Source organism: Meriones unguiculatus, chromosome 4 (assembly GCF_030254825.1).
Source record: "Meriones unguiculatus strain TT.TT164.6M chromosome 4, Bangor_MerUng_6.1, whole genome shotgun sequence".
Taxonomy (NCBI): Eukaryota; Metazoa; Chordata; class Mammalia; order Rodentia; family Muridae; genus Meriones; species Meriones unguiculatus.
Genome location: NC_083352.1, coordinates 98,021,059 through 98,124,055, shown reverse-complemented (window position 1 = coordinate 98,124,055; position 102,997 = coordinate 98,021,059). Strand labels below are relative to the sequence as shown.

General features: G+C 52.6%; 1 protein-coding gene across 2 annotated transcripts; it reads right to left on the bottom strand.

The window, feature by feature from the left end:
• Nucleotides 1-474: 474 nt before the first annotated feature.
• On the bottom strand, nucleotides 475-91,856 carry Grk3 (G protein-coupled receptor kinase 3). 2 transcript variants are annotated; one of them, XM_021646322.2, is made up of 21 exons: nucleotides 91,610-91,855; nucleotides 64,807-64,883; nucleotides 51,999-52,072; nucleotides 47,714-47,815; nucleotides 45,560-45,634; nucleotides 43,353-43,414; nucleotides 40,213-40,264; nucleotides 38,192-38,283; nucleotides 36,884-36,983; nucleotides 31,068-31,146; nucleotides 29,396-29,526; nucleotides 26,674-26,768; nucleotides 23,055-23,162; nucleotides 16,017-16,083; nucleotides 15,429-15,529; nucleotides 12,376-12,442; nucleotides 11,708-11,803; nucleotides 8,626-8,788; nucleotides 7,489-7,625; nucleotides 5,608-5,721; nucleotides 475-4,993 (listed from the first exon to the last, which is right to left on the bottom strand). In XM_021646322.2, the coding sequence occupies exons 1-21, from the start codon at nucleotides 91,720-91,722 to the stop codon at nucleotides 4,832-4,834; spliced, it is 2,067 nt and encodes a 688-aa protein (XP_021501997.1). In that variant the 5' UTR covers nucleotides 91,723-91,855; the 3' UTR covers nucleotides 475-4,831. The 2 variants fall into 2 exon arrangements, with proteins under 2 accessions (XP_021501997.1, XP_060238586.1); XM_060382603.1 differs by lacking the exons at nucleotides 15,429-15,529; nucleotides 16,017-16,083 and having other exon boundaries at nucleotides 91,610-91,856.
• Nucleotides 91,857-102,997: the final 11,141 nt, after the last annotated feature.

Genomic DNA, 102,997 nt, shown 5'->3' with positions numbered 1-102,997 from the left:
TCCAAGCTGCTCTGAATGGAAAGGGGTAAGAGAGCACATTCGAATCAGCGTCTCCCCAAAGTAGTTTAAAAACACACCTTTCCACATAAAGAGAGGAAAAAGAGGGTTGCGCTAGCGTGATTACTAAACACAGAGGCCAGTGAGACTGAAGGGGGATGGCAGAGAGCGAGAAGACCGAGGCTCACTGGGCATCCCCAGCTCCCAGAAGGGCATGCTGGCTAGAGAAGGGACCTATTTGACCTGCTTCCTGGACCCCTGACAAGGCTGGCTGTAAGACAGCGTCATCATCTTGAGGGCGTAACTCCGGACATCATTCTCCAAGATGTCTGGCAGTCAGCCTGGGGCCCGGCACACTAGGTGCCTTTTGAAGAGGTAGGAGGTCTCAACTTCCAGTAACCCGCCTGCGATTCGTCACAAAGCCCACGTGCGTGCCTCCGTTCGGGACAGTCCAAGCCAGGGAAATGAGATGTCAGCTTCACGCTGCTGCTCTGAGGAGCTTAGTTTTATTGTTCTCAACAACACAAAAGGCTGCCGTCTCCCTTTAAATAACAAACTATACAGATCACAGAGAGCAGAAATACAGATGGTTTCCATGGGAACACACATACGGATTCAATAAATAATATAAAATGCTTTTGTGCTAAAATAGAACTCTTGTCTCATAGTTACAGGTCCGTCCGGCTCTGTTATACAGAAAAGCCCAGATCTGCTATTACTTAAAACATAGAAAAATATAATTTAATAACAGAACTAAAAAAAAAAAAAAGCCAGTGTTGAATTTATAACCCACGTACAATGCAATGCATACAACCACAGGGCAGAAAAACCAAGGAAACAGAAAATAAATCACAGTTGATGATTGGAATGATTGTTCCATCCCGCCCTGCCGTCAAAGTCATTTTACATCTAGGGAAAAGTGAAAAGGGAAGCATAGGTGTTTGTTTCCAGAAAGGACTCTGAGACTATTAGAGAGAGGCTGAAGACCTAGCTTTATGCTATGGATTTGAATTGACTGTAAGAGAGTCTTTGTTCTTAATGAAAGGTGAACACTTTGAACCCACTTTCTGTGCCTGTTTTTAAAGGCCATTTAAAATGTGTGGGTTCTGCACATCTCGGGAACACGGCGCCTCCCGATCGCTTACTTGTAGGAGCGGTTGTACCTGTCTTGTGTCATAAAACAACCACTCTTAGTCTGTTGGTTATTTCTAAAGCCGGGCTTCACCAGGTAGCCCAGGCTGTCCTAGAACTTGCCATCTTCCCGTCTCAGTGTCCTGAACACTAGGGCTGCCGGTCTGAGACACGGTGCTGTGTTCTCTCTTATTCTTGACAATCAACAAAGACAACCCGAATGCCCACCAAGACCGTTTACAGCTCAGCCTTCCTCACCCCATAGCAACAAACAGAGGAAAACGAGGCCTGAACAAAGCAAGCCTCTTCACACAAGTGTGAGCAATTAAGACTTCCAAGTAAACCGCACTCCGGAAAGGAAAAGGGTTTTTTCTTTTTTTCTTTTTACATTTAGATTATGAAAGCTCCAGTGGAAATGGAGCTAAGCGTGCAGCGAGGCCTGCGGTATCTATCATTCTGTGACGTACACCCCGTGGTCCACATTCAGTGACAGTGACTAGGACACTGCCTCTCGCTGCCTGGGCTGCAAAGCCACGGTGTCAGGCGACAGACTCGGGGTTCGGGGTTGTACCACTGATGAGGCACCTTTCTGAGAATGTCCAGTGGAGAACACCAGGCACCTTCATGACGGGAGCAAGTCGGCCTCAGGGACAAAGCAAGAAAGCCTTGCAAAAATCACTTAGGAATTCTGAGGGAATCTCCCACCAGCTTCCATCATTTCTTCCTTGGTGCTTCATCACGCCAGAGGTATGGCTTCCAAGGGTACGGGGGCCCAAGCAAGCCTTCCCCCTCCGACCTCACCCTACCATAGACTCACTGTGATATCCCACTTGCCCGTCAGACAACCAAAATGGCCCATTTCCTGTCCTGAGGGGCTCACTATCCACTGGTGAACAATTGTGGCTTGCCGGGCCTCAGACCAGCTGCTTCTAACAATAGCTGGCTAACAGTCTGCTGCCCACCCTTCACTCCCACTGGGGGGTAAACCCAGAACCTGAGACCTATGAGCCACTGCCAACGGCCCTCGGTGTTCTGAACGCAGGGGCTTGCTATGTAGCCCAGGCTAGCCTAAAACTCATCGGCCTCCTGCCTCTGCCAATACATGCTGGGCTTGTAAGCCTTCCTCGTGTCTCCCCAGAGGGTCACAACCCACGCTTCACTGCTGGCTTTAACACGCACAGTTTGTAATGTCAGCCAATGGGCCCATCAATGTGTAACTCCTTTACCAAGAGTGACACAGGTTCTTCTCTCTGTCAACCACCACAGTGAGACGATTGTCATAGGCTTAGATTAAAAAAAAAAAAAAAAAAAAAGAAAGAAAGAAAGCACACATCACACTTAACTATGACCCAGAGGCAAAAGCACAGAGTCCCAAGAACAAGAGGGCATTATAGGTTAAAAAAAATAATAAGAATAAAGTGGGGTTTGCTAAAGGTTTTAATTCAGCGTGTCTCACGCAGCTGCTTTTAAGGTAATCTAACATTCTTGGGCTCTGCGTATTGATTCTTGCTTTATAGAACCAAGGCTTCTTAGGGCACAACTGGATAAAGGCGGCATCACCTGGATCGCTCCAGCCCAGAAACCTGAATAAAGTGTACACAGCGGCTTGTCCCGTTAACAGGACGATGAAAACTCTCAAACAGCCACGCGCAGCAGCCAGCCCAGCCGGCTTCTCCTTCTGCCCTCGCCGGACGCTGGGATGGAAAGACTGCCTCCGAGAAGGTGTCCACAGACCCATCACCAGCTCATTCCAATCTCTAGGACTCCAGCAAGGGCCGTCCGCCCTCCCTCCCGCCTGTGCCCTTGGGAGGGAAACGGGGTTGAGGGGACAAGATGGTTTACTTGGAATAAGCCTGAGGCAGGAGAACTCACAGGAGACCCTATACATACACACACAGACACACAGACACACATCTCTATTCCAAAAGAGAAAGAGCCTTAAAATTGACTTATTGTTATTGAAACAACTTACTGTTATTGAATATTGTTTATCGAAATAACTTACTGTTATTGAAACAACAACCCATGATACCTGCGAGAGTCTGGCTCGTTTTTATGTGGGTTCAGGACCCCATGATCCTGTGTCGTCTTTAAAAAAAGCCTTTGGTAGAGCTACCGCCCCAGTAGGAGATTTTCAAGGCTAGCCCAACACCTGCTGGGGTCAAGCCACCGACACTGTGTGCCTCGAAGAAGAGGCCAGAGACACAGCCCCCGCCCTGCCCGCCCCGCCCCCAGCTCTGATGATACTTGTACGAACTGTTCACTCCAGCCAAGCCTACACAGCATGTGCGTGTCTGGGGTAGAATCTGGATGCTATTCTTTTTAAGCAAGCAGGTACCTATGCCAGGTGTGGCCGCATTCCCACACCAGAGGCTGTGAACAGTGTCGCTAGCCTGTGAGCTCAGACACCGAATGGGTGGCGAGTCGGGCACCGAGACACTGATGGACCCTCCTGGTGCATTATCTTCCTTGCTCTCAAAAGATAACCGCAATTTAAAAAAAAAAAAAAAAACAGTAAATAAATAAACAGCTTGTTTTCCCAGCACAGAAACGTTAAGAATACACACCGGGGACTGTAAGGAAGATCCAGGACAGAATACAAAAAATTCTGATGTTAGGTTTCTTTATGTGTTCAAGCTGTTCATTTGAGACTCAATAACATAAGCCCCTGGGGATCGGCCAGGTCCACAGAGACCTTTGAGGACCTGTGTTTCAGTGTGGTGACAAGGGGACGCGGCATTCATTCAGGGCAGCGTCAGAGAAAACCTTTAAGGGAAGGGTGCTGGGCTAACTGCCGCCCTGTCAGGGTGATCCAGTGTGCCGTGCGTTAATGAGAGCATGATGAGGGGGAAGCCAGGGCGCACGGGAGACCGCCGGAACACCGGCACCCATCAGTCTGAGTTCGTTAGAAATTATACGGAAAGGCTAGGCAGCAACTCTTCTCTACCTTGGGCACATCCTCGGATACGCATCCCAGGGGGAGATGAAGGACCCTCTGTCACAGACCTGCCCACCACAGAGACCACGAGTCCACACGTGGATGGCACATAGGAGTTGCCCGCATCCTGTCTGACGTGAAGTCTTGGGGCATCTCCCCGGTTGTGCTGACCAGAAGTGGCCATGATGGATGCCATGGAGATTCCTCAAGGGGACAATCTAACCTTTCCCCTCTGACTGGCATTCCTGGAGCCATCAGAGGCAGGCAGTGCACATGGGTCTCGGCGCCACCTCGTCACCTCTGGGACAGCAAGGAGTCAGCCCTGACCTACAGAGACCCCTAGGCTGCCGTGCCTCCTCCAGGATCTGGGGCCATAGCCCCCACACCTCAGGAGGGCACTCAGACACAGCAAGGCCTGGGACGGGCCGCTGCAGTCCGAGAGACCGTGGTCCCGCCCCAGAGATGCCGGATGCCGGACATAAAAGCTTGAGCGGTAAGGGTCGTTTCACGTTCTGGGGTCCGTGGATACCAAAGTGAGTGGGTACGCAGAAAAAAATGCCTTCTGCTTCTTCGCTAATTGGGAGTGTGGCTAGGCCGGCCCTGAGGATGGCCCGGCTGCTGCTGCAGGGCCATCTTTGTGTCATGGGCCTCCTTAGCCGGGGCTCAGAACCGCCGTGTCTTGGCCCCACAAGGCTCCCCGTCGCTCCGCTCCACTCCTGGGCTGAAGAGCTGGGGCCCGTCCTTCAGGCCCTGCTGCTCTGTGGTTCAGAGGCCGCTGCTGGTTTTGTGACACAGCGGTGGCTTGGAGAACTCCAGGATGGTGGCACGCTGCTGGTGGAGGAACTTGGGGGCCCGGCGCAGCAGCCGTTGGGCCTCGGTGAAGGTGTGGGTCAGCTCCTTCAGCCACTGTGCGAACTCAGGGTCACTCTGTACAGACACAGGGCGGGAATGGGGACCCGTCTACCCATCTGCCAATGGTATCTATCAATGGCTATGGTCCCAGGGGGCGTGAACCCAGACACATGCTGTCAGCCCTGAAGCTTAAGGAGGGTGTCAGCACTGGAGAGGCCGAGCCAGGAGAGACCTGAGTTCCTGGCCACCCTGGACTACATAGTAAGACCCCCTTTCCAACCACAGGCTAAAAGGTACCCTTGTTCTACTGGTTTCTCTGCCTCCACCCTACAAAAACCTGCCTGTGCACAGGCCGAAGTATACCAGGGAGAAATGATCAGAGATGAAAGTTGAGCTCCAGCACAACTAGAGAAAAACACAGTGTCCCCTGGAAAAGTCCCTCTGGAATCTCGGAGATAAGCTGGAAGGTCAGACTCCAGCCACCAGCCACCCCTGGGCAGCCCCCAGACCCAACTGCCATGTCACTGCACTCTCTCTCCTGCTAACACTGTGATGTGACTCCATTTACCTAAACCTCATGCTCCTAAATCCGTGGGAGAGGCAAGGGGAGGCTTAGGAACCTGGCAGCAGCCCTGAGATGGTCCCATCCTGTACGCTTTTATCCCAGGGGATGTCAGTAAAAAACTCACCTCGCACTGCAAGACAAATTGCTTCCCTCCCTTTATTCTGAATAAAATGCATTTTCTGTCTTTAATCTGGGTCTCCTCCACAGACAAGATCTGTTCCATGGTCAGTAAATTTTGCTAAACACAAATAGAAAAGATAACAATTACTTTGGTATTCAGAGAGCTCTTAGGAGAAAAAAAAAATCAAAGAGTACATTTTCAAACACAAATGGCGTCTTTCCCCTTTCTTGTCTGATATTCTAGAAATAAGGAGAATGGCTACAAATCTCTCTCTCTCTCAATCTCTCTCAATCTCTCTCTCTCTTTCTTTCTCTCTCTCTCTCTCTCTCTCTCTCTCTCTCTCTCACACACACACACACACACACAAGCCCAAAGTAAAATGCCTGGAAGAAAATGCCAGGAAAGCAACACTTCCGTAAAGGCCCGTGGCCTGGTGTTCCGTGTTACAGTGCTGGTCTGGGCAGCTGTGAATGGGCAGGGCCACCTCCCAGGGGCATCTGCTGCTGTTCAGCCATCATCAGGAGAACAGGGAGCAGCAATGGATGACAGGTGGGTGACAGCTGAGGTGTGGAGATAGCCTAAGACGCTGGAGCCATCTTGGTCTATGTCAAAAAGACCCAAATATAGGCGGCATTCTCAAGGGGCCTCCAAGTGGAGCCAGCGTGACGGCTCAGCAGGAGGCCACAGCACCTGAGTTCCTCCCTGTTAATTTGGGGGGGGTTGTCTGTTTGTTTATATCCTAGATAAAGTTCACAGGGATCTGGCGTGAAGAGCTTCAGGAAAAACTCCCATACACTCTGTTCCTCTGTTCATTCTTACAGAGGTAGCTCGGGGAACTGCCTAGCTTCACACAAAACACTAAATGAGGAGGAGGGAAGGAGAGAGAGAGAGAGAGAGACAGAGGGAAACAGAGGAGACTCTACTGGAACCACGACAACTTGCTTTGGCCTCCACAGTGAGGCTAACAGAGGACTTCCTGCCCAGGCTCCTGGAAGACCTGCCAGCAAAGAGTTGCATCTTGGGGCAACCACAGAACTTCTGATTTAGTGCATCAAATCTTGGAGATTTTAATTTCAAAGGACCTTCCTGCGCAGTGGGCGAGGTGACCACAGACGACTGCCAGCGTTTGGAATTGCCTCGGACATCACCAACATTTGTCAACAAACAAACAAACAAACAAACAAACCCATGACTCAGATAGGATGAAAGAGGTGAGGCTTCTGCTTAGCTCCTCTGACCCTGGGGGCGGGGCTGCTGAGCCTCACTGCTGCCTCTCCACACACAGAACATGTCCTGTCCCTGGGGACCATGCTGACACGCACTGTGGCCTGCCCTGGCTCGCTGCAGACAGCACCCTCTCCATCCAGGTTGGCCCCCTCCTGGGCCTCTCACACGGTAAGTGTTTAATGGAAGTAGCCTGCCTTGTCCCTTTGCTAACAGTAGCTGCCCTGGAATACCTCCCCCCCCTCCCCCGGTAAATCTGGTGTCGAACCCTGGGAGCCACTAACCACTGAGTTTGTTTCCATCACCTGGCCTTGGGAAAGCCTGACATAATCATGGGAGCTCTTACACATTCTGTGCCTCTCCATCCACAGGTGAGAAACTGAGGCCCAGAGAGGTACTTCGGGGTGTCCTGAGTCCAGCGGGCAATGAGCTGGGATGTCTGCTTTGCTCATCTCCCATCCTAGCTGTTAGCCGTTGCCCTCCCCAGCCCCCACTGGGCCCTGACGCTGCTGGACTAGGGACTCAGTCTTCCAGACGACTCCTTCGTCTTACTCTCGGAAGGGGCTTAAACGTTAGTTAGGCCACAGCAGCCCTGGTTTCTGTGACCCTGGAGACAGAGGGTGTGAGGCAGTGTGAGTGAGCCGCCCGGGGCTGACTCACCCGAGACTCGCCCTCTCCTCTCCACTCCAGTCTGTTGGGGAACAGGTAAAAGTAGCGTCTCTGCCACTGCGTGAGGAAGGGGTTCCCCAGCTTCAGCATGAACCCGTGCATGATGCAGTCCTTTCCCAGGGCGTAATCTGCGGGGGGTGGGGGGATGGGGACACAGCGTCACTCAGGTCCTGAGCCAGCCCACAGACAACACACTCTGGGGCTGCAGAGGGGCCCCAGGATCTCGGGATTTGAACCTGCAACTCTGACGTGGCAAAATGTTTGCTCCCAAACCTTTTTATTTATTTATTTATTTATTTAACTATATGTATGAGAATGACTGCTAAATAAGACTGCTTAATTGTGAATTCTCTCCAAAGGTCCACTGCCAATTCGGGAAGCTGTCCCTTAATCCACTCTCATCCTAAGAATGGTTCTGCAGCCAGGGCTCTCCCTCCAAGGTTAAAGTGGCATCCACAGGGCACTCATCCTCGGCTCACTGCCCACGGGGACACTGAGGGCAGCAACTGCAATGGGCGCTGACTGAGTCTCTAGGCAAGTGCATTCTTGAAGGAGAACGGGTGACCCGCTTCATGACCATCATTAAAGCCTTGGCGACTGTGTTAAAATCACTCAGTCATCCATCAATCTGCCCCGGGAGCCACGGGGGCTAGGCATGGGGCTACGTTTTGTGGGTTCATCCAGGAACAATGATTTTTAAAAAAAGATAAAACCTGCCTAGCCTTGGGAGCTTATAATCTAGAGAGGTCACCGCCCCGAAAAGGGTGAAACCCACGTGTCCCCTGAGACAGGGAGAAAGGAGAGGACTGGGGAGGGAGGCAGGGGTGGGACCCAGAGAGCTGGCCGTCTGGTATGGGCTTGCAATTCTGGGCGGAGTGAACGCGCATTTGTCCCGGGCCCGGGTGCTGTGCCATGCATGTCTGTCATGGAGACTTGTGGAATCTCACCGGGCATGTCCTTCACTCTGTGACACTCCATCCCCAAAGTGCCAGGGGAGGTGATGCCCCAGGTCTGAGATAGCTCCGCCTCCCTCAGGAGCACCTCCATCACCTGGTCACCTGGTGACTCAGCCCTTCCAACCCACAGGAAACCCATGCGTGGAAGAGCTTGAGGCACTTGGCCGCTCACCTTCCTCCTGACCCAGCTGCTTGTTTTTAGCTCTCCTCCGGGCCTCGATCTTATCCGTGTCGGCGTTGACGGCGGCGTAGATGGTGTCCACCACTTCCTGCTGCCAGCGCTCAGAGATCACCAGCGGGAAGTTCTTGTAGAGATCCTGGTCACAGTCCAGCAGCTGGGGGTGAGAGGGAAGACGGGGCATGTGCTCAAGCGCCTGCCCGGACTCAGGGCAGCCGGCACCATGGCCGTGGGACCCCTCACGGTCACGGGGAGAGACACACTCACGGGTCTTTACCATCCCGAGACACAGCCACGCTGGTCTGGGCCTGGCCTTCAGTGGCGTCGGGGTATTTTTTTGCCAATGAAAATGAGCATACGTTGACTTTTTTAAATTATTAAAAAACATTTTTTTTTGCTTGTGTATGTGTGGCTATATGTGTGTATGTGGTGCACGTGTTCCTGTGTGTGTGAATGTGTATGGGAGTACATGGATGTGTATGTACATGTCTGAGTATATGTGCATGTATGTGTGTGTGTATGTAGGTCAGAGGTTAGCACTAGTGTCTTCCCCTATGACTTATTTACTTATTTATGTGTGGGGGAGAGAGTGTCTCACTGAGCATGCAGCTTAGAGACTGACTAAACCAGCTGGCTGGCAAGACCCAGGCCTCCTCTCGTCTCTCCTCCCCTCACTTCCCACACTGGGTACGAGTGTGCCCCACCGTGCCTAATCTGCACGTGGGCCAGAGCTGTGAACTCGGTCGCCCGTGCACAGCAAGCCGTTTCCTGAATGCTCTGTCGGTCTTCCCAGCCCCGCCCCCTAGCGCTGTAGTAAGAACGGATGCGGGTCTGCGCAGTGTTTGGAATCTGGTCAGGGTAGACAGCCAGGCCGGCTGACCCCCCTCAGATGATCTGAAAAGGCGGGAAAGCTCCCCGCAGGCTGCAGCTACCTGGGACCTCACCCACCACCGTCAACTGGTGTTTAAGTGTGAGTGGCATGGAGTGTGGGCCCCCATCTCTGAGAGCCGCAGTGTTGGGGCACACATTCCTCAACAGCGTTTCTGTTACTGGGATGCCCCTGTCCCACCCTCTAAGGCAGGCTGCGCTGGGAATCCAGGAGACACAGTGGCTCTGACCCAGGTTAAGCCCAGGCGGTGGGAGCTGCCTCTGCCAGAGCAGCCTGAAACTCGGTGTCCTCTGGGAGACAGAGAGCTGACAGCTACAGCAGCAGGCGGCCTGCTTCGAAAGGAAAGGAGACGCTCGGCATTGGCCCCAGGAGGGACTTCCACCTACCCCGGTCTGGGGCATCCTGTCCAGCCTGACAGGCCAAGGCGCCCTGGTGACTGGCAGCTGATGTTGACTGCTGGAGCCTTCTCTACTTCCAACTTCTTCCTGTGACCGAACTAAGCCCGGAGCTAAAGTCCTCTGCTGTTGTGAATGTGCTGAGAGGCATGCATACGCATGTGTGTGTATACATATGCACGCATGTGCCTGTGTATGTGTTTGTGTGTGCATGCGCGTGCAGGTTTATGTGAACACACATGTGTACATGCATCTGTACATGTTTGTGTGTGTATACGTGCACATATGTGTATGTATGACTGTGTACGTGTTCTCTGGGCAGCCCCAGGATGGCAGACCTCAGGAAGTCCCTGGCCAGAGTGGACACACGTACTCTGCATTCCCCAGACAACCACCTCTGTCTATAGACACGTGGTCTCAACCTCTGAATTTCTCAAAGTCCACCTGTGCTTTGCCCGGGCTGCCAATAATGAACTAGAGCAGCAGGGCCGGGCACACCTGTGAGCCCCGCCCCTGGCACACTGAAGCAAGGAGGACTTCTCATTCAAGGCCAGCCGGGACTACATGCCAAGTTTGATGCCAGCCTGAGATACACAGCAGAAACTCACCTCAAAAACAACCCCCCCCCAAAAAAAAAAAAAAAAACCGAAGAAGAAATAAATTAGGAGAACAGGAGAATTTATGTTGGTACGAGATCATGATTTTAAAAAAAGCAAAAATCCCAAACCAAAACTGAACCACCACATCTCTGCAGCCGTTTTTAATCATAAAGCTCGGGGTTGTTTCTAGCTCCTTCCCTGGCCAGGGCTCTGGCTCCCAGCTCCACTCAGCCCTCGGAGACTCCACGTTGGGAGTCACACCCATGATACCCCATGGCCTCCAGGGGTCAGCCTCCTCTCCAGGGGCCTCTGCCTCTGCCAGTCGCCCCTGCTCACAGCTGCTTCCCCTCCCAGCCTGTGCCTCCACTCTGCCCCAGGACTCTTGCTCCCGGTGACAGCTCCCGCCAGGCCCCAGCCACGGCACCTGCTGCTCTCTCTCCAGGCAGCAGGCATGAGTCTGACAGGACACCCATGGCCTGCCGCCGGAGGGAAAGCTCAGGGGTGAGAAAGCGAGCGACTTCATTTGCGGGATAAACTCAGGCAGTGGAGAATAAGCCAGGCCCTGGAAAACGGCAGAGTCAGGGGCAGACGACAGGCTGGCAGCCGGGCGGTGTGACCCGATGACTTAGCGTTCTGAAGATGGTAATTTTCTCTCAGGACTCACTGGGAGAAGTCATGAGAAGTCACTGTGACTGTGTCTTCTCTCCGTCTGGAGAAACAGAGCTGTGCACCGAAGTCTGAAAAACTCGGGGATGCTAGGACCACGATCAATTCGTCCTTGATTGACAAGCGCAAAGAGATCCGTGCTGTCTGCGCATTCCCTCCTGACAGGGAGGCCCTAGACTCTGAGCGTGAAAACCACAGATTCTTCTGCTTGGGGTGGGAAGTGTCTGGATCGGCTGTAACTGTCTCAGATCACACGTCACAAACAAACAAACAAACGTGAACGCTCTGCCGCTCATCCACATGAACAGAGCAGGAAAAAGAAGGCTGAAGAGGCTTCCACAGTGGTTGGCCTATTACCCCGGTACTCGAGAGGCTGAGGAGGCAGCTTGGGTTCCAGGCACATCGGGCTACAGAGTGAGTTCAGGGGCTGGTCATGTACCTGGCCATGGCATGGTTGTCGGACACGTGCAAGGGGCCCAGTCAGTCCCTAGCCAACACACACACAGTGACTCTCATGGAGCATGTACCTTAATGCCTTTGGTGTCCTCCTCATCAAAGGAGCCGATGTCAAAGGCATCCGCTGCGTTGACCTCTCCCCGAGGCGGGATTAGGGGCGGCGAGTACTGGAAGAGCCAAGAGGTGGGTGGGGCACAGTTACCTGCTGTGTATTGCCCCAGCCCAAGGCAACAGACTATAAAAAGAACACGGCCCCGGCCTTCAGAGAGCAAAGCCCACCCAGAGCCCCAAGCCGCAAACCCTCTTCAGTGCTGGCTGCCCAGGGGATGGGTGCATGGCAGGTAGGCAGGCAGCCCCTCGGCCCTGTCGAAGCCACTGCCACGCTGCAGCTGGGCTTCACATGCAAGCATATTTGAAAAATTCAACCGGGGTGTTTTTGCTCTCTGGGCGACAGGGTGCAAGCCCTGAGGACAGGGGTCAGTCTGTGCCCTTTGGACAGTAATGGCCAGGAGGAGCCCCGGTGTGCTCCTCCTGAATCTATTCCATCCGTAGATGGCTGAACCACACATGCAAAACTCAGGCATTTCTGGCCTGTCTGAAGACAAGAGAAAGAGGAGCCTCCCCAGCAGGAGTCTCCTCCACCGTGACAAGCCCAGGCCTGTAGGCGACCTGGGGTGGGGAGGCTGGAGGGACAGAGTCAGGAAGGCAGACACAGTGCCCAGAGGGTCCTGAGGGATACCTTCCGCAAGTACACGTGCTGCCAGTCAATGCCCCTGAAGAAGGAGTGCTCCTTCACCTCCTGTGCCCTGGGGAAGGAGAGAGGGAGAGACAGACAGAGTCCTGCAGAGGTCAGCTGGGAAATGTGACAGCTGCTATGCCAAACTGTCTCCCAATAAGAACCACAGGGGGCTTCCCATCCCTCTAAGAACCCAAGAGCAGGCTGCCAAACAGCCTGGGGGCAGAGTGCTTGCCGAGGAAGCAGGAGACCCTGAGGTGGATTCCTGGCTCCTGTGCTAAGGTCAGACTGGCATGGTAGCAAGGGCAGACACAGGGGATGCCCTGAGCAGCTAGCCAGACAAGCCCGGTCAGGACCCTCTGCATTCTAGGGAGGGACCTGCCTCAGTGTACAGGTACAGATTTATCAAGAATGACACCCATCAGTCTTGGGTACGCGCACACACACACACACACACACACACACGTGCACACACACACACACACACACACACGTGCACACACACACACACACACACGCAGACTCCGTGCACATGTACATGTACATATAAACACTTGCATGCTCACATACACACACTCTCAAGCATACTCACACATACAGACACACACACGTACTTGCATGTCCGCGTACATGTACACACAGAGAAACAGACTACATGTATACATACATGTACACACACATCTCATGCACACATATACACACCCCCATGCATACTCATATACACGCTCATACATATACATACACACATACATGTGCACATAAACAAACGTTCACACACATGCACACACGTGAGCAAGAAAGCAAGAGGTCACTCTCAGAGAGCAGGGACGATGCTGCCGTGACCACAGGCACCAGTGCCAGGCCTGGGAAGATGTCCCGTTCGCCCAGATGTATACTGAAGCCTCAGACAGCCTGGCAGCTCCCACAGATACACACATGTACACCCACGCCGTGTACAAGCACGCGACAACACAGTCCGAAGAAGAGCGACGACGCTGCAGGGCCATACGTTAAAGTATCTCTGCAGATGCCCGTCAGCCGTGACGGACAGAAGGATGGGATAAGGGCAGGACTGTGAAGCCTCCAGTGCTGACTTAGAGCGAAACTCCAACAGCACAACTTATGCCACCCCCACCCCCCATCAGATGAGTAAACAAAGGCCTTGAAGGTCAGGATCAAGGCTGAGTGCACACAGCAGAGTCACATGCTGAGTCCAGGCCCATCTCCCTGCCCCAGCAATGGTTCCTGTGGGCTGGTCCTCACCTGGGCCCTGCCCATCTCTATTAACTCCCAGGAGCCTGCCCCAAGCCCCCAGCTCCAGAGCGGGCAGCCTGAGCACTCACTTGGCATGATCTTCCCCCTCCTCCATCCTCAGTGACCCCAACAGCTCTGCCCTCCTGAGACACAGCAGCATGGCCCCTGCCCCTCTTAGCCCTCCCTCCGTGGCCCGGTATGTGCGATGCTCAAAGCCAGGCACACATCTCCTCACGGGCTCAGCGTACCACACGAGCCACTTGACAACTGCTTGGGGAGGACTTGGAGTTGGTGAGAACCCCACGAGAAGCCGGCACCCACGTCCCAGCAACCGTGTCCCAGGGACCCTGTCCTGTTCCTGCCCGGGCCTGCTGCTGTCTACCCACAGCAGGCTGAGCGCATGGCAGGGGAACTAGAGGGGGGCTGGAGTCCAGCCTGGCTTCTTCTCCTTCACGCTGCCACAGGAACCGAGGGGGTTGGGGGGAACACAGAAACGCGTGTGCCTTGGGGACCCAAGAGGGGCTGTCCATAGGTAGATGGGAGTGGTCTGCAGTGCAGGCAGGGGGCACATCGGCCGCCCTGGGGTGTAGGATGGGCTGACTCCTGTGTGTGTGTGCCTGTGTTCGTGTATGTGTGTATATGTACATGTATGGGTGTGGGTGTGGATGTGTGTTTGGGCTGGGACCCTTCATGGAGACTCGAGAATCTTGAGCACACATACACATAACACACATATACACACACACGAGTGCACACACAGACACACACGTGCACACGCCCACACAGGCACATTCACCCACACACCAAACCTGTCCTCACCTCTGACTCCCCAAATCCCCACAACTGGCTGTGTATTCTAACAGGAGGAAAGGCCCTGGAAGGTTTGACATTTGAAAACTCAAACTTGCCAAAGAGCTTTTTTTTAAAACAAAACAAAACAAAACAAAATCAATAGAAGAGTTGGGGATCTAACTGATGGGAGTAAAACAAGGAATCGGAGGCAAGAGCCGGCTTGAACACAAGATCGGGAGCTCGGAGGAGCAGCCTGCTAGACAGAAGTGCTAAGAGAAAAGGGGCAGAGAGCAGGACCAGGAGAGAGTGCACACCAGCCTCAGAGCTGCCCCAGGCCGAACATCAGGTTGGTTTCAGGGCCAGTGCTCACCCCGCAGCCTCTCTCTAAGGGGCTACTTGGGAACATATTGCAGCTAAAAGATTGGGGCTCAGGAAAGTAGATGGCCCTAGGGTCAGGGAGACAGCAGACTCAGGAATCCCAAGTGCCACAGAGGCCAGGGAAAGGGAGAAAGGCCACACCCAGTTCCCACAGAACTTGGGAAGAACAATGAAAACCAGCACAAATCTCTCTCTTTCTCTCTCCCTCCCTCCCTCTCCCCTACCTTCCCCTCCTTTCCCTCTCCCCACTTCCCTATTCTCCCACCTTCCCCTCCCCCCCAGCACCTGTTTGAACGCAGATTTCCCAGCTGGCCACACTGCTTGGGGAGGCTGGAATCTTTAGTAAGTGGGGCTTGGCTCCAAGAAAGGATTCGATTTGAAGAAAATCCTCCAGTTCTCCCATCTCTGCTTCCTGCTTCTCTGAGATGCAAGCCCCACCCTCGCCCCCACCCGAAGACTGACCCACAGCACTCTGACTTCCAGCCATGGACAGGCTGACCCCTCTGAAACCATGGGAAGAAGCAAACATGTCCTCCCTCGGGGCATTTCCACCTGGTACTGTAAGGGCAATGGGATGGGCAACCAACCAGCGTGCCACATGACCCGTTTGGAGACTCTGAGAGTCGGCCTACCCGCCTCCACAGCATCCCAGCCGCTGGCTCACGTCCCGCTGGAGCAGCCCCTCCAGGAGGGACCTCAGCTCAGGGGAGAAGGCATCGGGAAGCTGCACGTTCTAGGGAGAGAAGAGACGGGTGTCAGAGGCCCATCCTAAGACGGTGGCCTCATGCCCAACGGGAGTCAAGACTGCTCCTTGGGTAAGGGAAGATCCAAACTATATTCACTAAGATTCACAGTAAGTCTAAAATGGCTACTGATTGGTTTTAATGGTTACGGATTGGTGTGAGGAGCCAGTGGCCGTGACCTCTCCTTCTGCAGGGGGTCATCTCTTCCATTTGTCTCACGGCCGTGTCTGCTCTCCCGCTTTCTACATCCTTCTTATTCTGTTCACTTGCAAATCTGGTCTTTTTCCCCAGCTGTATATCCACTCACATTTTCTTTTTCTTTCAAAATGTCCCCCTGGAATGGATGTCCCCTAGGCCTGTGTGGCAAGCACTTTCCCCCCAGGGCCATCCCTCCAGCCCTGTGGCACCTTATGCTATTCTATGGCACATTTCGCCAGCAACAGAACACGACGCAGAAACCATCCACTGGTGTCTTACCACCGTTAGGGTCATGCGGTCTATCTCATGCTTGTCTTTGGTTTTGTGCTGTCTGAAAGGGCTGTGGCTGTGGAGGTAAAAGGAAGCGCTGTTAAAACATGCCATTGGGTGACTTAGTTACAGGCACTGACTGACAGTCAGGTAGAATATAACACTCGGACATTCGGAGATCATAAACACTTGCCACTGCTGGAAACAAAGCCCCGCCACAGGACCCCACAGACTGGGTCCTGAAGGAGCCAGGCACTCGTGAGCAGCCTCGCTGTAGTGACATTGTGGCAGAAAGGCAGGCGTCCCTGGTTAAAATCACCAGCGAAGCACAGGCATCAGGCGGCCACGCAACGCCAAGGCGTGAGGGCTGCGGTGGCTGTAACGCAACTTCTGCAGGCTGGCTCCCGAAATAGCCTGGGGTTGCACCAGAGAGTCCCCAGGCGAATGCGGGGTGCCCAGCATGACACACGCAGCCCGGGTCACAAAGGGCTGTACCAGCAAGCCCAGACTTGTTGTGCCCAGGATGAGCCAGGGAAGCTGGGGTCGGCTGTGACTGTCCACACAAACCTACGACATTGCATCGGGGCAGTGGCTCAGGCTGCACGACTCAGAGTGAGCGGAGCCAAGGCCACGGCAGTAGACAGTAGGTGCCAAATATGGCAGTCACTTGTAAGGTAAGAGCCTAGCCACATTGGTCAGCAAGGAGGACTCCTCTTCACTGTGTTTTTATTTATTTGTTTAATGATTCTTTTTCTCATTTTTAAGCTATTATTCTCACGTAGCGTTACACCAGACCATTCTCAGGCATGTATGTAATGTTGCCATGCTCCCTGCTTCTCACTCCCTCTCCCTGTTCCCCTTCTCCCTTCTCTCTCCCCTACCCCCTCATCTCTCTCCCCCTGCACTCCCCTCTGCCCCCTAGTTTCGATGCTCTCATGTTATTCACACATATATGATTTTGCCTCTCTAAAGTCCGAGACCACAAACGATAGCACACACGTGACATTTGTCTTTCTGGAACTGACTCCGTTTGCTTTATGATTATCTCCAGAGCAGCCATTTTACTACAATCAGCTTAGCTTCACTTTCCTCCACAGCTGAAAACGACCCCACACTGGCTTCAGCCACGCCTCCTCTGAGGGACACCTGGGTTGCCCCCCACCCTAGCTGTTGTGAGCAGTGCTGCTGTGAGTGTGGCTTGGCAAGTCTGTGATGTTTTCATGAGAAGTTTTACATAAACATCTGGGAGTATTGTATGGTAGTATGACATCACACACACGCATATATACACACACATATATGCACACATACACAAACCACACACAGACATACACAAATACACAAACACACACAGACATACACAGACACATACACACATACACACACCCACACACTAGGGGTGGGGGGTTGTTCATGGAGCCCAGCCTATCCTCAAACCCACTTCAATCCTCCTGTCTTAACTTCCATCACGCTGGGATTTCAAGTGTCAGCCACACTTTCTGTGCCTTGGAAATTCAACAGAAGCCAGCTTTCAGGGGAAATTTCTATCATTAAACGGGATTTTAAATTTGCATATTAGAACTCATGTCCCATGGATGTATTTGTTTCCTTGCAGAGAGACAAGGGCCTACGCCCTGACCCTGCTGGGTTATAAGGCATGGAATATAGAAGCTGAGGCAGGATACTCTGGAAAACATCCCAGGGCCAAAACTTCACACAGTGCAGCAGGGCGTGGACACCTCTAAAGGAATGAGTCCCAGTCCCTCCTGGCCCAGGCTGCCCCTTCTTGCTCTAGGGAAGCCTCTGAGCTTGGGGCTCGCTGTTTCTCCCTCCCCCAAAGGCACAAACAACAACAACAAAATCCCAGTAAGACAAATTGGCACTAGCCAAGGATGTGCTATGATCTTTAAAAAGATTTGTTGGAAATATCCTTTTCACCTTGTTTCCAAGGAGAAAAATGTGCAATTACTGTGCTCAAAAAGGCAGCAGGAGTCAGGCATGGTGGTACACAACTGCAAGGGGGATGGAAGAGGCAGAAGGGTCCAGGGTTCAAGGCCATCCTTAGCAAGAATTCCAGACAAGCATAGGCAATGTGTGACATTGTCAAATAAATTAAAATGATAAAATAGAATCAGAGCACGGAAGACAGCCTTCTCTTGTTTCTGCGCTCTGAATCCCCATACTGCCCCCAGACAGTTCTCTTTCATGTAAATCCACAGTAATAGTAGGATTATTACTATTATTACTATTACTCCTAGGAGAGGAGTGTCAAGCCATTGCCAGCCTCTCTGTTGGCTACTCTGCTGCCTCCACCGCAGGGCATTTCTCAAGGGTTAACGTGAGGACCTTGAACTTAAATGTGTGCTCATGGCTATGAGCGCAAAGCCAGCGGATTCTTGCCCTTGACCTGATATGGTGTGAGGGTCATCCCCCCAAATCCTGCTGAAATGTGCCCGTCATGATGTGAGAAGACAGGGCGTTTACAAGGTGAGGTCAGGAGGGCTCTAACCCTGGGAAGAAATTAAGGTTCTTTCTTGTCCATGGGGCCTGTTAGAAAGGTGAGTCTGGCTTCCACGTCTCTCCTCGCTACCCTCTCTGGCTCTCTCACACAGCCCCCTGGCCAACTACTGTAATGATGCTGCAGAAAGTCCCTTAAGTCGCTGACTGAACTCCTGGCTTCCAGGACCACGAGCCCAAATAAATTCTGTCCATTCTAAAGCATGAGGTGTGCATGATTCTCTTCCAGCTGCACAGAACAGTTGGGGAGAGTCAGAGAGAGCCCCCATCCATCCCTAGGTCCACAGGCTCCATTTACAAGCTCAGTGAGTCCATATCTGACCCAGCAAAGCATCATGGGAAGCCAATTTCCAGCAACTCGTCCCTGCAATATCTCATGGGGAACATTTGATGGTTCCAGTCTAGCTCCACATATACTCGCTGCCAGTGGAGTCCCCATTACACTCTTTGTGTGAACCAGGTCTGGGATTTGGCTTTTCTAGTTGAGAAAATGTTAAAGGAAAAAAAAAAAAAAAAAAAAAAAAAAAAAAACTCGGACAGTAACATGTCCACATGCCAGGACAAGTGGCACGCACAGACCACGTGACGGCAGCTGCTCCCTGAGGCATGCTGGGTAAATAGGTACCCAGGACCAGGTTGTTGCCAGCACACAGCGCGGTGCCCCAGAGGGAGGTGGCTTCTGACTGCTGGCAGATGTGGGGGACAGAGAGCACACACCTGAGCACAAACACAGCACTGAGCCTACACCCGCTAGGAAACGGAGGAAACCCCCACACTCCCACGCCACAGGCTTCAAACCCGAGGGGTTGACACGGAGCCCGGGCCAATATGGCATAAGGTGAAACACCCTCACAGCTTAACCTTAGAACGCAAGAGCCATCGTATGTCACACCAGATATGTCACACCCTTTGGGGTTTGAGACAATAGCTATGAGATATCAAACAAAACAAAACAAAACCGTTTCCCCCTGTGGAGCAAAGCCAGTATCCCCAAGGGTACTTAACCTCACCCCCCGGCCTCTGCCCATGCTCTGTCCTGACAGAAGACACATTTGGGGGAGGGAGGTTGCCCAGAGCGGGAGTTCTTGGTTCCCACAGTTCTCCTGTGGACGGGAGTCCCCTATGCACTGGGGTACCCGAGTAATGCTCATCCTAAGCTACGACAACCAAAACTGTCCCCCAGGGAGTGCTGCATGTCCCCAGAGACTGAAGCCAAGTGCTGCCGGTTGTCTGGCTGCGGCCACCCTAGGATGGCATGGGGAGGGGACAGGCTGCCCCCTCCACCCCAGGCACGTAGCTGGCCCAAGCTCTGTCCACTCAGTGTGGCGTTCCGACTCCTCAAAGCCAATGAAGAGCAGCGTTGGGGACCTCCACAGCAGGCGTGACACGTGTGCAAACAGCACAGGCGTAAGAACCGTGGGTAGTGCCCTTCACCCCTGAGCCATCTCTCCATCTTCAGAGCCTCCTTCTGAAGACCCACCACGGGGCCTCGCTCCTGAAAGGTCCCTGTGAGTGTTGCTTCAGCCTGAAGCACCACTGGCTACGCCCTTCCAAGAGTGAAAGCCCGTGTGTGTGTGTGTGTGTGTGTGTGTGTGTGTGTGTGTGTGTGCGTGTGTGTTGGGGAGGGGAGATGGATGACCCTGCACTCTCTATGTGGGCTGTATGACACTGCTGTGTTCCTGGCATCCTCTCCCACTGCAGCTGAGGCACGCAGAGCCACCCTGTGGACCTCTCACTTGTGTCCCTGTTCTGCTGACATTCTATGCTGCCTCCAGAATCATCATCCTAAAGATCACATGGTCCTGTCATCCCTTTGTTTATAAGCCCCCAGGCCCCGACATCAGGAAACACAGCTCTGTAGCACACACGGAAGAGCACCCGGGTCTCCATGGCTTCCTCAACACTCCCTGATGGAGACGTGGTGACCACTGACTGGGCCCCAAGGGGGAACTGTATCTGTCCCTCCAACACCTCCATCCCCAGGGCCCCGTCTCCTGCACAAGGTCACCTCACCTGGCCAAGCCAGAACGGGTTTCTCATTTCTGAGCTCCTTAGCTCCCGGGACTGTGGGGAGCCTCCCCTTCCCCTGTCTTCCTTCCCCCCTCCTCCCACGCCATCCTCCCTGGCACCAGGCACCGGCTCTCGTGAGCTTTAAGTACTCAATAAATGTTTATCAAGCTTAAATCTCCGGAGTTGGAACTCATTTCCTGGTCTTTGCTTGTAGTGCCATGCTGCCGCTGCCTGGAAGGGCTTCTGAGCAAGTACCAGAGTGGTCTGAGACCTGAATCTTGCTTGGCGGGGAGGCTGCATCAAAGGCCATCTGCCAGACATGGCTAAAACTCCTTCTCCAGGCTCAGGAACCATTCAGTGGCCAGGAACTGGCCATGGAGAAGATGTAACACTCCTTTGGGCATAGAAGCTTGCATGGCTGTACATATAACAGAGTCTTACACGATGGATGAACTGCCTTCAGTCTCATCCCCTTTTACACTCATTCTCCCCTACCTCTTTGTATGTGTGTGTGTGTGCGCTCGAACAGGCATGCATGTGTGCATTGAAGGGTGTAGAGGTCAGAGGACGACTTTCAGGAGTCGGCTCTCTCTTTCCCCCACGTGGCCCCAGGGATTACACTCAGGTCTTCAGGCTTGGTGACAGGTGTCTTCACCTGCTGAGCCATCTCACCAGGCTGATCTCTTCCCTGTCTGAACCAGGCCTTCCGAGAGCTGCTCCTCTCAAGCGGTGCAGTCATCTGAGCTATGCCCACTCTCTGGCTCCTAGCTCTGTCTCCACTACTGTCCCTAGGGCCATCCTGAGAGGCCTTCCATCAGTGACAAAAAACCTCCCAGCTCAGGAGATGAAGGACTCTGCCAAGGACTTTGTTTTCCCGTTTATATGGACTCAGAGACTGAGCTGCAGCTGGGTAAAACTAATCTTGTCCAGGCTGCACCAACCGCAGTTGCTGAGGGCAGAAGTGGTGATTGGACAAGCCCCTCCTGAGTCTCCAGACACGAAGCCATGTGATCACAGACCCCCTCCAGACTACAAGCACGGACTGTTTACCAGCAGCTTAGGGATGGCAACAAAGCGGCAACAAAGGCCGCCTTGAACAAATGCCAGCTTTGTCGGGCCTGTGCTGCTTCCCTGGGGTACTTTATTGGCAGCTCTTGTATCCAGACAGCTTGGCTGTCGTGTGAGTCAACTTGGGATCTGGAAGCTCAGATCTCCAGAGGGACCTGGGGGGGGGGGTCTCCTTGGGGTCTCCCTGACCCTACGGTTACTGCAGTGGGCAGGATGGAAGGGGTTCTTCCTAGGAAATGGCCTCCTCTGGCTGCCTCTGCATAAATTCTAATCAGGTCAGCTAGTCTGCGAACACGAACACAGGGCGCCTGGCTCCACCAACATGGTACCGCTAATACAATTACCGAGTAACAGACCTGGCTTTCTCAGCCGTAATACGATTTTAGATCCTCGGGGAATACGCCGGGCTCAGTGGAATTGAATTACGGAAGCACCCAGGATGTAGTGAGTTGTATTTGGAGCCAAGTTCAGGGAACTGTAGAGTTCAACGGCCCCTCAGACAGAATATATGACAGCGACAGTGCACTCAACGAATTTCCCCAGGGTTGTGGCGAGCCCTCAGCAGCCTATGGGGCCAGGCTACTGGGAAACTGTTAAGAGAGAAATCTGGATAGAAAGTGAGTCTCCGTCTTAGATTTTTTTTTTTTTTTTTTTTTTTTTTTTTTTGTGAGAATGAAGAGCGTGCCTGGATTCCACTAGAATCAAGCTCCCAGTTAAAACCAGCAGAAGCATCTAGAAAGTCCCAGAAGCTGTCCCAGTGTGAGACCACTTCTTGAGGTGCACTCTCCTGACGCCCACCCAGTGGACATCTGTGTGGCCTAGAACTCAGTCTAGCCGAAAGGTCAGCTTCAGAGACACAGCTACGGCAGGCTCACGGAGAAGCGCCAGATTCTCAAGCAGGGTTACTTTGGCTCTTTCATCCACAAAATGTCCCAGATGCATGAGGCTCAGGAATCATGAGAAGACACACACAGGCTGTGTGTGTGTGTGTTGGTGTGTGTGTGTGTGTGTGTGTGTGAAGACCCACCACATTTTCCAATCACCCGAATTTTGATACTGTTGCCTCGTCCCAGAACACGGCCTACCACAGAAACGCTTCAAGGCCGCCTTCCTTTGTCACATTTGGTCTTATTTTTACCTTAGACCTAGTATAAAACATATGGGTCCAATGGCGTGGAACCAAAAATTGAGGCCACAGGCTTTGAGCTCTGAGCCCTCGGGGCAGAAGCTGGCCTGAGCATAAGGGGAGGAGCCACTGTGACCATCGCCTGCAGCAGCGTGGCTTAAAGGCCGAGCTGTGGCTTAACGTGACATGGCGGTACTCTTCCTAACCCCATGCTGAGGATAGACCCCCGGGGCGCCAGGCATGTGAGGCACCACAGAGCTAACCTCCACCCGGGCAGCTCCAATGGATCCGAGTTCCCTCAGGACAGGGCATCTGAGTCTACTCACCCCCGCAGAAGCTTGAAGAGCATGCAGCCCAGGGAGAACCAGTCAGCGCTGCTGTCATAGGATGTGCCCTTCTGCAACACCTCGGGAGCCATGTACCCGTGGGTGCCCCTGGGGAGAGAAGAGAGCGGGTCACAGGAGAGCACTCTCCCACGTTGAGAGGGCACAGACCTGGCCTCAGCACACACCCCCTGCACCGAGACCCCTGCGGAGAACCATCATGAATTCACATCACCGAGTTCACACAGGGAGGGGAGAAGGGTGTCAGGAAAATTTGGCTGAGGTATCTGTCACCCCACTGTCACCTAAACCTGGCTGGCTAGGCGGGTGTCTGTGAAGACCCAAGGGTACACATACTACAACCCAGATGAGCCTGAGGGACCGAGGGCAGCCTCTATGTCACCACCAAAAAGAGCCTTGGGGGGAAATCCCTCATCAGTAGCTGTTCTGTCTCTCACTGGCTTCTGTCAGTGAGAGGATGAAGGGGATGCAGGCGTGGCCAGGGCTTAGCATCACGAGGCCCCGGAGGTGAACGGAACCCATGCACGATCCCTCAGCACCTTTCATCCCTACCCTTAGGGCTAAGTGCTGCTGACTTGCTTGCACACACCAAGGATTGACTCAGAAACCCCTGGCCAGGAAAGATCATGAGTGACCACTGGAGCCCACGGGGGAGGCTTGGAGGAGCCACGTAACACATCGTATGGGTGCTGGCAGACAGCAGCCAGCTCAGCTCTCCACCAGGCACCAGCATAGGATGAAGAGAGCTCTGCCGAGAACATCGGGGACCTCTGCCAGGGCTTCCACAACACTTTGTGGGAAAGCTGAGCTTCGGCCTTGACTGGAAGCCATTTGAGGTGACTTTTTATCCAGGACTGAACCACAATCTGGGAGTGGAGGGATGTCCTCTAGGAGAAATCAAACAAGCTGACATGGGTGGGCTCTGCAAGGTGTTCTCTGGGGTCAGCCAGAGCTGCTGCCACTGGGGCTCCCTCACTGGCCTTCATGGCAGCCAGATGCCCACGGCTGGGTAGATGGGCCACTGGGAATCCAGGAGTACCGCTAAGCAAGGACAGCACAGGTAAGCTCATCCTGCCTCCGAGAAGTAAGAAAGGACTCAAACCAGTGGCTGGCGATGCTCTCAGTTCTGGAAGTTTCCCTCTCATCTTCCAGGGCTCCTCACCAGCTAAATTCATGCTGACCACAGCCCGTGAGCCCGCAGCCCAGTGGACTGAATCTGGGACCATACTGGAAACCTCGGACCACCTTGAAGATGCAGTGGCCGAGAGATGGTGTTCAGGATTCATGGCTGTGGCTTCAAAGGAAAGAAGAGCCAGCTTTGGGGTGGGGTAGGGGGTTCTGGACACATATCTTAACCCAGACTCATCGCTGAAGACGATGACGTCAAAGCCTGGGGGAGGGGAGCTTCCTCTGCCTAGAACACAGCACCTTTGAGGGACAGAGGGACAATAATTCTAGCCCTACTCTGCGCCTTCAACTTGACTTTATATTGCTGTACCTTAGTCTACACACTGTCAAGAGTGGATAGCAACGCCCATAACTGGTGGGGGTTTGTGCAGATACTACACTGAAAGCAGCTGTCTAGGCACACCTGAAGCAGCGGAGATCTGGCCCATGGCACAGCCAGTCCTGCCAGATTCCCCAGCACCCCAGTGGCCCCTATCTGCCTGGGGTTCTGCCAGCTGCCAGGTCCATCAGGTACATATGGCTTCTCTCTCTCTTTCTCTCTCACAGGGGATGTGAAATAAACACTCATACCTGAAATTGTCATGGAAGGACAACCTTGCCATCCTCTTCTTGATGCATGAGAGATAATGGGGCTGACAGAGCTGGGAGGAGAAACTCAAACCCAGGTCTGTGGCTCCAAAGCCTTCATTCAGCCCTAGCCACACACACACACACACACACACACACACACACACACACACACACACAAAGCCATACTCTCTGTGCCTTTATCTGCATGAAGTTGTGGCCCAGGTGCCAGCATTTAAACCAGGAGCCTGGTCCCTCAGTCCAGTCTCTCTGTGAATGCCATTTGAGACGGTCCATGTCAGCAGTCAACATGGCGGATCTGGAACACCTGGCAGACAAGCCTCTAGGCACAGCTGGGAGCCGTTTCTGGACCCGGGCATGCCTATGACTGCATTGGTTGAGACACAGCTCAAATACAGTTTCTCGCATAGCAGGCAGAACAGCCCACCCTTTGGAGCTGGTTGGACAGTCGGGACCAGGGCGGCCAGGTGAGTGGGATAAACAACCAACCCCACTAAGTTGTGGCCCTGGGCAGATGAATTCTTACGAGCTCCCCTACTCAAACTTAGTTACAGCCCAGTAAACTGCAGACATTAGCACACCAAAGAGTGCTGCCATTAAAAATTCAAAAGCATCTCTCAAAAAGCGGCCAGTGAACCGCCTGGGGGAAAAGCAGGTAGCCGCACTCTGTCCCAGCTTCCCCGCAAAGAGCGGCCTGCCTATGTGCCGTTTCCTATCAGCGCGTCAGCGTCAGCGTGTGACCAGGCTTTCAAAGGCAGTTTTGATTTAAGACGCGGCCTCATAAAGCACGCTGACTCCAGCCTCGGTTCTAGTTACCCGATGGAAGGGTCTGCAGTTTATTTTCCACACGGACAAATGGAAGGAGACTCCAGGGACTTCCCTCCAGGGCCGTTCAGCGCGGAGAACGCGTGCTCAGAGGGGCAGTAGAGTGAAACTGTAAAGACGCGGTGCTAAAACCGAGATATTCTAATACTTATTTTAGTGTCTGTGGGGGCGTGTGTGTAGGGGTCACGGCTTTGAAGCCACGGAACGACTGACTGGAGCCAGCGCTCTCCTTCTGTCACTGAACTCAGGCGGTCAGGCTGGGTGGCAGCAGCCTTATCCCCTTAACCTGGAAGGAGACTAAATGGCAAAGCCAGAGTTGAGGGGTGTGGCTCACTGCTCCTTCAGAGCTGCGACAAGACTTTTACTTAGAGATGGCCTCAGGCCAGGTCACCTGAGCTTAACATTGCCACCACTAAGCTAGCCTGAGTCCTAAGGGCTGTGGCAGCCAACTGCTTCACCTGCCAAGGCTAACAGCACGGCCTGTAAGTAAGGGGATGGCTGGCTCCCAGCAGCTCCTCATTTCTCAGAAGCGCAGCAGACGGAGATGGGAATTCAGCCCTGAGCCCTCCCTGGGGAAATCAGGGCAGACGTCACATGCCTCTCTAGGGCATGGACTCTGTCATACACTCTGGCCATGGAATAAAAGCATTTATTAGCTTTACTCTCTAGAAGAAGAGAATGACGGTCAAAGAGGTGAGCAGACTCACCCGGAGTTTCATGGGCAGTGGGCAGTCAGCTTCTGCAGGGACAGACCCCTTCCTGTGAAGCAGCTGGCCCTGACCAGGATCGGCTTCCCAGGAGTCAAGCCAGGCCCCACAGACAGTGGCAAGAAGCCGCCCTGCTCGTCTCTACTCCCACCACCTTGACACTGAATACAACACAGAAAATCCCAGCTGGTGAGGGAGATGAGGGGTGCCAGCGGCCAGGAGGCACTGCCCAGACATAGGCACCCCGGTGCAGAAATTTGGCAAATGCAGCAGACAGCAGCCACGCTACTCACACACTGGCATGTGGCTTCTTCTTGGAGAAATCACAGGCGAGGCCGAGATCGGATATCCTCACATGCCCATGTTCATCCAGGAGGATGTTCGCAGGCTGGAAGGAAAAGAGGTTGGATGATCCTCAAGAGGCCGCTGGAGCGTCATGTGGTGCACCCCTACATCATTTCATCATGGCCAGCAAGACTGCCAAGAATGCCCCCCTACATCCTCATTTTATCACGGCCGGCATGGGCGGCACAGAGTGTGCCCCTACACCATCATTTCGTCACCGCCGACGTGATCTCTACAGGGTCTACTCTACACCATCATTTCATCGTGGTTGACGTGGCCTCTTTAGAGTGTACCCCTAAGTCATCACTGGACACTCTGTGGGGTTCTCAAACCAAGGCAGCAGGACAGTGAGCCCAGCACCACTCTGCTGACTTCAGTGAGAGAGGCAACGGCCCTTCCCACCAGAGAATGGCACTCCAGGAGAGTGGGAGGGAGGGCTCCCACCGTGGGCTCAAAGCATGCCTTCCCCATTACACTAAGAGCTTTGGTGGAGCAATGGGGACTGGGGCACAGGCTTCATGCCATCTGTGGACCACGAGGACCAAGACAGGGAGACTTGCAACTGCTGATGAGGGCTGGAAGCATCCCACAGCACCAGGCCTGTCCTGATGGACAGCCATCACTGACCAGAGCCCTGCCAACGGCAGCCTCCCCCCGACTCTGACGGGACTGAGATGTTCATCCAGATTAGAGCTGCTCAGTGCAATCACAGAAACAAAGGAACCGCCTTCGCCAAACACACCTGACTACGGTCACCTCAGGAATATCTTTCTGCGTTGGGGCACCTATTGTTTTGCCTAAAATAAAAATAACGGCAAGCTCTTACAACACTGAAACATGAATAATCAGGAGTGACGAGAATTAAATTTGAACGGGAATTAAATGACATCATTGCCTACTAAATAGCTTAGGAAACAAAAACAGCAGAGGGGTGGGTAAAAGCCATCCCGAGGGCTTAAATTAAGACGCCGGCCAGCAGCTCCACAGGCTGTCAGCACATATCTGACAGTTCCTCATAAAATTCATGAACAACTAACATGCCATGAGCCAACCAGCATCTAGTTATTTCTAGTTCAATTTAAAAAAAAAAAATTTTTTTTCTGTATGCTCTCATATAAAAACTAAGAGAGGAATTCTTCAACCCCCAAACTGTAGCATTTTCGCTTCCTAGATCCTAAGCGGTCTGTGAGTAGCAGGACGGGGTGGCATGTCTGTCACCCTGCCACTCGGAGTGGGGGGGGGTTGCGCTGAGGCAACGGGAGCTCAAGGTCTACGCTACCCTAGGCTGCACAGGGAGGCCCCTGACATCCTACAGCACCTAGGAGAAAGGAGCACAGCTTTGCCCCTACCCACACTGCGTGTTCAGGTCAATCTGGAAGGAAGTGGAAATGGGAGGCAAGCGCTTTCTCCGGGTGTTTTCTTACCTTCTTGGTCAACTTTCTGTCACCCCTACCAAGTTAACCCTTGCTATTAGTTACGTCCCTCACATGTGTCTGTATTCTGCTAGGGTCTCTAGCCTTGATAATTCTGTTTGTTTGCTTGGGTTTTTGTTTTTTGTTTTGCTTTTGGAGTGTTTGTTTGTTTTGCCAACTTGATACAAGCTAAAGTCATCCAAGAAAAAAAAATCATAATTAAGAAAATACCTCCTTAAGATTGGGCTGTGGGCAAGCCTGAAAGGCATCTTCTTAATTGGTGATTGATGGGGAAGGGGCCAGCCACTGTGGGTAGAGCCATCCCTGGGCTGGTGGCCCTGGGTTCTATAAGAAAGCAGGCTGAGCAAGCCATGGGGAGCAAGCCAGTGAGCAGCATCCCTCCATGGCCTCCACATCAGCTCCTGCCTCCAGGTTCCTGCCCTGCTTGAGTTCTTGCTGTGAATTTCCCGTATGATGGACTACAAGCTATAAGATGAGACAAACCCTTTCCTCCTGAAGTTGGTTTTGGTCATGGTGGTTTTATCACAGCAATAGGACTCCTAACCAGAGAAGTTCCTTTTATTTTCTCCTCTGTCTGTACCTCGCATATATGGGTGTCACCATGGACACACCCAGCAACTACCCAGGTCCCTCCTTCATGGGGAGGCTCAGTGCCAAGTACGCCTCTAGAGTGGGAAGTCACAGGACTCAGATTCAATGCTTTTCAGCCAGGGGGCAAAGACAGTAACTTGACCACACCTCAAGGGTCAACCCCAACTCAGTGAGGAACCACCACGAGCTATCCCCAGGAAATTCTCCAGGCTGAGATGCAATCCACAACCAGCCCTCCCTCCAACCAGCCTTGTCTCACAGCAGCCAGGACCCCATCACTCATTATCTCGGCTCACGGTCCATCTTTATCCCTCTCAAACTCCAGCCAACCACCAGGGCAAGATCTGTTCCTTGGTGAGCATCTACTGAGCCACGATTTTATACAAAGTGGGAAATGCCCCGCCCCCACACCCTGACCAATGTCACCTTTATTGTGTACTTCCTGACCTGAGAATGAGAGCTGCACCCAGAACCTTAGCGGGCACTGAGGTTACCGTGACAACGGGGATTGGCCACGGGTACCACCCCTGCAGTGGTCACGCACCGAACAACTCTGCCAGGGCTGAGGTAGGGATAGGAAGAAAGGGGCAGGATTCCACTGTGGAGAAAAGGGGTCACGGGGGGAGGGCGTAGGTACCCTCCTTACCTTCAGGTCTCTGTAGACAACAAATCGGGTGTGCATGTGCTCAAGACCCAGGATGATCTCGCTGGCATAAAAGCGCATCTCCTTCTCGGAAAACACCCCGTGCTGGGAGAGGTGGTAATGCATGTCACCCCCTGCAACCGGAGACCCAGAGGGCGAGTCACAGATGTTCACTGAGAGGACACAGAGGTCGCCCTAAATAACAGGGGTGCTAGAGAAGATGGGGGGGGTGACTCTTCCTTTTTGCCTCAGAGTCTGTCTTTGATGTCTGTAATTTGGCCAAAGGTGTTGATCATTATGCAAACAACTTCAAGCAGGTGATGGGGGCGAGAGCATGTCTCGTGGATGGGATAGAGCAACCGTTAGGGGCTTGGCGGCTTGGCTGCCAGTTACGCCACAAAGCGTCGGCCAGCTGACCCCCTGGTCATTTAAACGCTGCCCAGTAACAGAATCACCTATGCAGTCCAAACTGGTGACCTCTTGATAGACAACAGTTAAAAACAACAAAACAAAACCAAAAATGAAAAACTTAATACTAAACACTGGTTCCCATGGAAGGAGATCGGACGCTGACACCTTCAAAACAGAGGCGTGTAGCTGACAAGACCCAGGCTGTGGCTATCTGCGAGCCCTCATAAAACTGTCACCTGATCAGAACTGTCACGTGTTCAGAACTGTCTGTAACACAGTGTTGGGAAAGGACAGCACTGTGGGACTTCAAGCACGGTCTACAAGGCCCAGGCTGGCACATGTCTGACTTTGCTGCCCTGGAATTCACACACCTTTTTCCTCCTCGAGCACGTACCGAGGCACTAAATAAAGGGCTCCATGCTCTTTCCAGTGGACCAGTTTGGCCTCTGCCAGCCTGTCCCTGGCAGGAAGGGGCGGCTCTGCCCTCACCCTTCCATGAGCACAGCCCATACACACACAGGGTCTATAGAGCCTGTGCTGTTGGCTCCGGCGTCTTTGACTCATTACTGATCTTTTGTCTTTCCTATTTTGGGGTTAGATCTGAGCTCAGATCAAACACTCAAAGCATAATGAAACTTCAAGTGAACTAAAATAAATAAATAAATAAATAAACATCTGAATGGCTGAATGGTTCATCTTTCATTTCAGCTTTTCCTAAAAATACTCCAAGTGCTCAGAGATCGCATTCTCACACTGAAAGCACTTCCCAGCTGAACATTTTGTGTCTGTGCCTTTTGGGGGTGGCTGTTCATGGTTTCAAAACTGAACGCAAAGTCCCGAGGACTTGGGAGGCACAGAAAATGAAGGCAGAATCTACAGAAATCATCCCCTGAAAGCCAGCTTCTAAAGGCGTGTCTATCTTTGGCCTATATTCTCAGGAGATATTTCATTCCTAAGAGTGGAGACCAGGAAATAAGCCAATGAAAGACCGAGGCCGGCCAGCTGCAGTCCAGAAGGTAAAAACTTCACAGTCAGTATTTATTTTGTGAGAAGTTTCTAGACCCAGCTTTCCAGGCAGAGAATGGCAAGCTGTGAGAGAAATCACGGCAACATGAATCTACTGAAAACCAAAGGGCAAAGACGCCCTCAGACCACAGTGAGCGCCCAATTATGAGGCAGACTCACAGAGCCCAGCGTGCCCGGGTACCATGGGCTCAGAATGAACAGCAGGAAGAGCTGGGCAAGACACCTGGGGCTTGCTTACCGTTCATCAGGTCCAGGATGAAGCAGAGTTTGTCTGGTGTGTGGAAGGCGTAGGTCATGCAGACAATGAAGGGACAGTCCTACAGCAGACAAACACAAACCTGTGAGAGGAACAGAAGATGCCCCGGAGAGCATGCCGCCACCAAACACATCACCACGGACTCCCGTCGAGCCCTCTCTTTGGCTCTGAATGTGACACACGAAGTCACATCGGGAGCCACAGAGCAGCAGGTCCGGCTAATGACAGAGGCAGAGACGGAAAGCACCATCAGAGCAGATGAATTTGGGGCGTTTTCTCGCCCTGATCTGTCCTGGCACTGTTCTCTCTGATCATAGGCCCTTCAAAAGACCAGCAGCACCAGGACTGCAGCTGCCCCTCTGGGCTCTGCTGGCCACAGTTTGGGTCCCAGCCAGTCAACTATGTATTTGAAGCTCTGCTTTGAACTGAGGGGAACCAAAGGAGAAGGCAGTTAGGATCTGTGTTAAAGGAATGAAATTAGCTTTTGAAGGTGGAAAAATGTGCTGCGGAGTGACTGACGGGATAACTCAACAGTAAATGGTCTGTAAACAGTCTGTGTCCCTTGAGTCGTCTGTGAATTCCAAAGACCCCTAAAGGAAATGAGCGCTGACAGGTTGATTAATGCCTGTGGTACTCTGAATAGTCAAAAAGCACGGACAGGCCTTAAGAAACACAAGCAACAGAGGTAGACGTGACGGTTTCCTCTGGGGCGGGGAGGTGGCCTGGTGGGAAGGCTGTGGCCCAACAGTCTGAGAACCTGAGCTCAGAAGCCCCAGACCCACGGTAGGGGAAGGACAGCTGAGCGCACACCGGGATGCTGGCACCGGGAGGCAGAGAGAAGAGGCTTCCTGGGGCCCGCTGGCCATTCAGGCTAGCCAAGTCAGTGAGTCACGAGCTCAGTGGGAGACCCTGTCTCAAGAAACAAGGTACAGAGCGACCGAGGAAGCCAGCGGCCACCTCAGGCCTCCTCGGGCACACATCTGGGTAAGCATCCCACACCCCTCCACACAGGCTAGCACATACGAATGTACACATACAAATGTACACACAGATATATATGCACACACGCATACACACATATGTAAGCAAAGATGCACACACACACATACAGGCACATGCATATGCTACATGCACCTGAACGCACATGAATACCCATGTATACGCACACGTGGTACATGCACATGGGTATTCATGTATACAGAGGCGTAGACATGCATGTGCACAGGTTTGCACACACATACATATACATACAAGGACACACACAAAACCACACACAAGGTGCACGCCCATGTGTACCCAGGGACACATATGTATACACAGTATGCACAGGTACTCATCAAAGGCACATACATACACCTGCACTCACACAGGTAAACCCACATGCATATAACTATGAACTAAATTTGCTCGGACAGCATGGCCTAAGCCCAAGCACAAAACAGAGCAACAGGGGCGAGTCCTGTGAAGAACTCACATGGAAAGGTGGTCATGTGACTATAAGAACTCTGACCCAGAAGGCCGCAGGTGGCATCAGTGTTTTCTATCGGCGCTGAGCAGCTGTGCACGGCCACACACTCTGCATCAACCCACCACTCACGCCTCGGTGCTGAGCCGTGGCCGGCAGTCTGGAGCTATTACCTGGGCTGTGCATCACCACAACCCGGCCACTCCACACCACACAGACAGTCCCCGAGGCGAGGCTCCAGAGCTGTCTAGCGACTCCGCTTGGATTAGCTGCCATGTGAGTTCTGTGTCCTTCTCTGTGCCTTCTAGAAATGGCTCAGGGGTATCCAGAAGAAGACCTCAAGCTGGATTCGTTCCCAGAGCCAACCCTGCTATTCAGCTACATAGAGAGTGACCGTCAGTGGAGAAGCGTGGACTATCTCACACTCTCAGGTAGAGAGAAGTAGAAATAGCCGCACACAGGTCAGGCTGCCAGCAGAGAGAGCTGCCTTGTAAGAGCTGGGGGGAGGAATGGCTTGGGCAGGGAGCGCGTGTCCCAGGGATGACTTCAGGACTCCGGGTGCCTGACAAACCTGCATCTCCCGCCATCATTCATCAGATCTCTGCTGGACACATGGCAGGATCTGTTCAGGCTCTTCCCATGTCCTCGAGACTGAGGTCACTGCCAATGTGGCCTGCCCATACACTAAAGGGCTTCCTTGAAACTGTGAATTATTAAATTCCAAAGACAGTGTGGAGGTTTCCCCAGTGTAACTCCCTTAAAACCTCTGTGTTGGGGAGATGCTCAGTCTTTATGAGTTTCTCGCCATGCAAGAGAGAGGACCCAGGCTGGGTCCCCAGAACCCACATGAAAGAGCGAAGCACAGTGGCATATACTCGCAATCTCAACACAGTGGAGGCAGAGAGAGGGGACCTCTGGCCTCCCTTGCCAGCCAGCCTAGAGCAATTGTCGAACCCCCAATCAGGGAGAACCTATCTCAAAACACAGTGGAGAGTCCAACAACCTGAGGGCAACACCCGACACAGACCTCTGACCTCCACACGCAAGCACACACACAGAATATGGAATAACAGATTCCGAAATCTCTGTGTTAAGGGTGTGCAGAGGATTTCGAGTTGACGTGAGCTGTAAACTAAGGATGTACAAACTTGGGCTCATTTCCATAAGTCTCCTAGAGAAAATTAGGCCAAGATGAGTGACAGCTTCCTCCTTGGTCCTCTGCTCTGTTGAGATGGTGAATCTGCTGACTCCAAGGGTTGTGGATCCTCAAGCCTATAAAGCACACAGCTCTATTCTCCCATGAGCCACTGGCCTTCTGGGGCCCTGTCTTAGTGAAGGTCACTGTTGCTGTCATGAAACCAAATGACTAAAATTAAGTTGGGGGAAAGAGGGTTTATTTGGCTTGCACTTCCACACCACTGTTCATCACTGAAGGGAGTCAGGGCAGGAGCCTGGAGGCAGGAGCCGATGCAGAGGCCATGGAGGGGTGCTGCTTACTGGCTAGCTCCCCATGGCTCGCTCAGCCTGCTTTCTTATAGAACCAGGACCACCAGCCCACAGGTGGCCCCGTCCACAATGGCTGGGTCCTTCCCCCATCAACCACTAAGTAAGAAAATGCCCCACAAGCTTGCCTGCTTACAGCCCGATTTTATGGAGGCATTCTCACAACTGACGCTAGCTTGTGCCAACCAGCATGGACATGGATGGACACACACACACACACACACACACACACACACATGCACACCACCGCCATGCTTTTTCACATTTCCCCATGACCTTCTGGGAATGCCATCTTGTCCTGTCCACACTTCCCTCTTCATCCTCATCGGGATTCCCCAGACACTTCCCGTGATCTAATGGGCAGCTCAGTGGAACAGAGAAGTGGGTGACCTGAAACTCAGCAAGGCCAGGGTCTTTCCCAGCTGGGGTGTCAGGACACCAGGGGACCTGACAGGGGAGGTTCTGTAACACAGTTGCTTGTGGTCCTTCCAGTGACAATCCCTGAGAAGGCTGCAAAGGGGCTGTGTATTTAGGGAGATAGGGAACAAGTTTGAGATTTAGAATTAGAAAAAGAAAGAAAGAAAGAAAGAAAGAAAGAAAGAAAGAAAGAACGAACAAAGAAAAGAAAAATATCCCTGAAGACTTTGGTTCCATAATTCCAAGACCAGGAAGCCAAGCCCTGAATAGGGAACTAGTTGCCTGAGGCCACAAAGAGAAGGGAAGCCAGCCATGATGGAAGCCCCATGTTCTCCCTATAAGGTGGTTTCCCCCAGGCACAGGCTCCCCTTCACCCAGGTCCAGCCGGGTGGATCTGCCCACTCTTTTTCACCAGCCTCCGTTCTGACCATCCAGTTCTGAGCAAGCAAGCCAATCGAGTTTGAGCCTTTCACACCCTTTAGACAAGATTTGTTTCTCACAGCCTCAGACCACATCCCTGTGGGCCGCAGCCTGACAGCAACAGATGGCCTCACTAGGCATCTGACCAACTTACAGGAGACTGTACAGCACCTGCAGCCAGCCCCTACCTCCTACCCACCCCCAGCGCTCTGCATACACTAGTCTGGAGCGCACTGCCCCCCCCCCACGGCAGTCTCCTTAGTGAAACCGTACGGACACCGGTGGCTACAGTTCTGTTTTAAGCTCAAGCGCCATAGTGCTTATCTTATCCCTGACACCGGGTGAAAAAGACCCAGAAAAGGAGGAAGGCTGGGTGTTGCCTTAGAACCCGCTGCCTGCAAGCATCCTGATCCAGGGGCCAAGCCGACACCGGAAGGAGTGCCACATGGCGCCCAGGACATGCAGAACCAGATGCTGACGATCCCAAGTCACTTTACTGTGGCTCTCCCGGCTGAAGCACCCATGTCGTCACTGACAAAACAGCCTCAAGTTTGGGACCCGAACACTGAACACAAGTACGGTTAGTTCTCTCATGGTAGTGGCCCGGTGTAACCCTCTCTTCAAAAGTATTTCCTTCAGGTCAGGTTTACTTCTCACCCCCCACCCCTCACCCCCGGCATCTGGATAAATTAAACAGTAAAACAGCACACACAATCAGGCCTTGCATCTTTCCAACATCAAAAAACCACTCTCCGTAGGACTTCTTGAAAACCAGCGCGGCTTTGAAATAACTCACTAAAAATGGGTCTAAATGTCCAGAGTTGGAAGGCAGGCGAGCATAATGAGGGATTATTTAGAGCCCCGTTCTCGTTTTACAGTTCACCTAAACGATGCGGTTATTTTGCTTCAGTAGCAAACAGTCCTCTCAGAAGCTCTGAAAAGAAACGCTAGAATCGTTATCAGCCGCAATTCAGTAAAAGCAGGTCAGGAAAAACCACTTTGCCTCCAACGGGCTGATCTGAAAGGTCAGCTTGGGTCAGTGCAGCCAAGGACTGGAAGGGGCAGGTCTGTTCCGGCTCTCCACGGGCCCATCACCAGCTGAAGGGGTTCTTTGATTAGCCAGGAAGGCTTTCAAGTCCTTTAAGCAGAGAGGACTGAGCATCAAAGGCAGCTGTGACGGTCAGAAGAGCCCCCACATACGGCTGGAGGTGACAATCAGAACTTGCGCACCTACGGCGTGGACAGTGACATTCAGAGCCCTCCTCTGATTACCGGTGGGGTTAACCTGCCAGCCGTGAGCGTAGGCCGCACGGTATGACCCTATCCTAAGCCCCTGGTGCCAAGCCCCTGCTGAGCTCGGAGCGCTGGCTGACAGCCTTGTGGTGACCACAGGCCTGCACAGATTTTAACAAGGAGTGCTGTCTTGGATGGGCCGCCTTGTTTGGTGGCTTCCGTACAAACAAATAAAGGCCACTGTGGCTTTTGGTGATGGAGGTGGTGGTGCAGGGATTGAACCCATGGCCTCATGCCCGCTCATCAAGTGCTCATCCCCTGAATCTCCAGCTCTGAAGCTGAGGCCTAGATGCCTGGCAACACCCATCCCGGACAAACAAATCCAACTGGAAGTCCCGCCCTCTGCCTGGCTCATGGAAGGCAGGTCTGGGCCTTTCCCGCTCTGGTTAGCTTTCCATCGTGTGGGCAATTTTAAAATCACATTCAAGCGTTCTTCTCAACATAATTTCCCGGAGTCTGGGTACCACATTCTGCCAGGAAGGAGGCCAGGAGAAGGGAGGGGCTCCGAGGGAGGCTATCGGTCTGCAGGACAAGGCGCTGTACTGTCTCTCCTCGAGCAGAGAGCGGTGTCACCCTCCAGGCGTCTGCCCAGAGCTAGCCCACCCTGTGCCACCCCCCTTCAGCTTGCTTTGTGATCAGCTGGGGCGAGCAAAAGCAGCTGAGGAGAGCTCAGAAGCTCGGGACCCGCCTAGTTACTCACCCCGGTGCTGACGAGGGACAGCATGATCCTTTCGTTCAAGGCCAGCGTCTCCCCCTGCTTCATCTTCACCCTCTTCTTGTCCAAGCACTTCATGGCGTACCTGGGAACAAAAAAGATGGGGGTGAAATCCAAGCTGGGAGCCCACACCGGGCTACCCAAACTTGCGGGCTATTTCTACCCAGTTGAAAGAAAGCAAGAGGATGCCTGGGGGGCCTTGCAGGAAATCTCTCTCCATTTTGCCCGCACTATGGGCAGAAAGCAATCACAGGGTACTAGAGGGATTTCTCTCACCACGTGGATAGAGGTGCTACTTAAAGTACAGAGCAGAAACAAAAAATAGTAATAATATGTGTCTCTATATACGTTCACCGCCCCATGGATACTGAGTAGGGAAGGGATTTGCGCTGTGAACGCCTCTCTGTAAGACCCTAACTGGATCCTCCTGCCCTCAGACTCGTCCTGTGGTCTTTCAAGTAATAAGATGATTTTTCACGTCTGCTTCCGGTTAACTGAGGGGCCCGCTTACAGTCTGTAAGAACCTGTGACAAGGTCACAGGGAAACTGGCCAGTAACTTGGCCTAGTCGATAAATGACAGATGAAGGGACTCGGGGAACATTTTCAGGAAGACAGCGGGAAGCTCAAAGAGAATTCCTAACTTGTTACAAGAGTCTGAAGGACAGAAAAGTCTGTGTGGCTGTCACGTGTGGAAATGGCACCGGAGTCGGGGACTCAGAAAACCGGCTTAGGTTTTTGTCAGCTGGAGCACTGGGAGCTGAGAGTGTTCCGGAACACCTTGAGGTAGAGGCAGGTGAATCTCTCTGAATTTGAGGGCAGCCTGGTCTGCGCAGCAAGGATCTGGCCAACCGGGGCCTGGTGAGACCCTGTCACATGACCTACGGGAAAGCAGTGTGTGAGGCAGCAGGGGACATAACCACACCGTGGAACCCTGAGAACACGGGGACTTTCAGAGCATTCCACATGCTATTCTTGTCACGAGCCCTTTGCTAGGATGATTCTCATAGGACTGTTCACTGAAGAATGGCGTGGACAGCACCGTCAGGCCCTGGACACTCCCAACAGGAGCCCTACATGAGGGAGGGCACCATGGGTCTCTGGCCCAAGCTCGCAGGGGAGCAGGTAGCAGTTCCGGGGCGTGCTCCCTGGTGAGGGCACTGCATGTGCTCCTGCTGGCTTCCCGACGGCCCGAAGAAGGGACGGGCCAGGCTTACTGTACAAATCCAAACACATCTATTTCTTTCTCTAGGGCCGAGGCCTCCAGCTCCCGGCGAGACAAGGCAGAGGCTCACATTTTCCCCGTGTCCGCTTTTCTGCAGCCGTAAACTTCCCCAAACCCTCCTCGGCCAATGATCCTGTGCACGCTGAAGTCGTTCATGGTCAGCTGTGGAGGCAGAGGGCAAACGAGGACATGAAGTTACACGCAGTCGTGGTAAAGCAAAGGCAGCCCGCGTCGCCTCCCCCTCCCAGGAAGGGGGCAGACGCTGCAGGGCGGTGTCACCAGGAACAGCCCTTCGCCCCCAGCCGCCACCCCATGACACACCAGGCCCAACACACGGAGACAGGTGTGGGGCGGCAGTGTGGGAGGGCACTGTCCCTCCACTCTCGAGAACCTTAGGTTACGCAAGCCGTGACCTTGGGGCAGAGCGAGTGTAGAATTACTAGTCGAAATGAGACGTGACCTCAGCGGTCAGGAAGCCTAGCGTTTGGGGACAGGCAGGCCCTTCCTGGCGCTGTCCTGCTGGGAAGACGAGAGAGTCCACGTCCAGGGCGGCTGTTTCAGAACAAACACCCTTCTGACTGGAAATGCTAGGAGGCAGGCCGTGGGAATCAGGACTCCTCACGTGATCACAAAAAAAAGGAGCCACAGAAAGAGACCTCGTTCACACACCAACTCCCTCCATCAACAGAGCTCAGGGGCCAGGGAAGAAGAGTGTGTGTGTGTGAGTGTGAGCCTGCGTGTGTACGTGTGTATGTGTATCCGTGTCTGTGTATATGCATGCCTGTGTGTGTATGTATATATGAGTATGTACATGCTTGCACGTGTACCTGTGTGTGTCTATGTGTGCCTGTGTGTACGTTTGTTTCTGTATATGTGTATGTGTGTATGAGTGTATGTGTATGGCTGTGTGTGTATGTATGTGTATATGTATTTGTGTGTTATACTCCCTCTTTGTTTTAAATCATCAGGACACATGATGCAAGGGGCGGATTTACAGAACCCCTCTCCTAACAGCACTGATTTAAGTACAAATCTTTATTTAAAAACAAAACAGAAACACAACTTATTCTTTTTTGTTTGCTTGTTTGTTTGTTTTCAAGACAGGGTTCCTCTGTGTAGCCTTGGCTGTCCCAGACTCTCTTTGTAGACCAGGCTAGCCTCGAACTCACAGAGATCCGCTTGCCTCTTCCTCCCTGAGTGCTGGGATTACAGGCGTGCGTCCCCGTGTCCAGCCCACAACTGATTCTTTTGTCTAGTCAAAACCCCAAATCACCCGTATTTCCAGAAGCTTCATGTGAGCGGTGGAGAGGGTGCAGTCAGAACTGTGCATCTAGATGTGACCCACAGACCAGTCCTTCCCCGGAATGACTGACACCGGCCTAGAGGGTAGTGAGTTCCCCAGCAACCACACCCAGGGGCAGCCTGCATCCCATCAATTCTGTTTTCTGTTGTGTATATATCCCTGTATGTGTGTATGTGTGAGAGACAGAGAGACAGAGACAGACCGAGACACAGAGAGAAGAGAGACAGAGAGACAGATTTACCCCTCACGCTGAGATCTGAGGCCTTGTACTTTCTAGGCCAGTGTTCTACCACTGAGCTAAATACCAACCCCTGCTCCTGCCAATTCCAAAATAAGAAAAGGGAAGCAAAGCAAGACAACCCTGAAACCTTATTCTAGTGAAGAATGCTGCTCGTTCTGTTATATCCACAGTGAGGAAGGGGAAGGAAAGTTCGCCATGTGGCAAAAGCCCAGGCTGCACGGACGTTGTAAGTGGAAGGCTTGCGTTGACACTGTTATTTTTGGTAAGGGGTCAATCAATTCCAACCTAAAATAGCCCTTCTTACGCACACAGACGCGCTTTTGCACAAACATGAGAAAAGAAAGTGAAGATCCCAACTGCTATTATGAGGGAGCATGGGAGCCCGGCTTTGAATCCGCAGAGCTGTGTGACGGACATCTGTACTGTGCACCCTTGGGGAGGGTGTTCCAGAACAAAGCATTTTCTCACGACATTAGGGCAGAGGAAGTTTCCATTAAAAAAAAAAAAAAAAGAAAAGAAAAAGAAAGCAGAGAAGTATGGTACTCACGTGTATGTTTAACTCCACATTCTTCCACTGACAGAATCTGGTGAATTTATCGCTAAGAGAGAACATAGCAAGTTACTGAAGAGTTCCATAAGCCCTTAGCTGGAGCTCCAGAAGAGCCCCTCGGGATGGGCCGTGTCGCCTCTCACACAAGGGGACGTTCGCAAACATCACAACTGACACGCCTCCAGGGCAGCTCAGGAAAATCTTGGAAGAGGGGCCAGAAAGACTGGAAGAGCCAGAGGACCAGCGTAGGACGAGGAGGCCGTGCCCGTGAACGCTCAGCAGTGCTGCCCGAACCAAGATCAGCACACAGTGACAATACAGCTGACCTGCCAACGGGGTCAGGGGGCGTTTCTCGTGGACCCTCCCCGAAGTAAAGATTAGTGTGTTTCAAGGGTGAGTGTCCACATAGGTGCAAACCTAAGTGATCAGCCCTGCACACATGTACATGTGAGTACTAAATGGACTCAGGCTAGATAGATAGATAGATAGATAGATAGATAGATAGATAGATAGATAACATTTTTCCACTCAGCATTCATGGCTTCATTTCAGTGGTTAAATGAAAGTCTCAGTGTCTCTGTCCAATTGTCACATGCCACAAGTATAATTTGATTTAATAATGTATTGCTGTAAACTAATGCATCAAAGGTACCACTTTGAGATCAGGGTGACTCACGCTGCAATTTTCTTTGCCTTTCTTTCCACCAAGGCCTGTGAGACAGGGCTTCTTTAGTATACAAGGGGCAGTTCAGTTTGGAGGCGTCTCGCTTCTCGGGTTTGGTAGCTACAGATGGCCCGTGACTGCTGTTTTAGACCTTCTGTTCTAAGCAACCAGAAGGGTGCCCAATGTACACAAATAATTCTAAGAGCGGCAAACAGAGCCTGTGACCACCGCGTGCCCAATCCACACGCCTCATCGATTCCTTTCTACGGCTCTGTGAACCGGGGTGTCCTGACCCCATTTTATGACCACCGGGACCAGGGCCATCCAATGAAATTGGGCAAAGGTCGTATGTGGCTGAGCGTGTGGACCCAGACCAACAGGCCCCCAAGCTTCTCAAAGACCTGTCGGGTGCGGCAGAGAGGCCCTCATGCTGGCACCACAGACGCCTTCCCCATTGCCTGCCAAGTGCTGCCTTTATTCATACGTCTCTTCTAAACACAGACACTACTAAGTTTTGCTTCTTCACTGATGGGGAGGGTGTTTATGTGGTGGTGTTATTACTGAGAGGAAATGCAGAGTGTCTGCTGGGCTATCGAAGGGTGCAGTAGAATGTCTGACAGGTATAGGGCCTGGGGTCCAATCCCTAGAGCTAGGATGGAGAAAGGGGAGAGAAAGCAAGGAAGGAGAGGCGGAGGGATGAGGAGGACCTGAAGTGAGAGCTGCATCTCACCTAGCCCCTGACTGGTTCCTCACAAAGTCACAGAATTCACGGTTCTGTGAATGAAGTGGGGAGGAGGTTCTTATGAAGTCACAGGTACCAGCATCCCAGGAGAAAGCTTAAGATGCCAGCTGCCACAGCGCCCCAGGGATCACTAAGCGCACCATGAATGAAAGGCTTCCGATGCCAATGGCCCAAATCCCAGCGGCCCTGGCCAGCACACAGCAACTTTCCCCTTGAACATGAAATGGCCTTTAGAGAGACTCCCGCTGGTCCTCCTCACATCGTACGGGGCTAAGTTTAAAGTCACTCACGCTTCAGCCATGTTACGGCTTCCTGCAGAAGCATCAGCCTTCTCAGAGGCCGGGTGTGACAGGATCTGACACGTTTACAACCCACCTTAGCAATCTGGCCAGCTCAGGGGCCCTGCACCCTTTGCCTACTATGCGTGAACTTGCTGTGACAAATTCCTCTTTAGAGGACACAGCTGTCCCCTGGGCGTGCAATGGGGTCTGTGCAGCAGGGTCACCTGGGCACAGTTCCTCGTTAACACCTGGGACAGAGGGCAAATCTCTAGGGCAGCCAGGGCCCAAGGACCTCAGGAGGTCCAGAGCGTGAAGAGGTGAAACCCGGATGGGGGAGGGGCTCCGGCCCACCTGCTGCCACTCCCGTAGTCACTGGCTGTGCTGCCCAACACGAGAGGTTCATGGAGTCGGCTGGGCGCCCAGCACCAGGCTCCTGTGGTCTCTCCCTCCTCCCAACGGATGGCAGAGTGCACAGAAAATCCCTCAGGTCCCTCAGCGCACCCACCCGCCTGCCTTCACTCACACTCACAACGTGGTGTGCTTTTTTTACTTTTTCTAATTTCACAATGCACTGGCATAAAACAAACTAAAATGCTAAAAATCAGAAAGTTGACTCTGAAGGCAATTTATTCACCTGAAACTAGAACTGCTTTAAAATGTGTTTAGGCATGATGGTGCATGCACGTGTTCACGTGTGTGTGGGGGGGTGTGGGTGTGGGTGTGTGTTGCTTACAATCAAAGTCACAACCCTGGCACCCCATGATGAGGGATCACCAACACTTGAGGTAAGGACAGACCAGGCCCAAGGCTGGCCAAAGAGCAAGCGAAACCTGGTCACACAGGAGAAAGATGGTCTCAGGACAGGAGAAGCAGATTTGGGAAATCGAGGTAATGGGGCTGGCCCAGAATGAGGCCTCAGCTCCACTCCCAGCCTGCATTCCTTCACTGAACCTCCTCCCAGAAGTTTCTGCCGGTGCCAGGGTCAGAGGTCTAGGATCACAGCACATGGACATCTGCCCACAAGCTACTGAGCACACACCGGAACAAATTATCTCTTGATTCTAGTAGAATGAAAACACACAGTGGACTGTCCCTCCCGGAGGCTCGGAGCCCTGGAGACCGACAGGGAGGCGCACGCATAGACAGCTCAGGGGTCGCTGACCAGCTTCGGAGTGGCACACGACACACTGCTCTGTAGCTTGTTATGTGGGCAGAGGATGCCTGTGGGCACACCCCCCATCCTTTCCCAGGCTTCCCCGCTTTTTGAGACACGCCTCGAGATCCTAAGGTGGGAATCAGACAAAACACAGCCACCATGCTAAACAGACCCCAGAACTGCAACATAAAACATTCAAGGAGGCAGAAGGCTCAACAGGCTGTGGCCACTAAGGGCCCTTGGCGGCACACACCGGAAGAGCGCCACACACCCCACACACACCCAGCCGCATACCTTTCTATGAACTTTTGGAAAATCTCCCCTCGAAGGCTTTCACAGATTTCTTCTATGTACGGCTGGAAGGGATGAAGAGGAAAGGACATCGTGTAAGTGAGACCGAACCAGAGGATGGGCACGCGCTGCTGGACTTGGGTCTGGGGGTGGCCACCATGCTTCCCGTGGGCTGCCGTCCCTGCGCTTGTCCGTCTTGCTGTCCCTCTCATCATAAGGTGCCAGGCTCATCTCGGGGTTACTATCTCAGCAACCTCCCGCCACGGTCCACGCTGCCAGGGATGGCTCTTCATGACCTGCACACACCTCCTCGGCGATCAAGTTGGCTTCGTGAGCCACATAAAGGGCCCCGGCCCTTAGCTATGTGACCCTCAGTCACCATCTTGGAATTATGACTAACTTCTGAAAAAGTGTATGTGGGGGGGGGGTGTCACATGTTTTTATCTGATACTAGGCCCTATGAGTCACTTTCCCAGCATGCCTTGCTATGAGCCTTTTCCAGGTGGATTGAGTTTTGAAGACTGGAAGCTGATAAAGCCACAGTTAATCGTCCTAATTGGCCATGTTATTAATGTTATACCTCTTGGACTCCGAGCTAGAGGTACTCAAGAGAAGGGAAAGGAGGCTGTGGGTTGGAGCTTGTGTGGTCAGGGGCTCTAACAGGGACCCTGGGGAGGCTCCAGGTCCCTCACATGGGATCAACCACTATCTGCCTCAGCTCTGCCCCATGGTTCTGAACAAGCAGCCTCGCTTTCTGGTCCACACACTCCAGCTGAGAACAAGAGGCTGGTGGCTGGCCATGCTTCAGAGTTCACCAGAGTACATTAGATCTTCGGGGGGAAATATCTTGCTAGGCTTGAGGTGTTGAGTAACAGGGAAATAAACAGAGGACGTCAGGGAAGGGCGTCTGCAGAGGCACCAGTGCCCTGGCAGCAGAGGGCTCCGGTGAGACTCAGCAGGGAGGTGCCCGTCTTCCTCAAACAGACGTTCTCCGAGGGGAACAGGGGTGCTCGTCCGCAGTCTGTGTTTCTGCTGCACCGAACGCTCCACTCTTCCTGTTAATCGGGGCGCAGACTCCTTAGCTACCACCTGGCCGCACAGCACACCTGCACCGGCAGCTCCTGACAGGAGCCAGAATCGCCACGGAGACAGACCTCCCAGCAGTTCTGTGACAGAAGAGCCACCGCAATGCCGGGAACACCGTCGCCTGAGCAGCTGCTCCTGTCCCTCTCTGCTTCCTGACTGTGGACCCCTTCCCCACCACGATGGCCATGTCCCCGAGGACCGTGAGCCCCAGCGATCACGCCTATCCTTAGGTGGCTTTTGTCCAAGCCACCATGGAACCACTCCACACACCAGCAAAGGAAGACGAAACCAGCGTTCAGCAGCAGAGGTGATGAAAGGGGACGCTCACTTGGGATAAACAGCAACAGAATGGATGAAATTTAAGAATACTGCCAACAGAGCACAGGGCCTAGCCCCTTTCATTCACCCACCAGCCGGGCCCCTCACCCAGCCTGAGCTTCACCAGTGTATGTCACTGTAAATAACCTGGTAATCCAACAAAGGACGGATTAATTCACTTCACTTTTGAAAACGAATCAACTGACGTGATTCCTTCATTTCTTATCATTCACAAAGCTAGGCTACCTACCCGGGACTCTGTCCCTACCACCATGGCCACCTATACGGAGAAACCTACACTGGAAAAAGCTCTGAGGAGAAGCTGTCGGCCTAAACAGCAGCAAATGTACACAGGCCTGTCGGCGGAGAGGCTGGTTTTCCTAGTCTCGGTTTAAACCTTTGTCGTGTTCGGTTATAGAGGCAACCAAATGGCATGCAACCCTCAGGGCCCTCAGAGCATTGCCCCTAACTCTGGGACGTAAATCTCACTCAATCCAGAGGATAAGCACCAAGAGCCACATCACCGCCCCCTTATCAGATGCCGACTGCCAAACAGAGGAAGGCTCGCCTCTGTCTTAGCTCAACGGATTTTCAGAGCGTGCATGCTGTTAAAGAACGCTACAGCGGCCCCTTTCCAGGAATGTCCGTGAGGCCTGTCGGCTCTGCATCAGGTCCCAGCCAGGGGACCAGTGTGCTCTGAGCAGACAGCTATACACATCCGTGTGTCTGACGAGCTGGGAAAATGTTACCAGAGTCTGATAGGGTGGCGGGTCAGGGCGTCTTGTTTGGAAGCCATCTCAGCTTACCTGAAAAAGAGTAGCTGTCACCTGTTTCTTGGAGAGATGGCGCTGGACATGTTCCACAGCTTGCTTGGAGAATTGCTTAAAAAAGAAAAGAAAAAGGAAGAAAGAAGACAGCAATTTTTTTTTTTTTTTTTAAATAAGGAGGTGACATATCCACAATTCACACATTACAACAGACGGTTTGGTTTGACACACTGATCCCGAAAGAGGAACCTGTGGTCTCTCTGGAGACAATCCAAGCACATACTGTCCTCTGGGTATATAGGCTCCTGTCTTGGGTGCCCAGAATAGAACCCTCAGCAGGTCAAGATTACCATGGCAGCAAAGTCTGAGGAACCCTACAGTCACTGCTTGATGACACACCTAACCCCTTCTTTCCTCAATGACCCTTCTACAGATGTAAGTTATCTGCTATGTCAGAGAAAATGGATGCAGGAGCATGGACCTAGGAATTCAGCACAAGGATTGCAAGCCAGGACACAGAGGCAGACATCTCTGGAGGTCTCACTGCAGCCCCAGCAGAGGGCAGCTGGGGCAAACCGGAAGGAACTTCCATTGATGTGGGTTGCAAACTGTATCTTCCAGAAACCTTTCAGCGTAGTCTCCTTCATTCAAAGTAGTTCCCACTGGTTAATAAGATTCCTACATCTCTTACAGTTCACAGAAAACATGAACACATCCTTCCCATCCGAGACACTGTCCTCATTACCATGGCCACCTTTACTGACAACCCAGGCTGGAAAGGTCCCCAGGGGAGAAGCCGGTTAGTGTAAACAGCAGCAAACACACACAGAACGGAGAGGCCAGCTTTACCAGTCTTGGGTTACGCCTTTCTACTGTTCAGGATGGAAACAGTGAAGCATTATGGGATGCCCAGGGTTCTCAGGGCATCACCTCTAACTCTTGAACACAAATCTCCCCTAATCCGGAGGATAATCACAAGTCCTTTGAATAAAACCCACCACCCTGCCAAAGTCCCCCTAGGGGCTGAACTGAGGAAAGCAAAGTTCACACAGGCTCCGTGGGGGCCATGTGTCCTCCAGGCACAGGCTGGGCTCAGGCATGCCCAGCCAAGGCACAGAGCTGGGAGCATCTGCCTGGCTGCAATTCCCTCTACAGCACAGTGAAGCCACAGGAGCTTTGAGGGAGGCCAGATGGTGCCACAGCCACTCAGACATCACTGAGGACTGTAACCACACCCTAAGCTCTAAGGCACATGGGGCGGGGGGCATCCAGTCAGCCTTCCTGGCATGGTGTAATGCTGTGCCTTTGGGTTGTCACACACGGGAGCCTCTGGCCACACTTGACACACAGCTCATGGAGAGCCCACAAGTGACTTCACCTAACTTTGATTGCTTTAAATAAGCTCAAGTAGTTACACGTGGCTAGTGGCCACAGGCCCAGACAGAGCAGGCAGAAGACTGTGTGCCCTTGGAAAAAGGGCCTGCATTGGTACAGAGGCGTCTGCGTGGCAATTTCTGCTTTGCTAATTCATCCACTTACTTCTAGGTCACTTCCTGAGAACCTAGTTTATCCCAATTAGATTGTTTATCTGACTTCTGAGGAAGACAATAATTTCTACCATTACTTAACTATTCATGAATAAAATTAACTTAACCATTAATGAATAAAATTAGCATAATAATTATAATCCTGATTAACTCCAAGACATCATTGAAGATTTACATTAATCAAATTCTGATTCACCTAATTGTTAAAGTATAGCTACATTAAAGCCAATAAGGCAGGGCTAGGGACAAGGCTTGGTGGTATTTGCCTAGTAAGCATAAGGCCCTGGGTTCAAGTCTAGACTCCTAAATGATACAGAGACACTAATCATTATCTCATCATCATTATCATCCTCATCACCATCTTCATCACCACTACCATCATCATTACCATCCTCATCACCACCACCATCATCATCACCATCATCACCATCCTCATCACCACCACCATCATCACCATCATCACCATCCTCATCACCATCACCACCACCACCACCATCATCATCACCATCCTCATCACCACCCACCATCATCACCTGCACCACCACCACCACCACCACCATCACCAGCATCATCACCACCACCATCATCATTACGGGCAGCATGACCCCCATATGGTACTGCCTGGGGATCAGGGTGGGGCACTCACGTGCGTGCAGGACAGGAGCTCCCTCATGATGTAGGCATCGTACATCTGCCGGCTCCGGCGCAGCCGGTCCTCTTCGTTGTCCAGTTTCTCGTATTCTTTTATCTAGATTTCCAGAGGTTGTCAACATTAGCTCAGGGCTTCCTAGAAACCAGCTTTATTTAGGACCACAGCTGACCCAGGCACGAACCCTTCCCCCACGAGATAAAACAAATTACTGAGGAGGCAATTCCCCTAAAACTGACTGCTTTGCGTGAGGGGATAATGAGGTGGCAGCAAGTCAGACCTGGCTAGAAAGACAAATGGCTTTCCCTTCATGAGGACCCTGAGCATTTTAATGCATGGACTTCTGAGCTAGGGATGGGTTTTTCCCGGCTGAAAACCAACCACAAAGCAGCTGCCCAGACACCATGGCAAGGCCACCAAAGTCAGGCACTGTGCATCCAAGCCATCAGAAAGGAAAGGAGTGGGCCTTGGCTGATTCCTCTGATTGTATTTTGGTCTTGGAATAGTCAGGGGTTAACGCCCAGAAGGCCTGGATGCTAGAACAGATGCAGCCCAACCAGAGGCCAGAGTTGGTCCCTTGGCATGCAGCAACCTCCAGCTATAGCGCACTATCCCGGAACTAATCTCCCGAACGCAGCCGTAAAGGGATGCGAGCGCAGGGACCCACAGGGCAGAATGGCATCTGGTGAGTCAGATGCTCATCCCCTGGAAGTTTCCATGATTTCTCTCCTGCAGCCACACACAGACAGTCCTGGCTTCGTGAAACAAATGAGGCACAACACTGTGTCCGTGCTCCGGGACCCACATGTGATTAACCACATGTGAACATAGACAGTACAGACGGAGCGCAGGACCTGGCGCTGAAACCCACACCTCACTTTCTCTCAGAAGGCTTGCCAATGAAAGAGCAGACAGTCAGCCGTGCATCAGCTGGCCGAAGGACTTCCTGAGCGCACACTCAGGTGAGTGCGTCCACATTTGAGGTGACCCGTCTCCATGCTGAGGAACGGAGGTGACAGTGTGCCCCCAGCGTGCAGTCGCTCTCTGCTTGGCCACACATGACCGAACATGTCTCTGCCCCAGCCGCACCTTTCTGGGAACTAAGTTTTCACCTCCAGGGCTTTGCCCCAACTCCTCTCAGTCTCCCACTGTCTTCAGAGCCCTGGACTCTCTGTAAGGCTTTTTGGCCCCTAGCCGTACAGGCCTTCTGGAAAACTATCAAGCCCCGAGACACCAGCAGCAACCACTGCACCTTTGACCTTTCCCTCTGAGTATCTACAAAGCCTGTCCACTTGAGTTCCTCGAAAGGAGCCCTGTCTATTTGCAACGGATCACAGCCACCACGTCCCATCCTTGTTTGCTTTGTCACAAAGCCAAGCTCAAATGAGGGTCAGCGGTGACTCCACCCTTTGCCTACATGATGCACCTTCGTGTCTAGCCCATTAGTCCTTCACACTTGTGCTTCATTATAACTTCATCCCAAACCCAGACAACAGGCTTAGGGCAGAATGGTCCTCCCAAGACCGTGGCTGTCAATCATGAAAGCATGATTACAGAGGCAATGGAGAGTAACCTAACAGGCATGAATAATGGAGAAGGGACAAAATCCCACATAGATATTCTCTCAAATGTGCTGGGCACCTGATGACATATGGGCATCTGGGCATGGCCAACAACCTCAGTGGCCCAGAGTGCAGAGGTGCTGGACAAGGCCCAGAGATGGCTCATCACAGGGGCATGGGAGAGCCCGCTTCGGCTTCTGCTGACGCCAAACACCCCACACCCTCTGCGGGGTTGGGGGGTGGGGTTACGGCATCTTCGATTGTCAATCCCACTGGTGTACGTATGTGCTTTTGCTGTTCACCTGAGAAGATGGGCCCGCACAGGGAAATGCAGGCCACAGGTGAGATCCAGTCCAAACAGGGCAGGGTTGGAATTAGGAGGCAAGGACTGAACATCAGCAATTACGAGTCATCGTAACAGAGCACACCTGTGTGATGAAGGAAGCTGACAGGTGGCGGCAGAAGAAAACGACCACGGTGCTTAATATTCCTGTCAACGTGCCAGGGCCTAGAGTCACCCCGGAAGGGGAAGATAGGGACGCTGAGGAATTCTCTACAGCCGTGGCCTGTGGGCAAGTCTGGGGAACATTGCCTTGATTGTTAATGGATGTGATGTGAAAAGGCTCCACCCACTGTAGGCAGCACCGTTCCCTAGGTGAAGAAGGAGGGTCCTGGACAGCTCCAGAGGAGAAAGCTAGCCTAGAGCAAGCCAGCCAGGGACAGAGTCACCAGGTTCTTTCTGCTCTTGACTGTGTCACAGCCTTCCTCAAACTCCTGCCCTGACTTCACTGACAGACTGCAATCCGGGATTTTAAGCAGAATAATCCCTTCCTCCCCTCAGTTTCTTGTCACAGCAAAAGAAATGAAAACAGAACCTCAGGGAAAAAAAACTGGAAATGTCAAAAGTGAAAATATAGGATCTGAAATAAACTGTTCTGGGAATGGATGGGAGAGCAGGCTGCAGAAGCGGAGAAAAAGGGGCTGTGGGTTTGGAGACAGACCAAAGACATATCCAATTTCTAAAAGAGAAAGGGAAAATACTGAAAAGGAAAAAAAAAAACTGAGCACAACGTTGGGGCCAACAAGATGATCCGTCTATCATGAAAAATGGCCAGAATCCAGGAAGAGAGGCTAGCATATACTCTAAAACAATAACCATCCTAATTGCTTCAGGTTTGGTTAAAGATGCAAATATACAGGCTGGGCAATATCAGAAAACTCTGCAAAAAATGAACATGAATCTACAACCACTCATTGGAAAGCAGATGTTTCCAGAATGGAGGTGAATAGCGACTCTTTCCCTGCAAACAAACACTGTAAGTACGCAAGCCTGAAAGAGACGATCACAGAACCATAGGGAGGCGTGACCGTGGCCACAGCACAGGCAGAAAGAAGCCAGTTTGGGACAAAGAAGGGTTCAGATGACAGACAGGGCACTTCACACATCGACAGACCAATGATATGTGTGAGCCTGACCACAGAGCTTCAAAGTCCAGGGAGAAGAGCGCCAACAGAAATCACAAAGGGATTCCATGGTCTGAGTGGGAGATTCTAACATCATCTCACGCCAGGTGACAGAGAGTCGGGATGAAGAGCATTCAACACCTGGCAGAGGCTCACAGATCAGCCCTGCTGTAAACTTCCCCACACTAGAATCTGTAGCTGTGTCTGTGGTTTAACTCTCCCGTCCTCCCTCTCCCCTCACTTCCATGCTGCCCTATTCAATTTCAGTTCCTCCTGTGCCAAGCTCCGTCCACCATGGTAGCTGTGTGGCCTCCAGTGAGCTCCCAACATCACCTCCAAAGGACCAGTCTTCTTGTCATCTGTGTTCTTGAAATGCCATCTTGCTGAGATGACCTTGAACTCACCCACGGAGAGTTGCCACCAACCCACAATGCACCCGGTTCTGAGCCACCCTGAACAGTTGTGCGTTTGCCGTGGACAGGTCGCTCCCACTAGGGTCTCCCTGGCTTACACCTTTGGCTCCCAGGAGGTCTGCATTCCTTAACTCCCCTAAGGCTTAGTTAGATTGCGGTGGACCTTCCAGAAACTTCTACACTAACCCCCCCCCAGCCCCCTCCAACCTCCAACATCACCCAGTGTCTTAGAGAAAGCAGGTGTATTGTGGGAGCCCCGGACCCACAGAGTCTCCACTCTGCTCCTCCAGGATAGCCTGGAAACCCCATGTTAGCTTCTTTTTCAAACCCAGCAGCCCCCAGACTCAGCTCTCACGGACAAAACCAACATCTACAGATGGCCAAGAGCCAGGTGCCACCCGTGACCTCCAAATGACTCTGGAGCCTTCGGAAGAGCTGCACTCTTCCTCAATTGCACTCCAAAGCCTCTAGGGCAGTGCTTCTCAACCTTCCTAATGCTGGGACCCTTTAGGACAATTCTTCACATTGTGGTGACACCCTCCATCCCCACCATTAAAAAATTATTCTGCTGCTACTTCAGTAACTAATTTTGATACTATTATGCGCCATAATGCAAATATCTGGCATGCAGGATAGCTGATGTGGGACCCCTGTGAAAGGGTTGTTTGACCCCAAAGGGATTGCTACCCACTGATCTAGAGCTTGAGGTGAACATTAGCCCTGGCTCATGGGCGTGGCCATCACTGCTAATCAACTTCCGAATTACGTAAGGTATTTAAGGTTTCTCCAGTGCTCAGCGGAACACACTCTGGAAAGGAGTTGCACAAGACAGCTGACTCTTACCTCTTCATAAAACTTCACCTGTGGCACTGCTTCGTCGATTTCATTCAGACAGAAGTCCTTAAAAAGCAAGAAGCCTAAAGGGAAAGAAGGAAAAACTTCAGGCTAGGAAAGGAGGCAGTTGTGTCCCACAGGGCTTCTTTGAAATAACGTGTTTGTAGCTCAGCATCTTCTGCCCCTACTTTAGAAGAAAAATGTCGAGGAAGAGGACAAGGACCCCTTGATGGGATGGACCCCAGATGATATAACGCACCCACATCTGTCTTGGCATTTCTTCTCTGCTTGTGGCCCCTCCCATTGCATAAACGAACATCTGTCACCACCCATGAGGACCCAGGTCACTATAGCATGCAGCGGTCAAAGAGGGCAGAGACAACGGAACACGGAGGGTTCCTGTGACCACCACAGGATACCTGTGGAAACAGGACTGGACGCCTGAAGCTGGTGGAGTTTACAAGGCCCTTCTAACCCCTTCCCTCCAGCCTCGCTCACTACCTCACATCACAGCAAACAAGCTGCCCACTCTCAGGGAATCCTTTGCTCAGGACACCAGGACCAACTGAAGCAAGTCAAACTCATGCCCAACTCCCCACCCCCCACCCCCACGCAAACACATTCAGTTCCAAGACTCTCTATTCCCTCTGATGTTCTGAGGGCCACCTTCGCTCTGAGGTCTGTCCTGGGTGAGACACGTACCATGGTAGAGTCCACATGGGAGTGTGTGTCCCTGTCTGTGCGTGACTGCTCAAAGGTCAGCACGCAGAAGGGTGTGCGCACGCGTGCGGGCCAGGTGTCCTTGCTGGTGTCTCCCGGTGAACTCGGGAATCTGCCTGTCTCTGCAGCCCAAAGGCAGAGGTGAGGGCAAACAACACGTGTTTTTTTCAGGTGGGTGCTGGGCGGCCAAGCTGAGACCCTCAAGCTTCCTCCCTAAGCCTTATCTCACTCAACTGCACTGAGCACCTCCAGCCCAGGAGAGAGAATCCCTTCCCATAGGCTTTCCCAAGAGGCCTCCAGGGAGACGCCTGCCGCTCTAATTTCACAGCTCTGAAGTCTCCCGTCCTTCGCAAGCTTCCGGCAGAAGCCTCACAGTCAAGCCTGACCCAGCCAATCACACTGAGGGTAGAGACGGAGGAACCAGAAAATTCCAGCAAATTGGGGACATGAAGACGCTTGGCCAGTAAAGAGAGGCAACCGCCTTCCAAGCCATAAGAGAGTATTAGACCCCCTGGAGCTGGAGTTGGACATGGATCCGGATGCCCCTAGCCTCTAAAAGAGCTGTGAGCACTCTTAAACGCCAAGCCCCTGAGCTGGCTGCCAGATGAAACTCTTTTAAGTTAATTTTAAAAATAGAAACACCCCAATAAAAGAGTGGGTAAACTGTCTGGGCATGAAGGCTGAACCCTCTGGGTACAGGCACACAGAAGAGCAAGTGGCCAGGCTCAGGACCAACTAGCTGTAATAAAGACACCGTCCATATTTTAGGTACGAGTCTGCGCGGACACCAAGCAAATATCTCTGCTCTCCTCCCTGTCTTATCCTCTTACCAGATGGACCAACTTCCCCTTAGTGAGCGAGCACCGGTAACTCCGAGCATCACCCCTTACGTGGGATGTGATTTTCAGCATAGAGGGGAAGGTAGTTACCATTTCCCCAGGTCTTTGCACCCTGGTGGAAAAACAGTCCTTGCATTTTCAGCTGTACAGGGTGCCTGGATGTGAGGAGAGAGGAACCAAAGGCAGGTGTGGCAGCCGACACCCACCTGAAGCAGAGGATTGAGTGTGAGCCACACAGAGTGGCAGAGAAAGACTGTACCGAGGTGCCCCTTCCTTCTATGACATGGAGTGTGTGTGTGTGTGTGTGTGTGTGTGTGTGTGTGTGTGTGTGTTAATGTGTCATGGGTAATTCACAGACCAGCCCTCCTGTGTACCTCCAAAATGGAAGTGCCAATGCTGAAATGCTAGACCTGCCTGGGCTTTACAGTAGATTCCAGGCTAGTCTGGGCTACAGTGTGAGACTATGTCTTCAATTTTAAAAAAAGACAACAAAATAGGAGAGGTAGGTAAAATGAAAACATAATTTAAGGATATGTAATTCCCAGGAGGAGACATTCTGTTATGCTGGAGAAATGACCAAACGCTTGCCTCTGACAATTAAAAGTTGACTGTGGCCAATAACAGACACAAATGCTCTCAGTGAGGCTTCCCAATATGCACCTCTTTCATAATGCGCAATTTCCCAACCACTCAAAATTGCCGAGTTTGGCACTAAAGAAAAAAAAAACAAAAACAAACTTCGAGTACATTATATCCTTGAGCAAACATAAAAGGATGGAAATGCTAATATGATTTACCTGGAGAGCATTCCTAAGATCCAATGCAATTAGCCCAACACCGAGAGGGCAAGAGCCACCACAGGCAGCCAAGATCTCACGCGCAGAGAGTTCCCTGACACGCCTTCAGGTGGCTGATTCCACATTTCTCCCCAGCGTCTTCAGGAACCATGGGGCGAGCCTGCGCCCTCAAGCCCTGCCCTGCTGTCTCCTCAGGCGCCTCAGACAAATGTCTTTGTGCCAGATCACACGAATTACCCTGAAACACTGCCTGTGTGCTGAGCCTGCCTCACTTGGGGGAGCAAGCTCACCAAACCAACATCACGTTCCCCTGGCATTTGTACATATTTCAGGTTTAAAAGTAAAACAAAACAAAACAAAAAGACTTTCTGGCTCAGAGGGTAAAGGAGCTTTCCACCCAGCTGACATCCCCAGGAGCCATGTGGTAGAAGGAGAGAAGTGACTCGCACAAGTTGTCCCCTGACCTTCACACACACACACACACACACACACACACACACACAATGTAACTTTAAAAAGGAAAGGGTCTTAGATCAATTTCCAGAGGCTTTTCAGCTGTAAGAGTCCATTGTTTTCTAAGTACAGCAGACTTAATTGAACGTTTTGGGATGAGTGCCCAGATATCAGCGGACCTAGGTAGGAACCACGATGTGCAGACCAGAGGACAATGGGACAAAAGCAAGCCGGCTGTGGGAATACACGGCAAGCGTGGAGCACCCAGACAGGCGAACGCCAGGAACTAGGTGACCCAAGAACAAAAATAGAATTATCCAAAGGGCAGACAGTGACCACTCACCGCAATCACGCCGTGTAGAACAAAGAGCCCCGGCAATAAAATCATCATCTGTACTGCGTTTTCCTACAAAGTGTCAAAGGTTAGAAAAGCTTCAGCTTCAACGTGGAGAATGTACAGCCTAAAACACCGTCTCGAACTAGCTGAGTCTGTCTAGAAACTGAGCTACTAAGCAATAAATAATACGCTCCACTGTGATGGGATGAGAGAAACTAGCTCAGTCAGTTTGCTTCGGCGCACAGCACCGCGGGGAAAGGCACGCAGTGGCACAGTTCACCTCAACAACATACGGCGCGGCATCAGGGACAAGTTTAACCACACACGTGTACGATCTCTAGGCTGAATGAAATCAAGAAAATACAAGTATGTGACGAGAAACACCACACCCGTGGACGGCAAGAATCAAGTCAGCCTTTGGCTCGGCGTGATCCCGGTGCAAGGCCCAGCGGGAGATTTGTAAGAAGTCAGTCAACACACTCTAACATGTATGTGAAAGAACGCAGGCAACCAAGGTAGAGGCTGGGGCGACCTGGGGACATATTCAACTCCAGCCCTCCACGCGGCGTGCAGAGGGCAGCACGTGGAAGGACGAAGCCAGGAGCTTTTAAAACAAGCCACAACTCAACGCAGAGAGAGGGCTCCCGAGGGACTCCTGACGGGACCTCAGACACTGTGCCAACTGCTCAGCCTGGACTACAGGGACCCCCCACGAGAGTCACAGCCGCACAGACCCCGGGAAGAACGCAATTCTTCAGATGATAGAAAGAACAAAGAAGAAGGGCCCTGCAGCTCTGAGGTTAGCCAAGGCCACTGACAGCCTACCCATCTGTACAAGAAAAACACGGCAGAGCACACTTGGGTGCACAGTACAGCTTGGGCTTGAAAGGTGCAAAAGAAGCCATGGATTTGGAGAAAAATGCCCGAAAGCCACGTGTCTGGAAAAGGCCTTGCATGTGGACTCCCCAAAGAACTCTGACAACTCCACTGTAAGCACACTTCAATTAAAAAAAAAAAAAATACTATGCTTGACTAAAAGAGCTTAACGCCTTCACCCCAAACACACGATGCTGGAGCCTGGAGCTACGTCCAGCATGGTCAGCCCTCAGAATGAGGGGTCAGACTCTCACTGTCCCTGGTATGGGATGATGCAGGGAGCCTTGAACAGTAAGTAGAGAAGGAAACTCACACATAAAAAATGCCCAGGGTTACCAAAACAGACACCTCCCGGCATGCCCTGCTGCTCCGGGCTGAGTCTGAATAACCCAGGCTGCCGGAGCTCAGCCGTGCCTCTCAGTTCCTCCCAGTTCTAGCAGGAACCAATAAAGATAATCAAAATGAGCACACAGCTGGCCGCCATCGCCTCCCCGAAGCGCTTCCACATCTTCAAAGTTTTCAAAATCCCAGTCCCGTGCACTTACCTGTTCATTTACGTCTGTGTGTGCGTGCATGTGTGGGTGCCTGCCTGCGTTCATGCCTGAGTGTCCACAACAAGCCTGTGGGGGTCGGAGGTCAACCTGCAGGAGTCAGTTCTCTCCTTCCAGTGAGCACTGAGGATATGACTCAGACTGTCAGGTTTGGCGGCAAGCACCTTTACCCACTGAGCCCTCTCGCTGGCCCCCTTGTTAAACTTGTTAAATCAGCACATAACTGGGCATGGTGGCCGGAGCTCTTGCATGCAGGCTTAACCCTTCCTAGAAAGAAGGCAGAGCGGGTGCACCGCCATTTTGGAATCCAGGGATCTGCTGGTCTCAGGGTGGCCATGCTTAACGCCAGTTGAAATCCAGGCCCTGGCTATTCCCGGAGAACCCAACACACTCTTAGGGTAGTTTGTTTACAAAATGGCATGAGTCTTGCGAACAAGAGGGCAAACGGCTGTGCATGAGGCGTACGGAAAATCCACGGGACGCCCTTAACTGGAAAATGAACCGAAGGGAACGAAAACAGGAGAGAATGCTAAAACACTGTGGCAGGGAAGGTGACCCAACCCTGCCAGGAGCTGGATTCCCTCCGGCTTCATACAGTGATCTTGTCACACACCGAATCGGCAGTGAAAGTCTCCAGCCACAGGGCAGGCCGGGCTCCTAGGTTACAATCCTTTCTTCACTAGTCTCAGCCCCAGGCTCCTTGTCTTAGGGTTTCTGTTGCTGTGAGAAACACCATGACTGAAAGCAACTCGCGGAGGAAATGGCTGACCACAGCTCACAGTGCCATTGTTGAAGGAGGTCAGGGCAGGAGCTCAAGCAGGGCAGGAACCTGGAGGCAGGAGCTGAAGCAGAGGCCATGGAGGGTGCTGCTCACTGGCTTGCTCCTCATGACTTGCTCAGCCTGCTTTCTTATAGAACACAGGACCACCAGACCATCAAAAATGGGCTTTGCCCCTGTGCTCCACACCAATCGTTTATAAAGAAAAGCCCTGCAGGCTTGCCTACAGGCGACTCTGATGGAAGCGCTTTCTCGGTGGACGTTTCCAAACGACTCAGCATCAAGATGTCAGAAAACTAACCATGGCATTCTTCTTTAGTTGTAGCGCAAAGGCTGACAACTAAACGGATTCTGAATGACTTATGAGGAAATGGAGACGCTCAAATAAACCATCAGACAAATAGCACCCCAAGACCTGTGTAGAAACATTCACCAACACTGGCTCTGTGGATGTCAGGCAGGAGGGTGTCACAGGCCGCATAGGCCCGGCATGTCCAGACTCAGCAAGAGGTAGCCAGGAGCAGCCAAGAGGCAAGATGTGTCCACTCTGTGCTCCGTGCTGACTCTGAATCCCACCTTCCCAGGGGCACTAGATTTCAAACAAGTTTTCTGACAATCAAAGAGAACCCCACATCTCATGTGTGTGTCATTCTAGATATATGACCTAGGAGCCCTCAGAGCTGTCATGCACTGACTAGAGAGAGACAGAAAGCCGACAGATGCCCGGATTTCAGGGACAGCCTGGCCTGGGGCAGAAGTGCTAAGGGCTCTCACAGCTTTCTTCTGACCCCCTGGGAGGATGCAGCCCCTCCACTCCCCAGTGTCATTTCCTGTCAGTCCTTCCGCTGCCTCCTAGACCTTGCCATCCTTGTGCTTTCCAGCTTACAGAGATGCTGCTATAAACATGAGAAAAGACACATGTCCCCCCAAGTACACACCTGCTTCGCCCACAAAGGGTAGTCTCCCCATCCTGCCAGCCCAGGCCAGCCTGGATCCAACAGACAGGCTCCGTCTGCCATATTTACAGACTGTATTTACCAAACATCCTGGCCTCCACACACTAAGACCTCGACATGCTCCTGTCTCATCTGCCAACTCTCCACAAGACATTCCTCAGCCATCTACCCTCCAACTTCAGTTGGCTGGCACTCGCTCTGCCTGCAGGACTTCAAGCAAGCCTTACCTGAAGCAGTGACCCCTGACTGACCCCTCACAGGCTCAGGGAGCTTTCCCTTTCCTCTAACCCACTGTACTGGGTTCTTAACCTCCCCAAGACAACATCCCAGGATTATGGAGTCACCCAGGACACATGCCTCCAGGACCACCTGTGAGAGGTTGTCTTGACTGAACTAACTAAGGTGGAAAACTTGCTCTAGGCGGCACCATTCCCTGGCTGGGGTCCTGGACTGTAGGAGTGGAGAAGCAGCCTGCATTCATCACTGCCAGCTTCCTGCTTGAGGGTGTGATGTGATCAGTTGCTTCCAGCTCCTGCTGCCTTGAGTGTCCTGCCAGGGTCTGCGGGCATGCACCACCACCCAGGGTTGGGGATCTTTATGGCAGCTGTGAAGAGCTATGCGAGTGCCCCTCACAGCAGCATGGCAGCCTGTCCCATAGGGCACCACGACAGAGGTGACTGTTGTGTGAGCCCTGGCCCAGTGTGGGCAATGCATGTGGTCTACCTCAGCTTCTTTCCACCTTTCTGGAGTGGTGGGGAGACCTCTCGTGTTTCCTTGTCCACATGGCATAGCCTTTGGGACTGACAGCTAGGGCCGTGTTCAGGCAGCCACCCCGCCTCATTGGGTAAGTAGCCCCATTTGCTTACGTTTGCCCATCACTAGGTCAGATTCAAGTGAGGAAAGGGGCTCGCTCCTCTCTTCCTCTGTGTCCCCTGGGGAGGGCTGACTGGAATCGGCAGCATGGGGGAAATCAGTGTGGCTGCGAGCGGCCATCGAGAGTTCTGGAGGGAGATGCCAGCTGGGCCGGAGAACTGAGATTAGCCCACGACTCCAGCTTGGGAAGGGCAGGTCCCTGCAGGGAGGTGGAGGGTGGAAGGGACGCCCCACCACACCGCAGGGTCTCGATGTGCTGTTACGAGCTGCTCCTGCCAGCAGCCCAGGGACCCATTTGCAAGAAACCCACATTCGATATTTATCAGCTGGACAGCATTGTGTTAGCCGGAAGCTTCCAGCTGCCAAAAGGCCTGCGGGGAATCATTTTAATAAAGTGGGCAATTGTTTCATAAGATATGAAAACTCAGCTTGCAAGTCCAGAGCCAAAGGTATTTGAGCCAAGACACCTCCTCCTGAGCTCTCAGCCCTGAGCTGAGCTGAAATTCCACATTGGGAATTCAGTTCCTTCACCACAATCCCAAGGAACACCACACACACACACACAAAAGCAACCTACATTCTCCACAGTGAGTGTCAAAAGTGCCAGTGGATGATCAGAAAGGAAGGGCTTACAGGCACTTCAATGAAGTGATCGGTACTGTCCCTCAGGCTTGGAAAAATCCCAGATACCCAGTCCTGAGGTAGCCAAGACCCTCCTATAAGATGCCCTGCCTATGTGGAACCTGGACCCATGCACCCACCCACTTGCCATCTCCCCACTGTAAGAAATAGATTGTGATGTCTCTTTTCAATATGAGATCTGCTTAGAGCCATCAAGGTGACTGACAAACAGGGGTGGAACCCTCACACCCCTTATCTGAGAACCCTGAAAGCTGGAGAGTTACAGGCAGTGGGCTGTGTGACTGAGCCCAGAAAAAAAAGGAGGGGCAGCCTCAAACCCAAGATCCTAAACCAATAGGATATGGAATTTGGGTGGCAGCCAAGTCCCAGTATAAGGGAAGAGAGGACAGAAATTCCTTGAGATTGGTCAATGGCAGGAATTCTTAAAATATCACCATCCTGTGCCAAATCAGCATGCTGGCCCTTGAACGTTTTCTTTATGCCAATGTCACTTTCTGCAGAACAGCTTAGTGAAGGCTGTTTCACTGTCAGCATCTCTTGACTTTATCTTTTACAGTGAGGATCTTTCTGTTCATACTCTTCACATTCTTCCATTATCCCATCCTCTCATCAATCTCCCCTCATCCTCCCATCATCCCATCCTCTTCCCATCCTTCCATCTTCCCACCATCTTTCCATCCTCCCATCATCCTGTCATCATCCTCCCATCATCCCATTCTCCTCCCATCATCCCATTCTCCCATCATCTGCCCATCCTCCTCCCATCATCCCATTCTCCCATCATCCTCCCATCTTCCTCCCAACATCCTGCCATCATTCCATGCTCCTCTCATCCTCTTATCCTCCCATCCTCATTCCATCCTCCCATCTTCCCATCCACCCATCAGTTTCTCATCCTCCCACCATCCTCCCATCATCATCCAATCTTTCCATCCCCTTATCATTCCTGATTTGAAACTCTGTGAAAAATGGCAATTCTGCATTAGTGTTCAGGGAATGAGGACCAGGAAAAGTTGGCAGCACTAGCCGCGAATCTGATTTGCTCGGGAATGATCTCAGTCTTCAGCTTCTGAAGCCCACAGGTGTAGGCTTCTGCCGTTGTGACCAGAAACTGTTTTTAAACACAGAAATGACACTGTGAGCCGAGCTCTGCTGAGAAGTGAAGTTGGGACCTTTCTTAGGAGGCAGGAGAAAGGAAGGGAAGAATATGGAGGGAGCAGAGGTGAACAGTGAAATCAAAGGGAACAAAATGATTGAGGCTCTCTTGCTGGCCTGCATATCTCTGCCCTGGTCAGAGGCATGGTATGATGATGTAATGTGCGGTGCTTCTGGACAGCTGAGAAGGGTATAAAAGTGAAGGTGAGAGCACCAGTTAGAGAAGCATCTTGGAGAGGGGATAAGGGTATAGGCTGCAGTAGAACCATGGAGACGGATAATAAGAGGGAGGGTAACAAGGACAGATAATCAATCACCAGCCAGACTGTGGGGTCCTGAGCCGCTGGAGTACAGCAGAGTCATCAACACTTAGGAAGCAGGGCAAGGAACCAGAGGTGTAAGTGAATGCGTGCGCATGCACACATGTGTGTGCTATGCTGAATACATGCATGTGTGATATACGCACATGTCACTTAATAAGTGCCATGCACAGCCTATGCATGAGAGTGTGGTGTGTGTGCTGAGTTCGTGTGTACACACTTGACTGTACGTGTATATATTTGTTCCATGTACTGAGTGTGTGTTGTGTGTGCACACACACCCTGTGTGTGCTGGGTGTGGTTCACACAGGGCTTTGAAGATTGGTGGCAAATGGGCCTTGGCCTCCACCCCGACAGACGCACAGCTGTATGGGCTGTGCCCCTAGTTTGACTGTATGTGGAGAGCAGAGATGATGGCTGAGGTTAGCTCGGTGGCAGCAGGGGAAAGATTACATTAACGGCAATGGTTACCTCAGGAGTGAACCACAGATGAAGCCGGCAGTGGGGGCTGACAATGAGGCTGTAGCCTGAGCCTGAGCAGTATTGCTCGTGGGAGTGGGGCAGGGGAGAGGGTAAATCTACCTTTTAAAAAAATGTTGGGAGCTTTGCCAGCCTAGGAGTGGATCAGAGGTCTAGGGTCAGGAGTCCAGGGCTGTCCAAGTGAGGCTGTGGCTCCAGGGCTGAGGAGGCACAGTGCAGCACATGAGTGACACACTGAACTGGACTCTCCTTAGTCATCCTCTGGGAAGCAATGATTACAGCTGTTTCTAGAATCCGAGTGCTGGCTTAACAAGAAGATAACCAGGTTTTCCTGTGGGATGGATGAGATCTTCTATAGGCTTTGGCCTCAGAGCTGTGATCTGTCCTCAGCTCCCAGGGGAACAGAGGCTGTGGGGTGGGGCAGGTAGCGACCCACTATTTGATCCCAGGCTGGCAGAGTGGCTGCCAAGACCACCTTGCTAAAGTGCAAACAATGGCTCTTTTCCTCCTCAGTGTTTTCCTCCTCGAAGCTTCTTTATCCAGAGTGAAAACTGAGGAAATCTGTGACACTGACCAATCCAGGTTCCCCCCGGGCTGGCCTGCCTGCTGCCCTTCCCCACTGAAAATCCAATTAGCAACGCTCAGCTGGCTGCTCATCCCTGCATCAGAAAGCTCCAAGGGATCCTTGACTCTCCTCTCCCACAGGGAAGCCGTACAAGGCCAGCTTGCTGAATCAAGCGGGACCCTGGTCCTTGCTCCCCTGTGGCAGAAGGTGACTCTGAGTTAGAGTCGACGGCACGGGGAGGGGACCCGTCAGGAGAGGGTCAGTCCAGGGAGAATAGGGACACAGGGTCGTCACAGGTGTGGATCCCACCCTAAGGCCACATGCAGAACGGTCAGTCGCCACCAGACAGAGGCTGCGCAGCTAGGAACGCCTGCAGATGCTACAGGTCTATTTTGCTTTAAGGCACAAAGCATTGCAAACAATCATTGTATGAACCGGATCGGTAGCCTCGCCCACTAAGGTTGATAACAATGAATCCCAAACCGGTTTGTGTTTATAGACAGGGTCTTGTGTGGCCCAAGCTAGCCTCAAGTTCATTATGTAGCAAAGGGTGTGCTTGAACTTCTGATCCTCCTCCTCCCAAGCACTGGGTTCACACTGAGATTGCAGGTGTGCACTACCACGCCCAGTTTGAGCTGTACTGGGGACTGAACCCAGACAACATCAGAGGCCAGGCTAAGGCAGTTCTCCAGCCAATTAATTTTCAGTAAAGAGATTATCGAAGACAACCCAATGTGGGGAAACAGTGTCTTTCATACAAAAGGGACAAAGGGCAGGTGAGACAGCTCAGGTGGTAGAATGTGACTGCAGCCAAGCCTGACAGCCTGAGTTCAATCCCCAGAGCCAACCGGGAGCAGGAAAGGACCAACACCTGGAAGCTGCCCTTTGACCTCTCAGGTGAGTCTCAGCACACACGCGTGCCCTCACACACAAATAAATAAATAAACAAATAAATCAATACAAACAGAGCAACCCCGCTAATGTAGGCTTGTATACTGTAGATGAAAAGTTTACCCAAATGAGCCAAAAACTAAATGTGAGACAAAAAAACTGAAACTTTTAGAAGAAAGTTGTCATGAATGCATCTGGGATGCAACTCCAAGCTATGACTAAAGAGAAAACGTTCAAACTAGACTGTGTTAATATTAAAACCTTTCGGTTTCAAATGCCACCAATAAAACGGAAAGGAAGCTATTGGCTGCAAGAGAACATTTTTAAACATGTCTGCAACAATGGCAAAGGTAATGTGGGTTCTAAAGGGCAAGATATTTAAATAGACTCTTCTCCAAAGGCCATCTAGAAATGACTAATTTACACAAACACCCTCCATATCGTTAACAGTGATGGAGAGAGAAATAAAACTCACAATGAGGTGCCACCTCAGGCCCGTGAGATGACTGCAGCCGTGCAAACAGCCAGGGAGCAGCCAGAGGCAGGCGTGTGCAACAGTGCCACCACTTTAGAGGGAGCCTGGCGTGTTCTCCAAAGGTTTAATGTGAGTTTACCACACAGCCCAGGAACTCCACTCTAAGGAAAATGAATGGCTGTATACACACACACACACACACACACACACACACACACACACAGAGGGTGGGAGGGCACAGATGGAGACAGACAGAGAGACCGAGAGAGACACACAGAAAGGTTTATAACTATTCACTGGTCACAGCAACTTTGCTCGGGATGGACACAAAGCAGCGACAATCCAGCTGTCTGTCGCCTCATATGCGAATGAATAAACAAAGCGTGGCAAGTCCACGGATACCATTGAAAGGGAATGGAGTGCTAACGTACGCAGCAGCAGATGAAATGAAAGCCTGCTGTCAGTGAAGGAGCCCAGACACAGAGATCACAGGCTCCGTGCTGGGCCATTCTCCCTCTCTAAGAAATAACTGGAGAGTCAAAAGCTCAGACACAAACAGCAAGCCTGGCACTTCTTGGTGGGTTCCCGACAAGGACAGGAGTGGCTACGAGTGAGGGTGAGGGGTCTTCCTGAAACACAGAACCATCCCTCCCATGTGGACAGGCAGACACCTCTTGAGTAATCTCCCTCTGTTTGGGAGAGGCAACTCTGGAAACCTCCCCAAACGCTCCTTACCTGGGAGTGTGTGGTGGAGGCGGGGACTGAGTCTTCCTTCATTTTTCCATCCTGGTTGTAGTGTTGTTATATGCTCTGACTTGGGTCAGACAGACAGACAGACACACACACACACACACACACACACACACACACGCACACACACACACTGCACCCCATGACCTTAAAGCTTAAACCATCTGTTTCCAAATAGCTCATTCCCACGGTGAACTGCAGGGAAAACATTCAGGTGTGAACTCAACCACAGGGTTCCTTCAGACCCCTCCTCAGATCTACAGGGTGCAAGGACCCTACGCAATGGGTCACTGTGGCATCACCAGACACGCCGGATACTGCAGCGGCCATGAGAGTAGCGGGGGGGGGGGCGGACTCACCGATTTTCTGGTTGAAAATCTTGTCAAAGGTTATTTCGTTTCTCTCTGCAAGATACCTCTGCATCACGCTGCGGATACTGCAAGATAAGAGCGGCTGTTAGGGCGAGGGTGTGCAGAGCCCCCCATGTGCTCCAGTGTCCACACGCTCAGTCCCAGCTGGTAGCTCTGTCTGGGGAAGCTGGAGGCGGCATCTAGCTGGAGGAAGTGGGTTGCTGGGAGCCTCACCTGCTGCCTGATCTCAAGTGGTGGCGGCGGGGGGGGTAGGGGGGTGGGAGGGGGATTTGCTTGTTTGTTTGTTGTTTGTTTGTGGATTGACCCTGATATGAGTAAGCAGCCATGAATCTCTCCTGCAGCCATGAATCTACCCTGCCGCAGTGTCTTCCTGCCAGGGTCACTATTGCTGTGATAAACAGCGTGACCAAAAGCTGGCTGGGGAGGAAGGATTAAATAAATCGAAATAGGCTTATGCTTCCATCCCACAGTCCATCACTGAGGGAAGTCAGGACAGGAACTCAAGCAGGGCAGGAACCTGGAGGCAGGAGCTGATGCAGAGGCCATGGAGGGGTGCTGCTTCCTGGCTTGTTCCTCATGGTTTGCTCAGCCGCTTTCTTATAGAACCCAGGACCACCAGCCCACAGATGGCCCCGCCCCTAATGGTCTGGGCCCTCCCCCACTGATCACTAAGAAAATGTCCTACCACCAGATCTCATGGAGGCATTTTCTCAGCGGAATTTCCTCCCTAGCTTGTGTCAAGTTGACATAAAACCAACCAGCCCAACCCTCAAACTATAAATCAACATAAACCCTTCCCCTTTCTCACTATGCATTTAGTCAACACCGACCCAAGAGAGTAAACTGAGGCAGAGAGTCGTTGCTGGGGATGAAGGTCCTGGCTGTGACCACCTGACTGTGCTACTCTTAGGCCTGATGAACCAGTTCACAGAGGAATTTGGAAGAGTTTGGACCTAGAAGTCAGAGAAGCTCTAACATGCTATTATCAGAACTTAATGAGCCGTTCCAGCAGCTGGTCAGAAGGCCAGAATGCCCCAGTGCTGCAGAAAGCGAAGGCCACACCCTGTGGCTCCGAGGGGGCAAGAGCTGCCTTGAGGGGCAGGCCACCAACCACGCACGTTGCATTCTGGCAAAGAGTGTAAGTCTTCTTCCTGCATCTCCAAAACCTGAGCGAGGCTGAGCTAAAAGGAGAGACCTCAGCGTTCAGGCAGGAGTGTGGCAATTGGGAGTCCTCCCAGCTTGCTGACAGCCAGCAGAAAGATGAAAGCGTGAAAGATGAGCATTTTGTCAAAGAATGGAGCCGGAATGTGGGTAAAGCCAAAGTTACAGTTGCTCGGGGTGAGGCCAGAAAGTCAGAGCCTTGTTACTGTGATCAGTGAGGAACTCCTGGACTCCGGCTAAGACAGGAGGAAGGACCTCGCTCACCAGAAGGGGAGTGGTTAAACAAAGAATACCCCTACCCGCCATCCCATCTCAACCTTCCACTCCCTGCCAGGGCACCCAAGAAGAGTGGTTTCTCATTTTTAGCCACAGGGGCTGTGGGGGTGGGGGGAAGGGTCCACAGCCCCATGCATGCATGCATACATACTCCATACATAGACCCTTTCGTGAGCACATACCACACATAGTTTCACGCGTGCAAACACACAGCACATACACACCCCACACACAGCCCTGTGCATGCATGTATATTCTCCCCACACAGTCCCATGCATGCACACATACCCCAAACACAACCCCAGTGTTCACCTAAGGCCCACACGAATACCCCACATGCAGCCCTAACCACATACCCACATAACCCCACGCAGCCCAAGGCACACACAGACAGGAAACCCTGCTTACCAGTCTCTTCCTAAGGCAAAAGCAAAACCTACCAGGTACAGAATTAGTGTTTTTGAACTCATTTCCGTATACCACCAGTTTAAAAAGTAATGAAAGCGAACAGTCCTAGCTATAATAAAATTTAAAACCTGAAATGCCTTAAAATGAAATTTTTCCAAAATATGAATAAGACATTTACAGGAGGGAATTATAAAGCACACGGAGGGAGAACGAGGAGTAGGGAGCTGCAACACGGTTACTGAACACTCAAAAGACTGCCAAATCCTGTTACAAAGTCAGTATGGGCCCATCAGGACCCGGAGGGACCTTCACGGGATGCAGAAACAAGGAACAGCTTACATAAACCAACACAGAATCGAGGGCAGGCAGTGTGCTTCTTGGGGCAGAGAAGGAAGATGCCGGGGCTAATTACGAAAGCAGCATCGTCAGAACACAGCAGAGCTCTGGATGCAGGAGGAGCCATGCAGAAACAGGGGCAGAGACGGGAAACGGAGAAGCGTGGATTTTTCAGCCTGTGAGCCCCGGAACGTGGACCCAAACGGAGAGAAATCCAGTCTGCCAGCCCCCGACAGTGAGTGTGCGCGTGCTCCTTCCACACTGTGCACGCAGCGCGTGTCAGTGCACACAGTGAGGCCGGGGAACGGTGTACGGGGTCAACTCTCCTCCACCTTGTGGGTTTGGGGCTGGAATTCCTGTTGCCCGGCTTGTCAGCAAGCACCTTTACCTACTGGGCCCCCTGCTGGGACAGAAGCACTTTAAAAAAAGCCTTTTGGAGACAAAATTTTGATATATAATATTTGATATGTGTCATAATTAAGTGCATCATATCTTGCTGGCACAGTTAGGGGAGCCTTGTACACGTTCTAACATCCATCAGGGAAAGCCTTGAGCTCCCGTCGCCTCACGTGTGTGTGACGTTTCAAGCTGCCCTCCGCCTTGCCAACGCTTAGGTCGTCCTCTCTCACTTTTAGGCACCTTGCCGCATGTGGAAGGCCTTGTCTCCATTTTTTTGTTTTAACTCTCGTTGCCCTCGTGAGCAAGAGCGTTGGACATGCCCGTAAGTGTGCTGAGTGGGCTCAGTACATCGGTTTTGGTAGGAGTTTCATCAAACAGTCCGCCTTCTCACTGGGCTGTTTGCCTGGCTCTTGAATGTAAGGCTCCTTTCCGTAGACTTCTGGGGGGGGGGGTTGTCACATGTCTGTACGTGTCTGTAGTTTCCCCTAATCGGCCCCTAGCCCCTTCTCTCTGTTTCTCATGGAGTCCTTCTGACACTGATTTAGCTGATGGCATCCAATTTGTTGATCATTTATTTGATGAGCAGTCCGTGCTTTGCAGTCTTCGTACCTCCAAGGACATCTGCGTTTTCCTTTAGAAGTTTCAGAGTTCTTTGGAGCTGGAGAGACAGCTCAGCGGTGAAGAGCACTGGCTGCTCTTGCAAAGGACCAGGGTTCTGTTCCCAGCATCTACATCAGTGCCTTGAAAACACCCCAGTTCCAGGGTATCCAGGGTCCTCTCTGAAACCCATGCACAGGAGCATATGCTTAAAAATAACAAAATAATGTTTTCAAAAAGAAAAAGTTTCTGCATTGTAGCTCTCCTGTGAGGTATGGCAATTGTTTCAGGCTGATCTCTGCACAAAGGTCTCGGCTTCCATATCATCCCTAATGGTTCACCATGGCGTGACAAGACCATCGGTCCTCACCGAGTCACTGGGAGCCTCTCTTCGTCTGCCCCACCTGACCCCTCGCAGAAGCACCATGTGGTCTGGGCTTCCTTGCTTCTTTGCCAGCATTATGGGCTGGCATGGATGACCTGAATTCTTTTCGAGGGAGTTTGGCAGCACCTGAGGTCTCTCTGGGCACTAACATAACTGCATCTCATAGCTACTCACACACCTGCTCTAATTTTCTCCCCATTCACACGGCCTTTTAATTTCCCTGGATGCCTGTTCCCTGCTCTGCAATTTATTTACGTCCGTGTTGCTTATTTCTGAGTTGAGAGATGTCAGGCGCCTGCCAGCTATTGATTCTGGCTTAATTCTTCAGTGGCTAGAAGCCGCACACAGAAACAGCTCTGTTCGTCCTAGATTTGTTGATCTTTGCTTGATGACCCGGCGTGTAATGTACCTTTGAGTCATCTGTGGACATCTGAGCAGAATGCACCTGTGTTGTTCCTGGAAGAACTAACAGGTGAATGGTCACTGGATCGGGACGAGTAGCAGGGCCACTTAGATTTTCCCAGAGTTGGTACTCCTGAGTTCCTGTTTCATTTTCCCAGAAGTTGCTGCGGTGGGAATGCAGAACTCTCAAAACTTTATCCTGACCCTGCCTATGATGCTGCCTGTATTGTTCTTAGCCCAGTTACACACATGAGCAGGGGGTGCTGTGCCTCCGTGGTGAGGGGACCAGTCATTATGAAGCTTTTTCTCTTGACACCTGTCACAGCCTTGGTTCTTCTGCCTATTTCAATTTAAAGCCTGACCAGCTTGCCGCAAGTCTCTCTTGGCTGGTGTCTGGGTTGGGGTCCACTGTCTAAGTATCTGTGTTCCCTACCTGGGTGAGTTTCTGGCTCACAGCACACAGTTGAACCTTGCTTCCCTGTTCTCCTTTAACTGAAGTGTGTGGACAGCTTGTTTTGATTGTAACTATGTGTGTGGGTCAATTTAAGTCGGTTATCCTGCCACTGCATGCGTGTTTCTCATCAACTCCTTTTCTTTGCAGCTTTTCGAGCTACAGCCTCTTAGCCCTGGAAATGCAGGTCGGAAGGTTTTTTTTTAAATCATTTTCATCTTTTACTTATTGTATGTGTGTGTGTACAAACGCGTGTGCATGTTATGGAGTGTGTATGGGGGTGAGCAGACAACCCACGGGAGTCAGTTCTCTCCTTCTACAAAGTGGGTTCCGAGGCTCAAACTCAGGTCACCACGCTTGGCAGCAAACACCTGCTGAGCCGTCTCACCTGCCCTACTCGTATGATGCTTAAGAAATACCCAGTCTGCCATCTAGATCCACCCTAAAACACTTTCAGGGTCTGTGTCAAGAGGATCCCTGTGCCTACTGGTGATCTAAGTCTGCCCCCACCGGAGGCTAGCCATCCATCAGCCGTGTATCTTTGTGCCTTGGTGACCCCTTGAAATCCTGGATGGAGCCATGGAGCAGGGTACAGCCTCTGTGTCTGGCTGCTTTCACCTGGGCCGCATGTGCTTCTCGTCTTCAGCACTGCTGAAGGGAAGCCTGCGGACTGCATATGCCACGTGACTCACGCACTGGTGACTCCAGGAACACTCCACATGGAGGTGACAGCAGGAATGCGCAGTGGTCAGTGTCTGCCCTCTGGCCCCTGTGTGGGCCTGGCTAGTAAACTGACTGGAGCAGACGGCAAACGTGCCGAGCACTTTCCCCATCACCGGTGTGTCTCTGTGACAGAATACCTCTTCACGTACAGGATTCAAGTTATCAAATATTATTATCATGACGCTTTGCCAACAGTCACCCGGGAGAGGCTCTCACGGAGGGGTTGTCTGGATGAAGCTGGTCTCTGGAACAGCCTACGGTTGTGATGACTGACACAGGAAGGACGCAGCCTGAGAGTGGGCAGGACCGTTCCCTGGGCTTCAGACTTGAATGGTGTGAAAGAGGGGAAAGAGTGCAAGGCCATAGGATTCCCGTTCTCACTGCACTTGTCTGTGGGCGGGGCTGATCCAGCTTCCTGCTGCCTTGATCACTCTGCCCTGATGGCTGCAAAAGCCTAGACTTGAGAATTAAAATAAACCTTTCTCCCCTGAGTTGCTTTTGTTGGGGTATTTCCTCATAGCGGCTGGCAAGGGAACTATGGCAGCTATTGAAATAGTTTCTCAGAGTCTATAAAGTTCGTCTTGAAATTGCTTGATGTCCATGAAGGGCATTGATTTCTGAAACCTGATTAAACTCAACTCGTCAATATTTTTCTACCGGAGTCGGGGGTGTGAGGGTGGGGTGGGGGAGAGATGCCTAATCTGAGGCCACAACCTACCCCACTATGGTTTGTTTGTTTGTAAGACATTGGATTTAGCTCTTCACTGCAGGCTTAAAGTACAGCTGGGCTCCTCGGGCATGGCAATGACGTTCCTTGTCTCCTCTGCCTGCAGGGGCTCCCCGCCCTGCAGCATTACTGTAAGCACCTGTCCTCTGGCCCCTGGCCCACAATGGCTGTCCTTCAACAATCAACTGCTGAGATGGGAAAACTGTTCCGTCTCAACGTTGCGCCCCTGTTGATCTCTCTGTCCCTTCCTCACTCAGAGGCTCACCTGAGGGCAGGCTCACCGGAGCGCCGTCGTAGCTTTTGAAATCGCACAGAGAGCGAAAGAAAGGATAGACGCTCCCGCTCAAGGCGATGAATCACTGTCATTCTCCTCCTTCAGAGTTGCCGGCTGGCCATGAGCTTTTCAAACAGGGTGCAGGGTGTGATTTCAAAGTGAATCTAGGCGAGCGCATGCTCAGCCCTTCTCATTTTGTCCAATACTGCCTTGAGGAAGGGACCAGGCTCCAAGCCGCATGGACTGTTTGCTGATTCACCGCCTTTGGAAGACCGGGCCTTTACTTCTTTGATGAACTAAGAAATCCACTTGATTTAGTATCTCACAAGTTATGACTGGCTCACACACAGCCCCGACACCTCGGGAGACTGTTCCAGGAACATTCTGACTCCTGCAGTTGGCACATTCACCAGCCCAGCACTGACTCCATCCTGACTCTCAATTCTTGCCTTATTTACCACGCTGAGACTTTTGAATCTGCCTCATTTAAAGGCTGGCAATCTCAGAGTCTGATCCACTTATAAACAGGAGTTTTCAGTGCAATTCGATTTTCCTTTCTAACCCCTACAAACCTATTCTATGCCTATGTCCTCATTTCCTGCTTGCATCTTCAATATTTCTCTCATTTAATTACTGGCTCAGAGAAAGCGGCTGCTCTTCCAACGTCGAAAATGGAAAAAAACTTGAGATGTGCCAATAGATTCATGTGAGGTACGTCATAGACTTACGTGCGGAACCACAGAAATTCCCAAAGAAAACTACAAAATGTCTTCACCACTGAGGATTAAACAAAGACGTCAGACGAGAGAGTAAAGTGTGGGCTACAGGGCTGGTAGGTCCTCATGTGAGGACCGGAGCTCAGGTGTCCAGAACCCATGTAACATCTAGGCCAGCAACATGGGTACCCTATCCTCTGGGGGCAGCAGAGACAGGCAGCCCAACCCCTGGAACCTGCCAGTGAGACCTGGCACCAAAACAAGGCAGAAAGTGGTCCAAGCAGACACTGGACATGGACTCTGACCTCCACGGCTGCACGTGCGAACACACAACTGGGAACCATGGGAAAAACTGAGCCCGTCGACACCAAAACTTCCCCCTCGCCATCAGAACTCAAGAGGGTGAAGGATAAGCCACAGCAGGAGATAAACGACTGCAGATCACCATCGGGCTAAAGCCTGAATCCAGCACACATGGAGGTGGTTCCTTACAAGTCGAGAACAAGAAGACACCAAGCAGGGGCTGGAGACAGCTAGGGATGAGAACATCTGCTGCTCTTGGTGACGGCCCAGGTCCCCACACAGCGGCTCAACACTGTCTGTGACCTCCGTTCCAGGGCACCCACCGCCTTCTTCCAACCTCAGAGGACGCCAGCTGCGCACGTGGTACACGCAGGCAACCGCTCGTACGCATAATAAACAAATATGAAAACGAGATTTAACGAGAATGTCAATCAAAAACAAAAAAAAAAAAAACAAAACCGTATGTGGCGCCACACTCCTGTAATCCCTGCATTTTGGAGGTGGAGGCGGGAAGATCAGAAGTTCAAGGACATCCTCAGCTACATAGAGAGTTGAGGGCCAGCCTGGGCTATGTGGGAAGCTGCCTCGGGGGGAAAAAAATCAACCTGATATAAATGAGCAAAAATGCAAACGAGCGAACGCTTCATCGGAGAAGATGTACGGAGGATGAAAACTCATGTGAAGGAGCACATATGAGCCACCGGGAAACAGGACTTGAAACCGCAGTGTGACCCCACCACGCACTGTCCGGGCCACCTCTCTGAGAAAAGAGCAAACTCGGCAAAGGCGCAGACTACTGCACATACTAGGACCGTGGAACAGACACTGCAAAGAGCTTGGCAGTGCCTGGAAGTCCAATACTGCCAGGATGCCCACCTTCCATTCCTGGGCACTCACCCCAGAAATGTGCGAGCACACAACCAAACATGAGTTGACATGCAAGTGACTGGTAATCTCAGCCTTATCCACCATAGCTAAAAACTGGAAATAATACACATTTCCTTGAAGAGTCGAGAGGGTATCTGTCTAATGGAATCATACTTGGCAATAAAAAGGGATGAAACAGGCAGAGGCAAGTGACCCTCTGAGAGTTTGAGGCCAGTCTGTTCTACATAGTAAATCTAAGACTACCCAGAGCCATGTAGTGTCTCAGAGCCAGGGATCAGAAGGAGATGAGCATAGTTAGATCCCAAAATAACTGCACTGAGTTAAGAAAGTGAGGCTTTCAATGTCCCCTCCCCCCATAACAGTGCATGGTCCTTGGTGAATGGAACAAGGTCCTAAGGATGATGTGTGGCATTACCTAGTACATATACTTGTATGTTTGATTTGGTGAAATCAAATTTATTATTAAATTTTCTTATAGTTCACTATGTGTCTGTCTGTCTGTCGTAAATTCCTTTACTTTTTAAACTTTTAAAAAATCTACACGTATGGGTGTTTTGCCTGCATGCACCTCTGTGTAATGTGTGTGTGTGTGTGTGTGTGTGTGTGTGTGTGTGTGTGTGTGTGTGTACCTGGTGCCAGAACAGGCCAGAAAAGGGCATCAGATGCCCTGGGACTGAAGTTACAGCCAGCCATGTGCGTACTTGGAATTGAACACCGTATGTTTGAATGCGTGGTCCCCAGTTGGTGAGACTGTTTGGGAAGGATTAGGAGGCGTGGCCTTGTTGGAGGAGGTGTGCAGTTGAGGGTGGGTGTGCCGTTCCCAGGGTGTTCTCCACCTCCTATGAATCAGATGTAAAATCTCAACTGTTGCTCCAGAGCCATGCCTGCCCGCTGCCACCATGCCCCCTGCGCGATGGCCATGGGCTCTTATCCCTCTGGAGATTATGGAATAACCATAAGCACAAACAAACCCTTCCTTCTGCAAAGTTCCTCGGTCATGGTGTTATCAGAAAAGTAACTATAAGACACAGGCAAACCCTGAGCGTGCAGGAAACAATGTGACAAGGGACCTGATTTCCAGGGAGATGGGGAGACTTCAAGAGGGAAGAGCAGTGGTAAGACTGAGGAGTCTAGACAGATTGAAAAGGAAAGCTAGGCAAATATACAGGCCATAACTGAAATACAAATTAAGGGGAAACATTTTTTTTTTAATTCCAGGCTTCAGCACTAGTGTTTTTATTTATTTATTTATTCATTCCCATTACATCTCAAATGTAGCTCCGTCCCTCTCCTCCTGGTACCTTCCCTCTGTCTGTCTCTCATTCTCTCATCCCCCTTACACTCCCCTCCGCTGACCCTTAGAAAAGGGGAGACACCACCACCACCCACCTGCAAACCGGCCCCAGCACATCCCGTCTCATCGGGACTGTGTACTTCCTCGTTCACAGTGTCCTGGCAAGGCAGCCTTACCAGGGTGGAGTGATCGAAAGGCATGCAGCGGAGACCATGTCAGAGAAGCCTCATTCCCATTCTGGAGGACCCACAGGAAGGCTAAGCTGCCTTAGCCTTCTGTACATCTATGTAGATGCCTGTACATATATGTGGATGGTCTAGGTCTAGTCCATGCCTGGTCCCTGGTTAGTGCTTCACTCTCTGTTAGCTCCTCTAGGCCCAGGTTAGTTGGGACTGTTAGTCTTCTGACTGAGTCTCCACAGGATGGTGGAGCTGCTGTCAGTTCCAGGTGGTTCTCTTCTTCAAGGAGAAACTTTTTCATCTTAAAATATTGCCAGGTGTGATGTGTCTAATCTCAGCACTCAGGGGCTACGGCAGGAGGATCATGAGTTTGAAGTCAGCCTGGGCTAATAGTGAGACTTTGTCAGAGAGAGAGGGGGAGGGAGAGAGGGAGGAAGGGAGCAATGATTCATGTGTGGCTTGAAAGAACACCTGAAGTAATTTGTATCTGAAGAGAGCTACTAGCTCTGGTGAATCATTGCAGAAAGAGCTAGGGATGGAGCAACCTATCTGCCCAACAGAAAGGGAAGGTGGAGGGGGAGGAGAATGGCCAGGTGCTGCTAGTGGACGGATGAGACTGGGGTGAGGGTGGCAGCCGTCACATGGCTTGAGGCCGGCCGAGGTGGCGTTCCACATGCTCCTCTCTCCTTCTGGGCACATCTGACAGTTTTCACACAAAGTCTGACAGGATCCCATTCTGGCCTCCAGCTTCCTTCACAGCTTAAGCCAGGATATACGACACATACTGACTGGAGTCCAGTAGCTTCCTTAAAACTGAGTGGCAGCTGGGGAGACGGCAGTGCTGCCTGCCTGGACAATGGAGACCCTGCTGAGTGGCCTCGGACCAGACAGCTCCACGGCTAAAACGCCTCTGCTGCTAAAGCAGGTCAAAGGGCTGGCAAGATGGCTCAGTCGACAAAGGCGCTTGCTGCCAAGCTTGGCAACCTAGGTTCAATACTGAGGATTTACCCTGGGAAAGGAGGGGGTGATCCCTGCAAGCTGCCCTTTGACTTCCACGCACCCCCCAGTTAATTAACTGAAGGACCAGCCACCTGGTCTCCTCGGGTCCAGAGAAGAGATGTGGAGCCCCAGTGTGTCACTGCTGGAGCTGACTTAGTGGCTGATCTAAGTGCAGAGCTTCCACAGTTAAACCCACCGAGCTCCACCTGAGGTCTGGCTGTTTTACCATAGTGCATAAATATTTTGCCCGGTAGGCATCACATTCCCGTAAAAGTCTACTTGCACAGGAAGCAGGTGGGGAGACCAGGCCAGCTGGTGTGTGCATGCAAGTGCTCTGCAAACCACGACAAACAGCACAGCCAGACAACGGTTGTCACCATTCATCAGGGCCACAAACCACAAGCCAGCTTCTTTAAGGAAAAAAAAAAAAAAAAAAAAAAAAAAAAGGCTCAGCAGTCGCTTCAAACGATAAGCTCTTCAAAATGAAACTGCGGGATTTTCGGTGTTTTGGTTTTTTTTAATGTACAGTTGCTAGAGATTTTCCACAAACAACTCATTAGGCATACTACCCAGATATCCAAATATCCAAAGTCACCATGGAAACTTTGCTCCACTGTTTAAAGCTACTGGACCACACAGGCTGCACAGTAGGCTGAGCAAGTGTCTCACCATGCGGACGAAGGCCAGCTCTACCCTGGTCTCCCATCCTCCAGCTCCTCCCTGGTCCCCTCCATCCCCCAGCTCCTCCCTGGTCTCCCATCCCACAGCTCCCCCCTGGTCCCCTCCATCCCCCAGCTTCCCCTGATCCCCTCCATCCCCCAGCTCCTCCTTGGTCCCCTCCATCCCCCAGCTCCTCCTTGGTCCCCTCCATCCCCCAAGTCCTCCCTGGTTCCCTCCATCCCCCAGCTCCTCCTTGGTCCCCTCCATCCCCCAGCTCCTCCCTGGTCCCCTCCATCCCCCAGCTCCTCCCTGGTCCCCTCTATCCCCCAGGTCCTCCATGGTCTCCTGAGTAGTTCACCAGCCACTCAGCCCTCAGTCTTGCATATAAACCCCACAGCCTGAACAATCCAGCACCCAGTCACTTGTCCCTGAAAGCACACACGCCAGCAAAGTTGAGAGACTTCAAAGCTCCTTACGGTACTCCAACAAAATCTGGACAGTCAACGTCAATCCGTGTGCATGTGCGTTGCAAATATACGCCCACGTGTGTATTTGAGTGTGAGGAGGTCCCGGTCTTTGGGTTTCCTCCTCTGTCATATGCTACCTTTTTCCCTTTCATTTATTTATTTATTCATTACAGCGGGGTCTCACTGTGCGGTCCTGGCTGGCCCGGATCTCACGGAGGTCGGCCAGCGTCTGCTTCCCGAGCACTGGAAGACACGCACCACCCTGCCCACACCCCAAAAGCTCCATCTTTGTCCAGACAGAGTCTCTCCCTGGGCTTGGAGCTCACAAATTCCGTGAGGCTAGCTGGCCAGCCATCCACAGGTAGCCTCCTGTCTCCATCCCCTGCACCAGGATTACAGGCAGGAACCACTGAACACATGTGTGCTCAAGACACAAACTCCTGCTTGCAGGACCACCTCGAGAGAGTCGGGCCACCCCCTGCCCCGCCCCAGTCCCCTGTCCTTCGCAATACATGAAACATATTTTGGATTTCATCAGCCAAAAAAAAAAAGAAAGAAAGAAAGCTCGCCACATACAAAGGTGAAAAGACTGCATCTGAAAGGCGACCAACACCTGAGGCCGTTGGTCTGTCTCTGGTGATCAGAACCACCTCTTCAAACTGGGTTCAGGGGTCGCTTTGAAATCCACTCAGCGCCAGACTGTAAGCTGAGAGAGGAGAGGAGAGTAGGACCGTATCTAAGCCTGGGTTTTTCTTACCTGGAGAATTCCAGGGCTGCCTCTTCACCCCTTGTCCCAGTGCCCTGGCTCATCAAAAGAGACATTTCCAAAGAGGTCCCAAGTCCCACCCAGCCATGTACAAGCCACACATACCCGGGCCATCGCCAAGTATGCTCCAGCCTCTCCCCGCCCTCTCCCAAACCGCAGCCAGGCATGCTCTGGTCTCATCACAGGCAAAAGCTGTACCCAGCCACACTGGCCCCTGTTGCTGTGTAAAATATCTCTCTCTCTCTCTCTCTCTCTCTCTCATCTTTTTAATTCTGTGTCTTTTTCCCCTTCACACAGGAGACTCCCACTCAAGCCCCAAGACCTCTTGAAGAGTTTTGAGAACCATGAGGCCTTTGGTGACATCCCAGGGCCAGCCCACTGCCAGATGGCCATTCCTAAAAGGCCACTGATGTCTCTGCCTCCATCACCATGAGCCACTGAGGACCAGCAGCCATGCCGTCCTGGCACGAATCACATCATCCCCGTCAGCGTGTCCTCACATTATCACTATGGAACATCCACGGGAGGAGGGGTGACAGAGAACTATAACTTTTCTGAACATATCCATGAAATTCATTGACACGAATTCGTGTTTACCGAAGATGTGATACAGGCTGGAACCATCCTTCCCTTAGGGACATAGCAAGATAAGGAGGGTCACTGCTGCATCTGCCCCCAAGGACGGCCTCCAGCACTCAGAGGCTGCGTTGGGAGTGGAGGTTCAGTGATAGTCCCCCACAGCGGCTGCTCCCATTTAACCTCTATGGTTTCAGATTCTCCGCTCTGAATGTGTCACTGGACCGCACCTTGTCTTACGCCCCTCTGGCCCCTGCCTCTCTGCATAACTTGCCCTAAGGGAGCCCAGACAAACAACTCTCTGACAGAACAGGGCCAGGAAGAGCAGCTGGAGATTGCGATCTGACCCCGGCGAGTCCCCCAGTTGGGCCTGTGAACCTCCACACCCAGGACCCTTGATCCTAAGGGGAAAGTCCCTCACCGCCCTGCACCTGCAACTTAACAGAGAAGAACCCAGCCAGCCCACAGGCGCCGCACCTCAGGAACTAGTGGGTTCACATGACCAAGTGGGACAAGTCTCTCCATGCCACTTCCTTAAAGGGAAGTTGGTGGTCTGTGACTCCAAGAACTGACACTCTCACACAAACATACAGTTCATTGGCAAAACACCAATGAACATAAAATAAACTGTAAAAGTTGGCTTGCACTGGCTCCGCCCCTGCCGTTGCCTGAGATCCCTCCTTAGCTGGTATCCGGCCTGGGGCAGAAGCCCACGGGAAGGGCAGTGAGGGTGGCAGGGACGGGAGCAACCACAGGCAGCAGAGGTGGTTACTCGCTGGGTTCTCATCTCTGGAGCTGTGGGAAGGCCTCCCGGGTGTCAGGGGCTAAGGATCATAAAGACCTGAGTCCGGCTCCCCAGCACTGGTTAAAAGTCAGGCACCAGGGTTCACGCCTGGAATGCCAGCCCTGGAGAGGAGGAGCCAGGGAGAGACTCTCTCTAAAGCACAAGGTGGGCAGCAGTTGAAGGAGCCTAGCAACCCTGACCTCGGGCCTCTGCAGGTAGGTACAAACACGTGCACACTCCCCTACACACATGAACACAAACATGCATACACACACACACACACACACACTGGGTCCCATCCACACGATGACCCTGACGTAACGGGAGTCTTTATTAAACCACACCCTGCCCTACAGCACTGACCTTGAGCAAACCCTCTGAGAGCACCCAGCTTCCCTTTATCTGAGTTTCTCAATCAACCCCAGCGAGGCCAGCTGCCAAGTGTGACACCCTGTGCCCACGAGGAGCCTTCAAAGCTACCTTCTAAAACACGTGAGCCTCCCAGGGAATGTTCCCCCATGACCCCGGGCTTTTAACCGCTACCACCACCTTGCCCCGAGCCTGAGCCCAACAGGTTCTATCTTCCCGTTTCATTAGTCACCAACACATGCCAGGGCCCCTCGGCTAGCATTTTTCTCATGTAAGGGTCTCCAGAACCATCTAGAGAAAACCGCTGACCCCAGTGTATCCACAGCTACACTTTAAAATAATGTCATCTCCCAGGGCCCTGGCTCTCAATCTTCCTAATGCTGCAGCCCTTGAATGTGGTCCCTCATATTGAGATGACCGCCCCCCAACCTAATTGGGTAAAGCTAATTTTGTTGCTAGTTCATAACTTTTCCAGTTATGAATCATAGTATAAATATCTGTGTTTTCTGATGGTCTTAGGTGACCCTGAGAGAGGGTCATTCGAGGCTCCCTGGGGGTCATGACCCACAGGTTGAGAACTGATGTCCCAGAATATGTTTTCACACGTACAGAGGAAGCCAGGGGTTCCTAATGTCACAAGCATGAGGAGAAGCCCTGCTCTAGATACGGCTGTCTCAGAGTTCATTGCTTTGGATATCGGCCATGTCATATATAGGATACCAAACTCTTCCTCCTTGGGGGTTGTGTGGGGATTGAACTCGGAACTTGAGGCATGTTAAACCACTGCTCCCCCAGAGATATACACCCAGCACACTGTTTTGGTTTTATTTTCTTTCTTTCTTTCTTTCTCTTTCTTTCTTTCTTTCTTTCTTTCTTCCTTCCTTTCCTTTTTTTTTTTTTTTTATGAGACAGGCTCTCACAGTAACTATGAACTTACTCCGCCAACCTGGCAGCCCTTTACCCAGTGAGCCTCCTGCCTCAGCCTCCCAGGTAGCTGGGATCACAGGCCACACCACCAGGCCTTGCTCCTTAATCACAGGCTCTCCCTGGGAGGAAGAGGAATGGACAGTTCATTGCCACCCAGTCATTTGCTCTGGGCTTGATGCTTCCCGGCCTGGCAGGGTCTTGTCTGGACAGGAGGCCTGTGGAGTACTCAGCTAGAGCAATTCGGCACGCACTCCCTCACACTGGCGGGGACAGAGAGGGACGAAGCAGGGACAGGAGGTGCTGGCTGAAACACAGGCAAGACCGGTGGTTTTTCTTTAAATACAGGAAAGCGTCAGCCGGAAGGCAGCATCCACAGCAGGGCCCACTGGCCTCCACAGCAGTGTGAAGGCTCCTGGATGCCCTCCTCAGCAGCACGGCCGATGTGTCTGCTGGGAAGAAGCACCTCCCTCCTGAGACTCTGAGGGGAACCAGGCCAGCGGACATGAACTCTCTGGGAGAACAGGCCTGAGCCCTTAGTGCTGGGGCCTGCATCTCCTCCCTGAAGCGCTGGAGCCTCGCAGAAGTGTCATTGAGTGACTATTGCCCAGCAAAGGGCGATTCGGAGGACCGTCACCCAACACACCCCTAATCTGAAGACTCCAAAATGTTCCAAAATCAGAATGCTCCAAAATGTGAAGGCTTTGTCTGTCCGTCTGTCTGTCTGTTTTGATACAGGGTCTCAGTAACAAAATGCGCTTTGGGGCCGTGGGTGAGAGGTGTGCGCGGCACAGTTTCCTCTTTGACTAGACTCACGCCCTCAGATACGCATACCCCATCAGGTACCTGCAAATATTCCGGAAGCCAACAGGTAAATAAACCCTCAATCTGAAACACTCTGGTCCACGCACCTCCCGTGAGGGCACACACTGTCTTTTAAGTTGGTGCCTGGCAATCCGGGTCAGGTGAGAACGTCAGGTTGGCCTTCATATCCCTCAGTCTCCTCGGTCACAGTCTGGAGACTCTTGGTTTGTTCGGGGAAGACCCGTGAGCTCCAGGCCCACAGACATAGGTTCCTTTGAATTCTGATAGAGTGTTTCCTTGAAGACCTCATCAAATGCTCCGGAACTCGTCTTTGCACACAGGGTAGAAAGGTTATGATTTTGCATGACGGCGACCATAAGAGCCCACCTTTCCTTCACAGCTCGAAGTTGCTCGTTCATAAATCCAATCCGTGGACTGTGGCCATGGCTCCGTGGACCTGTCTTACTTTCTCAATGTCTTATTGTTTATTTTGCCTCTTTTCTCTTCCGGGTCAGCAAGTATCCACTCACAACTGCGTTTAGGGCAATGGTTCTCAAACTGTGGGTGACAATCCCTCTAGGGGGAGTGGAGAGTGGGATCAAAGGACCCTTTCACAGGGGTCGTACATCAGATACATTACTGCATCTTCTCCACAAACTCTGTAGCTCCTCCTCTAGATTCTCTTTCAAGGAGCGGTACTTCTCTTCTGGTCTATTTGGAAACACATTAATCACTGTGAAACGGCGGAAGCGTGGGGGCGTTGAGCGCCTGTCAGGGTGAGCAGGGAATACCTTGTGGAAGTTGGTTCTCTCCTCTCACCACGTGGGTCCTGGGGATTGAACTCGGTTCCCCAGGCTTAGCCACAAGCCCCTCTACCTGCTGAGCCAGCTCGGGGGCCCGCTAGTAATTTTAAGGTAGAAAGCTGCTGCAGACATCTTATTAGGAAACTGTATGTCTAAAACGTGGCTCGTTTTAGAAGAAGAAGAACCAGCCAGGCTCTTCTTCCCTTCCCACCAGGGTTCAGCAGCGCCAGGGCTGTGACGCTAGACCCTGAGCCAGCTCGGCATAAGTTCCTGCACCAGAAGGTGTAGATGCAGAATGCCACGCATTTGTATGACACTGTCACAGCCCACTTGTGTGTGACAACGGAGGCCCTCCGCCCTATGAGAATACAGCTAGCACCTTCACGCCTCGCCATCACCACAAGAATTCCCAAACCAGAGCTGGAGACACACCTCAGACCACAGGCTGCTTACCCAGCATGCACCAAGCCCTGGGTTCCCTCCAGCAATGCACAAACAGGGCACGGTGGAGCATTCTGTAACCCAAGCACTCCAGAATCAGAGGCCAGAATATCAGCTATCTGAGATCATCCTTGGCTACACGGTGGGTTTGAAGCCAGCCTGTCCTACATGAGACCCTATCTCTAATAATAATATTTCTTTAATAGCATATAATATAGAATCAAACTATCATTATTACTACTATCAACCAGTAAGAAATCCAGAGCCCATCCTTAGCAGCTATTAGGATCTGGGGCTCCTTTCCCTCCCATACTCCCTTTACCTTTTAAAGGAAACCTCTGGCAGCAGGCCCCTGACCCTATACCACTCCAATCTGTATTTCTCAAAACTCGGGATGTTTCCTCACACGGACACAACGTATTCTGCTCCAGCCCCTCCAGCCCGGAACTGTGGCTCCTGAAGACTCGCAGGATCTGTCCTCTCCAGATCTAGGACACCAGCCTTCCCATGGCTACTGGGCTTGAGGCATGACCTGGTCAAACCCACATCTGTCACCTGCTTGCCACCAGCCGCTGGGGCTCTGCCCTGACCCAGAGCGGCCAACAGTTCAAGAGCAATGACGCAGCAGCACGAAGTGAACCACCAGCAGCCGCCAGCGGGTCTCAGAAGGTCTCATGCACAAACGGAAGTGAGTAGTCAGAGGGAGGAGGATCACGGCGGTCTCTTCAGCAAGGATCAGTCTACACCTCAGATGGAAACCTGTTTCGGGAAAGTGGAGGGACTACAGTGCTTGTCACCTCTTCCCAAAGGGACTCTGCCTCCTGGCTCACTGTCCCGGACAGATGGGAGACAGAGCCACAAGCCAAGAACTGGGCTTGAAGCGGCAATGGGGCAGAGCTGCCAACATGAGCGGCCCGTGGTCTGTGCCGCCGTGATCTGCAGTAGCCATGGGGCACATCACAGAAACAGGGCAGGCACCTTTTTTCACGTGGGGGGATCTAAGCCAGCCAGCCGCCGACCCTACCATGGATGCGTTCATCAGAGTGGAGGGGAAGGAGTTGGCAAAGTCACTGACACCGACACCTACCGGTCAGACCGTGTCTGGCCCAGCCGAAGTCGACATGAGGTTGTTTTATGTAAACAGTAACTCTTTTCCAGCCCAATGAGGAGGCGGATCCACACCGATCCACACCGAAGCCGTGAGGACAGCAGCCAGAGCATGCCACAGACCACACTTAATGTCCCACTGACAAGACTCACAACTCTCCTTTTCCGGTCAGGGTGCCTTTATAATATAGGAAATAGAAGTTTCAGAGGCTGGGGGATGGCTCGGTCAATAAGGTGCTTGCTTGCCTTACAGGCACGGGGACCTGGGTTTGATCCCTGAACTGCAGAGACAGGACCTAGGGGAAGACCTGCCATTCACTGTCCAGCCCCGCCTCCCTGGTGAGTTCTGGCCCAGTGAGCGACTTTTTCTCAGCAGACCAAGGTGGGTGGCATCTTTGGTTGGCCTCAGGCCTCCACCTTGCACATGCACGTACAGAGTTCCGTGTCAGATGCACACACACGCATTTGCCACACTCAACATGTGCAGCGCGCGCAGTACACGAGGTGGGAAACTGCGAGACCCCCTTGCAGATGTGGGTCCCTCAGATTGCCGACGCAGGAGTCCAGCGCCCCGTGGACCGTGACTCACCACCAGGCAGGCAGACAAGGGTTTTTTTCTTTCTTCCCCTTTTTGTCCAGGGCTTCCCACATCTAGGCAAGAGCTCCAGGCTCTCCCACTTCACAGAGAGGATACAATCAGAGCATGGCAGCCTCCGACGCCTCTGAAGCTTAAAAGGCCGTCTTTGGCGTCTAGCAGCCACGGGACGGCTGATTCACGTAACTTTAGTACAAATTGCAGTTAAATCCCTACCCAGAGCCACGAAGACGCAGTGGCCCTGGATGAAACGACTAGAGATGACTACCTCAACTCCTCCCGTTAACGGCATGAAATACTAGACCCCAGCTGGCCGTCGCGCAGCAGCCCTCAGCACCTCAGCAGCCCTCAGCAGAGTGTGCTGGGAATGTGATTCAGGATGCTGCCCTACCTGGGAGGGAGAGCCTTCCCGCTCACCTAGTGTGTGAGATCCGGGTCACACCCAGCTCTTGAACAGCAGAGCTTGGCTGCCAGGGTTTCTGAATCCCTGGAACACACCTCTTTACCGTCCTCACAAGGCTTTTCAGCACAATTAGGGCCCACACCGCAAGCCTCCAACGTTGCCCGGCACCCACTTCGTGCTCAGCAGCCCGGGGCTGCCAAGGTTACTGGCAAAATGTGTGGACAGCCCTCACTCCATACCCTAACTCAAACCCTGGCCAGAAAACTGACGTCACGGATTTTAAAGCATTCACAGGGCCAAAAAATCTCTTCGTGAAACAGAAGCTGACCTCACGCTCGACACCCACGATACTGTGTGTGAGGTAATCATGATGATTTTACACCTATCTTTTTTGATACCTGCATGAATTTAAAGGTTCTTACCTAACAGGGCCACTCCTGCACTGAATGGGTTACAGACAGTGCGACGTGCATGCTTCGGCGTACAAGAAACAGAGAACTTCCCGAGAAAGCCGAGGCAGGCTGGAGAGCTGCTGTGCTTGGAGGCTGTGTTCTGGAGAACCACAGGGGGACCAGGAGGAACCTAGCATTTGGGCTGGGCCACAGGAATGCTTTGTAACAGCCCAGACGTTCCCGAGGTGTCAGAGATGGGTGACCTCACTGGTCCCTCTCTGAGAACCCTTCAGATACAAGCGTGAGACCCAGCGGATTTCCACGGTCTGCCCAGACCTAGCGAAGAGTGGGGTGAGCTCACCACCCGGGGCCCGCAGCATGACACCATGACTCCTGGCAGGAGGCTGTGACGACCCCGGATCTCACCATAGGGAGGGGAGTGCCGCCGTGCAGAAGGTTCTAGACACGCAAGGCCGCAACAGACGGTGCAAGGAAGACATCTCCGACGTGAAGCCACTAAGTCTGGCTCTGAGGCTCAGCAACTGCTCTTCCCTGGCCCAGCCAGCCAACCTTCCAGGGGTCTGTCTTCACCTCCTCCAGGCAGCCTGGCACCAGTCCTTCTGACACACTGTTCCACAACCACTGAGACCTATTATGAGACTCTCCCTCTCTCTCTCCCTGCCTTACCCTTGCTCCTTCCTTCTTTTGAGACAGGCTCTCATGTAACCCAGGCTGGCCCCCAACTCACTATGTACCAAAAGACGACCTCGACAAAGTCCTGGCCCTCTATCCCCCCCTCCCCAGCACTGGGGTTACAGGTTCATGCCACCATACCGTGTTCACCCACTGCTGTGGAATCAAACCGAGGGTTTCACTCAGCCGGGCAAACGCTCCGCCCGCTGATCCACGCTCCCAGCCCCTGGCAACGCGTGTTATCACAACCCCAAGAACCAGGTAGTATGACGGAAAGCCTCCTTTTCCTCTCAAGTTATCTGTGTCCGAGAGTCTTCGGGGCCTTCCTCCATGTTCCCGCTCGTGACTAGAATGAGCGAATAAAAACGCTTATGACTGTCAGGACGTTTTAAGGCCAGGAACGAGTAGATCTTGTATGCTATAGATGGGGAAACTGAATACAGTGATGGGTGACTTCCCAAGTTCTTGGCTCCTGTTCTAGAACCTTCTATTCCACCACATTCATCACAAATAGGAGGAAAGGCTCAGGAAGAGGAGAGACCTTGATGGCAGAAGGCTTTCGGGCCACTCTTCATGGAAGCCCTGGCCCCCTGCTCTCACAGGATCCCCACTTCCTCCTCCTAACACCATGGAAGGAGGAAGCAGTGCCTGGCAAGTGCACAGACCCAAGGCGGAGCCGAAGCTGACCTTCACTCCACGAACCCCGATGGCGGAAGGGCCTCGGCAAGGCCACACACAGAAAGTATTTGAATATCTGTACGATTTGGGATCTGGCCAAAGCACAGAGGACCCAAAAGACAACTTCTAAAATTAGAAGTGACATTTACAGGGTGCGAGGGCTGACCACAGCGTCATCAGAAGAAGGCCTGGGAATTCCAGCTCTGCGTGAACGAGGAGAACAGGAAGGGAAGAGGGAAGATGTGAGAGACTGGAGGGGCAGAGGCTGAAGGGGACACCTCACCTCACCTCACCAGACGCAAAAGACAGGGGAACACATGGGCAACATGGGAAACGCTGCCTCAGCCCGTACACAGAAGGATCTGAGTCTGGATCCCCAGCACCCACATAAAAGCCACGTGTTAGCATGTGTGTCTAACTCCAGGGCTGGGATGGGGATGGAGAGACAAGTTTGCTGGCCAGCCAGACCAGCCAAACCAGTGAGCCCCGGGCTCAGTGAGAGACCCTGTCCCCAAAAACAAGGGGGAGGAGCCAGGCATGGCGGCACTTGCCTTTACTCCCAGCACTTGGGAGGCAGAGGCAGGTGAATCTCGGTGAGTCTGAGGGCAGCCTGGTCTACAGAGTGAGTTCCAGGCCACACACACGTGCAAAAGTCTAAGTGCCCAGTGTCTTAGTCAGGGTGATAGAACACCAAAAGCAACTCACTCCCATGTCACTGTTCATCGCCGGAGTAAGTCAGGGCAGGAGCTGGTGCAGAGGCCATGGAGGGGTGCTGCTCACTAGCTTGTTCCCCACGGCTGCTCAGCCCGCTTTTTATAGAACCCAGGACCACCAGCCAAAGGACGGTACCCTCCCCAATGGACGGTACCCTCCCCCATCAATCACTAATTAAGAAAATACTCTACAGGCTTGCCTATAGCTGAATCTTACGGAGGTGTTTTCACAATTGGGGCTCCCTCCTCTCCGATGACTCTAGCTACGTCAAGCTGACTGGAGACTAGCCCGAACACTGAGCCCATCACTTCTGTTCTTATTACCCGTGTCCACAGAGGGATACAGTGATAAGGAGACAGCCACGCTCCGCTGGCAGAACTTCACTCCCCTACAGGAGCCCTGAAACCTTATTATTCTCTAACAAGAAAAGGTCCTTTGGAATAGGGATTTTTATTAAGGATAAAGCAAAATACATTCTCTTTCCCTTTTTATTTTTTCCTAGAGATGGAAGGGGGGGAGGAGATGAGGTGAACTTCATCACGGCTCCTCATCACTCCAGCAAGACTGCAAACCACACTTTTTTGCTCGTTATCACACCTCATGTTCCTCTTGGGAAACAGGACATCACCTACAGATTCACTTCATCATAATTACTTCCCTCGGAGGCCCCAGAGGAGTCGAGGCTGTCTGGAAGCCTCTGAGGACAGTCCTGGTACCCCAAGGCCACACCAGGATCTCCCAACATGACCTTTCCCCGAGTTAAACACAAAAATCTCCCTCACTTCCTTGCAAAAGAAGAGGTGAGGTTGTTTGCTATTCTGTTCAACGGGGTTGGGCGGGGCAGTCTAAGCTGCCCAGTGAGTAGAATGGGGAGTCTGGCTTCACATCCCACATCTGGCATCCCTCGCCCTGGATCCTGTTTGTGGTTACCCGCCTTCTCTTCTGCGGTGCCCTTGAGCACGGATCCCTCTGTGAAACCGGAGAATGCTGTGCACCTGGCATGGCTACCATGGCAGCACCTGATGGTACCACCACGACCTGGCAGAGGAGATGTTCCCTGTAACATTGATCCCTATGCCATTACCTAGAAGACACATTTCGTTTGTCTGGGTGGTGGGGAACCCAGAGGGGAAAGCCCCTTATTGCTCCCTATCTCACTTCCCACCATTGGTATTCATCCATCCACCTGCTGACAAAGACTCTCACGGAGCGCCCTCCAACCTTGATGTCCTTCCCTGAGTTTTATCCCTGGCTTCCTGGGGTGTTTGGCAACGCCGAGGGCAGTGTTGTGGGCTGTCTCTAAGAACAGATCATCAAAGCAGGGACTGCCTGTACCTCCAAGAGACGCACAGGGCTGCGAATTTAAAGCACTTTATGGTGTTCCTCAGGGCTGGTCCTCATCCCAAATTGATTGCTCTGAAACATCTGTTCCCAAGAACCCACAGCTGTGAGCAGTCTGTGCCTCTCCAAGTCACTGGCACAAATTAACTTTGACCAAGAATGAAATAATAACGAAAAGGTCGGGACAAACTGCCTCTCAAGTTTTCGAGTGGTATTGGGAAGAAGAGCTTCCCCCTCTTAGAATGACTCCCATCCGAAATAAAGCATGCTCCTCCGGAAAGCTCTACAGGTTGGTTGGTTTGTTTTCGGTGCTGGGGTTGTCGTCAGGTTTGGGGGTGAGGGAGTGGGCCTTTCAGAGGGCTACCACCTGCTACCTCCCATCCTTCTTGGCTCTTACCACATTTTTCCAAGTTAGGCTGTGGGCACAGAGCCAAGCCAGGGACCATCCTACAAGCTGAACAGCGAGGGCCCTCTCAAGTGGTCCCAACGTGAAAGGACAGATGGCCACACCCTTTCCACATGGGTTACAGGGGCAATTAGACACACAGGAGGCTGGAACAGCCATATCGCTTACATGTTGCCAAGCCTAGACAGCTCTTCCCAAGTTACAAGAAAGCACGTGATCCACAAATACAGAACCATAGAACGCAAATGATGGCCATCTGGGGTTAAATAGAACGCTGGAGTGCCCGAATCTGAGAGGAAGCCCCTTGCCGGAGTCTACTCCATGCGTCTTTACTATCAGAGGTCCCTGGGGAAGGGCTGTGTGGGGCTTCAGGACATTCCCCACACCGGCTTCTGAGAAACCAGTCCACAACCGCCACCAACTTAGGCTAGGAACCAACAAGCAGGGCTGGAAAGAGGGCTGAGTAAACTGAGGGTGTGGATGCCTGAGTTCCAATCCCCAGAAACGGAGTAATGATGGACAAGGTGGCACGCATCTGTAATTTCTGTGTTGCTCTTACGGCGAGCTGGGAGCCAGAGACGGGAGAAGGCGGGAAGCGTGAGGGTCAGCTGTTCCGACCTACGCAGCAGCGGACAAGACCCGACTCAGCAAGGTGGGCAGTGAGCACCAGTAGCTGAGGGTGTCCTAGGACTTCCACGCATCCTCTTGGGCACACCCACAGCCCAGGCTGTGAACTTTCTGCCCCTCCGGTTATTCAGCTTGAGCGACTGACAACAGGAGCTTCCCGAAGGAGGTCCCAACATCGTCAAAGACCAGGAAACAGAAAGCGTCTCTCAACGGGGAGACCCAGCCTCATTTCTCAACTTCTTTTCAGCCACAGGTGACTTCAAGCCAACTCACTAACAGGAAAAGGCTAACAGAGACATGGACCCAATGTGAAGGGCTGTCTTAGCCTCGGCAAGGCTTAGAAACTGACTCTCGGAGCCTTCAACTGAGACATCTCTTGTCATCATGGCATACAACGGACACAGTAGATAAATGCCCTGGCTAACGGGCTGCAAGGGTCACAGCCGCCACCTCCAACAGGCCCCATTATCAGCCCCATTAGCTCAACAAATGTTTGAGTGAACTAAAGCAGAGACGTGATTTGAACAAATAGTCAGTCTTCCGAGGATTTACACCCATCGGCCTGTTAATTGAATAATGTGTCAACATAACAAAATGTTTGCCTCTTGCCTTCTCGGGGGAGGCACACTCCTCCCCTGAGTTCAGTGTCCCATTTTCTGTGATGCTCCGTAACAGCCAAGGGAGGCTGGGCCCTGCAGACCCGTCTCATTATAATTAACGAGATACTGTTCTCCGCTGAAGACTGGGAAGAGGCAAAGTCACTGAGATAAGGAAGCACCAAGAATACTGACGGTGACCAGATAATTAGTTGGAAATTAAAAAATCAATAGCGAAAGACCAATGGGCAAGTTCAAATGCATGCTCCTCACTGGGCAAACACAATTCCGAACAGTGTCTTCCAACAGCCAGATCCCCACAAGGCACCTGGAGCCACTGTCCCTGAGTGGTTGGCAGTTAGGAGCTGAAGCCTCTAAGACAAAGGGGCAACAAATTAGACTCCTGGAGTGGGGCAGATGGCCTAATTCAAGTGTCTACCTGAAAAACAGCAACATAATAGCAATCCTCGGAGGACTCTGTCCCAACTTGATTCTCCTGTTGCCATCCATCAACCTTAGAATGTCAGGACTCACAAGCTCAGCCACACCAAGTCTCCTTTGAAATAAAGTATCCCCAAAGTCCACATAAAAGCAGAGGTGTTGGTACTGGGAAGTGAGGGCCCTGGGCACTGGAGTGTGCGCCTAAGAGCAATAGTACAGAGAGAAGCCCAGCTAGGTTCAAACTACCAAGAAAAAAAAAATGATGAGCAGTCAGACGTTCCTAATTTAGCAAACTTATCTACCCCTCCCCCATAGGAGTCCCCATGAGTTGCTATTTATTGGTTTTATATATAGAAACCATACATATTTAAGATTCCCTGCCCCTCACAGCATAGGGACAGAAGAAAGGAGAGAGAGAATGAGAGGAAGCTTTTTCATGTTCCCCATAGGGGAAGTTCTCCACTGAGGCTTGGGTGTGACTTGGGGAGTCCTGGGTCTTGCCCCATCCCACTTACTGGAGATTTCCATCAAGACCCCTTTTCAGTGAGCTTCAGATAGGTTAAAGTCCAGGAGGACATGCATGGCCACAGTCCACCGAGGTCTCCCTTGGGCCTGGTTTGCTCTGCCAGGGAGCAACACACTCCGAAAAACAGCAAGGGGCCAAGGCTTGGAAGGGAAGGCAAGCCAAAAATACCCAGCCAGCGCAGCTGTGTGTACAGAGTGACTCTTCCCAGCAAACACAGCACAGAGATTCAACGCTCCCTGGATCACGGGGCTCACAAACACACTTGGAAAAAATAATCTGACCATCTCGCAGGCTTTGAAAGCTTCTCTGGGGCTGTGCCTCCTGCTAGGTACCTGTGTGAAACCCTGGGTCCCATCCCTAGTACCTCAAAAAATTGAAAGAATAAATACGTACATTTTTCCCTTATGTGAAGGTAACATTGATGCTACACGGGTGTGTCATGCTTGACCATTTCAAAGGGGGAGCAGCTTTGGTTTAGATCCTCACAGAACAGCATGGTTCAGGGGTGGCCATAAAGTCCAAGACAATTTTACCATCTACTCCAGGGGCTGTTGTGCACAGAAAACCACACAGGCTATGCAACTGGCAGCGGGGTCAGTTAAGATGTGAGCTTACAGCACTGCTCCGGAACACCGGTGGGAACTCTCCCTGGGACAAGTCCATCTCTAAGAAGCCATCACACCTCCGTGAAATCAATAATCAATCAGTGGTGATAAAAGGGTAAACTTGGCAGGGAGTCACCAACTAGGGCCAGTTTAGCCCGGTGTTGCCGCTAGGCTCAAGTGGCTCCCCTGTCATCCTTTCCAGAAAGGGCAGGCCGCCAGGGGTCCAAGTTGAGGAAAGTGGCTCGGGGAAACAGCGCTGGGAACAGAGCCGAGAACTCAAGGTCTACTCACTGCTGAAGGGGGTTAGGGGACAGGGGAAGGGGTACTGACAAACAGCCCCTGCAACCAGCCCGGGACAGCAGGGGCCGAAGGGGCACGGAGGGGACTGGTGGGACCAGAGGGGGCGGGAGAGGACCACAGGAGACAGGAGGGGACTGAAGGGGGCGGGAGGGGGCCGGAGAGGGGAGGAGAGGACCCGGAGGGATTGGGAGGGAACCCGAGAAGGCGGGAAAGGACTAGAGGGACTGGAGAGGGCAGAGAGGGCCAGAGTCGTACCTGGGCTCCGGCAGGACGACCTTCTTGCTGGCGCGCGCGGCCGGCGCCGCCTTGCTCTTCTCCATGGCCATCAGGTAGCTGACGTCGGCCAGCACGGCCTCCAGGTCCGCCATGGCGGCTCCGCAGCTCCCGCCGCCCCGACGGGGCCACGGCGCGCCCGACGCGCGACCCCGACGCGGACCCCGACGCACCGCCCCTTCCGCGGCTCCGCGCCCCAGCCCGGCGCGCCCCCAACCGTCCGCGGCCACGCGCTTCTGACCCAGCCTCTCAGGCACCAGGGACTTCCTCTCCCTCCTCCTCTCCTCTCCCTCCTCCTCTCCTCTCCTCTCTTTCCTCTTCTCCTCACCCTTAGCTCCCTGAGCACAGTCCAGACGCCCAGTACGGAGAGGACCATGCCATGAGGCCTCCAACAGCACTCTCGTCAATCGAGGGCTACAGGAGGTACCCAGGAGTGACCCCACCTGCCCTTTCAGGTGATTGCCAAAACTTGATGGAGCTCAGAGCTACCCCCACCCCTCCAACCCCCAGCCGCTAGCCCCACCCTAGACCTCCCTCTGTGAACCAAGCCAAGGGAAACCGAAATAGTGGAGAAAGTTGCTTGGCCTCTGCTGTGCAGGGTGAAGTGGGGTGACAGCCCCGCCCTGGGGCAGAGCTGTCCCTGGGGACCCAGCTGATGGAAGCACTCTAGGTTCAAGGTCACAGCTGGCTTGCACTCAGGTGAAAGGCCTCAGAGTGTGTCTCCAGTGAGGGGTTTGGGGCATCCTGGCTCTTGCAGGCTTAGTACCAACTCAAGAGCCACAAGAGGAAGTGCCTACAGGAGAGGGCAGAACCTCCTGGGCTTTCAGGGAAATAAAAGAGCTGAGGCTCTCTGTTCTGGGCAGCAGGGAATTTCCAGGGGCCTGCACCTTCCATGGTGACCTTCTCGCTACCCCGGACCCTGCCTTGGCTCGGTACTTATTTTTCTGCAGCTGGGCACACAGGTACACATTCAGAACCCCTGTGGCACCTGCTAAGGGACCAGGAAGTGTGAAGACATCCTGTGCTTGAAGAGCCTTTATCCGAATTGTCCTACACCGTGTGAACCCCAGATTGGCCAGAGCTGGGTCTGTCCATAGTTGGGAGTTTATGGTCACAGTTGGGCTCTAGTTTTGGGGCTGTCCCAGCAGAAGTGGCTGGGGTCTGCCACTGGTTTTCTGTCTATTCTGTTTCCCAACTGACCATTTTTACCAGAAGTTTCTCCATCTCCAAGGTACAGTATTTCAGGCAAGCGGAAAAGAACAAGAGTTGAGGGGTAGGAACGCCCTGGGAAGGAGCTTGGTCTGCCGCAGATTACTGATCTCACACCACAGCCCTCACTATGAGAATGAGGCAGAGACAGGCAGAGCCCAACCTCACCCTCACTAGGGACTTTTCCCTTCCATCCACTTTTTCAGCCAAAAGTGGGAACACCGCATGGCTTGTCCACCTTGAGGAGGAGGGAGGGGTAAGTTCCCCAAAAAAGCAAGTGGCCTTTTTAATGTCTGAATCAATATGGTTTCTTCCAAACATTGGGTTTTTTAAAGTCATCCAGGGTTTTTACTTGATCGGATCACAAATAAAGCATTCTCCTGCCTCACTCATTTTCTTGGTGGTTCTTGGCTTTTTGCTTGTTTTATCGTGTTCTTTTTCCCAGGTGCAGTGTGTAGTAAGTTATAGAGACCCCTGCATTCAAATCTTTGCTCTGTGCTAAGTGGCCGAAAGACATCAGAGCAAGGTCTTGGCTCTCTGTGGTTCTGGTAATGAACCACAGAGGTGGCCTGGTAATGAAACCGGTCACAACCAGGAGGCGGGGGCAGCATCTAGAGGCGTACCTTTGGCTGGGGTTATGGGTCAGCCGGCAAAGTGCCTGCCACATAAACACGAGGGCCTGAGTTCAACCCGCAGAGCCCACCTAGAGTGTGCAGGGGTGCATGCTTAGAATCCCAGCACCGGGGGTGGGGGGAGGCAAGGCAGGTAAGGCCTGGGGCTCACCAGCCAGCCAGCCTGGCCGAATTCATAGTTCCAGACCAACAAGAGACCAAGCGTCAGAAAACAAGATGAGGGGCAGACAGAGCAGCAACTACAGTGCTTGCCACTAAGCACAGGGTTCAGTCCCTGAGATGCCCTCGGTGGAGGAAGAGGACCAACACCTGAAAGGTGCCCGCTGACCTCTGAACACGTGTGCACCTGCACAACAAACAAATGCAATTAGGAAAAATGGCATCTGGGGAGCGACGCTCAAGTTTGTCACCTGCCTGCCCTTTCAAGTGCGTGCCTGCACACCCATACGCCCTGCTCTACTCATGTCTCACGTGTGAGAGAAGATTCCACGCTGAGGCAGGAAGACCCCCCCACACACACACCAAAAAATAACTTCTCCCCAGGGCATTTCTAGTAACCAAAAATGGCGAAAGTGATGCTCGTTTGTAAACACAAGCCATTGCTGCTCCCACAGAAGGAAGGGCGTGTGTGTGTCACCATGCAGGCCCCTCACCATGCAGGTCAGCTGACCCCACGGAAAGGCTAGTCAGTGGCCCACCCGCTCCTCCCCTCCTCCCCATCACTGGAGCTTGTTAACATGAAGCAGCTCCTCCTGGTTCACTGAAAACAAAGGGCATTGATGACAGGGACACCGTTGTCATAACTGAGCTCCCGAGTCCTGTCGTTAGACGCCGTCGTCACCAGCCCACAGTCACTAGAAAGATGCAGGAAGCAAATTGCCACCCACGGGCGTGCTTGGTGGGCAGAACTCGCTGGCAAACAGCCGTGGGCCCGGCCCCCTCCACCCCCAGAGGACTGAGGAGCTCGGGAGCGCAAGCTGCTTCTGAGAACTGACAGAACGCCAGGGTTCCCACAGGGTTCGCAGTGTGCTCTCTCTTTCCCAGCGCGTTGCATCACTGGGAGGAGGCGTGGCCGAGGCATTCAAGTCACAGCTCTCCCTGTGTCCAGAAGTCTCCCGTGGGTAAGGCTCCACGCCTGAGACCCACGTGGCGGAAGTAGATAGCTGCCTCCCGCAAGCTGCCCTTGGACCTCCTCATGTGCTCCTTGGCCCACACACGTGCACATACACTTGCACACAAAGTAAGAAGCCTAAAAACATACTTCTGGCCCACCAGAGTATATTCCGAAAGCAGCTTCCGAGGGAAAAGAGCTGAGGGGGAAATTAGCTAATCTTGCTTCTTCCTTGGTCAGAGCTTGCGGAGACCGCACACACCACAATCTCTGGGTGAGGGAACCTGAAGGGGGTGGCGCCGCATGAAACATTAATCACAAACTGGAATCAACTCAGGTTGGAGGAGTTTGAAATCAGTAGCTATGCGCCCCCACCAGCACACACACACACACACACACACACACACACGCACACACACACATGCGCACACTCACGCTTCCACTGACGCCTGCTGGAGAGATTGGAGTACATGAGTTCTACACTTTCCATTCTAGCACTAGGGATGTGAGGCAGGAGGATGGGACTGAAGGTTTGGGAGTAACCTAGCTTACACCCTTCGTGTGGGGCCAGCCTGGACATACGAATACTCTGTCTCAAAGCACAGAACCCGGGGCTAAGGAGCCAGCTCAGTTCTTTGTCATACAGGGACCAGAATCCAGATCCCCAAAACCCATGTAAAACACCACCCCTGGCAGTGTCTGCCCTTAATCACAGCCCTGGGAGGTAGGGACAGGCGGATGTAGAGTTGGTTGGTGAGCTCAGGGTTCAGTTATTTTTCTCAGAATTAGGGTGGAAAGAGACTGAATGAGACACTAATGTTCACCACTAACCTGTGCATGCATGCATACACGCACACACATACACACACGTGTACACACACACACACACAGAGAGAGAGAGAGAGAGAGAGCAAATAACAATAAAAAAGAAAAAACAATAAAAAAGAAAGCCTCCATGGGGCTGGAGAAATGGCTCAGCAGTTGAAAACATCGCCTGCCCCTCCAAAGGGCCTGAGCTCCCTTCCTGGTGCACACACTGAGTGCTCCCAGCCCCATGTGACCCCAGCTCCAGGAGAGGCTGAACTTGGGCTCTTCAGAACCCAGGACACCCAGGATTCTCATTGCCCCTAGTCCACAGGGAGAGGACCTCTCTCCATCAGCAGGTTTCCAGCTGAACCCACGTATCATTGTCCCCCAGGATCTGAACCACAACATAGATACTGACAACTGAGCGACTTAAAGATTGATGGTTGCCTTGGAGATGCAGCTCTCAGTGTGAGGATGATGTCTGAGGTGACAGAGGCCTGGGGGAATAGCTTGGAGGTAGGCCCAAGGCCCTGGGTTTAATGTCCAGCATGGAAAATAACATGAAGAAAAGAAGAAAAATCCTACCTAAGACTTGAATGGTCAGTAAGAGGAGGAGGCTAGGCTGTGATTGCCAGCTCCCTGCCACACTCATCCTCAGCTTAGCTAGATCTGGGAGCTTCCACTCTTCGAGCAGAGCAGGTGGAGGCCCTGACCCACCAGATGAACTCAGAAGGCTGGAGAGAGTAAGAAAGTACCCAATGTTAAATGCCAAGAATCTGCAGATGGGGTGGCCGAGAGAACGTTTCAGAAGTCTGTCCTGGCTTCCAAGTGATTTTGTTGGCTGACTGGAGATAGATAGATAGATAGATAGATAGATAGATAGATAGATAGATAGACAGACAGACAGGCAGACAGACATTCCAGGCCTTCCCTGTGACCTCATGACTAGAGTAGAATTGGGAGGATGCTGACCTCATGGAAGGTGGAGAGCCAGGGTCTACATGGGGATCCACCCAGGACAGGAACATTTTGAAGGAGCAGAGAGCACACAGGACCCCGTCCTAGGTAAGGGGTGCTCTGAGCCTTTCAACGAGACCTGAGTGACAGGCTGGCCTCTGGGCCTCCCTTCCTGCACACTTTCCCTCTGAAGACCCCTGTGCCATTCCTCTGAGAAACAGTAGAGCAGCCCTCAGACCCCAGCCTGCTTGGCACAGTCTTGGACGATGTCCACATCACCCTCTTGGAAGCCACTTGGAAGCCGCTGGTCTGACTCGGCCTCACCATGCAGAGGCCACCTGTTGCCATCCCTGGTCAGCAATTAGCAATGACTCCCTTGGCCCTCTAAGCGAAGGCTTGAGGGCCCTTCACAGGACAGCCCTAGACCCCCTGGAACCTGAAGCAGGGCCCTGGTTGGGAAGAGACTGGAAGAAATACCAAATAAGCTGACCCCAGGAGCAGGAGGCCACGAGGAACAGGAGAAGATAGGGGTGGACTCCCAGGCGAGCCACTGAAGCTCCGCTGGGGGCAGGAGGAAGAGATAAAAACAAGCCTCCCTCCCTTCAGCTGCCTCTACTAGGCATTTGTCAGTGATGAGACCAGTGTCTGAGGTATCAGACCACGACCTTCTCCCCCAGCTCCCTCTAGCCAGCCCAGTCAATGGCAGGCATCAGGGTTTCCTCCATCTTCCCACCTACAAGTCTTTCTTTCAAGGACTCCTGTTAGGCTTCTCACAGTGCAGCGGTCTGCTGTGGTCTCTCTCTCTCTCTCTCTCTCTCTCTCTCTCTCTCTCTCTCTTTCATGTGTGTGTGTGTGCCTGTATGTATGCCTACCTGCCATGTCTGTCTTTGTGTCTGTATGTGCATATGTGCATTTATGTGTTCATGCTCATGTCTGTGTGTCCATGTGCATGTGTGTGCATGTGTGTGCCTGTGTCCATCACAGAGGCCACTTGGAAGCAGTCTTGAAGATCTTTTTGGGAGTCGTGCTCTGGGCTGTGCCCTTCCTGGCACTTTTCCCATCTCCCCCTTCTGCTTCCTTCCTCCGTCTGTGACCTCCACCTCCCCTTGCCCCCAGCTCCCACACTTTCTCCTTCCCTACATTCTCCTTAACCCACACTGGTTTTGCTAGTGTGATGACACATGCACCCCAGAAGCCAGTGCAGGAGGATGCCGAGTTTGAGGCAAGCCCAAGCTATATAGCTAGGCCCAGTCTCAAAATGCAGACGCACAAGGCTATGGTGGGGATCAAGTAAGGGGCTGAGGGGGATGGGAAGCTGCTGGAGATGGAATCAGTGAGGTCACGACTAATGGCCTGGACACCCAGACCCAGTGGCCCCTTGCACGTAGCCGTCTCTGGAATGAAGAGAGCCCAGAATTTTGCCGGACTCCTGGAGCCCATGGTTCTCATTCGGCAGCCTCCCTCCCAAAGAATGGCCTTCTCACCAGGCGGTTCTGAGGTGCGCGTTTGTGTGTGCATGTTTGTGTCTGTCTGGGTGTCTCTGTGCGTGTGTGGAAGCGCCCCCCCCCATCCTGTCCTTGCCTGCGGCCACTATCATCCTCCGACTCACCTCGTTACCTTTTGCAGATCTATCACACGCCAGGAAGTCACAGTCCAGTCACCAGAAAGCCATGAGCGACTGTGGTAACTAAGTCGGAAAATCTCCCACCGAGTCCCTAAAAGGGCAAGCAAGGACTTGGGCCGAGGCAGCCACAACCGCCATCCGTCTGTCCATTCACAGATCCCTGTGCTGCAGCCAGGGATTTGTTTGTTTGTTTGTTTGTTTGTTTGTTTGTTTTGCCATTCAGGGACATGTCCTAGGGCACACTGTACATGGAGCATAGCCTCGCCGCCCCGCCCCCAACTTCACAAAATAGCGTTCTAGCCACGGCACTAATGGCAGCTAGTTATTTGACCAGAGGGTGTTACGCGGCCGAAGGGCACAGAGGTCCTATAATAAGGCTGTTTACAGTGTGAGTGTGTATGTGTGTGTGTGTGGGGGGGTCTTTTTTGATGGCGCTCACACCGAGAACTAAAGGATGAAGACAAGGGCAGGCCGCAGCCCAGTGGGTAGAGGGCCTAGCCTGAGCCACCTCAATGTACGAAGCCCTGGGTTCGAGCCCCAGCATCATTTAAACCAGGCATGATAGCACACACCTGTAATTCCAGCACTAGGGTGGAGGAGGCAGAGGATCCAAAGTTAAAGGCCTTCCTGGCTATGTGGAGTATATTTGAAGCCAATATAGGCTACATGACGCCTTCTCGTAAAAATAAAATAAAAGTTAAATAAAGAATGTCAGGTAACAGTCTGATACCCTTCCGAGGGGCTGGGTAGAGCAGGGAGCAGGGGCGTGACCAGGTACAGAGATGAGATGAGTCGTAGGTCCTGAAGGCCTCTTGAGGCCACATGTAGGAGCCTGGAGAGCACAGGAAGGAATGTGATGCCATCCCATGGCCCTGGGAGAAGAACTGGTCACTCCTGGACAAAGATCTTCTGCCCCTTTAACACGGTCCCAAATGAGGCCGGAGAGGGAGTGGGGTAGGGCAGACCTTTCCTGCAGGGCTGGTCTCCTAAAGTGCTTTAAAGAGGACCCAGGAAGCAAACAAATACAAACGATGGCTCTCTCCCTCCAGCTCTTCGCTTCTCTAAACAAACAAGCAGCAGGCTTGGGAAGACGGAGCAGTTGGCTCGGAGGAAGAGCAGGACCTGTGTGTGCTATGCAAATACAGCCGCGTGCAAACCAGTCGGTGAGCTCACTGGCCCAGGGCCAAAGCACTCCAGGTCGCCCGGGAGCCGGGGAGGGCAGAGGCGTTGGCCTCTCGCCTCGGCTGCCCGCTTCTGGGGCTCCGTCAGCACCCTTTCTGCCATGTGGGCACCGAGTGCATGATCAGGACTCCGCCCCCAGCTCAACCCCTGTTCTAGAAGCGTTGTTACAGCTATAAACACCCACTTGGGAGTAGGAGCCAGGGCTCCTGTGATCACACCCGGCACCCAAAAGCAAGTGAGAGAGTGTTTCCTGAGCTGCTGGGCTGCAGCCCTGAAGTCAGTGGTGGCTGTGTTCCCAGAGACTCATCTGCTTCTCGCCAGTTCCCAGAGCTTCCAAACCTACCTCTTCCCAGAGCTTCCACGCCGACCAACCTCTGCTAGGGAAGGTTGAGGGAGAGAACTTGCAGGGCGCTGGGCTCCTGGTCTGGCTGCCCGCCCGTGGGTTAAGGGCTGCCGTGTGGCAGTGTGGCTGCCCTCTCAACAGCTCCATGCAGCTCTCTCTGGGTGTCCCCCACTCTCTGAGTCAGGAATTTAGGTGGGGCTCGGCAGGGTCTCCTTCCCAGGGTCTCACAAGGGTATAATGGAGGATCATTCGGGGCTGTGGTGTCAGAGGAGGCAGAAAGGCGCAAGAATCCAGCTCCAGTGCATGTGGTTGCTGTGGCTCCTTGGTTTCTGGGCCTTGGATTTTCACTGGCGGCCAGTTTGGGGCTGAGTTCTGGCTCTAGCTTTCTTGTGGCTCCCGGAGTTCTCATGCCGCCCCCAAACAGCCTGTCCTGCGCCCCTTCCTCCCAGAGGCAGGATCTCTTACAGACCCAGGCCACGCGCACATCTGGCTTTCCCTCTGTCTTGCGCTGGGACTGGGGAGGTTAAAGTCCCCTGCCCTGGGGTGCAGGTCCCCAACAGTCCTTCCAAAACCCCGTCACCCCCACCTCTGCTTCACTGACAGCGGCCTGAGTAAAAGTGACCTGGCTCCCCTTGAGGCTGGCCTCAGAGGAAGGTCCTCTGAGGAAGACTCCTCCCTCCATCCATCCATCCATCCACCCCTCCATCTTCTCATTTCCACCACAGGATCAGGCCTCTCTGACATTTTCTTCACCTCTCTGCTGGGGTATGGGACACTGCAGCAGTCATGGCGCTTAGGGGGCGAGCCTGGGCGCACAGTGCAGTCAACAGGCTCCTTGCAGGTCTGCCTGAGAACACGGGGTTCCGCTTCAGCGCGCCCACCAACTGCCCGAGCGTGGGCTGGGCGCTTAATTCAGTCTCCCCTGGGATGCTTGGCTTTTCAGAGTCAGTACATTTCACCCTGAGATTTTGGGCCATTTTGTAGAGAGCCCGGAAAAGAAACCGCAGGCGAAAGATGCTGAGAACGGAGTCAAATTCGAGAGAGAACCGCACACTCGGTGGTGTCTTGGGTTTTAGGAGATGCGGAAGCTGCGTGTGTGAGTGTGTGCGTGTATGTGTGTATACACGTGGGTGTGCACGGGAATGCGTGTGCTCTGTGGGTGTGCATGTGTGCGTGAACACGTGTGCACGTGTGTCTATATAAATGTGTGTGTGTGTGTGTGTGTGTGTGCTGTGTGGGTGTGCTCGTGCATGGAACATGCATATGTATGTGTGTGAATGTGCGTGCTAGGACACTATGCAGACATAATTTTTGTTGGTTTGACGGTGCTGGAAACCAAGGGGCCTTGAGCATGCAAGGCAGACAGTCTACCACTGAGCCTTTTTATTTTATTTCACTTGTTACTGGGGACAGGATCTCACTAGTGTTGTTCTCACTCTGTTGGCCTTGGCTGACCTTGACCTTTTGGTCCTTCTGCCTCAGCTCCCTGTGTCTGTCTTGCCTTGGGCGGTGCTCGGAGGTGCCCAGAGCTTGATGAGGAAGCTCCAGCCACTCGGGGTCTCTGTGAGAGGGGCAGCCCACCCAGTGGAGTTTCTAAAGCACAGACCAGCCCACCAGCTACTTAGGGGCCTCAGCACACAGCTCCTGGGGCTCCTGGAGGGAAAGCAGGAGCAAAAGTGAACTTTAATTATGAATCTAGCCTGGCAGGGGCTGCCTAAGAGAAGCAGCCCAGAGCATGCCTGCCGGCAGCACAGTCCTGAGCTGAGGCCCTGGCCTGGGAAAAGGGGAAAGCGAGCACCCGTGACCCTTTCTGCTTCCTGACTGCAGGGGCCACACGACCAGCTGCCTCCCGCCATGACAGGCTGTCCCTCCACCTGTGGACCTGACAAACCCACCCCTCCTTACCTTGCTTCCTGTGGGGTATCAAGACGAATGATAATGCAGGATAGAACAGAGTTGGTGGGGAGGGGGGAGAGAGAAGAAGCAGAGGAAGAGGGGGAGGAAGGACGAGAGGGGGAATGAGGACGGGGAGGGCTGGGAAAGGAAAAGGAGGACGCAAAGCCGACAGTGTGGCGGAGGCTACACGCTTTTCTAGACGGCCTTGTCATATCACATATCGGTCAGCACACAGCATCCCGGCCTCAAGTTCTTTAGACCTCTCTGCTCTCTCCCTCTGAGAGTGTGTGTGGGGGGGGGGGCGTTATGTGTGTGAGTGTGAGGTGTGTGGATATGTGGGTATATGGTGCTGGAGGGGTGTAGGGTTGTGTAGTCTGTATGATGTGTACATGTGTGTGGTATGTGTGTAGGGGGTGTGAGTGTGGTATATATGTGTGTTTTTTTATTTATGTATGTTGGGGTGTGTGGTGTATGTGTGTGTACTGTGTGTGTGGAATGCAGGGGGTATGAGTGTGTGGTGTATGGGTTTGTGTGTGTGTGTGGTGTGTATGGTATATGTGTGTGGTATGTTGAAGGAGTGTGTGTGAGTGTGTGTGTGTGTGGTATGCCCATGCACACAGATGTCCTCACACAAACAGAACCTGCTGCCACCCACCGAGAGGAGCACCGGTCAGCACAGAGAGAGGCAGGCAGCCGTCCCCTGCACCCTCCGTCCTCCTGCGCATGCCCCGCCCAGACTCCATCAACAGCAAGCCCACACTCAGACCCTGCCCTGAGCTCACAGGGCAGCCATCACAGGAGCGTGGACAAGCTGGGCGGTGGAGCCGCCGGATGCTGTAGGCAGCCACTAAGCGATGCTCTAAGCAGCCCGGGCTCACGGGTGTCACAGGGACTCCAGGTGGGGAGGCAGTGTCCACGTGTTCCGAAGGACTCATTTCCCGCTACCTTAGTTAAACTTGTGTGGTGGTATAAGCGGTAAGTAAGACGTGCATTGAGGAAGCATTTCAGATTTCTGGACCACAGGGCCTCAGGGAATTGTGGCCTCTCCTTCCTCGGGCATCCAAGGCCGCACTCAAGAAATCCAAAACTGCGACCTGGGAGATGCCCCAGCTAGGAAAGTGATCACCATTCAGGCGAGAGGACCTGGGTTCACCTCCGCAGTGCTCACGCAGAAAAGCCAAGTGGACAGACATGCCCCGGCAAGCCCTGGCACTGAGGGCCGACGAGGGAGAAACCCTGGCCAACCAGGCCGGCCAGCCGAACCAGCCAGCTCCACGCCAGTCTCAGACAGCAGCGCAGATGGCATCCCGAGCGAGGGTGCCCAAGGCTGACTAGGCCCCCAACACACACATGTGCCCACACGATCACAGACACACACGCACACACCACAAAGAGAAAAGAGATGGCTCTGCAGTGATGAGCATGTGTCGCTCTTGGGAAGGATCCGAGCTCTGTTCCCTGCACCCATGCTGGGAGCCTCACAGTCACCCTTCCCCAGAAGGTGCCACATCCTTTTCTGGCCTCTGTGGGCGGGCACTGTAATCACGTGCTCATGCAGGCACACAAACACAGGCCATGACAAATCAAATAAATTCTAAAAACAAAACCA

Coding starts and splice junctions, on each gene's coding strand:
- Grk3 (XM_021646322.2), bottom strand. CDS start 91,722: ATGGCGGACCTGGAGGCCGTGCTGGCCGACGTCAGCTACCTGATGGCC. Junction 52,073..64,806: donor GATTTTCAACCAGAAAATCG/GTGAGTCCGCCC, acceptor CTTTCCCTTTAG/GCTTCTTGCTTTTTAAGGAC. Junction 26,769..29,395: donor TTGTCTACAGAGACCTGAAG/GTAAGGAGGGTA, acceptor TTTTCCTTCCAG/CCTGCGAACATCCTCCTGGA.